Raw genomic sequence first — 144179 nt, forward strand, 5'->3', positions numbered from 1 at the left:
GTAATCACACCTCATGGTTCAGTATCTCTTCACTTGCATGCTCATCCTTGAAGAAAGCTAAATCTGGTGCAAATATTTCTTTTCTTTCTTTCAAGAGTTATCCATTGCTTTGATTCAATGGAAGGAAATAAGAAGAAAATGGTCTAGAAGACCAGAAGACCTGTGAGCACCAATTTTTTGTTCAGTATCGTATGAGACAATCAGTAATATGTTAGTTCATTTCTTACCCAGCTAGACAGCCAGCCATACATCCAGCCATCCTTTTCCAACAAAGATCAGTCATGGTTTGATGATGGTTTTGCATCAAGAACTTGTCTCACAGTACAAAGACTTGCCCCTGTACATAATCCTTCATTTGTAGCCCATGACTCAAATAATGGAAGAGTTCTGCCTTAAAGAAAAAACAAACAAACCAATGCCATAACACAGATGCAGTTCAAAGCTGTATCTTATTAATTATCATGTTAGAATGGGGACAGCACAACTCACAGAAGTCTGTACACTGGTGGAGCAGTACTGAACATTGAAATTAAAATGCAAGTAATGACTTGAAATTGGATGTTCAATTCCACAAGTGGAACAACTCTTAAACTCATTCTTAAAAAAATAGGCACCAGTTATCTGTGCATAAGAAGAGAATGCCTGCATTTCTTTTTTGGTTTTTTGGCTCAGGGTGTTTAAGGATCAGTGTAAGGATCAGATACTTTGACTGAGTGGAGCACAGATGTCTAAAACAGGCAGTGTTTGTAGCACTTCCTTTCCATGCTGTATTTAAGACCATATATGCAGAAAACAGTATATAACAACACAGATACATATGAAGAAGAGTTACCATCAGGATATGTGTTTGCCCATTTAGTCTCTCTTTCCCAGAGAAAGATATTCAATTTTGGGTGTTTGACTTGCCTTTTGAACTAGTCGGATATATCACTGAAGCATCACAGAGTCCAATTAATGCTTCAACTGACCTCATTTGAATTAATGCAATTACTTTGGAGATTACTTTCATCCATTTAGTTATTTATAGCTTTCAGGTTTTATGTAGAAAACCTATGCACTCTAAAAAACAAGACACCAAGAAAATAAATTTGCTAAGGCTATTAAAAAGTTGTTTTCCTTTCCCTAGGGATAAACAGAGAATTGCAGTCAAGGATAAGTCATTGAATAACCAGTCACTTATCAGCTATCATACAATGATAATGAGTGTAATACTTGTCATTCAGAATACAGAAGTACAAAGGTACCATATTCACAGAGATATGGGAGCTGGCAAATGCTACATTTTTAAGTGGTGTATGCACATTTCTTATTGTAAATATTCCATCCAAATGTGGAAAAGCATAGAGAGGTGTTTGAACACATAGATTGTATTTCCACACTTACAGCCATTCAGAGCTAGGTGACTTACCAAGATACGTCCTTTTCTCATGAAAAGCATAAATAAATAAAACAAACAGAACAGATCTTTATACCAGAAGTTACAGCACTGAATTGGTACATGGTACATTGGTTCAGGGGTCAACTTAAGTGTATACAATAATTTTAAAAAGCAAAGAAATTCCTTCAGGACACAGAGGTTGAGATTCATGTGAAGAATGGTCAGTCTGGTTCATAAACATGCAGCTCAGATGCTGATGGCTGACAATTTGAATCTGTGTTTCAGATCATGGTCAAATGAAATGTGAGAAAAAATTTGCTTTCAAGGTTAATTCTTTAACTGATTTGTCAAATGAGGGGCGGATGAACACATCTTCCTTATTCCTCTTTTTATCGTACCAGCCCATAGTGATGCTGCGAGGAAATCTCGGTGTTCAGAGCACCCTGTTCTGTGGGACACGATATCTGGCAAGTCAGGGTTAAAGTAGCAATAACTCAATCTCACCAAAATTTTAATGATTATATTTAGACACATTTGCAGGACTCTAGGCAACCATTTTGCATTATGCAGTGGAACCAGTGTACTCCAAAGCATGGACTTGAGTCTCATCCCATGAATATCCCAGCTGGGCGATCTGCTGGAATATCTAAAGCTTCCCTGCTGGTCTGAGACATGTATTTTCTCTGCAAGGAGCCGGATACTGAAAAGAAGAAGCAAACCCAGCTGCCCTTCTGATGCTCCCAGGGTGCCAAGTCAGACTTAGAAAGCATTCACAGATTTTACAGGTTATACCTGGTTCATTTTCTCCCGTCGGGGAGAAAAAAGGACTCAGGAACTTGAGTTGCTAAGACTCTTGATGGCTAAGTTTCTTTGCCATGTAGGGAGCCCTCAGCAGTGACCCAGCACCAGTTTGTCCAGTCGCATCAGAGAAGTCTCAGGAGCAAAATGAAATAGATGGATTGACTGAAATACCTTACTTGCACCAGAATTCCTGTGGGTAGTGTCTTTCTGCTAGACCTCCCTGGTTCATTTCAGGTATTTTAGCTGAGCTCAAATCTTTTTATCTAATAGATAGTTAAAAATCAACTCTAAATATAGTGTAGTGTAACTGTGTAATGATATGTTTATGTTCAGTTAGGGGAAAAAAAGTAAGTGAAAAGAGTAACAGTTAACAGTGTCACCTCCTGTTGTGCCCAAACTGTGAGATGCAGAAACTGGAGACAGCCTGCATAAAATTAACAAATAGCTGATCTGTGGAACCATATATTCAAACCTGTCTACAAAAGATCCTTCTCTACTGTAATCAAGCTGTATTACAATGGAATATGACAAAAATACTTTAAAAATGAAAATTAAATAGCTCAAATTCTTTAATACAGGGAATTTTAAAGAAATTTTTACCATTAAAAATTCCTTCATTTCAACTACAATAAAGCTATTAAATAATAGAAGCAAGAGGATGGATAAAGCTGCTTCGTTGCAGCTGTGTCAGAAAAATTAGTCATTCCCCAGGGGTTAACAACTGATTTGCTCTGATCAGACTGAAGGGTGGTGCAGTTCTAGTTTCTCCTTACTTTCTAAAAATGTTAATTAATTTATCATTACACAAGGTATCTCTGAGTTTATTTTCTCCCAACGTCTCCTGGAAACTGAAGCAACAGAAAACCAGAAATAGGTTCAAACCACAGACTTTGGATCTAGATTTCTGACACATTAAATCTCAATCTGGAGTTTTGATATAGACTTTGATACAGATAAAAAGGCATTTCCAAAACCGATCTTTAGAGCAGTGAGTTTTGTAACACTGACAGCCCCATAACCCAGAAGCATCTCAATCTGGGGGTTTTGTTTAGTGTCTGTTTCTGCTTGTCTTTGTCTTTCCTTTCAAAACACTTTATAAAGACCAGAATCTAGTGGGTAGCAGCCCAGAATCTGCCAACACTTAATAATGCCCTCTGCACTAGCAAGGAGTTACAGCTCATGGTCTCAGGGTGCTCTTCACAAAATGTACTGTGAAAATTTTAGGGGATATATGCTTGAAATTTTTAATATTTTTCTTATTTATTTAGGAGCATTCTTAAATCAACTCACACCTTGTTCAGGCATTCCTATACATAGCATTAATGTCTTTTAAAAGTGTGCTTTGCTATGAAATGAGACAGTGGTGTCTTCTTCTTTGAATCAAAGTAATGATCCCTTTTCCTGGAATCAAATGCCTGAAAACATCAGCTCAGTGGGCATAGTTGAACTGCTCTGACACACAACCTCATGTATTCTTTGTATATCTGATCCCAACACCAACAAAATTATTAAAGAAAATTTCATCCCAAACTGAGCAGGCATCAGAGGCCTGTCACCATCTCAAAGGCCAAATGATCCCTTTGAAAATATGAAGGTCTTGAAGCTAGTCTGAGTCTAAAACTTTTTAAATTAAAAAACCATAAATTTATAACCTCCATATCAGGAATTCAGATATTTGTACCATAACTCACTGGTTCTTACTTAGGAACAATCCCTAGTCTGTCCTTCAGTCTGAAGACCTCCTTGTACTTCTTTGTTCAAGGCAATAGATTCTTTGAAATCTTTGATGCAAAATAAGTGATGTGAAATTCTTTTGACAATAACTTGATTTGGTACCATAAAAACTGGTGGGGTCAGGCAAAAAGATAGTTTTTGGCTTTCTCAACAAGTACAAATTTGATTTCTAATATAGATGTTTAAAAAATGGCAGAAAAGAAGTAACTACATGAACTTCATTTAGGCCTATTAGAAAAATCCTAAAACTGTTTAACTGAGTTAGAGTTTTGCAGACAATTTTTGACATGCTGTGATGTTACTGTAATCAACATAGAAAAGTTCCTAACAAACCAAGGATTTTCACCACAGGTAATAAATACAGCAATTTGTGAAGAAAATATCCTCATCATTCATTTCAAAGATCTGGTGACCTTGCTTTGAAGTCTTCATTTACACTCAGTAATTTAATTTTTCCTTCACATTACTGCATGTTGCTTTGACTGTGCTTTACCTAAGAATGACAATGCATCTGGAAGTCAAAATCCTGCTCCTGAAAAATCTCTTATCCAGCTTGACAATGCAGCAGTTTTGAGAATAGTGGATGAGCTTCTAATAGAGTCCAGCAACAAGATGTGTCTAATGTATAAGTGCATTTTTGGAAGGATTAATCTCCAACAAAAGCATCCCCATTCCTGGAAAACTTGGGATACAGCTATTTTATTTTTTAATTCTCTGCTACTGAAACTGAGGAGAGGATGTCATGTCATTACAGAATAGAGAATACAGCCTCTGAGTGGTTTAATTTGTGCTGGAGTTGCACAGTTCAGAGGCTGAATTTGACACATCTCGTGCATTGTGGACTGGATCATTTTGGTGCATTGCCAGTGTGAATAAATCTTTGTGCTGGTTCAGAGGAGAAATTTGGCCAATGCACAAAAAGAAGGACAATGGGGAAAGGACTTGGCAGTGTCTGCAAATACCCCAGAATCTGCAGTGGCTGCTGCAACACAGCGACACGTCAAATGAGGGTATCAGAGAGCAGGACTCTGGCTTTTGGTGTCCATGTTTTGTGTGCACTTTCCTGACAAAACATCCCTGTAGCTGGGGCTGATTTTCTAAGATTAAGCTTTCTCTTCAATTAAGACAGTAATAGCATTTCAACAGTGTACTTTAAAAGGTTTCAACCAATATTCTTGAATTATTGCAAAGTCAGATAAAAAGCCTGGAGTAGCTGCAACAAAAGCATTGTTTTCTATAGTGCACCTCAGTCACCTCCTAAGCCCATATTCTATAAAATAAAATTTAGCTAATAGAGTTCTTGACCTTGCAGCTACAATTTCTAATTGAGTAAAGCTAGTCAGTGAGCTCCTATTTTTCTAATATAGCATTTCCCATGTGGTGGCTGCTCATCTCACCATCCAGCCATGTTGGCTATTTTACTCAAAACTTGTTTTAATATACTCTGCAGCACCTAGAACAAGAAACACACACACTGTATATCCGTCATTTCCAACTCGATGAGGAGAAAACAAAGGGATAATTATAAACTGCATCTCATATTGTTACTCTTGCACTCGACATGTGCATCTTTTTTTTTTTTTTCCCCACAATAAAGTGATTCTGCTGTGGAGATAGCACCAGGTGCATGGGGGTGACCTCACACACACACCAAATCGGGAGCTGACATCCATCACACTTTGAAATTTTGGATTTCATCATTTCCTGATCTTTCTAAAGGGATCACAGCACCTGGCCCTCACAGCTGTAGTTCATTTAGAAAGCAATTTAAAAACCGAGAAAAAAGCAAATGACATCTTGCTGCCTCAGCCTTGTCATTAAGTATAGCAGAATGGCCTTCATTTATGAGACACATGGCTAAGAATTAATATCTTTCAGTGCTTTCTCAAGTTGAGATTACAAAAGGTTTGAAAGACCACTAAATAATTAGTACTATGACTGAGGCAAGCAAAAAAAAAAAAAAAAAAAAACAAAAAAACCCCTAAAAAACAACAAACCCAAAAACCCCCTCTCTTCTTCATTATGGATATTGAGAATCACACTGACTTCAACATGTTCCAAATGCAGTGGCCTTTGAGCATTTTGTCCTCACTATACAGTAAACCTTCAGCTTCTATTTCCTCCCCTTTTCATCCTCTTTAGTACTGGAAGCTTTGTGCGTATATGGATATCTTCTCTGCACAGTTAAACGTGCTTTTTTGCACACAAACTGTTTCTCTGCATCTGCAGGGGCTGCACTGAAGTTAAAGTATTTTAAACTTTTGCACGATACAATCCCTTTTCCTTCACCGCTCTGCCGCGCTGTGATTCGTTTCTTCCTTTTATAAAATTTATTTAAATTTAATTTATCATTTTACGGCTGACTTTGATGCTTGTGGAATGAATAGCTAATGGCGGTGGCTGGAGCCAGCCAGCATGCGGGCAGGTGCTGTGCGCGCTCTCCCCACGCAGCCCTGCCAAGGCATGGCAGAGCCGCAGCATCCTGCCATGCCCGCGCCTCCCGCCGCCCTCCTCGGCACGGCCCTGCCCCAGCCCCTGCCAAACTGCGGCCACGCTCCTGCAGGGACAGCTCCCGAGGTTTGGTTCTGCTTAAGGAGAATGCAGTCTTGGGAGTTTTAAGAAAAGCCCCTGGTCTTGGATGCGTGCCCGTCCTGTCTGCGCAGTGGGGAGATCATACCTGTTTGTCATGCTGCCGTGAGTCTTCATGTGGAGCTCAAATCAGTACTGCCCAAAGTGTCCACCCATCCCTTCCGTTGGGTTAAACTCACTATTTTCTGAAAGTTTTTTTAGAAAAACAGAGCTTGTATACTGGGTAAGTAGAGGTGTTTAACCCTTTCAGGCAGCATAGCTGGAATTACAAGTGTCATCTGATGAGACCCAGTTTTATATGACACATTTATGTCATAGAAATAATGAGGTAACAAAATTCTCATTTGCCCTGTTGACTCAGCAACCTTGGATAAATTTGAAAGGATTTCACATGCAAATGCAGTTTAAGTAATGAATCATTACTTTTTTTTCCCTGTTGTATTAACTCAGTGCGCTACTAGCTGCTGTATTTCGAGGGCTCCTATTTCAGTTCAGAGAAGTGCAAATGGGCATTTTGGTCTTCCAAAGTTACCTCTGAATCTTTCCCTCGAAGAATGCTCTCAAGCTTTGCACTAAAGAGGATGTCAGGACCCAGAGGTTGTGGGTCCATCTCTCTGGACAGAATCAGACACCATGTTTGCTGATAGGGGCGGGATGCTGGGACTGTGAATGTGTGTGTGGGCTTAATGGCTCAGTGCTGAATCTCACCCTGGTAGCAATGACACCCAAATGACACCCAAATGGATTTTTACTTAGTGCTTTACTGAAATCTTCTGGGGTTGAATCCACTTACTGTCAATTAATATCAAACTAAACAATTATATCTGTAGATTTTAAATAATTTTCACTGCAAGGTAAACATTTCAGACAGGGAGAAACCCCAATAAAATCAATTAACCCTTCTGGGGATGTAAAAAGGATTTGCACCATTGCCTTTCCACTTCCACTGGTCTCTCTGTTCTACCACCTCTAAGAAAATCCTCTTCATGAAAGGGTATGCTGTGTTTTAGTTAAACTACTCATTGTCTTAGGACTCTGCTGATCAGAAATTGATGTTCCTCTGGGCCTTTTTGGGCTACCCTGCCTTTGCATGTGGCTTCAGACAACAGCAGGACACATCTTCTCTCTTGCCAAACAGTATTTCTGTCTTCTGTACTAGCTCATTCCCCAAAATGCCACACCCAGCTCTTCCCTCTGAGAGTCATATCCAACTGACTCTGTGCATGCAGAGCTTTCACTAGTAAATAATCTCAGGGAGCCAAATGATGTGTTCTGGAGGGGGTAGTGCTCTTAGAGGCTATTGGCAGTCGTTCAGATGACAACCAGCTGCAAAGAGCTTTAAGAACAGTGCTATACACATACACACACACACAAAGAAAAGAAGAAAAGGGAAATTTGTTGACTGAAGACATATTGCCCTTGATTGAATAGCAAGGAACCTGCTGTCAAGAAAATAGATATTTGGGAATCAAAAAAAAACCCCAAAAAAACAACAACAACAAAAAAACTAAAACCCCACAAAAAAAAAAAAAAAAAAAAAAAAAACAGAAACAACAACAACAAAAAAAAACCCCAAACAAATAAACAAAAAATCCCAAAACAAGTAAAAAAATTGAAGGCTGTAGATCAGCCTTCAATTTAGCCTTCAATTGCTGAGGATAGACAGTGGTGATTACTGCTTGACTGGCCCTGAGTTCAATTTGCTTTTGCTATTGCCTGTTGATTTTACTGCAAGGGCATTTTTGCCTGGAGTTTGGTGAGTGGGAATCTCTGTAGGAGTAGAGTAACTCATGAGCACTCTAATTGGCACAGCTCCCTGTAAAAGGTATTGACAGAAATAGTAGCAGAAAGCCAACATGTTCTGACTGTATCCACTACCTAGACTGTGGGCTTCCAGACATTCACAGAACACACTTTGACAAAGGTATATAGGGTGCTGATAATTGTTGTTCAAGTTGCATTACATGTAACTGGTTCCTGAGTCCCTGGGAGAGTAGACCCTAAAGTGTTTCTGTTTCCCCTTGAAAGGGATGGAGTTGAAGTAGAAATATAGCTGTACAAGCTCTGTGGGAGAAAGTTGGTTCCTATTATGGAGAAAAGCCAAATATTCATCAGCATTTCCAGAAAACAATACACAATTATTCTTACAAAGAGAAGAGTTTAAAATCTATGTAGAGAAACACACAAAAAAAAAAAAGAAAGAAAAAAAGTCAACAAATAAATATTAAATTTGTGCAACTAAGATTTATTTCTGTAATGTTAGATACCTCTCTACAATTATGAAAACACCTCTGTTATTTTCTGAAACACACTATCTTTCTATTCCATGTTCTAATCTCCCATAACAAGAAATAGTTTGTCTCTACTGGATATTCAGCTTATTTGCCTCAGTTCTTGATGTGATCTCGTTTTCTCAGCAATTATTTGTGCATCTTATGATCTCTATAGGGGAATGACACTTAATATGGGAATTTAAAAGGTAGACAACATGCTTAATTTCAACATGAAGTCGCATCAGACCCATGAAAGACCATAATGTCTATTGGAATGCTACCTCTGTGCCCTGGCTGTAGACAAAGACTGGAAAACTCACGTGGATGACTACAGTCACCCTCCTGACTCTGACACACAACCAAGTCACCACAGTCCAAGCAAAGAAGAGCCAAGCTGCTGCACTCGTACAGGCTTTCAGAGTCTGCAAGTGCAGTGGAATTGCAGTTTCTTCATCCTGCAGTCAGTGAGAGCTGCTTTGAACCACTGTGTTGCACTTGCCATGGACAGCGAGTAAAGCGCGCAGTGACGCCTGTGGCTGCTCAACCTCACGGGTGCACAAACACAGCCCCAGGCTGGTTTGTGTCCACAGGCACTGATGTAATGCAGCCAGGGGTGGTGTCAGCAGCGTGGTGCTGCACACATGGGCACACTTTCTCTCAGTACTGTGGGCGAAGGAGGGAAAGGGTAGAAAGATCATTCTTCATCAAAAGAATTTTGAGAATGTTAGTAGATGAAAACAGAGACATTCACCCAAATTTTTATGAATCTGTACATTATCAGAGGTCTGGGGAATATCAAACTGTAATTTCCAAAAAATATATAGTCAATTATGCTTTAGAAGCCTTTAATAATATTATCTATACTCAGAATACTTTAAATTCATAACTGGATACATAGGTCAGTCTGCCAGCACAAAAAACTAGCCTATTTCAGTGCCCTGAATTACAAAACTCAATCCTGAAAAGTCTTTTTTTGCAAACCAGAAACTTCTTAAATTCCTACCAGAGAAAAGAGTTTATGAAACTCATATACATATATATATTTCTAAATGTATATATATATACACACCGAGAACATACATTGATGTTCTTTCTGACTGTTGTGTTTTGCACAGTCCTGCTTTTAAAACATGGCAAGGTTTTCTGCTTTCATCTCTACGTTTTCCATTCCAGTATCCCAGATTTACTGTGTTCCGAGAATTAAACCGTACAATAGTTAGAAGTTAATTTGCTTTCCTGCCCCCAAAAAACAAACAAGAGAAGAAGGAATTTAACCTCATATCCTCATTCTGAAATTAGCTCTATTGTCAAAAGATGACAGCTGTATCCTGATTTCAAGAATTTCATGTTGGAATTAAGCAGCATTTTTGAAACCATTGTGTTACTTCAAACAGATCCATAATGGTCCCTCAGCAAACCATTTTCAGAAGACTTGTGTAAGTAAGATAAAAAGACACCATTTCTGAAGAGATGCTTTTATGGGCTAGGTCAGAGTGCTCTTTCCATGTTGTTCATTCCCAGTCGAATTTCCTAATAGCCTATCTCCTCAGCTAACAGATGCCCAGCCTCATGTCGGAACCAGATCGAGCCACCACTGAGATGATATCCAGCTCCTTTCTTATTGAGCCGTTTCCCTAGCAGATGGTGCAATGCTGCAGGCACACTCCTTCCTGTTAATTACCAGCCTTCGCTACAGATGGAAATGTCAGTCAGCCTCACAGGTCCTGGTTCCTGCCATTGCCTCAGTCCATAGCCCTCTACCTAGGCAAGATGCTGCCAACACACACCATGTGTTTTGTGACTGCTGACTAGGCAGGCAACAAAAAACAACTTAGTTCATGAATATTCATGGAGGAATGTTTAGAGTTCTGTTCATCTGCAATGCTTATAGATCTGCTTAAAGGAGGTTGCACTTTCTGAGGATCCCTGTGCCCCTTGTTTTACTGTGGTGTGGGCAGATGAGTTATCAAAGTGTGTTGCTATAGTAACATATAAAGGGCTATTAAATGCCTGTCGTTTGGAGACTCCTATAGGCGCATCAGTTTCTGGATGCCATTTTTTTTCCATACCTTAAGTGCCCCTTAATTATTCTTGCCCTGCAATAACAGACCAGTAGTCACCAGGCTGAACTGATTATCTAATAACTGTTGCTTTTCATTAAAGCTTGATTACCTCATTATACATAACCAATATGAATTCCTTGATCTTTCCTGGTATCCAAGCACTGTAAATTCAGACAAATGAAATTTTGTGTAACCTTTATAGATTCATTAGACACATTTATTTTAATGGCCATAGACTACTAGTAATCAAAAATACATTTTCAGAAAGATTTTTTATGAAGTTTGAGTTAGAAGATTAGGAAAACATCTACCATGGGGTTTTTTCCTTTTTCTTTCTGTCCTCTTTTTCTTTTCCTTTTTCTTTTTCTGTCTGAAGGTAATTCATTCTCTTGTGAGAATCTGTGCAAGTGTAATGTGTAGTTATTAAAATAGCAATATGACTCAGAAAGTGCCAATAATATTCTTCAGTTTTTGACTCATGACTGTTCATGAAGTGAGAGTTTAGATGTTCCAAATCAGAAAAGCAGGCATCTAGTTTATGTTAAGAACACACTTTTCAAGAAAAGGGGAGTTGTATTCCAATTCCAGCATGCAGAATGAGCAATATGTACAGGAGTAGGGGATGTTTAAACAAGAGCATTTCGCATCCACTCTGGGCTTATTGTTGTCAGTCTGCTAATGCTTCAGCAACAGAGCAGAGCACCCAGAAATACCTGAGAAAGACACATGCTGTTTCTTTGAAAAAACTGAAAGCCCTGACCAAAAAAAATGTCTCTAATAAATCAAACAAGTATACTTTTCAAACATTGCTACTTTTCTGCACATTTATCTCCATACAAGGGGTGAAAGTGACTGCTGAATTTTCTCTTTCTTCATTTGTTTATATTGTTCTAATGGCATGGACTGCATTTGCATAATTGCAAATGCAGTCCATGCCATTAGAACAATATAAAATTGTTCTTGGGGATCATGGTTTTCAAGGACCTGAGGTCCTTTCTACAACAGCAGAGAGCACAAAAGTTGTCATGTTTCATGGTCCATTACATTGGGGATTTCTGCCACAGAAATATATTCTGATTTTGTCTTCACTACAGAGAATCTGAAAAACCAATGCAAGGTATTTCCAAGGTTTATTTCAATTTCAAGGTCCTACAACATTGCATTATTTCAACAGTAAATAATTAAATGTAATGCTATAGCTTATTATTTTTTCAAGTATGTTTAAGTTTATCCTTCCAAGACGAAATTACAAAATCTATATTATTACCAGATTTCTGTCAGATGTACAGGGAAGCTGAAATTGCAAAACTTCTGTATTAAAAAGGATACAAAAAGGCTGTGAAAGCTTGGTGATTTTCTTATGTGCTTGTAAAACTGAATCTTGACTTTGTAAAGTACTGTTTGAATCAATATGTAGGCTATCCACACATGTGACTCTCTACACTCTAAAGCATTTATTGTTGTTCAAAAACAACCATGATGTGAGAGGACATGGTGCTCCAGCTGCCAAAGCTCAGGTCTTATGAGAGGAAACTATATATCTATTAAAGCTTATACACTCATTCAAAATATATAATCATAATAGTTAGCCTTATATCCTACACAAACTTGATAATATTGTATAATAAGTTACAAAGGGCAGCTATAGTTCCATGACCAACACCTGGCTGGCTCTTCATACAGCTGCTGTGAAGCCAAATTTATTCTCGATGGAAAGTGATTTCATTCCAAATTTCTTTTCTCAGCCTTTCTCATCTTGCAGTTTAGAAGTATTTATTTCTCATTACAGTTAAGTCTTTTTGTTTTCTTAAAATTTCCAAGTACGACTTGCTGAGAGTTAAACAGCTGAAACATTGAGTTATGAGAAGCAACTCCACCCCAAACCTGCAGCAGCCCTGGCTGTAGGTGGCTGCAAGGCCCAGCTCCCTTCTTGTGTCTGTGCTCTTTTCACAAGGATCAGGGCACAGGGAAGAGGGTGGATATTTTACTAAAGCCTGCTGCATGGATAGTATATTTGTAATGAGTTTTGAAGCAGTATGCTAAGATAATTGAAGTTACAATCTCAGAGAACTGTGGGGCCATGTCAGCTCTGCTGCTGTTTTGTGGGTGGGATCTCCTCAGGCAAGCACAGTAACCTCCTGATCTGGTGCATCCTCATCTTTCTGTCAGCACTGCTCAGCAAGGAAAAAAGATTCTCCCAGTGGTGTTAAAGCTCTGGGGAAAACGGGCTCCATAGTCTGCAAGGAAAGCACTGTAGCTGCCATGAGCACTGGAAGAACTATGCCAGTTTAGCTGATCAAGTCAGCATCTTTCACAGCAATACAGGGAGCCCATAGCTGTCTGTTTTGTCAAATTGACACAAAAGAAGTCTAAAAGCCAAATTATTATATTAATTCTAAAAAAATGCTGGTCTTATTTTTATTCTTTTAATCACTGCAGTAATCTGATTGATGTAAGTAGGCTATTCAGAGAAATGATTGCTCAGATATTGTTCCACATTTTACATTGTTGTTTCTTTATTGCAGCAGAGCCTGGGTTATATTTTTCATAGTGTCTTTGGACTTGCATGTTCTGTTGTTCCTTTCATCATTAAATGAAGATGGCAGTTGAGGAGGATGACAAAGTTCCTGTAGGGTAAAAAAGAAAGATTGAAAAGGTAGATGGACGAATTTAGACATGTGTGGGTGGAAATAACATCAAAACAATATTTTTTTTTAATTAACAATGACACATTTCAAATGTAATCTCATTTTTAAGCCCTATATAATTTACATTTTAACCACTGTTCAGTCTCCTGAAAGAGTGATATGCATTTTAGCTAGGGGTGAACACACATGGAAGTACTTAGGGACTGTATGAACTAACCTCTCCCTCTCAACATGACCAAAAGGAAAATAAATCTTGACTATTTCATTTCTAATTAAATGAAAGAACACACAAGTGATGTGTTGCACACATAAATGGCCATTTCCATTCCGTGACTACAACACTTGCCCATCCTATATAGCACACTAAATTTGTAACATACTGAAGAAGATACTGCAGAGTTCTTAGACAATAATGGCAGAGGAAACAACTAATTATAACAATTCCTACAGATAAATGATTATACTTCCCATTGAATCTACCTTACCAACCACAATTTGGATCCTTCACTGCTCATATGTCAAATAGCTGGGCTATATCAAACTGTCACAAATATTTTCTTCAAGTCTTTAAATTTTCTACAGCCTTCAGTGATTCCACCTTCATACAACACATTTGGTGGGCTTTGTGATGTGTGATTTGTTTGGCTGCATGTATTCATTGCAAGTCTGTAGAACTTTTTATTTTTTGTTTAAATGTGCTGTATTTCGTAATTTAAATGGAGTGGCTCGAGAGCAAATATGCAACAGGAAGTGTAGAATTAAAAATGGAAACTATGAGTATCCTGTGTGCTGCCAGGATTTTGCCTGCAAGGACTCTGCTCTTTTCATCAAAGCAGACCTGGAACAATTTTGTGATGAACTCTCAGGGAAAACAAAGGGAAAAATATTGAGTCTCTGAACTCTTGTTATATAGTAATACTTGTTACTCAAGGATGTCTGCCCTGTAGGAAGTGAGGGAGCTTATATTGCTCAAGGACAATCACAGAGGAAACACATCTTGCATTATATGCCAAGTAATAAGCGGAAAATAGGCATGTGAACTGAAACAGAGCATCCTCTGTGAACTGGACAAATGAGATCTTGTCAAATGCCTATGATCTCTTCAGTCAGCAACTTATCACCACAGCTCCCATGCTGACACTTGGGGTTTAAAAACTCATAGCCAGGGCTCCTACTCATCAGGGCTTAACCTGACCCACCTAACTGCAGATAAACAGAATCCCACTTCTTTATAGCTTTTTATTTTTTGAGACCTTTGCTACCTTTTCTACTTATCCCATTCTCAGAGTAACTGCTGCCATGGCAGCATACAACCTTGCTTGTTCCCAGCTGGAATGGCTAAAATGTAGATTATTCTGACATCAGAAAGGATTTGCATTAGGTCAGCTGGTGGGAGGTGGTAGGCTAAGAAAAAAGTAAACAGATTTAGCATGTACCCAACAGTGTTTATGTTGAGATGGTTTCCTTTCGTTCTTCTGCAGTGTTGTTAAGAACCCATAAGTACTGTAATTATAGGTGTAGCATAGAGTTCATGAGGTCTTCAGCCTTTTTATTTTACTTATCTTCCTCAAGAATCATTACAGGGAAGAAAGTCAAGCAAGAGATTTCATACTGAATGGAAAACACAGCTACCTTTTTCCCAGTATTGTAAATTTATATAAGCATAACATGTGCATATACATGTCTGTAATTACAATAAAAAAACCAAAACCACAAAACAAAAACAACAGTAAAGGAAAGCTACTTGCATTGGATTGGGTTGTTAAATTAATTAAATGTTAGCAAATGCCAAATAAAAGAGTATTTAATTCTATTTCTGACGTGTCTTTAAAATATTGGGCAAGGTCATATTTTCATGGGACCTTTCAATACATTTACAAATAGGGGCAAATCAATGTTATCTTGAGATCACCTAATTCACTGGACTTGGACTTTGCAGCCTAAACAATGTCTTTAAGAATATTTTTGCATGTGTTTTAGTAGAGAAAACGTAGAACTCAACTCTGTCACATGGCAGAAAATCCTGATCAGTCACTGTGTCACAGCATAGGCTGTCACTGTCTTACATCAGTTCAGGAGATCAGTTCTCCATCCCTCAACAGCAGGACTTGACAGAGAGTCAGCCAAAGAGGAAGTGGTCAGCTTGCAGCTATATGGTGTTTGCAAGATATGAAGAAAATTTTGGGTCACTCTCTGTCAGGAATGATAACCAGCCATCCCATTCAGAGCTCCTAGAACAGTGCTGTTGGCTTCAGTTCCCAGGCTGCTTTTTTGGTACTGTCTTGCATGAGGTTCTCTGGAATGGTCTAGGATTGCAGCAATTGATAACATTCTCCTGGGAAAGCTCAGGACATAGCCATGCTTAACTCTATTCAGCTCAGCCAGTCTGTGTGAAACTTCACCATGGAAAGGAAACGTACTACTCCCACCTGCAGAGGTTTCACATGCCCAATTACAAAGCCTTAGAGTGGAGATATCAGAATTTCTCAAAGCAAAGATCACAAGGAATCCATGACATGATCTGAAGAGTGAGATTTCCTGCCACCTTCTTTCTTAATGATTAGTGAAAACTTCCTGTCTCCTGTCATCTCAAGCAAGCACAGCATGTAAACTCTTCCAGAAGCTGTTCAAAGTGTATAATAATTTTGTGGCAATAGCTGGAGCTGCGGTTTAGAAAATTAAAATGTTTGGATAAAGACTGTACTTATCTGGCTCAAGGATTGTTAAAAGATATGCAGATCCCTAGAAAAATACACAATGGAGATCAGTACATCTCTGGAGAGGGACAGTGGGGTCAAAAGATGAAAGGTCTAACACAGGAATTGCCTAACACGCTCCAAGACATTGTGATGGGAAAAAGACTGCGTAGCTCTTCAGTCTGTTCAGCATCTCCTTGTAATAGTGTCTATCTGGTTCTTACTTGTAAAATGGAAATATCAAACATGCTCACTTCTCTTAGCATATGTCTGAAAGGTTGTGAGGCTGTGACATTTTTCTTAGTTCGTGGAGTCTCCTTTTATTTTGTAACCTTCACAATCTCAGTTTCTTAAATGGATTTCCATAATGCCTTTGCTGTTTCAGCACTTTTCCCCAGGGATCTTTTTTTTTTCTCCAAACTGCTGTAGAACTGAGACTGCAATATCTGGGTTTTGTGATTTTATATTCAGTTTTCCTACTAGCAATTACTGTGAAACCACTTTCTTATGTCTTCCACTTCCAGCTTCAGGGTTTTTTCCTAGTGTGTCCCAAGAAAATAAATCCTTTCCTCTAAACACAGGTATTGAGTGAATGAGAGAACAAGAAGGTTTTGCTGATTTAACATTTTCTACCAGTTCTGGAGAGTATCAGCACAGTTTTGCTTAATGCAGTAGCCCACCAGGACATGTAAAGTACTTCCTAAATTGTTGCAAATGAATTGAGAAATCAGGATTTATAGGAACTTTTTAAAATACAATTGAAACAATTCTGCAGGATCTTAGAATGTGAAAGCAGAGGGGGAAAAGGCATAACTAGGACTGTAGTACTCCTGAAGCAGGATACCAGCAGTTTGGTATTTACTTCTCATTCCATCACAGACTTTCAGTGAAACCACGTGCAGGAGATTCATTTTCCATGCTTCATCTTCTCACTGCAAAATAGGAATAAGATTTCCTTTTGCAAATACTTTCTCTTGTGCATGTCGAATCTAAATTATTTGGGGACAGGGTTGTGGGTTTGTGATTCATACCACTTAACTTCAGTCATCTGCAGTGCTGATATGCCCACCAAAGGCAAGGTTTGTCAGTGGAGAGGGAGAGAACTTTGGGAAGTTGCTGGTTCATTATTATAGAAACCTCTGTTAGGAATGAGTTATTCAATAAATACATATTGACTATCCATATTGACCCCTTTAAATACCTATTTTTCAGTGGAGCTAAGTCCCAAACAGGTGTCTGTGTAAAATACAATGGGGCATATCTGTGACTTTACTTAATTCCTTTTCTAAACAGAGTTGTGACTTATTATATTTAAATCTTCTTCAAGCAGTAAGCTTTCCTCAAGAGGATGATTCATGGAAACATCTTGTCACAAAGGTTTTGATCTTTTTCTTCTTTTTTTTTTCTTGGTATGTTTTTTTAAAATCTTTTTTAAACTGCAGGAGAAAATGACTGATTATGGCTGTTAAAGTGCTTTGTCTGCTTGTGGTTAATTAGCAGGTGTCATTTCCCTGAAGTAGTGTGAATTATTCTAATGTAGGGGCAAAGCTTGAAAATAATGAAGTTATTCAACTTGTTTACACACAGCAGCAGACAAACTAACTTTGTCTAATTATGATTCTACTTTTGCAGAGTTGGGTTGAGAGTTCAGTCTTAATGTTTACTGGATTGTTTTCTGCTTTGAAGAAAATGTGGAGAATGAGCACATATCTTTTTTAAACTAAAAGAAAAAAATTCCAAAATAGATAAACAGAGAAAGATTATAATAATTAATCAGGCAGGGGAGGAAAATAATAATTCTATTAATACAACTCTACTAATAAAATTATACTTACAGAATAATCATTTGCCATGTTCTAAATGTAGTTCTTTTAAATTAATAAAACTTTTATCTTCTAAATGTATTTGCAATTATCTTTTTGAACACTGCATAATATAAAAACAATTATCTGTACCATAACTATGCATTTCTTCTAGCTGAAATATCTTCTAAAATATGTGAAAAATAGCTTTTATTTCAATGACAAGAAGGTAGTTCAGAAAGCTTTCAATCTCCTTCCTCAAACTCTTAAGCTCATCTATCTATCTATCTATCTATCTATCTATCTATCTATCTATCTATCTATCTATCTATCTATCTATCTATCTATCTAGCTAGCTAGCTAGCTAGCTAGCTAGCTATCTAGCTATCTAGCTATCTATCTAGCTATTTTTCTTTCTCATTAATACAAAGGATTCAGTCACTGACTGTTTCTCAGATCCTGTTTCTCAGGGCTGTATCTATCTTCTGACAATCCCAATCCCACTCCCCTCTTCCTTTTAAACGTTCATTTCTTCCTTTTCCATTTTATGTGCTCCTTTCTCAATGAATAAAATGATCTCCTGCAACAAATGAAGAGCTGTTTAGCTCCCTGCATATTTTGCCCAGGGTATTGCTTTTTTTGTACAAACATTTACCTCAGAGGTGAAAAGGCTGTAATACACATGTTGCAGTAATCTCTATTACTCTCAAAGGTGGTCTGTTTTTAAATGGGCCATGAGGAATTCGGTATTCATTGACAAACGCAGTCAGATATGCATTTTTTCCAGAGCTTGAAGATGGCCTGATATAAACCAGGTTTGATTCTTTTTAGTTTTTCCTTTTTTATACGTAGAATAAATGTTGCTTGGAGAGCACACATTCTGTGTTAGTGTGTTTTCTGCTCTGTCCCCTTGCTGATTTTAGCAACAGATGGAGAGCTCTCCATGAAGCTTTTACCCTTCCTCTAACGCGTCCATCGAAGATTTAGCTCCTGTGTTTGTGATCACAAGTTAATGTCTGTTGATTGCTGCTTCCTTAGGGCACATTAACCCTTCAAGAAAGATGAGGTCTCCAATTTCTTCTGTGAGGTCTGAGCTCTGTACCAGCACATAGGACAAGAATGCCTTCTGTCAGAAGAGGTCTCTGTCCAAACAGACAAGACGTTGAGTGGGTGTGACTCCTGAAGGAACATAACAAGTCAGTGTTAGAGGAAAACAAACACCAAAGGGTGGAATTAATCTCAGTTGACTTTAGATGACTACATCTGAACTAGTTGCCCAAAGTTCATTTACAGTTAATAGACAGAAATAATCAGAGACTAGCTGACCTATATTAGATTTCTACTTTTATATTACATGCAACAGACTTGGATAAACTTTTGGGGCTCTTTTTTTAACAAATGCACCTTTTGTTCCTTATCTAAAATTTCTTTTGCCAAGCAAGTTATTCTTTTAAGCTTACTGATTATAAATCAATCAATAATCTCTCAAACAAGTCACCTACTGAAGTTAGAGTAGCCAAAATGATCTGGCCAATATCTACACTGAATGATCAGTGTAGATCATTCCCTTTTCCATCTCCTGCTCCATTTCTAGCAAGCAGGAATTACAAAGCATGCTGGCCATATAAATGAAAAACACGTTCAGCAGAATTTTTGTAAACATTTTTTAAACAACCAAATCTTTGCCTTCAAAATATCGGCAGAATTAGAAAGAGCTTTGCTTACACAAAAGTAAAAAATGCACATTTGGAATCAGCTTCTTAATAAACTAAACACCAAATTAATTTCACAAGAGGGCCTTTCTGTGTAAAGCTGCCTCTTTCGCTGTGGTGCTGGTGATAAGTATTCTTTTAACATGGAAATTACCACTGTGGAACTGCCAGTATGCGATCTCAGATCACTCTTTTGGCTTTGAAATTCAAACCTAATAGAAATCCTGCCAAGTTATTCAATGCTAGAATCCAAGAAAACTTAGCCCCATGTTAAGCAATTGCTAATCAAGAGCTATCCCTTGACACCTGAATGGGTGGATTCCACAAAGAAAAGAAAGGCGAGGTGCCTTTGCAACTTTGCTCAGTTTTCTGCCCAGCTGCAGCAATTTTGTTCTATAAGCAGTCAAAAAAGAATAAAGTGAAGAAAGCAGCTGTATGGGATTATAGGCACATTTGCAAGATGCTCCATGTGTGGATTTTTTCCCCCCTTTAAATGCAGTGTGAGTGCAGTGTGACTAATTATACCAGAGAGGAAAGCAGAAGCTCTCTAGTTAAAGTATTTGGGTAATCATGTTTACTGCAGGGAAAGTACGCCTGCATTAAATAAGTCAAAACACGGTGCGTAAAATGTGGAATGACTTTGTAGGCACTGCAATAGAGCGGAAGATGTAGAAATAAGTCTCATTTGTCCAACTAGAAGCACTACCAAAAAAGATAAACCATCTGCTTCAACTAACTGAGCTCCACTTGAAAAATGCTAATTGAACAAAAGGAGGTTTAAACTTATTTAAAAAAAAAAAAAAAAAAAGAAAGAAAACAAAAACAAACAAACCAAAAAAAACTCTAAAGAACTTGTCAGCCAGCATGTTGCTAAGTGATACAACAAAAATGATGCTATCCACAATTTGGTGAAGAGGTGAAAAGAATTATTCTTCCCCTTCCATGTCCAAATTTGGATTTCTTTATGTTATATCACAAACCAAATGTTTATTCAGGAACCCAGACTCCTTTAGTCACTTGCTGTCCTTCAAATCCACCTTAAAATACTTCTTTGCTGTGATGCCTGCCAGAGACTGGCAGCGGTTCAGGAGCCCAATGTGCCGAGATCACCCTCTCCCCTGGTGACCAAATGCGGTTTCCCTGTGCTCTGCCTCTGTCTGCTTGTCTGAATCCACCTGCTAGTTTTTCTCAGTTGGATTGGTAGCTGTTCAAAAATGTTTTCCACTAGCTGTTAGTAAGGCAGAAAAAAAAAAAGGGAAATAACCACATTTGGGAGTTGTTTGGAGCAAAGCTGGAAGCACATATAGAGCATGTCACTGAAGAAACACTTGGCTGCAGGATTAAATCTAAGTCTGTCCATTTAGTCCTGCAGTCAAGAATCCTCAAAAAAGGCAGAGAAACAACTCCTAGCCATGTTCGTTTTTGACACATCTTTGAATAGCAGAGAAATCATAAGTGGAAAGGTTGGGGCCATATTTAAAAGGGCAAATGAAATGACCTGGATAAGCATAAGCTAGATGGCCTGAATATAATTCTGGTCTAAATAATGAAAGCATGTGTGGATAGAATTGAGCAAGAATTGATTCATAGTTATACAATATTTATGATTTTACTTCAATGTATTTTTATGGAAGGCAATATATGAGAACAAAAGGGATTTCATTATTTGATGGAGCTTATAGTTTGGTTGATACAGACAACTGGATAAATGTAATATAATTCCCTAATATATTTGGGATTTCTGACTTGAATTTTGGGTATTAAAAAAAAGGTATATGTTAGGTATATTGGAAACCAATACACCAGGAGACACTGAGATGATTTGAAGTACTAAAGTGGTGTCATGAACAATTTAATTTATCATGGAAGACAAAACAGACCTTATGAACAAATTCCTGGGCTTCATCTTATCTATAGGATGATAAGATAATGGTAGGAAGTGTCAGAAAAGTCTGCAAAAGATTCACTCATGAATTTAGTTTCTTTCACTTCTCAGAAGGGATGAAAGATGATCTGCTCTACTCTGGGCTGGTGCCGCCTCATGGTGAGTCCTGTGAGCAGTTTTGGGCACTATAGTATGGGAAAAACATTAAGCTGTGAGAGAATGTCCAAAGAAGACCTACAAGGATGGTTAAGGGCCTTGGGGGGGGTTGTATGAGGAGTGACCGAGGTCACTGGTCTGGTCAGCCTGGAGAACAGGAGGCTGAGGGCAGAGCTCGCTGCAGTTACAATTTCCTCGTGAGGGGAAGAGGAAGGAGAGGCACTGATCTCTTCTGTGTGGTGACCAGGGACGGGACCTGAGGGAATGGTCTGAAATTGTCAGGGGAGGTTTAGGTTGGATACCAGGAAAAGGTTCACCCAGAGGGTGGCTGGGCACTGGAACACTGGAACTGGCACTTCTCAGGGAAGTGGTCACAGCAGCAGCCTGACCGAGTCCAAGAAGCATTTGGGCACAGCTCTCGGGCCCACGGTGTGATCCCCATCTTGGTCCTGTGCAACTCAGAATATATTCTGTGATAATCTTAATTATTCTTTCATTATTCTTTAAATGCCAGGTATTCTTTAAATTTGAGAATCCAGTTCTATTTTCTTAGAGAAGAAAGGTAGAGCAAAACCCGGTACCTGGAACTTCCCATAAGACAATTTCCAGATTGAAATCACATACAAATCAATAGAGGGAGAAAAAATAAATATGCAAATAAAAGACCAAAGGAAGAATTGACCATATATGAACATCCTGAAATCTAAACTACCTGGAAGTTGCATTTTAATAATTTGTTTTTCTATAGGAATAAACAGGAGAAATTTTACAGTTTGATTAAGGCATAATGCAAGAGAAATCTTGAGCAAATCTGAGCTTTAAAACACCAAAAGTGTTAAATACTTCATTGGGGTTTTTTTTCACTAAAAATGAGGATTTAGATAGTAGATTTGTATGTTCTACAACTCCAATTTTAGATACGGTTTGCAAGAAATTTTGTTTCTCATCTGATAGCAATAGTGTTGCAAATCATGTTTATTTTATTAAAAATATACTTAAAAATCTCTCATCAGTAAGGGTTAGCATGTCAAAACCAGAAAAAGAAAAATTACAGAATAAAATTTCAGAATAATATTTCGTATTAGTCATATAGAAAAAAAATACAGAGAAAATATCAGTTTCTTGTATTAGTGGAGTAAATATTTTTGATCATAACCATGTTCAAACTTTTAAGGTTATGATATATTTACAAAGTGATAAAAAGAAAACTCTTAATTTTTCCTTCATTTAGTTTCTGCACTTCTCACTCCTCACACAAACATATCAGATAGATTTTTAACTAGGAGAGCTAGGCCTTACAAAAAGGAAAATCTTGCTGTAATGGTTTTCGCAGGATGAAAATCACAGCCCTGACCAGCTGTAGAGGAGACAATAAATAACCTATGTGTGATACTTAAGGAAAAAAGATCACTGACTAATTTACAGCCACAGTCATTGTTTTACATCTTGTTATATTCCTAAGTATACTTTTCTGTTTTAAAATATATCCTTTATCCATAATACTATCTTTTTTTCTTTTATTCTCCTACAGAAGAAAGCTTACTTTCCAAAAATATATGAGTGTGCATGTTAAAATACAATATTAGCATGCTAGATATATGCTAAAATTCACCAGATTACATATTAATATCTCCTGTGGCTTATTTGGAAAATGCATTTGGACAATGGACTCTTGCAAAATGTTAAGAAAAATATTAGCTTTTATGTCCAGACCTCAGCAAAAGCAATTGGGCTCCAGCCCTGCAGCACACTCACAACAAAAATTGTTACGTTTCACATATTTATAGCCTAGAATATATTCTCAAAGAACCCGTTTGTTAAACCTTTCTCATATGTTTTCGCTGACCTTACTCTTTGTGGTGTGATTATAAGGAGAAGAGGCCAGTTGAGGATGGAGAGAGGCAATAAAAGGTTTTTTCAAATCCATACTGAAAAATGCCATGATGGGCTTCTGGAGCCATAACACCCAAACTCCACTACCCCACGTTATGAGCACACTGTTATAATGGTCTATCAGTGCATGAGAAAAATACACAGCTGGAAAAAACTCTCTGATGACATTTGGCACATGGATATGCATGGAAAGTCAAGGCAAAGAGCAATGCCAAGATTCTTAACAATACTCGCTATGTCCGAAATCAGAAAGCAGGAACACACATACATAAAAGGATTAGCTTCCTTGCAATCTAGTTCTCAGCTAGGAATACGGCTTTTCTCAGGCATTCAACCAGGAACACAATGCAAAATGACTCCTCCAGCATGGAGACAGGATTTAGAGGTTTCACAGAGCAGAAATATACTCTGTTTCATATTGAAAACACACTGTGCAGAAAAAGCATGTAATTCTGTAGTGCAGAGAATTGAAATCTGAAGCCCAATAGGAATTGTGAGTTGGTTCCAAGACAGCGCGGGTGGGAAGAGGAAGGCATTACTGAGCTGCATATCTGCCTAAACAATGCAGTAAGAATAACATTCTTCTGATATCTGCAGTGCTGTTAACATAAATTTCTCATTTTCTCTTCTTTTTTTGCTCACTCGGTAAGATTCTGTTACAGGTTGTGTTTAAAATGTACATTTCTGCTCTGGTAAAACATGATCAGGAGATTGGCTGGATGAAAAAAAAACAACTCTGTCTGGTTCACAAGAAGACTGGACAGAAATTGACAGGAAGTTTGACTGGAATGATTTTTCTTAAAACCTATGCTATCTACATGGTGCTGATCAGACACTGTGCTTCATGTAGAATGACTTTCTCATCTAGTTGCCAACAAGAATGTCTTCCTACTGTAAATTATTTCTTAACAACTGTATTTAAGCTGCATCTGAATAAAATGGACCCAGGTCTTACGTGTAAGAAACCCAAATGAGAGAAGACACACCTCTGCACTTGGCAGCTCTAGATTCAGATTTCTCCTCCAACAGACTCAAAGCAGAAATATGAGCCTAAATCTTGCATATTCTGAGTCCTGTAATCACCTAATTTACTGGGTCTCTCCATCTCCCCTGCTTCTAATTTCCTTCTCCTATTTAATCAGTTATGAAAACTACTTCCTAAAAGACAGAGAACAGCCTAAATTTTAGCACACTTACCTGTGAGACTTACCACAAAGTAAGCAAAGTTGGACCACAGGGACATTTTTTATGAGATAAGAGCCATGTTAGGGAAAAAAAAAAAAAAGAAATTACTATATAAATAGCTTTGAATTATAAAACAAAGCAATTCACCTTGTTCACCTTGTACATGTAGACATGTTGCTAACAGATTATTTTTGCAACACTGAGAGGATTAAAAAAGGAAAAACCTATGACTAATTTTGTCCAGATAATTTTATATTTACTTTATGCAGGTTTATTTATATAGTCAAAACCCAAAGAGGATTACAGTTGCACAAGTCAACTTTGCAGCACATGGAATGCACAGGAATCATAGGAATCATTTGACATACAGCTGTTTGATAAATAATTTACTCTTCTTGGTTACTTACTTCCTTATCCTTGTTCTTTTTACCTCCTTATTTAATTATCTTTGTTTATATTTTTCTGAGGGAACAAGCTATAATAATTCAATATTTTTTTCATAAAATAGTCTCAAGCAAGGTGAGCAAGGTGGCATTCACACACTCTGAGTCTCAGGTTTCTGTTACAATCATAGATAGAAACCCCCAAATTAGCTTCATCCCAAGGTTAGAGACAGATGCACTGTGTTCATCAACTAAAGCAGGTGCCAATAATGACTAACTTATGATTAGACACCCAGATGCTCAGAGCTCCAAAGTAAGGTGAGAAATGAGGTAAATTAATCTAATTTACAGTCACCACCGTAAAAGAGCTACCTTTAAATTACTTCCCTAGGCCTGCGGGTCTCTGGGGTAGTGACAGAGTCCAGTCACTTAGGAAAAATTTCACTGATTCACCCCAAGACTTTCTCTATTCCAAACTTCTAATTCTAGTGATGGCCATATCGGATGACAAACCCTCCTGTTGCATCAGTTCATCTCAGGTGTCAGGTCTGCTTTCAGCACTGACTGGGACAGAGTCCTCCCAGAACAAAAGTCGGTGATTGTGTAGCCACAGTTGGGAAGAAAGCCCAGGAAGAAGCAGCAAGGAAGGATTCCTCTCACCTGTGCTTCAGCACACACCATCAGCACATCTGCTTATGCGTGTGCTTCCCTAATGCTTGGTCTACAAAGCCAGCCGATAAAAGGAAGGCCATTGTGGGACACTATTTTGACTTTTCTGTGAGTCAGCAGCTACTGGAGAACTTTATATCTACTGCAGAGATTTCTTCTTAGTGAAAAAAAAAAAAAAAAAAAAAAACCTGTGGTAGTTGAGAATGCATCAATTTACACTTTGTAGGTCTGTGCTTGTACTCCCCCTCAGGCCATTACTGCTGAGGAGACAGGAAACTGGGTGAGGTGGGCTGACCCAGCACAGTCAGCCTGGTGTACTTACCATTAATAGCAGCAGATTTGTATGAAAATTGCTGGAAACAGGGAAATTACAAGGCTCAAGATCCCCTGGATTTCTGCAGGCTTGAAGGGAGCGAATGCTGATGCACACAGAGCTGCCACCCACTGCTCCCCCTCCCCATCCCCCTGCCCAAGGTCCTTGCTCCAGCATTAGCCTCCAACCTCACCCAGTTTCAGCTTCCATCTGCTGCAGTCAATTGCTGCTTGCACCACAAGTTTCCCATCCGACCTCCAGCACCAGAATGGAAATGCCAATAATGAGTTCCCAGGCCCAAAATCAGTCTTCACTCTACCATTCTTATTCTCTCAGATGTAGCTCCAGCACCCAGAGGCCATGGCTGTTTCCTTACTGCTTTTACCAGACTGCTCCAACACCAGCAGGAGAGCAGCATTTACACAAAATAAAACCCAGACAAAAGCAGTCCTGTACTCTTTCTGATGTATAGTAAGTCCTGCTGCAGATGTTTCTTATGTGTGTGGGATTGTCAAGATGTGTGGGTGACTGGAGCATAGACAATGTCCACAGAGCCCTGCAGTCCAAGATTTCTCCAGTGGGAGCCTATGAACTTACTGTGTACGGTGGGATTTGTACACCACCCTCTTACTTTTCTTATGTCTCCAGTCAGAAGAGCTAATTGTTAAAACATTTGTTCAAACAAAGTCTACCATTAGAATTTAGCCTTTTTAAAAATTTATTTAATATATTTAAGGAAAAGATTACGACTCAAACCTCAAAGCTATGGTTGCACTAGGGGTCCATTACAGGGATATTTTTCGAATATTTAAGACACAGAAATTGCCACAGACCTAAAATTACTTCTTTTTCCCCAATCCTGCCTTCAGTACTCCTAGTTCAAGTTTATGTGAATTTGACTAAAAAGCACTACTTTTTTTTCCATGGTAAAAAACACTTATTTTTTATCAAGTTCTGAAAAATAGGTACATACTTTGATTAGAAGTTTTCAAAATTTTTGGTCTTAAGGAAACCCTTCATATTAGAAATTTCAGCCTGTGTAATTCAATCTTTGCAAATCATTAAACAACCCAATCCAGGGTCAGAAAATTATACAGTTCAGGCTCTCTTAATAAGCGATGTTACCAGCCACTACTATAATTTTATGAGATAGGATTTGAAGCCGAGGTTTTCCCTAAAACAACTGTGATGAATAATCATGTCTGAGAAGATGAAACGGAAATCACAATGGTTTCCTTGCTGGAACTGATCCATTCACAATAATTTATGCTTTACCCTTGATTTCATCCAGTGATATCAGCCCTCCATCAGTCCTATCCACCACAGCTTGAAAAACCCTGTTTCAAGTGAATCCCATTCAAACCCAAATGGTGAGGCCAGGTGCTCTCCTTAAGAGCAGTAGCTTTAGAATTCCCAACTTCTCCTTTCAGAAAGCCCTACATAAAACAGACCAATTATTGTTGTTGTTATTATTATTCAAAAACCGGTTCTGAGAAATACTTTAAATAACAGAGGAAAGCAAAAATGCTAATCCTCTTACATAACACAAATCCCAGATGGTCTTGTGTGGAGGGGAGGAAGATGCCATAATAGCAGTCACCATTATCAACTGAGCTTGGTTACAGATGTTAAAATGATGCAAGTGCTTGTGCTCACTCACAGAACTTCAATTAGGTTTTTCTTGTCATATTTCTCACAGAAATAATCACAAATAAATAAAAATTCATGCACAAACAACCACTAATCCTCACTGGAAGTGTACAACTCATTCTGAATAATACCTCAAGTAAAGCTGTTACAGTCAACCCATTTACAGTTCTCCTTGGCTAGAGAAAGCTGCCACAGTAGCACTAGCATCTCAACCCCTAATCTAGAAAATATTCAAATAATAGCACTGATTGGTAGTGATACCTATACTAGTCCCATCGCCTAATACAGCACAGACTGCTTTTACATCAATGTAAAAACAGCTTTTTTCTCTGGCCCCAAATTGTTTCAAGTTTACAGCTGATCTCTGTGACATAAAGAGTGCACAGCTGCCCATTTCTCCAGGCATTTTGTCACAGGGATAACCTTATAGGTAAGGATCACAGGGCTGCAGTAGAAGGTTGAGGAAGTACTCATCTGCCAGGAGGCAACATTTGCATTAATAAAACATCTTGAGATCCTGCACAGAAATGCTCACTTAACAAATCTACAGTGCAGGAGCAGAAACATTTCTATGGAATAGTTTCATTCTCCAGTTTCACTGGTCTGTGTTCAGTGTGTGTGAGGAACCAGTTTTGCTCAGACCTTGCCAGCTCTCACAGTAACATCACCACAAACCTAGCACCAAACAAAACCAAGCAGAACATGTTGTATATGATGTTACAAACAAATTAGGGGATAATCTGAGGTCAACACAAGAAACCTCCCTGTCCACCTCACTTGAACCCTCTCCCATTCTCAAAATTGTGAAACCACTGTTTCCTGTCCTTTTCCCAGCAATTCATGAGAATGACAGAAATTTAACCTGTTGCACTTCCTCAGACACAGGTGTTGCTGTAAAACAGCACTTGTTGCAGAGCACCGGAGGAGCTATTGCCCCACAAGGCAGTGAGGGTCAGCAGCTGCCCCAAAAAAACTAGGAACTGTTTCACAGCTATTCTGCCTCTTGGAAATATCTATTCAATGTGTTACTCCATACCCACTTCATCTCTGCCAATGCAGAGTGAAACATGGAGGTGCTAAACCATTTGCACTCGGGACAAAAAACCTGAATCATCAGTGGAGGCTGAACCCTCTTACTCCTTGCTCTGTCCTACAGCAACCATGAATATCAAGGGATACCAGCTTTCCAGTTGTCATATTGGTCTGCATTCACCCACACACGGAGAATGATTTATTAAAATATGTGTCCAAGAATCCTATCTGCACCAGTGGAGGAAACATCCGAGAAAGCAGTCTCACTAGTTCATTATTCTTGGCTTGGAGAATTGAGCTGCTCTTTAATGGAAATCACAGTTTCTCACCTTCCCATTCCTTTGTCTGCCTATTGCAATAATCATGAATCAAAAGCTCCCAAGCACCAATGCAGAAGGGTAACAGGGACAGAGCAACAAACTTATTCAGTTCAAGTATGCAGACTGCAGCCTTTTTGCAGCTCTTCTCTTGTCTCCTACTCTACATCTCTTCTGGTTGCTGCAAATAAACTCAGTGCAGTACACCTGCTTGGGAAGGAATTCCTTTAAGGCCTCAGCAGGGTGATGGCAACAGGCTCCTTCATCTGACCCCACTGAGGTGCTATTCAGCCACGAGGGCAACTTTAAGAAGAAAGATCATAATCATAAAAGAAACAGTGAGGTCACCCTCATTTTTCTGAAAAGCTCAGAAAAGGCTTATATTCAGCTTTACTTCATCTTCCCCTGCAGAGCAATAATTTATTCAAACTACAGTTTAAATGTCTCCTCAAAGAGTAAAATTATAAAAACGATCATGAAAGAAATGCCCATTTATACAGAAATTATAGAGAAGTCTCTTGTCTTTATCAAGTCTCAAGTGTATTTGCACTTAAAAGCTTCCCCCCACCCCCCTTTGCCAACTAGAAACAATAGTGCAGGTGCATTGCCCTTCAGTGAACAATGTATTTATCCTGGGAGGCAGGAAGTTGGTTTCACACCTGTTTCTTCTTTTTATTTGTTCTTGGCCTAGCTAATTTGCCGAATGTCATGATTGGTACAGCTGAGGCTGTCAGAAAGAATTACCACTTTGTAACATGACGGCCTAATTCTGGCAGTTCAGATTTTACAATGATTTGCCTTTTGTTCTTTCTTTCAGTAGTGGTCTGTTTTCTGTACTGCACACAAACTGAATCTGATCAGTAGTAACAGAAAATGTAAAAATAAAGTAGGCTGCTTTATTAGATGACTGTCCCTTTTGGATATTATTATATTACATTATATTATATTATACATTTTAAAGCCAATGAGGGTTAAATCTCTGATATCATAAAAACGTGTCATGCCATGGGCTGAAATAAATATGATTTTTTAGGAATTAATGACTTAGGCTTGGAAATTTTTTTGTTATAATTCAAGGACTACTGAAAATTGAGAGGTACTCTGTTGTCTCATAAATATTAAAGAACTAGCAAGATGTGGCAGAAATTTTGTACCCATTTATTCATTTAGCTTTTGACTTTATGATCCAGGCTTTTTTTTAAATCTAAATCTAAGTGATCATTTTCAGGAGCAGAATTATCCTGTTGATGACATTTAAACAGTAGCTGAGAGCTACGAAGTTTTTTCCATGGGTAAGTCAGTTCAACACAAGAAAGAACAATTTATGTAGTTAATGCATAAATTTATGCAATTAGTTTTGCTTTGATTTAAACATTTTTAGAGTGATACCACTCTCTTAACATCCTATCCCAACAAGGACACCACTTCCCAGGCCTCTCTGTTTAACTCTGTACTGTGGACATTTGAGAACTTCCTCCGTGTCCCAACATGCACAGGTTTCACAGAGCATGAGCCACCTGCAGGCACAGCACCCACCACCCCACAGCTCTTCCAGGATTCATCGCCCTGGACTCATCCACAACACCTGCACAAATGTACCCCCTGCACCAATAAAACTGATTATCTGAGTCCTGCTAGGATGGGGATGAAGAGAGAGGGAGCAAGACTGGGTCATGGCAGGATCACCAAGATGCAGCCTTTTCTCATAGGTCCCAATGCTGTGACCAGAATGAATGTGAGAGATTTCTCAGCACCTGTGTAGTACAGAAGCACTTCTAAACACTACATTTTTACATTTTTACAAAGGTCAAGCTGTCTTTTTTAAACTTAAATGGGACATATGTCATGAGCACTCACCCATGAAACCACATCTTCCCATAGACAGATGCACATAGACAGAGGGCCGTTGATTTCAGGCTGAAAAGGCCACCTAGACAGCCCTTTGTGAGAAAAGATCTAGAGAAGCAGCAGACAGATCTAGAGAAGCAGCAGACTATTTTCTGGACCTTTCCTTCAGAGGATCATTAGCTTCACTAATGCATCTGTATCTGACATTTAAAGAGATGGGGCTTTACAATTCAAAGTTAGCAAATCTTTTGTTGCTTTCATTATCAAGGAGCTTCTGCAAGGCTGTTCTCCATCTGCTTCATCCTTGACAAGATTTATGAAAGGCATCATTGCCATGTTCCATAATAATACCATATCCAGCCACTCCAAGACTATCAAAAGAACAGACCTCCCCCACTGTCTTCATTCAACATATTATTATTTATAATAATCAAACAGTGATACTCCATCATTGTAGGCCAGTTGTATACATCGTCTTCACTAGTCATGCTCATATTGCCAATCTATTTCAAATATCTGGCACTTCCCTTCTTTTTATGCAATAAATTTATGCAATTAGTGCCTAAAAAGGATCAACATAACTTACAATGTGCAGGAGAATACTAATATCTGCATCTCAAGCCAACTGAACAACTCAAACCAAGAATTTTTGATTGATGCATATTCCCTTTTGACCATTTCACTCCTAGACAGCATGCACCAATATTTTCAGGTTCTGCCAGCCATTTTTCATGGTGCATTTGGTTGTCTTAGGACCTTGTCAGTGAGAATAGCTCATTGCTTGTATGGAAAACATCATCCAGATGCTTTCTACACCATTGATATGAGGAAAGTGGGGGGCATTATAAGCTATACAGCCTCCAAAAAGACCATACAAGCCAGAGGATTCCTGCCCAGTCCAGTGGCAGGTTTGTGTATAGTCTATACTAACAGTTTTCTAGACTGCCAAGGGTGTGTATATACATATATATATATATAGGATTCTGCACATATTCCTCATCTATCCTTCAACAGAATGGCTTATGAGCAAGTAGTAGATTCTGGATTACCCTTTTTCCTGTTCAGTCCATATCCTTCTTCTTACTTTAAAAAAGGTTTTATATAGGCTTTCCCTCCATCATTTTTTCCTCTCTGCAAACAATAGATTCTTTTCCCTCATCCATATAAATTGACATAATTTCTGGGTTGCCCTATTACGTGACACTTAACGTACCTAACATGAATTTGTACTTATTGTTGCCTTGTTTCTTTACAAACAGCAGCAAAGAAATAAAACTCAGAGGTCCTGTTTCCTTTCCTTCCCCTCTCTTTCCTGCACTTTTATAGAACCTAGTACATCATACATCAACCAAAGAAACGTATACCAACACTCAAAAATTGAGAATGCTAGAGAGGTCAGAGAGAATACTTTCTAATGTCCTGTTACATTTTTCTATCCCTGGGCAAGCATTCTCCACTCACTGAGCTAGAGCTCTTCTCTGGAAGAAGGCAGTGAAAAACAGGATCAGTGGTTGGTGAAAAGCTTTCCTCAACAAAGAAAAACAGTGAGTGGTCCCCCAGTAATTATGCCTAGAGAAGAATAAACTAATTTTTTCTACTTTACTCAGTCAAGAGGGCTGCCCAGTGCCAACAAATGCAAAATTTTTTGTTATCATCCAAAGAAAAAATAAGTTAAAGTTGTTGAGTAATTACACTGTTTGCTGTTTGTGCAGGTGAAATGTATTGGCCCCACAGAGAGATTGCTGGGCACAGGAAGATCTTTGGTCAGCAACTTGCACTGTAGATTGCCCAGCTGCACCCACTCTTCTCAAAGGACAAGCCCAGACCAGTCTCTCCCACTGAAGGGGGTTCACAGGAGGAGAACTCCAGCCACAGTCTTTAGGTAACCTCCTTTACCAGGGTCTTGTTAGCCACAGTCATCATTTATTTGGCCATTTAGAACAGATTAAGTTCACACAGAAGCCTTTTAAGGGCTTTGAGACAGAGTACTCAAAGGAAAATAGACATCTGACAAACAGGCTAGTAATACCACATCTCCATAAAAGAAGAGGAAGCAAGTGAATCTCCAAATTATTGTCTGCCGATCCAGGTACTTGAAGAAATGCCTTCTCTATAGCCTGAAGAGAAAAAAAGGAAGAGAAAAACACACAATTAAAAATCCCCAAAAAAACCTAGGATTCCAGTTCGTCGCAGGTTAAAATAGAAAATAATCCCTTATTGCTTCTAACCTTTCTTAGAAGAATAACCCAAATTGAAGAAAATGCAATGACTTCCCAGTGCCATGTACAGGAATAACTTTCATGAACTTTTTTACCTGCTGCTCCAGTGGCAGCCCAGCTGCATGTGGGTACCTATAAACAGCATCGAGCACACTGGGTTAATAGTTCTGCTCTATCTTCAGCAGGTCCAATCTGCTTTGCTTTGGACATAGCACAAAACTCCTGGTGAACTGGCTCCCCTGATGGCCACCGGTGAAGGATCGCCTGCCACCAAGGCAGGGGTCTTGTGGCACAAGTGCAGTCTTGAATATCTGGCAAAGTCTCACTCAGAGAGTCGTTCCCATCAAGGTGGTTTTACCACTGGTGTACCTCTCTCCATACCTAATGGGACTCCTAAAACAAAATTGGATATTCTTCATGGAATTTTTGTCTATCTTTCTTCTCAGCATTGTCTTTCATGATCAGGATTATGTTATCCCAGGACTTCCTGATGACAGACAAGCCTTGACAATATAAAAATATCTACCTGCTGTCTGATCCATTGCTGGAGCATAGCAACAAGGTGCTCCTGCACTGCCAGAACTGAAGATATTGGCTGTGGAAGAGCTTACTTTCTCTCAGAAATAAGTTTTTGGAAAATTACAATGATAAAGATTTGTAGATGATGATAAAAATGGAGAACCTCATAGAATTTCAGTACAAAACTTAGTCTGTGAAAAAAAAAATTGAATAAACTGAACCTGAAACTCCACTAATATTTTCATTATGTTCATATTATATGGAAAAATTGAAGATGAATCAATGGAAAAGACCATTCCTGAGATTCATAGGTGATTGAGAACTAAAGTCATAAGAAAGATGGTGTTCTATGTACTATATCTCAAATTCTTGTTTACAAAGAACTGTCATCTGGACAATTCAGCAAAAGGCTGGATAGCAAAAAAGCTGCTTAACAGAAAATGGAGTCATGACCTGTTGTGGTCATTTTTGCACATGGCTTGTTGCAAAGAAATCTATAGAAATAAAAATATTTTTAAAATATTTGTCTCAGAATTCTATATTAAAGGATAAAATGAGACAGTTGAAGCAGATTATTAAAAAAAAAAACCAAGGATGAGAATCTAATTGACTGAATACAAGAAGGGAGGATTCAAATTCTTCCGGAAGAGTCATTAATACTAATCTGAACTGGTGAAATTAAATCCTGTCATTCAGTCCCAAGAAAACAATTAACTGATTGCAAATTATTAAAAAAAAATTTATTAAAGTCCAGGGATTAGCTTAAGATAATTCTTGTATTCCATATGTATTAGTGCCATAAAAACACAATGGGTAAACACTTGTTTATTTAATGGAAAACAGTATTTAAAATCAGCAGAGATACAGTGAATTTAGGGCGAAGAGAACTGTTTTGATCCTGCAGTTCAACTTCTATAAAGCAGGACAAAAAAATATAACATTTCTATTGTGAGAGAACTACTATTTGACTGTATATATTTTATTTAGAGATCTATATAGTATTTAAATGTCAAAATTGTTCTTCATATCAATAATTATTTTAATTATCTCCATTTCTTTCTTAAAGAAATAATAAATTAAGTTCTGCAAGCATTTGAACTGTTAAATAGTAAAAGATACTACATCTTCTAGGGAACTGGGTTAAAACCAAAATGATTTGTATAAAAAGTTCACGTTTTTAAGTTTTTCATGCTAGATTTGAGTTTTTTTCAGGCTACAAGTTCCTGTGTAGTTCAGTGCTAACAAGAGCTCAGGGCTCATCCATTTGCTTTTATCCTATAGGGCAGGCTGTAGCAACATGCAGGTTCATACTCTAAATTTGAAATTTGCCTTCCACAGTTCTCTCTCCTGAAATTATGAAGAGATTCTGTCACTTGCCATAAAGCAGTACAAAGAAACCCTTTTCTTATCTTGTGACTGTGTTATTGACAATAATTGTAGAGCATTACCATTTCAATTTCACAGTGTCTGTTCATTTTGCTACCTCTGATTCTGGAAACCACTGAGCCATTATAAACAAGGATGACAGGGCTTATCCTATGGTTTACTTTCATTTATGTTTTTGCTTCAATGAGTCCTAAGATCAGACTGACCACCCCTTTTTGACAAGGAGAGGTGTCTGTTCTCAAAACCCTGTTTGACACCTCTTCCGCAAAATATTTCCTTGCATTGTCTTCTGAAGTATCTTAAAAATTCTAGTGGGAATCTGTAGGCAAGATACTCTTTAGAAATAATGAAGATGTCTGCAAAGGGGAGGATTTAGATAGTATTCTGATTGATTTGGTGAAAAAGGAGTTTTTATTCAGTTCATTCTCTCTCTCCAGGAGAATTGAGATGGGATTACCTTTACTCCAGTTGTGTACAGTTTCTGTCTCAAGTAGATCAGAGCCTAACTGCTGCAGGCTGCATCTACAGCCCTTTGATGTCCATGCATCACGTTTCTCTTCTTACTGAAGATTTGCAGGTTTGATATGATTCTGGCCAAATGAAAGGCTCAGCTCTGTGGTAGATCTGTATATATCAAGGCCAGGTTGAGATGTTTTAAAGGGAGAGGTATAAACAGTGATATTCATACACAGAAGAATGGAGGATCAGATAAACAGCACATGTTCAATTGCTCACAAGGCTGTCATACAAAGCTGGAGATGACACATTACTTGTTTTGAATTCTCAGAGTCAGGAGCTCTCTTTCTGACTAAACCCTACCTAACCCTTCCTGTGTCTCACTCTTACTCCTTTTGTGAAATCTAGTCATGATACCTAAGAGAACAAAAGTTTTAAGGCTCAGAATACAGTCTTTTTTTTTTTTTTAATGAAATGTATAAAACAGAATATGTTTTCTCACTTGTTGTCTATCAATGATTGTTATTTAAATTCATTCAGCTTACATGTAAAGAAACATTACTTCCAACTATTATGCCTACAAACAACAGCTGGACTTGGAAGATCATTGCCATTTGTACCCTATCAACATTTATGAGTTATTTGGGGCTCCAATGAGCCCCTTGGATACAATCAAATTGTTTTTTGATTAAGAGATGAGATTTTCCACTGCTTTCCATAGACTTCTGCAGATATAATTGAATGGAACTTAGCAAACAGTTCAGCTGAGCTATTGTACAAGAATCCATCTCCATCATTCTTAGGCATATTGTCTTGCCAATGCTAAGGAAATCATATACTGTTTGAAATATATGTCTCATCCTATGAAAGAATTCAGAAGACAAAAGCAGTTAAACAGAAGCTGATAAAAATATGTTGTTCCACACCACCTGAAAAGTTCCACAATTTTCACTAACTCAAAATACAAGTGAACAAAATTGCTACTGTGTTATAACTGATACAAAATATAATTTTTTGAAGTTAAAAAGAAACCTGGCTTCTTCTTCGCATTGGGGTGTTTTTTGCATGCTAATGGATTTCCTTAAATTCACCATTATTCTAATTTTGTGAAAAAACAGTCACATTTTATAATTTTTAATTAAAAAAATATATAAGGGAGCACCACAATGGTCCAAAAAGCACTTTAACAGAATTCATTCTCAGCATATGAAGCCAGAGAGGTAACTCAATCTATCATGCTGAGATAACCATCTAAATAATCCAGTGCAGTACTGAAAGAGGTAAACAAATCTTGATAGCAGACAGGTGGTACAAAACCATAGCAACAGAAGGTCCAGACAATGTGGTACAAATGCAAACAGAACTCTCCATATGTATTGTTTTGTCCTCTGCTTAATGTAAAACTGTACTTCAGCTCCACAGCATTTCAGATTGAAAACAGTTTGTTCACACTTGCCGTTCACCTCTTCATTCTTTGCACCTGAATCCTTTTTGCCTTCCAGTTTTTCATCAACATCTGATGATGAAGTGCTCTTCAGTCTCCAGCCTAGAACAAACCTCAGATTGTGTACGTATTTCCCTACAGAAAGTCCTATGCTTGCTTTTTCTCCCATCAGACCTGCCTGTGTACTGCCAAGGTTAGTGGGAGGCTCCTAGATTTTTATTCACATGCCCCATATAATCAACATAGAGTGAGAAGTGCCAGCAAAGACTTCTAGAGGAAAATCTTGTCCTCCTCAGTCCATCTAGTGAATTGATGATCTGGCAGCTCTCAAAGTTATGTACTTTACATCAATTCTATTAGAATTTTAGGCAGTTATGTCTAAAGGACTGTTCCATTAGAATTTTAAATTTTATATGCAAACTGTCTGTCTAAGGCTGCATTTGCATTAGCATATTGGTTCAGAGAAGTTGTGCATTCTTGAAATAACACTCTCAGTCCTCCTTATTGCACATAGGCTGAATTCACAGAAAAGTTTTAGTGTTTAGAAATCAAATCCCTTCTAGGGCTGTGCTACAGTGCACACCACTGCTGCTGCTCTTCAAGGGGATATGGCAGTCTCAACCAACAATCAGTTCTTTAGTGAGCTCACAAACATATTCATTGTAGGGGTGTTCAGTCCAGAGCACCATATTAAATCTAGACTGAAGAAAGATGCCAAACTATGTACAAAACAAATATAAAGATCTCATATTGATTGCTTTAATCTATTATTCCAAATTAAATTATTTTATGTGGATATAGTCATACCTATAAACCAATCAAAGGTAAACTCAGACTTTCCTGCCCCCAGGTACCATTTCACTACTGCTTTTTTTCCATTGTTTCAACTTGGCTTGCACCTCTGTTGACATTACTTCTCCTGTAACAACACCCTTCTATATTTTTCCACACAGAATCTTTCTGTCTTAGTAATTCAATACATTAACAATTACCCATCATATCCTTAACTAGCAACAAAAGTGAGCATAGCTGTCTACAACTGAGCAATTGTCAAGGCCCTTCTTACAGACAATAGAAAGAAATAGGTGCTTTTAGAGTATGATTCATCTTAACCTAAAGTAGACACTGAATATGGGTCAGATGAATCATGTCTCTAAATTGCCTACTTCTCCTTATTGAAGAATATGGAATGCCTAGCATGACTAGATCAGATTTGGATCTGCACACTGCAGCCATGTATGATCTGCTGTTGTCCAGGTTGTCCTCTATCTTTTCTGGCTTGATTTTCATTTAATAGAGTGATGCAGGAGCCTGGTGATCTGGATGGCAGTGGATTAAACAAGGGAAATCAGGTGCATGCTTTTCTGGGAGAAACAGGGGACCTGGACCCTGAGGAATGAGTTTCCAAACAGGTTTTCTGCAGTAGGAGAATCGATGGGTTAGTTTCCAAGTGATTTATAGGCTAGATGAGATCTGTGTTAACTTCTTCTGTCTGATTCAGATCAAAGGAGGAACAGCTCATGCTTGCTTTGTATCAGACTCAGATGAAGCAACATGCAGCGGCATTTATATCCCACCTAGATTCAGTCCTGACACCTTCTAAGATTAGCTAACTCTTCAACTGTGTGAATAGATAGATAAATTAAATCAGTTAAAGTAATCAGCAAACATTGCAGTAATCACTGAAAATCAGAGTAGTCACCTCTTGAGGAAAAGGAATTACTTCAGATTTACCCAAAGGTGATCCCAGGCACTATTTGGATGCAACTACTTGTCTGTCTATGAAATGAGAATTGGGTAGAGTATGGGGATTTGGTTTCACATGCAGATTGCATTTACAGGGCATGTTGAGTATTTAAGTATTTAATAACAAAGCAATTAGTTATTTACACAGAGGACAATAAGACTCCTTTGGAAATATCCATCTCATTGCCATTAAAAGCAAATGAAGCGATTATGAACAGTGCAACCACACAATTAACTGATTAAATCCACAGTCTTCTCTATACCAGACCTGCTTTTCAATATGACTTTTATGATTAAAAAAATAGGCTTGTACATGGTGACGCATACCTAAGCCTTCTGAGCATAAGTGAAATTTTTAATTAAAAATGTATGTTTCAAGATAAACAGCTTTCTCAAATATGGGATAATGAAAGAATATGAATGCTGACAGAGGTGTAGAGCTCGCAAAAATGGCTTTAGGGAGAGGGGGAGTTAATAAGATGCCAGACAATGTTTAAGTATTTGAATATTATAAATATAATTTACTATAAAGATACTTCCTTTCTACAGATATGATTGTAATTTTGCTGCCAAACAAAAGAGAGTCAACAAATTATAAATTATTAAAAGTAGAAGGGAGAAAGCTTCTATGTAGCCCTTTCTTGGAGATTTAAAAATATTGTATTTTACTTTCCCGAAATTCTTCAGAATGAAATAAATTAGAAGACCTATAATCACATGATGAGAAAGCTGGACTGTAGGGAATTTTTATTAAAATGTAGGCCATGTAAGGAAATATGATGACTGGATTATGTAAGGGCCTCTCCTCCAGACACCAATAATGGTTTTGGCCAAACAGTAGGGTATTTAGGTTCTCAAGTTCCCATGTTATGCTTTTTTTTTTCTTTTTTTTGTTCAAATATATTTTGGTGTGAATAACTGCAATTCATTTTCCTGAAAAAGGCATCTAAGGAGAAATATATTTTATGGTTTTTTTGCATAAAGGCAAAGAATTCAATTTTCAATATTTCAATACTCCCCCAATTTTTCAAATATTCTATTTCCCACAAAATAGATTTTGACACATTGATTATAGAGAACACTGGCTGGATATTGAAGGAATCTCATTCATGCAATTAAATATTTATTGTTTTCATATCTTATTATATTTTAGTATAGTTGCCAATCTAAATAAAGACACAGTTTTAAAAGTACTAAAAACTAGCAAGACATGAAACTTGACAAGAGGAAGAATGAGAAACACATTATAAGTAATCTGCAGAGAAAATAAATTTTCAAAGGTAAGATTTTTTTCAATATGTAGGATGTATAATATATATATATATAGAAAAGTATAACAGAAATTTTTTTTTCACACAGTATAACAAAAAGGAGGATTTTGTGATAGATTTACATAAGAGCTTCAAGACTAAATAAATACATTTCACAGAAAAGAATTATCAAATCTATGAATGAAAGATGCAAGATATGAGAAAAATTTACTTTCTGACAATGCAGGATGTGTTTGCTAGTTTTTCATGCATCAGTCAGTCTGTTTTAAATTTTACAAGTAACAGTACTAGAGATTTCCCTAAACTTATAAGTTTTTAAAAATAAAAATAGCTAGTAGTAGCTTGTTTGGGATATCTGTTAAACTAATAAAACAATTTAGGTTCCCTCTGTATGGAAAGCAGGCCTGAATTCCCCAACAAAGTGAAACACTTAAGTGGATTTTCAAAATGTGTGTCACGAGAATTGATATTGGTTGAGGAATGAGAGGTTTAGAAATATTCAGCTGAAGAGCAGTTAGTCTTGTTTTCTGATAAGCTGTCAGAAAACAGCTTTATATTTTGAGCTTGGATGGGCCTAATAGTTTAGTCACCATGTCAAGCATCAGTAAAACTTCATTCTGTCAGCAGTAGACTTAGAGTGTGCCACTACATTTTAAAATGAAGAGTTGGCGTGAACTCTGTAAACCATAACCTCAGGCTCTTCCTGGAACTGTGATACACCCACGCCATGCAGCCTTCACTGAATATCGTGTTAACACTCCTCCCCCATGCACGGCTGTTGTACTGTATGTGAACAGCAACAGTCAAATATAAGACTAAGAACCAGCTGCACCCTATTATTCCCTTCACTTTCAGATTTGCATACTTACCAAATATTCCGTCAGTGGGATATTTGTTATTTCTAGTATTTTACTTAGCACCAGTACAGAATTTCTCACTAAAATAGGTTTTTATCAGAAAGGACATTTATTTCTTGAAAAGGCATTGGATCACAGATAGATATTACTTCCAATGAATTTCCACTGAAGCACAAGGGAATTTGGCTTAGAATTTCAGAGACTGAAGTTTTAAGGCAGCTCCATCGTGTGTACTGGTTTAAGTTCGGGAACGTTAAAACTTCCAAGGAACATTCATACAAAATTGAAAATCAAAATTTTAGAAGCCCCATGCTAAATTTTGAAAGAAAATTTCTGTTGCTAAAATATCTGAAATATCTGTAACACTCTTTTTTAAAAGTGTAGTAGGCTTGGGGCCTCATTCTCTGCTTCATCTTAAGGAAAGAAAATCCTTTGTTCACAAGACCTCTACTTCTAGACCAGGAAAAGATACACTTTCTGACTGTTAGGGCATAAACTGAAAAAAAAAAATGTTTCTAAAATCCTTCAGACTGCGCCCTGGGAGTGATGAAGTTTGCTAGATTACATAGTTCACAACACTACAGCAGTATGGTAAGTTACATTGTAAAGTCAAGGCACTTCCTGTAGCAAAACAACTTTTTTTGTTTCCTTCAGATACCAGAACGAAAAGAATCTGCACATTCTTGGGATTTATCACTTTTAAGGCAGTGTCATATCTTTCAGCACTGAGACCAGCAGTAGCCAGGGTTACACTTTTACTTATTTCCTTTCTTTTGGGGGTCTGCTAAAGATACACATAAAATGATAGACCTGGAGGTCTCCTAAGCCATCAGCCTTGACATGACACCAGCTCTTAGAGCCACCATTGCAGCTGGTAGGATTCACAATAGAACTAATCACTGCCAGCTTATATCTAGTCAAATTCCATGGGACCTAATTTGACCATTAATACAGATATTGATTTTCTTAGAAAGATCTTAGAAAATAAAAGAACTGGGGATAAGTAAAATTTTAAGGAAGGCAACAGCAAGCAAAAAGTGAATCTGTGAAGAAGTGAGACAAAAAGAGTAGGGGGAAGAGAAAACAGGTCTCAGTGGAAAAATAAAATAGCACTGTTACAAGGTAAATCAGCTACCTGTAACTTCCTAATTGACAGGGCAGTCACACCTATCCCTACAGATTATGCCTTACTTAAAAAAAAAATGAGTTGGGCTTGATTAAGTTAATTGCTCTAGGGGCTGAAATGAATGAAGGATGGAGGTGGCTTGAGAGAAGTAAAAATAAGGATTCAGTATACTACAGCATATGCATAGAGGAGGGAAGGGGCAAGAGGAGAGTCTGCAGTAGCATCTGTAAGGGACCAAACACTTCTCCAAGTACTGTTAATGTGAAAGCTGCAGTCTCCCTTGACTCCTGCCTAAATCCAAACCAAGCCTGGCAGGAATATGGTAAAGGCAAAGGCATTGACCTCTGTTGCATAGTAATCACAATCATATCAAAATACCATTGTATCAATACATCAGTGCTGCAAGACAGTGCAAGGAAATAGGAAGTGATGGGACTAGTGAAATGGACTTCCCTTGTGCCACAAATACACCAAGGAAGTGCTGTTCACCCTGAGGCAGTGTTGAAGGCCTGCAGTTTTGGTGTAATCAGATTAATGTGAGTATGGCTCAAGATCTGTAGAACTCTTTAGACACACATGCATGCATACCACACCCATGTCACACTGCCGGGAATTACAGGGCCACAGGATGCCAACTGCCTGCTTGGAGAATGGGAAACAATGTCCGCCTCCCATATGTGGGAGTGACAGCTCACCAAACACAAGCTGCAGAGGGAAGACCAAGTGAGATGCCCAGCCTGTCTGATCTACAGTAACTCTGAGCCGAGAAGCTGCAACAGGACTTTGCAGAACACGAGTCAGTTCCATGGGGGACTCATCTTCTGAAGCTGTCTGTCCCTCCTCATTGACTGCAGAGGGAGCTCACCATCTGACACAGCATTTTTGGCTTATTTTTGGTAATAAGAAAAGGGTTTTATAGAAGAACTAATCACAGAAGAAGCCTTGCACTGGGCAGTGGTAGAGTGATTCAGCTTAAATGAAACAAATCCAGTTTTTAATTCAAGAAGAAGACTGGAAAATTAAGGTAACTAGTGAGTGATGCCCACTCGACTGAAGAACTCAAAGAACTCAAAGCCTCATGTCCAATTCCGGGCCTGGAATTTCTTTGTCAAATTCATGAACTTTCCTGCCATTCATTATTCAAACACGGATAAAACCCCGTTACATATAATATAACTGAGAAGAGACATTAGAGGTAAGCAGAGATTCTGCAGGCAACTGAAAAAAAGACTGAATATACATATCTTGAGAGATATATATGTATAGAAGGTGAGAAACTGAAGGGACAAAATACTGTCATAGTGTAGCTGAGTTATGTATAACAGCAAAACTTAAGACTAATAACACATAAGCAAGAAAAGATAAAGGAAAGAAAAGAGTTCCTTATCACTGAGACTGGAGGAAAAATTAAACAATCTAGATAAAGTCCAGGTAGCAATGGACTATTTTGTTCCAGTTTTCAATAAAATCAGTGCTGAATGGGAAGTGGTGAAGAAAATAAAGCAAAGATAAATGAAAGCATTAAAATTAAAATTATTTTCCAGACAGACACAGAACTCAGTATTCAATCTGAAAAAGTATGGGAGGGAGGGAAAACAATACAAAATATCCAAAGAACTGATCCAAGACATTCTCAGTCTAATGTCTGGTATTTTTAGGGATTGATCAAGTCATTGATTCTCATCAATGCATGAGGAAAGACCAGCAAACAAACCAGTAATATTTAGGAAGGAAAAAATAGAATTCCATTGGTGAGAATTCAGGTATGTGCATTGTTTATAATGCAGTTAGAAGGAAATAATAAATTTCCATGGAAATAGATTGAAAATTGCATAAATGTGGTAGCAATTACCAATAAATATTCCTTTAATTAACAGCATATTTCTTCCTTGACATTTTATTTAAAAGAAAATTCAGTTTTAATCTAAGATATAGCTGATGTAGCTATCTACCTAAACTTTGCCAAATCATTTAATCTTTTACACCGGCCATTAGTGTACAGAGAAGCTGTTTTATCTAAAATTGTACAGTAAAGAAAAAAAATGGAGCCATCTAGGAGACAGCAGCAGTTTGCACTGAGGGTGATAATTGTATTTTAGGGACAATATTTTTAAAGATTCTTAAAAACTTGTGTGAGATCAAATGATTGAAAGCTTTCACAAACAACAGCACAAGATGTAGGAGCCCACACGTTCAGTTTGGGTGCTGGCATAAAACTGGGAGACACAATCACTAGGGAAGAGAACTGGAACACCACACAGTAGAAATGTTATATTGGCCCTGAGGACTGAGCTAACAGAAACTCGTGAACTACCTAATTAATACAACATATGGAAGCTCCTGCAATTGCAGGTTCATAACAAGAATAATTCCTATAATTTAAGAGCTCTTAGATGTTAGGGAGAGCAAAGAGGAAATACAGTATGATCCTCTCACTATTGATCATTCAGAGATTTATCTGACCCAACTTCAGATATCTACAGTATAGACATATTTCCCCTCACTGCTCAACCCAGACTTTTGCAGTCAGAGAAGACAAACAGGCACTTCAGACATTATTGATCTGACCTTTTTCAGACTTTTACTTCAGAATGAGATGAATCACTCATGTCTCTCTATTGATTATGAAAAAGGTCTAGACAAGTGCATGAGTTTGAGATGTCTACACTGTGAATACACTTACAATAAACTAGGTAAGTAAGGCCAGTATATGAAAGATAAATGCAATATTCAGTTATTTTGATCTAGATCATCCTCTGAAGCAAAGACTTTTTTTTCTTTTACTAAGCACTATAAAAAAATTTACCTGGAATAATTAATAAAATCTTAGTAATTCACATTCCAGGAAAATATATTAAAGCTGTTCATAAAGAGACAATGGAATGATCTGGATAAATGGAAGATTGTTTGATTAGCAAAACACAGCCCAAGATGAAGTATGATTGCCTTCTCCAAAAAAATTGTGATGGTGATAACCAGCAAGAGAGATTATGCTGCTGAAGCTAAAGCCTATGGTACCAATACAATTGGATAGCTCAGTTCACTCCTTTCTTCCTTTATGTTCATTTCCTCCTTATCTGCTTATCTACTTCCAGGACCTCCTTGGGAAGAAATGAACCAGCTCCCACCGAAACAGAATGCGGGAACTCAAAAGCATTCCCAGCACATTTATGCCACAACCCAGAGCATGCAGCATCTACTGTTTCATGCTATGGAAACGCCAATCTGTGGGCTGCAACACAGTCCTCACACTTTTAAATATGATGAACCAAGCCACCCCCACAGATAAAAACTGTCATGTTTTAGACATAACCATATGGGCTATGTGGTGTGGATTAGGTTCATCTGCTCCACTGCTCTACCGAGGACTAGCCTTGAATATCAGCCAATCTGTGTTACTTGGGCCAAGGGATGGAGATCATTCTGTGAGGTGGGTGTGCTGAAAAACATAGCTGGAGCTGGTGCTGTAAGTAGGTGGCTACACCAGGGCCGCAGGAATAGCAAGGCCACGAGGAGGTTAATGAAGGAAATTACGTAGTTTCTAACCATCACAAGAATGAAGCTAAGGAACAGTTTTCCCATTGCTGCGAGGACAAGGAACAAAAAGAAGCCTTAAAAAGAGGCTGATGTGTTTTGTGACGCCTCCCACAGCAGAGGATGATTCTCAGGCTAGGTCTGAGCTGTCATATCCTTGCTCATGAAACACCTATACCCCAGAAGATGCCACTTGTATCTAACTAGCTGGTACTTGCCAAATGTTTCACTGGAATTAATCAAGTACAAAATGGAGCCTGATTCACCTTTGCGATGATGTGTGGCTTTGAATCCTGTTTTCCTATATACTATGTTGCCATTTGCTAGGAAGTTTTAAAAAGAGTAGTCTTTTTTTTTTTTTTTTTTTTAATGTGAAGAGCAGTCTGCGAGTTTCAAAGAGTCTCAAACGCCAAGAAATCAGCCCTCACCTAATTAAGAGCTCGTTTACTCCAAACAGAATTGCTACAGTGAGCTACAGACTGTTTCTGATCTGCTTGGAAAACACCTTTTCTGATGATGCCAGATGAAATACCATTCACAAGACTTTTTTCAAGCACATATACTTGGTCCTCTTTTAACTATAATGAAGATAAAAGCTCTGTCTGCACACAGATTTTCTGAATATCTAACCATATGCACTTGTCTACATCTATATATACACAGAGACACATATATATATGGTATATTAGCAGTCCATGAAGTAAATGAGTGAAAAAAACATGGTTTTCTTCCTTTTTTCTTTTTGTTCCCTTTTTCATTTCCTTCTCGCTATTCCTTTTTTCCCTGCTTCCTTAGCCATGTTTCTTGAAACCCCAGTGTAAGGAGGTACTTAAGCACACACTTAACACTGTAAAACTATTTGGCATATAGAGAGAGCACATATTTGTGCATGAATGCATGTCCCTAAACACACACAGAATTCCACATTTTCCAGGTCCTTAACAGCAGCCTGCCTTCCTTCCTTCCTTCCTTCCTTCCTTCCTTCCTTCCTTCCTTCCTTCCTTCCTTCCTTCCTTCCTTCCTTCCTTCCTTCCGCCACTTCCTTCCGCCACTTCCTTCCTTCCTTCCTTCCTTCCTTCCTTCCTTCCTTCCTTCCTTCCTTCCTTCCTTCCTTCCTTCCTTCCTTCCTTCCTTCCTTCCTTCCTTCCTTCCTTCCTTCCTTCCTTCCTTCCTTCCTTCCTTCCTTCCTTCCTTCCTTCCGCCACTTCCTTCCGCCACTTCCTTCCTTCCTTCCGCCACTTCCTTCCGCCACTTCCTTCCTTCCTTCCTTCCTTCCTTCCTTCCTTCCTTCCTTCCTTCCTTCCTTCCTTCCTTCCTTCCTTCCTTCCTTCCTTCCTTCCTTCCTTCCTTCCTTCCTTCCTTCCTTCCTTCCTTCCTTCCTTCCTTCCTTCCTTCCTTCCTTCCTTCCTTCCTTCCTTCCTTCCTTCCTTCCTTCCTTCCGCCACTTCCTTCCGCCACTTCCTTCCGCCACTTCCTTCCGCCACTTCCTTCCGCCACTTCCTTCCGCCACTTCCTTCCTTCCGCCACTTCCTTCCGCCACTTCCTTCCGCCACTTCCTTCCGCCACTTCCTTCCGCCACTTCCTTCCGCCACTTCCTTCCGCCACTTCCTTCCTTCCGCCACTTCCTTCCTTCCGCCACTTCCTTCCTTCCGCCACTTCCTTCCGCCACTTCCTTCCGCCACTTCCTTCCTTCCGCCACTTCCTTCCTTCCGCCACTTCCTTCCGCCACTTCCTTCCTTCCGCCACTTCCTTCCGCCACTTCCTCTTACCACCACTGACATTGTTCTTCACAGCATACTCCCATCAAAGCCATGTGATGTGTTTGCTGTAACAGGGAAGTATGGACTTCCCTGCACAGACATCCAGCTTGACAAATACTAGAATCATCCAAGGCTTTGGGCTAAAATTGGTGTCAGAGCATCCCAGTGCCTTGCATTTACTGTTTTCTAATGAATACTGCCTGGGATTTACCTGCTATTGACATGGACAAGCTACTTCTAATGAAATCTGAGCTAGTGTTAAAAAGGAGAGGACTCCCTTAGTTTGTTTATCACCTCATTAGCAAAATTAATTAGCAAAAACACTTCACCATGACAATCACAAATTAATCCCCAGGCTACCTACCTGTAGATTTTGGGATGAAACCTTTTCTGGAAGGACTATTTTCTCTAGAATCTGAAGTTAACTCATGCACAAACACCTTTCAGGTTTTAATTGTCTGTGTGCTCACAAGGATATAAAGAAGCTTTGAAAATAAATGCAAGTGCTTGATGTATTCACTGCCTGCAATACTTTGCAGAGCTTCTTCACAATTGTGTCTGTCAAGCAGAAGGATAACATTTAGCAGTATAAAGTCTTCAGGAATGATTAACTTCTAAATTTTGTACTCAGAAAAATATTTACAATCTTCTTCTGAATAAACAAGAGCATGATGCTAAACCCACAAAACCAGAGCAGAAATATATAAATTATGGACTCTCTGGGCATCCTTAAAAGCAAAACATAATTGCATTAATAAAATGAAAAGGAAATTTGAAAGTAGAGTCAAGACTCACACAGTAATACCAAACAAAAATGTGTTAATTAAATGCCAAATCAAATTGGTGCATTTTTTAACAAGATTTTAGGTCTTGCAATGATTTGCTTATTCTGCTTAACAAAAGAAAAGGAGTTTCACAGCATGGGAGCTGAGAAGAGAAACACCCTAAAACCGACATCATCTATTTTAAAAACAGAGCTGAGAAAAGAGTTTTTATTCAGCTAATAAATAGGTATTGTTTCCTTTAAGTACTGGTGAATTTGCACCAGAAAGAAAGAGAAAATATTTCAGTTTTACTATCCTATTTCCAGCCCCTTGCCATTCTGTTCTGTTCCAAAAATTTTGGCAGCTGCTAAGCAGCCAGCAAATACAAGTGAGTGACGTTCCAGAGAACGGGATGACCTTGCCACCAGTAAATCCATGTGGACAGGTTGGAAGAAAGCTCATGTCTACAGGGCAAGACAGACAGATGACAGTTTTTTCCCAGGGTAAGACAACTCACTTGGTGGACACAACAGACAATCTGGCTACTGCATCTGTAATCCAGATGGTCATTAGTATTTGAGAATGGCTCACTATTACTGAGCCCAGTTTAGTTCATTTAATGTGGATGACCTTCTTTGCTTCACCTCCAAACCAGACAGTCACTTTTTGCCTAGAGGACCCCCAGCTTTAAATATGATGAGCATTAAAGAACACTTCTGCGTGCAGACCCAAGCATTTAATATGTGCTGGTATTTGTGCAGTTTATAAAATACAAATCAGGAATAATGTGCTGTATTGTCAGACATACTAACACACTCCATGGCAAGTTTCCTATGTGCATAATTTGGGTTATTATGCATAATAGCAAGGGGTTTTTGTTTTGCTTTGTTTTTTTTTTTGTGAAACCGTTTGAAGTTCAGATTTTCAATAGATAAAAATGGGCAGAGTTTCTCTAAGATTATCAGCTGAAATGCTGAATCCTAAAGTTTTACTTTAAAAAGCATGCAGAGAGCAAGCTTTCAGAGGATTGTAAAAACAAATATGAAAAGACTGGATGGAAAACAGAACCCAGTCTTTTCTTGATGTTTTGATCACTACCATTTGAAATTAAAATATGTATTATATTTTGGGCAAAAAATGAATTCTTAGAAGATTTGGGAAGGGGTTAAACAAAACTTACCTCAACCTGCCTCCTTAATAATTTTCTTTGTATGAAGGTAAAGTAGAAATATAATTTGGAGACTAAAAATCTGAAATATCTTTTTTGTTTTTCACTGATTTCACACTTCACCTGAACACTACAAGTACTTGAGCAGATTTGAGAGTGTACCCTTGAAGCACTTTCTTTATTTCTGTAAGTATTTATGCATGTTTTCCCCCATCATTGAGATGGGAGATTTTAAAAAGAGAAACAGTTGTAACTGGGTCAGTGTTTACAATTTACAGTGCAGATTTACCAGAGACATGCTGCAGATGTCCTGAAGGTGATATTCATCTGAAGAATCAGGTGACACTTACAGTGTTCTACAATGGATATCAAAAAATTGAAATTCTTTTGTTTGCCATTTATTTTAAGTGTTGCTTACTGAATTTAAGTGAAACACCATATTGTGGTTAGAATATGAGGTTGTTGTTTTTTTCACTTCTTATAGATTTTCAGGGAGACTTAGGACAGGTGTCATAAATATTGGAATACTGATATTTTTGTGACTAAGATTCACAGTGATTTACACAAAATTCAAGAGATCTAAACAACTAAGATGTATCTCCAAGGATGTATTTAGGCTTAAGGTTTAAGCCTGATTTTAGGAACTATAAAACTTCAGCCATTTGCATAATATGAGAAGTGGGTAAATGCCACATTATAAAGATGTGAAGGGTATCAACTCTTAGTTGCAAGCCTAGCTGTGATGGCTGCTCCACTTTGGTTCACTGAATGAACCAGCAGTGACACACAGGCAGCTGGAATACCAAAACAGCTCTGCTATCTAATCCTATCACACCTTTGAAAATGACACAAGGCATCATATTCAGCCAAAAATCAAGCTAGTGGTAGTCCTCTCAATCTTAAACAATTGAATTTTATCCAAAAGATTGGTCACACTCTCTTCAATCTACAGATTTAAAATTACTTCTGTCCCTACCCAGAATAAATCTCACCTGATTATACACTGGTCTTCCTCTGTCCTTCCTGTTGAAAGTGGACCACTGCCCAAAGGCATGAAAGATTCATGATTCTGGAGAGGAAGAAGAAACAAAAAGGATCTGGATTTATAGCCCACTGCCAGGAAAAACCTGGAAATGTGGTGTCCTAATTTCTAACATTCATTCTTTCAGGGATGGCAAATGTTTTTCAGCTAGTATATCTTTGGATGCTTGAATAATGTAGTATGAAGTTTGAGCGCAGCTCCATCTCAGTTACCCCTCTCTACAGAGCAAGAACACTTGCCTTCTCCTGCCCTTTATCCATCCTGACATTATATTAACTTTTTCTGAATGGGAATTTTTAGGCAAGGACAGCTCTCTGTAAAACCCATAAGGAAAGACTTCCCTGTAATGAGGCCTTCTCTCTGCCAAAGACACCTTTTTCTCAGCTGCAGACTCACATACCTCTCCATTTGATGCCCTAGAGTAAAACCCACCCGTATACCTCATACCTGTTCTAGATAAAGAAAGAAGAGCAAACAGAATTGGCGGCTGCGGTTACCTGCGGTGCTGCCAGCCCGGCTGCCGCAGCAGCGCAGCTGCCACCGCCCCGCCAGCTGCGCTCATTGTCCGCGGGAATGCCCCGGGAGGCGCAGCTGATGTTTGTGTCCTGCACAGATGGGCGCTCCCCTTCCTGCCCTGGTGTTTGCTGGAGCCCCAGCAGGGGCTGCTGCGGGTGCAGCTGGACCATCTTGTCCCCCAGCCATCCTTGTCCTCCATCCTTGTCCTCCACATCCTTCCCCAGCGCCCTTCAGCTGGGGAGCTCTGCTGCCTTTCCCCACTGGACACTGGCACTACGGTGACCTCTGCAGCCTTGAATTCCTTTGCAGCAGACACCAAAATCCCTTTTACATTTTTACAAGGTCAGTTCAGAAACCAACAGCAGAGAGATAGGGACATTCCCCAGCTGCCAGTCACATATAAGACAAAAAATCCCCACAACGGTTATAAAAAATGCGAAAACTCCAACACCGATGGATTTAATTTCACTTCCCTTTACATCTCTGAGTCCTGTCAGCATTTCTGGAGTTTCAAGAGGGGGAGCTAGTTAGCTAACAGAGTCCAGGCTGTTTGAGAAACTTCCCTTGGCAGCAGCCCATAGCTTTCAGATTTTAAGTGAAGCAGAATGAAAACGGAGTTCACAGCTTCAGCTCATCCCCAAGAAGCACTTTGTACAGCATTGCTGCTCCTGCTTTCCCCATAAACCTAACTGATTATTGAAGATATCACATAGACACAGCATGAAAGCTGATTATGTCTTGACAAGCGAAAAAACATAAACAGAATTTTTAATCATGAGACACACAAATGAGCTTGTAAAAAGCTTACGAACCTATAATATACAGATCTAAATAAGCAAGGGAATATAACCTTACATACAGAATGACCTGTGACTGAATTTTTTTGCATCAAAGAGACAGTACAGAATTTTGCATTTTAATGCAGTACAGAATTTCACATGTCAGGATAGGAAAGTCACTCATATCTATTCAGACAAGAACTTTTCTTCTAGCAAAATGAAAGACATTCATTTGTCCTTAAGAAACATGGAGGAGTCCTGGGTCTTTGCAGAATCTTGTACCAGTTAGCTCATTATGTGGAACAGCAAGTAACTTTTACATCTCTTGTTGTCTCTGAGTTTTCATAACAAAACTCAAACATGTGTGGTTTACCCCTCAATTTGCTATTCTTCTTCCTTAGTTATGCACTCCCCACCCATGAACACACCTGTGTGCTCATCTGCCTTTGGAGGTGCTGTCAGTGGCAGAGCCCTGACTGCTGCTCTCTGGGCAAACATTCACAAGTGTGCAGCAGGGGCCAAGGGCTGCTCTAACTCCTCTCAGAGCTTGCTGTCAAATAGCAGTTAAGCTTTTGTGCAAGATCGCTCTGTGCCATTTTTTTTTTTTCCTTAGATATACTTTTTTAATTGAAAACAATGTGGGAAAATTGCCAGTTGTTACTTCAATGGCTGGAAGCCTCCAGCAGGCTACAAGTTTTATGCTGCATTTGCCCCATCCAACTTTATCTAGCCAGGAAGTGCAAATGGCAAATTACTTCTATGAACCCTTTGTCCCATCAAGGTCTTCTAAACATTTAGGCCTGGCAACAGTGGAGATGTAAAATGCTCACACCGTGCTCTGAAAGTCACACATGGCAACTCTTGTTCTAAATTCACATTTAGGTCTTGCTCTTGCTACAAAGCCATACTGTGACAGGTCAGGTCCCCCTACATGTAACTGCTGCCACACACTGGTGCCATTCCCCTACATTCCATTTCTGACTCTAGCTTTTCTAAATACTCTTTAGAGATGGCCAAAATCTTTTGCTGTGCTGAAGCACATAGCAAACCATATTGCCATTGTTAATTCTGTTCCTCCACAATTCTGCAAGGAAAATATCCCACAAGGAAAATATCTTGTCTTCTGTAATGCTCTTTTCCATGAGAAGACAAATGTTTTGCTTGATGGCAAAACTGATGGTATTTGTATGTGTCTCTCGGTAAGAAGGAAGTGTTGAAGTTAGTGGAATTAATGTCATTGATTTCTTTCAAGCCTTGACTTGAAATTATAAAGCTATTAGGGATCATAGGGAAAGTCACAGAAAACAGTGTTATCATTCTCTGTAAACACAAACTCATTTTTCTTTCATGTTTGCATTAGTTTATGTTTTTCTTTCATTTCTATGTTTTGAACCTTATGATGTAACTTTCTGCTTTGCATGTCAACTGCTTTACATGTGCATCTTCTTCACTTAGACACATGTCAAATAAGGGTAAGACCTGATTGTTACTCCATATGTTTCCCAACAAATTCCATTTCTGTGACACAAAGGGATAAGCAAAGTAAATCAGAACAATCTGGCCAAGGCTGGCCACTGTAGTCATTGGATCCTAAACACCTTTGGGGTGCTCAACTGAAAGCATGAAAAGTGAAGAAGCTTCCTTTACTCTGTAGTTGATATTAGTCACTAGTGAAACATTCTAATAATAGGAACGATGGGGTGATATATGACATCTCTGAAAACAACAGTAAAGCATGAATAATTTAAATAAATTACATAGTAAAACAAAATAAATATTATTCATTTTTAAAGTAGTTTACCTTCTGCATTTTATTCTTGGAGACACAGAACTAATTTTTGTGTTCACTTAGGGTACTACTTCACTTAGTGATCAATCTCTATTAAAGTGATCATGATTTGTTGCAGACTTGGAAGATGCAAAACCACTGATGCAATTTTATTTGGCCATAATGCTTGAGCATGAGTGCTTGGCTCTCCCAGCAGACTGAACACAATCCTGCTCCTCTGTGAATGTTGTGTCGCTGTTCATGGGCACTTGTGAAGTGCTGGGCAAGAGGCAGGGCTCTGCCTTCACCTGACACACACCTACCAGACAGCCAAGTGCATTGCATGGCAGCCTTGTCCAGGGCACGGCAGGTGCAGAACCAGAGGGTCACAAGGACAAGACTGGAGCCAAAAGGGAAGCATGTATTGTCTAAAATTTTTCTGAACTAGAATTTAATATTGCTCTTACAAACATCAAGTTACAGGATTGAAAACATTGTGTTATTTCCCTTGCTGTTAAGAGTTTCCTACTTTGGGAAAATAAGGCTCTCAATTTCAGCTGAATGGTTTATTTCACGATATAAGATAAGGTCCATCAAATCACATTGTTTTATAATTATTTGATAGTGTTTTCTGCTTTGATGGACGTACTTGAAATATGAAGCTAGCTGGCAGTGGAGGTAGAAACACAGCTCATCATTCATTGTTGCTATGGATGAAGATGAGAAGTCTCTAGGTTCTGCAAAAGGTCACAGTCCCTGTTCAGAATAGCAAACTTCTAATGAATTAGTTTGGTACTCAGAAGATGAAAATCTTTCAATTCTTTGGTATGGGAAAGGCATCTGAGTGTCTGTTCCCAAGCCTTTTCTTCTTGTGCCTCAAATCCTTGTTCTTGCCAAATGCAATAGTCACTGACAGGGCAAGAGTGGTGTCCTTTGTTCACAGTGTGGTGTTTCAAGGTGATGGCAGACATGTTTTTGGCAAATAAAACTGATGAACAAAAACATGTCTTGTGGAAAGAAATAAAATTTCAGATGATTCTGTCTCTATCCTGCTATGCTGAATGATTCCTGAATTGGAAGCCTGCATGATAGTAGGACAGAGAAAAGGGGGGGTTGATAATAAAGAAGAGAGGCATCCCACCACCCAGTTAGACTTGATTGGAGTCATGAAGAGAAGGCTGCAGTCCCCACCCTAGTGGTTTCTCCTAGAACATGCTGCTGCAGGGTTATTTACTATCCCATTCCTCTCTTCTGCAGCACTCACCAGCTTTATGGGACTTGTTTATCAGGCTTGTGAATCAGCAGCATTTAAGCATCATTGAAGACTTGCCAACAGAATCTTTACTTCTATAATAGAGAATTTCATAACTTTTTTGTTTTCTTCCTTTTTATTTAGAAACCATGGCTTTTACAATAATATCAGAATGTGGCCATCAACTGAACAGCAGTGGAGTTGCTAGCTGAAGCCTATGAGTTTTGTGGGACTTGTTTATCAGGCTTGTGAATTCTGGCAGAGGCAGCTGTAGAGTTTCAATTAAATTAACAGATTTGCACAGATCCTAATATCTGACCTGAACTGCTCAGTAGTAGGAAAATTACTGCATTCCTTTTTTTTATTCCTTAGTTTTCTCACCTCTTAACAGAAGCAGGTAAGAACAACTGCTTTTAAAATCACAGCCTGTATTTCATCCTCCCACACCAATCATAAGATTTCCATTGAGCAGTTCATAGTTCCTCTATAGAGCAGTTTTCTTGATCATGGAAGAGACATCTACAAAATCCAGTCTAGAAACTTCAACTGATTTATAGTGGAACTCTCCAATATCAGGGAGTTAAGTATCGCATGTCTAGATATCCAAACTCCTCTGTTCACAAGTTTGGGCTTCTGAAGTCACCTTCTGGCCTCTGGGAGTTGTGAATTTGTCAGGACATCATGCCACTTAACTGTTTCACCCAGGGACCATCTCTGCATGCCAAATGTCTCCATGCAGACCAGGGCTGCTTTCTTCAACTTTGGGATTTCTGCTACTCTGTATGAGTCATGATCCACTGCAATCTTAATTATCTCATTAATATACATCCTTTCTGCTTGCCTAGCAAGCAGGTAGAGACCTATTGAAGAGATGGCTGAATATCCCAAATAAGTCAAAAGCCCACTGGCATTTTGCAGAGTCCTTCACAATGCATAGATCCAAACAAAAGCTCTCTATAGGCTCAAATCACTGTTTGTGTTTCAAGCTGAGCAATCATAAAGAGGATATGGGGAATCAGAGTCAAAAAATCATCAAGTTTGAAGACACCTTCAAGATCATCCAGTCCAGCCATAACCCAACACCACCATAATCACCCTTAAATTACATTTCCAAGTGCCATATTCCAACACCTGTTGAAAACTTCCAGAGATGGTGATTTCACAACCTCCCTGGAAAACCTCTTCTAAATCCTGACCACTCTTTCAGTGATTTTTTTTTTTTTTTGGTATCTTATATGAACATCCCCAGGTGCAATGTGAGGCCATTTCATCTCATCCTGTCACTTGAGGCATGGCAAAAGAGAACAACCCTCCACCTGGCTATGGCCTCCTTTCAGACAGCTGTAGAGAGCAACGAAGTGCCCCCTGCACCTTCTCTTCTCCAGACAAAACAACCCCAGCTCCCTCAGCTGTTCCTCATAAGACATTTTCTAGACCTTTCATCAGCTTCATTGGCCATCCTTGGACACTCCAGTACCTCAGTGTTGTTTTTGATGTCCCAGAGGAAAGCCAACCCTTCAGATGACACTGCCATGGTTACTACAAGACCAACCTTGTGTGTATGGTGTGTGAAAGGCAGCGGGCTGTTAGGGCAATACCTCCTGGAGTGTGTTTGCAGGTACAGTGCCACATTTCCAGGTGCCTGGTGGCACTGTGCTAATTGCCACCTGGCTGTTGCACTATGTACACAAAAAGTGTCTTGTGACCGTCTGTCGGTGATGTCATAACTACGTCAATAACCTTCAGTAAATACACAAAGTTTGACTTTTATCCTTTCCCTTACAATTTCCATTACATAATACCTAAGAGACTCTCCAGGCGTTGCATTTCTAAGGCGATTAGTGCATTTCTTGAGCAGCTAATGTCACTTGGCCTCTGGCTCTGTGCCTCAAAGCTCCAAAGCTGGTGCAAATGTTAACCCTCCAAAAAACACTGCTTGTTGTGCCTGCTGCCTAATCAATTCCTTCCATGTAAATTGCTTGAATGTCACTCTAAACACAGGAAAACACTGAGAATAATTACCAAAAAAGCATTTTCCTACTTATCTCCTGGTAAAGAATATGAGAAGACTTCAAGTCAAAGTTAGTTTTGCTGAGAATTCACAATTAAAATCTTAAGTCTTCTCTGTGTGAAAAAAATAATTATTTTCTTTCTCATAGAGTGGGATTAAATCGAGCATGTTTACTATGTCTCCTTACAGACGGTACAGGCAGATCAGAATCTGAAGCAGTAACAGTAAAACCTCAGAATGAAATAATGTGTTCACTATCTGAAGTGCTGGATGACTCTCTGTGGTAGCAGAAAACAACATATTCCAATTCACTTACTGCCAGAAATGTGTACATAAAAACAATGGGACCAGCACGCTGCTTCAGCTCAGTTATAGGGAAAAGATCTGCAGTTTCCTCACTCTCACAGCCACCTGTCTTACTGCCCCAGAAAGCCCTGGGTCTGCTGTGAGTTGTCTTGTAACAGGTGACAGGGCAAGAGATCTGAGATGGGATCCATGATGCCGGACTTTCTGGGATGCAGAGGTCTCACTGGTAGGAGAAATAAAGGAAAAGACAATGCCTCATAACACCTCAGGTCTTTGAAAAGTGGATTTGAATGTATTATAGTACAAGAAGGCAGCTGGGAATTTATTAACCATGATTTTAGAAAACTGAAGCTCTGCTTTATAAAGTGGGTTTGTTTGGGGTTTTGTGTTTTTTTTTTTTTTTTTTTTTTTTTGAAAAACAAGTCAGACTGTATCTCCATTTTGAGCCAACAGCACAATCTCATTTCTTAAAATAAATATTTTTCTTGTTTTTCTATCAAATCTCTGCTATCTCCTGTACCTGAAGTTTGAGCCTAGAGAATAAGAAGAGTTTAAATGCAGAGGAATATAAATGAACATTGACCTCGAAAGATTCTTCATTAAGATATGTTCTGAAGCACTGTTGCCCTTTTTCCAATTTTTAAATTTTATTCCTTCTGTTTTTGGGGCAGCAGTCTATTTTGCAAAGCATGTCTTTCACAATGAGTTGTATATTTCAATATTTGAACAATATCAATCTTTTAGAACTGCAATCAGCCAAGCCAGCTGCCATTTTGTGAGATAAAACTGTCTTGTTTTAACAAAGAAAGAGGTGCTGAATACTTTCACTTGAATTTAGCTGAATTCTCAGTGGTAATGTCCCAGGGATCTGGTTTTCTTCAAATTCTTACAAAGTAGCACTTGATTTTAACATATGGCATTACATGTGTGCAAGGATTACATTTGGTAGCAAAGATTCAAAGGATTACAACAGAATAAATGTCAGACTACTCCAAGATGGACCCACCACTGGCCAAGGCTGAGCCCATCAGCAACAGAGGTGGACCCTCAGGGATAACATAGTTAAGGGGGAAAAGGTGCACAGCAAGAGTCAGATGAGAGAAGTGAGAATATGTGAGAGGAACAGCCCTGCACACCCTAAGGTTGGTGAAGGAGGAGGGGCAGGAGGTGCTCCACGTGCAGGAGCAGAGTCCCCTGCATGGTGCATCCCATGGTGAGGCAGCTGTGGCCCTGCAGCCCATGGAGGCCCATGGGGGAGCAGAGGCCCACCTGCAGCCCATGGAGGTCCATGGGGGAGCAGAGGCCCACCTGCAGCCCATGGAGGCCCATGGGGGAGCAGAGGCCCACCTGCAGCCCATGGAGGTCCATGGGGGAGCAGAGGCCCACCTGCAGCCCATGGAGGCCCATGGGGGAGCAGAGGCCCACCTGCAGCCCATGGAGGCCCATGGGGGAGCAGAGGCCCACCTGCAGCCCATGGAGGCCCATGGGGGAGCAGAGATCCACCTGCAGCCCATGGAGGTCCATGGGGAAGCAGAGATTCCCCTGCAGCCTATCCAGGACCCACACCAGAGCAGGAGGTTGCCCAAAGGAGGCTGTGACCCTGCAGGAAGCCCACACTGGAGCAGTCTGCTCCTGGCAGTACCTGTGGCCCCAAGGAGAGAGGAGCCCTCTCTGGAGCAGGTTTGCTGACAGGACCTCTGACCCCACAGGCGAGCCACAGTGGAGCAGCCTGTTACTGAAGGACTGCACCCCATGGAAAGGGAGCCACAGTGGAGCAGTTAATGAACTGCAGCCTATGGGAAGGACTCACATTGGAGAAGTTCATGGAGGACTGTCCCCTCTGGAAGGGACTTGAGGCTAGAGCAGGGAAAGAGTGTGTGAAGTGCTGTAACTTTGGCAGAGGGAGTGGCAGAAACTTGGGAATGAACTGACTTCAGTCCCCATTCCGTGGGCCATTGGAGGGAAGGAGAGAAAATGGGAGTGAATTTGAGCCCAGGAATAAAGGCAGTGTTGGGGGAATATGTTCTAAGATTTGTGTTTATTTCTCATTACTCTTCTCTGATTTGACTGGTAAGAAATTAAACTAATTTCTCCAAGAGGATCCTGTTTCCCATGATGATCCATGGTTAGTGATCTCTCTCTGCCCTTATCTCAGCCCATGAGCCTTTCATTACACTTTCTCTCCTTTGGCCAGCTGAGGAGGGCGGTGATAGAGAAGCTTTGGTGAGCACCTGGCATCCAGTCAGGGTCAACCAAGAGCAGTTTCTTGGTCAATCATGTTAATAGAATTGTTCTTTTTAATTTTATTTCCTTAATGCACTATTTAAAAATCATATTATGTTCCAAGATAGTTCAAAGATAAACCAGTTTAAGATAATGAACCTAATTCTTTCTTTTCTTTAACGCTGCTTAATGCTCTTCTGCTAGAGATAATAACCTTTTGTAGGTGACAGCTACTAACTTCAGAGGCACAGGGCTTTGAAACAAAAAGAGCCTTCCCAGTGCTAGCTGCTGGTATTGTTCCTCTTCTACCTTTCCCTCAAAGTTTTGCCTTGCAGATCTCCTTTGCAATGTACCTCAGGGGCCCAGTACTTCACTGGCATGTTTCTCACTCTGTTCTGTATTGGAATTTTTTTGGTTCTGTGCAAGTATTAGATGCAGAGGCCACCCTGATACCCTGACAGGTGTGTAGAATGCTATGTTAGAGACAATTGTAGTGTTTGGATAGCTAGAATGCACTCACCCTAAGATAGTAAAGTCCTAGCTGGCCAAAAGGTTACTTCTGCCCAAGGAGTGCTGGAAGGTTCAGCTGGCCAAAAAATTCTGATAAAAAATTATTTCCTTTTTTTAAACCTTCAACATCTCTTGGAAATAGTGACCTTCAATAAAATTCTGGTTGCCCCACATCACCCAGACACCTGTATCACTGCTACCTTCTGTGCAGACTTAATCTATTAACATAGAAGCCCATATCTTCCCTGACCCAGAATATCAGGGCAAGCATACAGACAAGCTGCCTTTAACACAGATTGTTCAGGGCTTCCCAAAGTTTCCCAGGCTTGGGACTCACATGAGCTCCAAAGTTCTAAAGGTCAGATAGCAAAGGTGATCTTGGTGTCAATTATGTCAATTATACCAATTTCCTATCTGCTCACCAGGCAGACTCAGTCTTCAAGAGTTACTAAATCTGTGTCAGTCAGCCAGGAAAATGCAAATATTTCATAATTTTCCTTTCTCCTTTTTTCTTTGTCAGCTCTATTACAGACAAAAGGCAAGCAGGATTCATTCTTGGTGAAAAATCTAATGATCACAACATGCTATGTTAAGATAAAGAAATTAGTGTTGCTGGCCTAGTTTAGTTCATTTACTTTATGCTCTCTTCCAATTTGCTACTTTACTGCAAGTTAATATATAATCTGGATATCCAAACATCCTTCAATCTCTGTAATAGTCTGCGTTGATAAACTGAGACATGAGATGTTTTCTGCATAACAGCTAAAATAAAGCAACTTTGAGTGGCAGTACATTGGTTAAAGTAATTTTCAGATCTGGTACAACTCGTTGCAGGAATTGCCAGATCAATTTGCATAGAAATAGAAAACATTATGTGTCCCTCATAATCCCAGTAATACACACCTCAGTAGCAGGTTTTTAGGGAACCTGGAGGATCTTTTCCATAAACATCACACTCTTGTATTTACACAGACTGGTTTCCTTTTCAAACAGGCTTGATCAATGTATGAAATCAGAATGATTCTTCAGGGTTTAGCTAAAGCAATGCTAGCCTATTTTATTACTTATTTTCTTCTCAGCTGACAAGAGTACTATATAGGATACAAAAAGCAGGGGACAAACATTAGGTCCATGTGACATGTAACAAACAGAAAAGAAAAAAGTAGGGCAGAAGGAGGGATATGGAACATATTTCTGCCATGTCCACAAGAGCAGCTGGGAGCTGCACATCACCAAAACATTCTACTACATTCATTTCAATATTTTACAGCAGTTTCTGAACTATACTAAGCTGATCTTATATTTTTTACAGCTAAGCTTTCAGAATTCATTTTCAAAATCAGATACAAGCATGGTAATGTACTGCCTTGAAAGCACTTTACATAACTGCTTCAGTAATTTAGTAGGTAACTAAAGTGATATTCACAGTGACTCAAAGCAGCTAACAAGGAATCCATTTAGAATACCATCTTTCCAGTTTCACAGGCATCCATGGAGCTATAAAAAATCTGTACTGTAATATGCTTGTCAGGTGACTAATGACCAGAATTAATTTGTTTTCGCATCCCAAGATTCCTTTTCTGTTTTATCAACATTTAATTAAAACCATTCAAACCAATTGTAGAGTGCAAGTAGCTCCACAAATTCAACTACTATAAAGACTGTGAAAAAAAGTAATAATGAATCTGCATGTACATTTGCCACAGCAATGAGATCTGCTCTTGATCTGAGCTCCCAGCTTTAGGCTTATCTCTGAAAACAGTGACACTTTTCAGGATAGACTTGAAGCATAGGTGAATTATCTTGTTCAGGGATATGGTCAAATGAAAAATGATTGGTGTCATGTCTGGCCTTGTTTTCTGTTGTCAATTTCAAAAGTTCTTTTTTATTATTATTTCTTTGGAGGAAATAATTTCACTTTGAAAAGAATGAGAATAATAAACTGAGTAGGTAGTAAAGGTCTGGTTCCATTCAGTAACCATCCACACTATGAGGATTGCAGTGTGATGCAAACATTGCAGCAAAAGGTTAATGTGAAACTTTGCCTCAGCAGTAGCATTTGGGAAGGTAAATTTTCCCTGCCTCCAGAAAACAGTTTTATTCAACAGTTTTCATTTTCACACTGCTATTGTACTTGCAACTGTATTACCACCCATACTCCAGCAACATGTTCTGATCCCAATGGGAATCCTACTGTCTCAATAACAGAGACATGGCCTTTTTCCACTGATTTTGTGATGGGGTGATCTAAAGAAATCATTTTAAAGAGCACCTGTGTTAGAATAAAGATCCTTTTCCAGAATGTCAGCTGTAATGAATAGATTCAAATGATGACCTAATACTTAAAGAATATTCCAGTTTAAAAGGCTGTATTTGCTGGCATGCCATTAACATATAATACCAGCTTTGTACAACAGCATTAAAATAACCAACTTGTCAAGTATTTATCCAGTCAAATATTCACTTTTTAAGTTCCTTTCTGTACTCTCAGTATTACAGGAAATGAGGGAAGTAAGCTCCAAATCACATATGCATTTCTTAGGATGTTCCCTAAGGAGCACAATTTGAGTATCATCACCTTAAATTCATAAAGAGGGATTTAAGGCAAATACAGATTAAATCAGTTCTCAAAGTTCAAGCAGAATATTTGCAGCACAGATGGGATTTCACCCGAATTTCTTGAGTTCTCATCCAAAACATCATGTCTTCATTTTATTTTAATGATTTCATGTCTGGATTAAAAGCTCTATTAAACAAAAGTTTTTGTCTTTTTTAATCACATGATAATGCACTGGAACCTTCTGCTAGCAGCTTTGGGAAAAAAATCTTATAAATTGGATGCCTTTTTAATATAATATAGGAAGTTATATTGTTTAATTCAGACAGCTACAGCCAACATTTCTCTCATGAGATATTTACAACGGGTTTGACTTGCACACATTGTTATAGCTCTGTACAAATATGCTTCCTACCAGCAATGATGTAAAGTGTTAAAAGATGCCAAGTTATTGCTAAAAATGTTGCACCAATTCCCAACATTTGTTCCCTGGAGATAGGGAAAAGTCTGGCATTGCATATCACTGTCTTCTAAATATGAACTTCTTGAACAAACAAACCCAGGGAAGTGCCTTGACTGTTGTGATGTCTGTGAAGTTATTGTTTCAGCAGAGTAGCAATAGGGGCTCCAACTCCACAGATTAGGGTTTTATCAACCCTGTGAATGTGAACAAGAAGAAATAGAACAAACAGGGGTTTGTTTTGGAGTACTCACATCTCTGCAAGTCACTGGAAGTCAAGCAAAGTAATGATGTTCCAAAACTGACTGAAAAAAGTTGATTAATTTAGAGTTTCTTGTCAAATTGGCAATTTCATATCATCTCCAAGGAAGAACACACTAATTTCTTCTGAATTCTAAGTAAAAAAAAAAAAATACTACTTAACAATGTAATACATTTTACATTTCTAAAACTGTATCATGAAAGTGGAAGAGTGCAATCTGATTTCTAATTTTTATCTAATTAGCTATTTTGTGGCCATCTAATGAAATGACACAAAGAAAAATTGTAGCATAAATCTGGCCATTTATACAAAATGTGGGATTTAATGTTGATCTGAATTTTATTTATGTTTCTAAATATCTGCTTTTGCCTAAGGAGACAAACCAAACAAACAACATACCCCACATCTCAAAAAAAAAAAGAGACTCATTAAAAAATGAGAAGAAAAAGTCTTCCTCGTCACAGACAATTTGGCCTCAAAGAAATTGTAACAATTACCATAAAGGGTATTGTCTTCAAATAGAATAGACATATCAGTTTTCCAAAAGGTTTGGCCAAGACAGAAAATTGTTAACAGCTAAAAACAATAATATTTCAAACAAGAAAACATTTTTTTAAAAAAGTTCAAGTACCTCACTGGAGTTAATGGAATTTTTTTTCCACTGTTTCCCATTAAACTTTTAGTGATCTCTTACTTAGGAACCATTTGGTGAATTGTTTTTAAACACCACAGAAACATTTGCAATATGTAAACAAAATGTATTTTCCCAGCCTAGATTAAAGGATGACGATGGCTAAAACAAAAATTTTCAAATGTTTCTTTGATGCAGACCTTAAAATTGAACAGGCTTTTCCTCCTCCATGACCTACAGAAAAACCTGTCACAGCTCTCCTGGCAAATGCGGCACTCTCTGCAATTCAACTGTGTGACAGTGATGGCATTTCTGCATTTCCTTTTGGTCCTTTTTGATTCATTTATGTTACTAACACAAACCATATAAGGATCATTTTTGATTTCTAATAAATTATTAGTCATAACCTACCAACAACTTGAAGAAAAAAAATGTATCTTTGATAGTAAGATCTACACTACTGTCAATTCCAGACAGCACTTCAACAGAAATACTTTCTCTCCCAAATATCATATCTAATATTCCCACAATTTCTTTCAAAAACTCACACATTATTCCACTCCTGAAACATAATTTCAGTGCAATGGGAATAAAAAACTGATTGAGAAATGCCTTGAATTTTTCCCTGCAGAGTTCTGCAGAGCTGTGGACACATGTGGGCTGTGCCATTTCGCTTCTCCCTTTGCGTCCTCAGTCCAGCCACTGCCCGCAGGTGGAGCTGCTGAAGGGGCAGGTTTTCCTTGGCTGCCACACACCAGCATGCTCCTGCTCCTGCTCCCTCCTAAAAGCCCTCCTAATGTCCGTGCAGTTAGTTCACACAGACCAACAGAGAACAACATCCTTATGCCACAACATCTAGAGTTTGTTTTCATTCTAGCAGATGCTGAATTTAGCCAGTTAGGGCTTCTGGAAATTGGGATAGGAGGTTTGATCCACAGGTTGTGATATAAATACAGGAGCTTAATCATTGACCTGGATACAGAGCTGTTATTTTAAGACAATAGCAATGCTATTATTACAAGAATGAAAAAAAGAAATGAGTAATAAAACCATGGAGACATCATGATTTTCCCACAGTGAATTTGTGACTACTCATTATGGGATTATGCTGAGGAGTAAAAGATGAAATTGTAACATTTTACTGTTTTGTGTTCTTAATGTTCCAACATTAAATACAGGGACACAGATACAGCAGAAACATCACTGAGACTGGCGCAGTTCACAGGTCTGTTTGTACCTCAGTTAAGCATCAAGATATTTTTAGAATGAAATGTGCCATAAGAATCTTTTAATTGATTAAAACTTCACAGCTAAAAGTTTTTCTAGTTACAAAGACTTTTTATTTTCAAAAATGAAATTTTAAACAGAAATTGTTGGCACCAATTTTACTTCACTTCTTCAATAACCTTGTGCAGAAACTTTTTACTTCTGGGGCTATTGATCAGTGATTTCTTTATAGGTTTATATGCTTGAAAAGAACTTTTTGCAGCATAGCAGAAAATATAAAAACATGACATGGAAAGCAACCAGGAGTAACTGTAACAACTTTGGCATCTTTTTCCAGACAGGCGTTTCTTCTCTATGAGATAGACTTGCAAGTTTTGATCGTGCTTAATATTAAGATCAATCAGCTTCCCAAGGGTTAGAGCTAACAAGCAAGCAGTTACCGAAGGGAAACTGGGATGCCAATTTTTCTGTCTGCATGCTGCCTGTGGGCTGCTGCAGCAGAAGGAGTCAGGCAGGGCATGTGGCTTTCAGGGGGCTGGACTGAGGTAGCCCCAGAGCAGCTTCCCAATGATCCTGGCTAGGAAAGTGGTGGGATATCAGGACAAAATATCCTATTCTCAGCACAGCAACAGCTTACAGCCACAGCTCTTATTAAAGAGCACTGCTGAATTGCTGAAAACAAAGCATTTTGCTTGCTCTGGCAAAAAGTCAATGAGTGAAAGTAAAACTGCACATACACCCCCTTCTATTGTTCTGTTTGGAAACCTTCCACTGCTTAACAATCCTTTTCAATAAAAGGTAAGAAATGATGAAAATAATATCCTTATCTGAGGATTTGATAACACTCATTTATACCTCACCTCGAAATATCTACTGCAAAAATCCAAGTGAAAATTTCTTTTGTGAGATCTTTAGTTCTGCAATCATTATCACAATGGCTTACAGCCCACCCACCTGGAATTCCTGAAAGAACTACCGGTATTTTATGCTGAAAGTCCTTTTTACAGAGATCATTATAACTTACATATTAATGAACTAATTTAATAGAATTATTCTACACAGTAAGTCATACCACAGCTAACAGTCATATCAAAAGGGCTAACTTCTGTGTCTCTGATTATTTTGCAAAATCCTTAATCTGTGCCTGACAGATTCACTGTAATTTTGCTTCTCCGGGGAAACCTTTATCTCCTGTACAAGTTCAGACTCCCCATTTTCATTATCTGTACAATGTGTTGACATATGATATAACCAGCAACCGCACAGAACAGCAGCCCTGAATGGCGGGAGAACGTCTCCCTGTTTATATTACATGAAGGTTGATTTGATGGGCTGCAGCAATTGCCTCTGAGAGCAGACACAAGAGCAGCCTGACTCTTTCAAGTTGACACTTTGCAAATACCACGCAGGGCTTGCCACGGCCGCATGCTTTGTTTCAGTTGCACCAGGAGATACAGTAAATGTCACTCCCTAAAACTGCACATTACTAAATTAGTCCTGGTGTCAATTGTTATCTGGCAGCGGTCAGTTGCCGAGCCAGCACTGTATTTTCAAGGGCTTGCTGTTTCACAGTGAAAAAGCCCAGGCCCGGTCGGTCTGAGCATCTGCAGGCGCGGGCGGATGGAGCACGGGGGTGCCGAGCGGCGCCGCTTCCTTTTGCGCTGCCTAAAAAGGCAACCCGTGTCACTCGCTGGGCGCCCGCTTACAAACACAGAACCAAACCTGTCCCTCTGCTGTACTCTTCTGTAAGCACCGCTGAGTGTAACCAGTGGCAGAACCCGGTCCAAAGGGCACAACTGCAAAAGCAAATACAGTGTGACACAGCCCAGACAGAAGGCATACTTACAACTTAGGGGCTTCTTATTCTTCTGCACTTCAACCGTTGCAGAAGATAAACCTGTCTTGGAGACATGCATAAAAGCCCAGCTTATTTTATATTTCATATATACAATATTTTTTAAGGAAGTCATAGAAGAAATATCATTGCTCATTTTTGAAAGTTGTTCTCATAACATTTCCTTTCTGATCAGAGTCCATAGAACCAGAAAAGCAAAAGCAGTACTGCTTCAAATTATTACTATTACTAGAGAAATTTTCTGTTTATATTAAATTAAATTAAAATTAGTTCAGAGGTATATATCATTTATTTGTCCTAATGTTGAATATTAATTTCTTCACTACATCTTCTTTCTCCCACATTATGGTTAGGTGTGACTTCAACTTAAGGGCCAAAGTTAGCTGATTTACAAGACAACTTCAGAAGGCTTGCCCTCATGCCTTGTCATTAAACATTTTTAAAAGAATGCAGAAATAGTCATAGACACAGATTCAGGCCTCTTGCCTTCAGCCTGGTGTAACATACCTCTTGTAGGCCAGCATAGGATAATCTTTTTCCTGTATTAGGTCTCAGTCTTTATATTTGCAATTAGGACTAAGTCCTCAAAGTATGAAGTTTAGAGATTTGTAAAGATATATCCAACCCCTATCTTTGTGCTGGGAGTGGGGAGCTGTGTTTTCTGTAAAAGCCCTAGCCTTGGCAAAGAATCTTAGAGATGTCTTAGACGCCAAATAGGAAATCACAGATGTATAATTTCACCCTCTCTGATTTACACAGAAGATACTGGGCCTCAGAAATTCAAAGCCTCTCTTTAGCTACAGGCCCCGTTCTGATCTCCTCTCCCAGCTGGACCTCGTATGGTTGCAAAATAGACTTCCACTAAAATTCATACTCATTTTCCTGCCATGGCAAGGGGGAGTTAAAGGCTGGATAAAGAGCAAATTTACTGGACTGGGAGAGTAGACCATGAGGCTGTGATGCTTGATGCAGAATAATGGGGGCAACCTCAGAACAGCACATTCCCACATTCCACCTGGATGCTGCAGGCAGCTGGCTCGAGAGTTCTGAAATATTTGCCTTCTGGAGGGGTTTATTGTTTGCTTGGTGTCCAGCAAAGACAACAAAGACATATAAATCCTATTTCTCTCTTATCTGGTATAAAATCTGGATTTCCTGACGGCAAGTGAGATGCTCTGAATATACATCAGTGTACATGAGTCAATGCAATGAAGGGAACATGTCCCACAGGCACATAACTTTTTTTTCAAGAGTGTTAGAAGATAGCTAATTAAATATCTGATCTAAAAAAATGATATATTGTGAGACATTTATGAGAAATAGAGAACCTCTTTCAGAATAAAAAAATCAGAGTGCTACAAATCTTCAGAGACACTCACTGCCTTCTTCCTGGAACTGTTCTTGCTGCTTTATCTCAGTGCTAGGATTTGTGATTGATACCTGCTAGTGTGCCAAATCTATCATGGGGATACACTTTCAGGAAGGAGAGATGGAATTAATGATGTTATGAGAACTTGTACCAAGATATGGATGTCCTAAACAAAGGGTGACTTCAAGAGTATAGACAGGCAAATGGCTTTGTCCAACTACACTACCATTCTCCTTCTCTCCAGACATGTTCTCTTATTTGTATTTTCAACTAATAATACTCTGAAACACTACAAAGTCTTATTTTCCTTTGCAACTTTATTTAATTTTTAAAAGGCTGAAGTAAATAATTCAATTGCAAATGGCCTGAAGGATGTGTCTGCCACAAGCACCTACTGACTTAATTTCCTGAAGCTTTCAGAGTTTTGTGAGCTCTTATTGTACATAAAGAAGGGAGAGAAAGGTTTTGCCTACTGTTATTTTGCAAAAGGAAGTTTTGTAATAGCCATCAGTGAGCAATGGGACATTATTCCTTCTTACTTATTCCTAAAAGAGAATAACATGGCCCTGTTATTATGGGACAGAGGCACTACTCCTACACCAAACTTCTGTACTTTTATTAGCAAGTTGCACATGCTTTTTTCCTCATAATCTTCCAAGCAATACAAAGAATCAATGTGGAGGGAAAAGAAAACCTCTCACAGACACAGCTTTTCAGAAAGTTTCAACATATCTGTATTGAGACACAGATTGAATTTCCAGTGTAGCATTTTGAATTTCAGCACAAAGGGACAGGAGAGAAGGAAGGGTCCACTGCTCCCTCTTGGGAAAGGTCAGTCCTGGTCTCATTAATTTCACCTCAAAAATGTGAAACTGTATTACAAGCTTTTAGGACTTCTCAAAAATTCAGAGATTGTAAAGAAGATTATAAATTGTATTTCAGCAAGTTTGTCCTGCTCTTATCCTAAGCTTCAAGAAAACTTGTTTCATAATTAATATTTGTTTAATAGGAGTATTTATTAAAGGATTTAAAAGTCAAAAATTACAATTATAAAAATGTATGGTTTTTTATCATGCCTGTGAGGTGATACCAATCTAACTTTTTAATGAGGAAAAAGGTGAACACAGGGGTTAAAATACTCCTGCCAAGTCAGAAACTAGCACTTAGCAGTAGATCTTGGAACATAAACCAGACCTCTCAACAGCCAGCACTTTGCTTTTGCCACATATTCACTCTTGCATGTACTAGGTGGCCAAAATAGAAGGTGATGTTTCTCACTGCTTAATTCAGTAGTCACTGGAGTGGCAGGGAGTAAAGCAGAACTGGCTTTAGTGGGCCAGATTCCCTGTCAAGCCAGTTTAAGGCCATTTACTTGTAGAAGTTATTCTTAGTTCATCCTGATGCAGCTAGTAGAAGAATCAGACACAATTAGGATAAGGATATTTCAAATAAACTTTTAAAGTAACTATAAACCAACTGTGCACATCATATATAGGGATTCAATGACTTTGAGGGATTAGCAGGGGTTGACATCTCTGGATATTTTTGGCAAAATTTCAGATATTTTGGTTTGTTTCTTCAGCTACACCACTTAAGTCACACCCAGTTTGGTTTTGCAGTTCTCACCCAATAGTGATACAAATTTTTTTCTTACATTTTCCCAGTTTCCCTCCTGACATCTGATGTCACTAAATTAAAAAAATAATATCCCTTTTCAATTATTCTTGTCCCGCCTAGTGCTATGAAAGAACAGAGCATGCAAACTAAGGCTCAGCATTACAAATCTACATTCTATTTAGGAATATGCAGAAAACCAGCATGCCAAAACACACATGCAGTAGGAACAGGGAGCAAAGCAACTCCTGCATTGCCAAAATACACATAGAAGCGTGCCATTTGTGATTCATTCATTCATCATTACCAATACACATGTACAAACATGCAGGGAGCTAGCCCTCTTCATTTTAATTGATGCTTTGCTACCAAATTCCTGCACAGATCTGAGCTGCAAATGTGTACTGAAACAGACATATTTCTACCATAAGAAGTTTGTGCACACGTTACAAGTGTATAGCAAGAATACTTCCATGAACATAGAGTTTGGTTTATTTTAATGACCTTTCAGGGTGCAGACACTGATTCAGTGGTCAGAAAGCCCCTCTGATGATAGGAAATATGAAATTGTTCAATTTGCACATCTCCATACATCAATAAAAAATATTCACAATTCCCACTGCTTATCCCCATTCACCTTTGGAAGATATAATGAAGTAAACCTTTCTTTTCTCTTCAATACTTCTCTTTGTTAATTATTTTCATGATGGATACCAGAGTAAGTTATCTCTTACTCTGTAACCCTCTCAGGTAACCCCTGAGATACTGGTAATCTAATCCACTATTTTCATGATTTTTCATCTATGGCAAACCAACACAGTCAACTCCAATAAATGTTATCTAAATCCACTAGATAAACAAACTCAATAAATTCTATTTTAGGTCACGTTACCTAAAACCTGCCACAATTTCAATTATATTGAGTCATTGGTAATGTAGACCTTAAAATACCTTTTGGAAGATAACAAGTGTTACTTCTAAGTTTTCTCTGCTAGCCTCACAGAAGTTCATTCCTTGGAGTTGAACAATGTGTCTTTGACTGGACATAATTTATGTGTTTTATAATTATGCACTTGAGAAGATTAAGGTTTCTTCCATGCAGCTGCATTTAGTCTATGGATTGCTTTGCCATATTTAGAGAAATAATCAGAAAAAATGACAGAATATTTCTAGGAATTTCCCTTCCTCCCCATCTTTTTCCCTTCCTTTTTCACTTGAAAGGTGGCTTTTAACTTCCAAAGTTGCAGAACCTTACTCAAAGGATAAATATTAATGAGAAAAAAGACAGAGGGATGACAGGGGTCTCTCTGGCCGGCTGATCCTGCTTCACTTCTGAACCTTTTCTTTTAGATGTTGCCATGGTTTAGTGTTCCCCCATTTAGGGCTCCTACTGAAACACCCCGGAACATGTTCTGCTCTCTCACTTTTCCCCTACAGCCCCTGTGGCAGAATGGAGAGGAGAATGGCACAAAAAGTTAAAGATCATAGGTGGAAATAAGAACAATTTACTGGAAACAGCAGTGGGAAAAGAGAATGAAGAGTAACAACCACAATACTAATAACAGAGTGCAATGCTATGCAAGAAAGTAATCTAATGTACTGGAAGCAATTTAGTAGTAGCACAAAACCAACATTCATGGGAATTTTTTTTGCAGCGCAGGGATTCATGTAATATAATTTCAGAAGATAGTCCTTTTAGAAGGTTTAAAATTATGAGAGATGGGAAATTAACTTAAAGGACTGATTTTATATCCAAAAGATACCATTCAAAAAGCTCTCATATGCTCCATTTTATAGTTTAAACTTGTAAAAAGGGTGGAATTTGAATCTAAGGAATTATAACTGTTCTGAAAAAAAAATGTCTGTTCAGAGACCATTTCCTATATGTATTAAACTGCTTTAGAGACTTCAAAGAATTTTGAGTTTATATCAAGAACTGCCCAAAGATAAATTAAGATTATTCAAATTTTACTTTATCTCTGTCCAGAATAGTCCCCTCAGATCCTCAAGTCATTTACAGTGATTTCTAGAGTCTGTTTCTGCAATGCAGGCAATATTTTTCCATTTTTACATGGAAGATTTTGAAAAAGGAGTAATCATGTCTCAACCACTCTTTCTCATTGATAACTGAGTCATTCCTTTCCAGTTTGTTTGCAGGGGAGGGTGTGTGGAATATTTTAATTGATGTTTTTGTTATTATTTTTTTAATCTTACATTTCTGAGATTAAAGACCGATCATATAGACCGTAATGCTTTTCTACAAGTTAGAGGAAAACTTTGAATATGTATCAATTAATGCTTTGCAAGTTCACAGTCTCATTTCACAGTACATCCAAGTGAAAAATTATAGACTAAAATTAGACAAGTATTACAGGTATTCAAATTACAAAGGGCACAGCTTTAAAAACTACACCCAGGCTGGTGGGTTAACTTTGGCTAAGAGCTGAACTCCCCATCAGCCACTTGCCCACGTCCCACCTCACCTCTCACATCAGGACCAGGGAAAAAACTGAAAGAAGAGGATGTCCTGGGTTGAGATAAAACAAGGGATATTGCTTACTGGTTACTGTTGTGGTAAAACGGAAACGACTTCAGGAAAATTAGTGGTGGACTTGGCAGACCTGCGTTAATGGCTGGTCAGGACGATCTTAGATGTCTTCTCCAAACTAAAATATTCTATGATTCTGTTTTGCCAGCAGGGGCTGATGGGATCAGCTGTGTCCTCTGCTGGGGCCATTGGAGCTGGCTGGAACCAGCTGGAACCAGCTGTATTTGGCCTGTGTTACTCCTGACCTCTCCTCACGCACACCCCTGTGGTCTCAACCATACAGGAATTCAGCCTTTGCTATGAGAAGAAACTGCTCTTCTGTGATTTAAGGACTCAACATAGATGGTTCAATGCCCGTGCTTTTGGCTACCCATAGATCATTCACCACCATTTTCCCTTTTTGCTTGTGCATATGTGTGTCTGCATTTTTAAAGTACTAAAGTTAGTATTGTTTGCAGTTATTCCTACGGCAGTTGTTTTGACTGTGCTGCTAGAATTGGATCCTTATTCAGGAAAATATAACTACTCCAGAATGGCAGATATTATGTGTTTAAGCACACTCAAAAACCTGACTGAAATCACAAGGTACAGCCCACTGTTCAGATGCTGATATGGGTCACTGGTTAAGAGAAGGTTGTCCTGCTTGTCTAGTAGCCTAGCTAATAATCCTATTGCTGATTGAAACTGAAAATAAAGAGGTCTTTTGTCCAGGTGGCTTATGCATCTAAGTTTTCTTCTTTCAAAAGTGTTTTAGAACGTCTCAAGGGACAAAATCTTCCTCATTTCTCTCATAAGTGAAATTCTTCTGGTGTATAAGGGTATAATAACCACACTTTAACTTTACACAATGCAGAGTTAGCGTCATATCAAAAAAAGATTGCTGTCAAGAGCTGTAATTTTATTCTTATCACTATCATTAAGGCATGAAAACTAGGTCTCAATGTGCTCATCAAGGGGCCACTCTAATTATTAGACCTATAACCTTTGAGAAGGAAAGAAAGAAGGTAACAGAGCAGCATTGATTTGTGAAGATCCAAACCACACAACGGCATTCAGTACCGTCATCATCACAGGTAGACCTGCAGTGCTTGAAATTACTTTTCTTCTAGACCAACAGGGAAGGGAAACTGTGAGCCATCTAAGCCTGAAGGAAACTGATAGAAAATGAGAAAATCAAGGATGAATAAGATCAGTAAGGCTATATATCTTTGGTGCAAATGGTTGCTCCTATTGACATTCATGGGAGATGCATGAGTATGTATGTCCATGAATTAAGGTACAAAAAATTTCTGGGCCTAATTACACAGAAACACAGAACGTACCTCTGGAGACCTTTAGAGCAGGTTGCACACAATAATATCCTGGTGTGTTTTGACTATCTCCAGAGAAAGACACCACAACCCCTTCGGGAAGACTGTTCCACTGCTCTCAGTCTCAAAGTGAAGCTCTTCCTCATATTCAGATGGAGCTTCCTGTACATCAGTTTGCATCTGTTGCCCTTTGTTCTGACTAAGCATCATTGAAAAGGGTCTCGTCCATCCTCCTGATACCTGCCCTTCAATATTTATATGCATTGGTAAAATCCCCTCTCAGTCATGTCTTCTCCAGGCTAAACAGGCAGTCTCAGCCTTGCCTCATAAGACAGATGCTCCAGTCCTCTCATCATCTTCACAGCCCTTCTGTGGACCCTCCCCAGGATTTCTTCTTCTTTCTTCAACTGGGAATCTGATATCTATACACAGTATTCCAGACGTGGCCTCACCAGGGCTAGATAGAGGGGCAGGGTCATCTCCTGTGACCTGCTGGCAATGCTTTTCACAATGCACCCCAGGATACCTTTGGTTTTCTTGGCCATAATGACACACTGCTGGCTCATGGACAAATTGTTGTCTGGCATGACCCTAGGAGCTTCTCTGCAGTGCTGATTCCCAGCAGTTTAGCCCCATCCTGTACTGGAGGCTGGAGATTTTCCTCCTTGGATACAGAGCCTTGCATTTGCCTTTGCTGAACTTTATCAGCTCCTCTCTGCCCAACTCCACATCCTATCCAGGTCCTGCCAAATTGTAGCACGGCCTTCTTGTGTATCAGCCACTCCTCACAGTTTTGTATCATCAGCAAATTTTGTATCATCTGTCCCCCTTCCAACTTGTCCTAGCCCTGTCACCTGGGGAACACTGTTAGTTGCAGGCCTCTAACTATGCTCTGCGCCTCAGGCCGCAGCCCTCTGAGCTCTGCCACTCGCTGCATTTAATGTGTATTTCCTGAGCTTTTCTCCGAGGATATTATGGGAGACAATGCCAAAAGCCTTGCTGTGTTCAAGGTGAAAAAGTTTCTGTGTGCTTTCCTTATCTACCCAGCCAATAATTCCATCACAGAAGGCCACCAGATTGGTTAAGCATGATTTCCCTTTATGAATCCATGTTGACTACTGATGACCTTATTTTCCTCCACATGCTTAGAGATGCCACCCACAGGCATAGACATGACATCCAGGGTGAAGGTGAGGCTGACTGGCCTGTAGTTTTCTGGGTCCTCCTTTTTGCCCTTTTGAGGATTGGAGTGACATTGATTTTCCTCCACTCCTCAGGCACTTTGGGTCTTCTCCATGATAATTTTAAAAGGATGGGGAGTGGCTTAGCAATAACATCTGCTAGCTCTTTTAGCATTCATGGGTGCAACCCACTATGGCCCAAGGATTTGTGGATGTCAGTTTTGTCTAAATTACTTCTAATTTGGTACTCCTAGACCAAGGGAAAGTCTTCCCTTTCTCCAGACTTCTCTTACCACTAGAGTCTGGTATTCCTGAGGACTGGCCTTTGGAGAAAAGACTGAAGCATAGAAGACTTTTGGTAACCCTGCCTTTTCTGTATCCTTTGTCACCCAATATCCACCTCATTCAGCACCAGGCCCACATTTTCCCTGGTCTTCCCTTTGCTTCTGATGTACTTGTTGAAGCCATTCTTGTTGTCCTTGACTTCCCCTGACAGATTTATTTCTTAATGGACCTTAGCCTTCCTTGTTGCATCCTTTCATACTCTGACAACTTTCCTATACGCTTTCCAAGTGGTCTGCCCCTTTTCCCATGTTCTGTATAAACTTCTTTCTTCTGTCTGAGTTTTGCCAGAAGCTCCTCTTGCATCTATGCAGTTCTCCTGCTTCTTTCACTTGATTTCTCACTCATAAGAGATGCACCTTGCACTTGGAGGAAGTGATGTTTGAACATTGCCAGCTTTCTTGTCCTTATTCTCTCTGGGACTTACTCCCATGATCCTTTATGAAGCAGTGTCCTGAAGAGGCTGAAGTCTGCTCTCCTGAAGTCCAGGGTAGTGAGCTTGCTGCATGCCCTCTTTGCTGCCATAAGGATCTCAAACTCCACCAAGGCTTCACCAGCCCTTCTTGATAGTCAGAATAGAGCCAAGCATGCCACATCTCCTTTTTAACTTTTCTATGAATTCTAGAAGAACATTTTTATCAACACATTCCAGAGACCTCCTGGCTTGCTCATTCCCTGCTGAGCTGTCCCTCCAACAGGTGTTTGGGTTGTTGAAATTCCCCATAGCAACTGCTGCTTGTGAATGTGAGGCTGCTCCTATCTGTCTGCATAGGGCTGCCACCAATTCTTCAGAAGATTTTAGAGTCTTCAAAGGTGAACATCCACCTCAGGGACACAGAAGTGACCACAGATCTCCCCTAATACCACAGCTAACTAGGGCACACATTCCCTGAGACTCCCTCTGCAACTTGAGTCATCATTGCATTAGCTCTTAATCATGAAACATCCCTTTCACATTGCATTGATGTGGCAATCTGTGAAATGAGAACGAGGGACAATAATCAGATATATCTCATTAAAGGAGTTGTAGATATTTTGAGTTTTTAGATGTATACCACTTCTTTTAAATGTATAACACTTAAATATGTATCACTTCTTCTCCCATCCTAAAGGGAGAATCCAAAATAAACTTGAGAAATTCTACTGCAAATTATTTCTCACTCTTATGGTTAAAGAGGGAGCAAAACCAGACTGTTTCTGTTGTATATCCATATTCTGTCAGATTAATATCAGAATTTAAAGCAATCAAATATGTCTCATACGTGCCTAAGGGATCTTACCACTTCAGATACCTACCCTGAGCTCTAATCACTTATGTTTTACTGCCACAAGAAATGTTACAGCTATGTTACTTTTATAATGGGAAACAATTTTTTATTCTTACATTGTGTTCACATTTTAAAATAACCATAGTTTTTAAGTAATTTTCAAATTCCCAAAGAAATAGTGATCCAGGAGAGGCCAAGTATTATAAAAATCCCATTTAGAGGTGATTATTTGGGAATATCAAATTACTGAAGACAGAAATTATTAGTTACTGAAAAAGATTAAGATAGTGAACAGGAAAGAAATTTGCTAAACAAGAGCAGTTATATGGAAGGGGAAATAGATACAAAATTAATAATGTCTTAAGGACTACAAAGAGTAAAGGACAGTAAAAAAAGGATAGATGAATAGTGGTCTGGTAGTACATATCTCTCTAACCATTTCTGTCCATAGTTTTTATGCATTCCCTATTTAAGTTTAAGTCCAACAGATAGATGCAAGAATAAAAGTTGACTCAACATGAATGCATTTATGTTTGTATTTCATTTCGACTTCAGGATCTGAAGAAGTGGGAGTGACCTACTTCTCACTGTTTGTAAATAGTTGAGGTTTGTGAGTGGTAAGACTCAAAGGGAAAATATATGTTTACATGGATGGCAAGAATCTAGAGCTAGGACAACGAATATAATTATTGAAATCATAGCTAATTACTTCTTCAGAGCCTTATATAATCTTTAAAAATTATTAGAAGTCCTTAATATAGCATGTGCCATATTCTATCTGTAATTGTCTTGGAGTGTACTTAGAAGCAGTTGCTTTCAAAGGCAGTTTTGGTAAAATGACTCAATGCCTGAATCAGTATTATAGTTTTAGTGATCTAATCACCTATGGTACTTTTACCCATGTTTTAAAAGGTGATAAGACCTTGCAATTACCACTAAAGTCTCAGTATTTGGAAGACTCAATATTTGGAGATTGCACACCATATCAAACTGAACAAATTCTAAGAAATGATACATGAAAAACCCAGGAATGTTCATTGTGTAGGCAACAAAAGTCATACTCAGCTGGGGAATATTTTAGTAGGTTATCTATATTCCAATATGTTGTAAATCTTCCTTGTGCTTGGGAGAGGAGTTGGCAGTATACTGTATCTGCATAATTTGTTTCTGAACGTTGCAAATCAAATGCAGAAGTTATGTCCTAAGCTAAAATCCTAACATCCCTTGTATCAGCTGCCCCATTTACACTTTTTCTGTTTTCTCCCAGAGCTGGGAAAACAGTCCTTCCTTATGTTGTCTCACCACCTCCAAGACGTTCAACTTAGCAGGCAGGTGATGCAAAGGGGAGAATGAGGAGAGTGGGAGTCCAAGCATGCGTTAGCACTGTGTGTAGCTAGAGATCCGACACATTCCCTCCCAGAATTTCTCCACTTACCCACACTCTTCTCTAGGTATGTTAAAATCCACACTGCTTTAACATAGGGAAGTACAGATGAGAAATACAATTATATTCCCAGATTCACAGTCTCAAGTGAAAGTGCTGTCTTTTGGAAGGGTGTTTGCTAGGCAGAATCCTCCTTTGAACTCTCACGCACACACACACTTATTGCTTGCAGTCAGGCTCTTTGCCTTCAGGACTGATCAAAAGCATACTTTTTTAGTACAAAAGGTAAGAAATGTGCTTGGAAACAAGTAGCAAAGTTTATACTTTTGCCATTGGTGTTTTGTAGATAGGTTTAACTTTGAGAACTCAGCATGTCCCTGAGATTTTAAACATCACTTTGCTCAATATTAACTCTGAGTTCTCCTGACAATGAAAACTAAAAGTGGAAGATCCTTCTGTTTATGTTTCAAAATAATCAGATTTACAGAGGTGATGTACAGACTTTATTTCAAGGCCTCATTTTTAGATTCAAAGCTAAAAAAAATCTTTCCTAGATGGGATGTTAAGTTTTAATCCCCTTACAGAAGTCAAATTCTTCCCATGTCCTCCCACACATAGTCTTCTTCACACCCACATGGGTATGTGACATGTACCCACACACACTCAGCTTAGCAGTGCCACCATGTACCCTATTACCTCCTTCAATTTATACATTTTTAACATTTTTTGCACCTTCACAGAAGGATTTGACTGTTTTTCAAACACCAAAATAGCTTTAATGTAATGGTTTTGAGGCATTCTCATTAGGATTTGTTTGCAATGCAGGGCATTTCCCCTTGACCCAGATACAAAAGAAACATAAATAAATAAAATAGAATAATTTTTATTTATGAAGCAGAATTTTAAACTTGGCTAGATCTTATCTAATGAATATTATCCTAAACTCATGCTTAATTTTTTGGCCCTTCTAGCTGTATCCTTGGTACTTCTACATAGGACAGATTAATTTATACTTACCTGAAGCTTTAAATGCTGACCTAAAGTTCAGAGTGGTGTATCAAAAGAGATACTGTGTGATTTTTTTCCATAATACTTTCGTTTAGAGCAGATACCTTATAAGACCTGATGCCCTCCATGATTTTTGACTGATGGATATTTATTTGTACCCTAATATTTTACTTTATCAGCTGCATTTTCTGCCATTCATATTTTGTACCAGTAGTGAGAAAGGTGCAAATGATCAAAGGTGCATGAGGCTTTATATCTCACTCTGTTTATATCTCACTCTGTTTAATAAAGCTGGCAGCTCTTATGTACATCACTTCATCCAGCTGAAGTGACCAAGTGCATGTCACTCTGACTTCAAGGATACGGAAATTTCCTCATTTGAATGTATGTCAGCTGTGCTCCCCCATCTCTGAGGAAGTACTGAACAAAATATAAATATGCCTGCAGTGTCTGATGTCAGCCATGATCTGCTCTCCCTGATTTAGACTTCTACATTTCATTTGAATTCACACTGCATTAACCATATGTGAGGAGTGCATTATGTGAGGATTTAGGTGTTTCTTATCCTTCTTTTTTTAGCAATATAGAATTTCAGTATTTTATAGCACCAGTTTCTCTCCTTCAGTGTGATTGTTCCAAATTCATGCAGATGTGGAAAGGTGAATAATTGGTCAGTGCTTGTATTGATATTTGTTACTCAGAACACAGACTCAACATATTTCTAAAGAAAATGGGGGCAGTAATAGGAGACACCAGGATTTCCCCATTAAAAGAAGAAAAGCAGAATGAATTAGGACATTGTACAATTGGACAAGTTACAAGAAATAATTTCAAGATTCTTTTATCAGTTATTTTTCCTCCTTCAGGGGGGAAATAATTGTTTTATATAAACTACTTTTGTTGTATTTCTTGCTAGATTGAGTGCACTTACAGCTTTGCAGGAAAGCAGCAGTGGACAACAAAGTTCTAAAGCAGAGTTGGCTTTAATATTACTGGGAGAATAAACTCTGTGTACACGTGAGTCTATTCAAGTACTTCTTGAAATTAACCAGTATTTCATTTTCACTAAGAAAATGGAGGTGGCAAAAATTATGACTATTTAAGCAGTTCGATTTCTGTGTGCTTCTGTGAGGGTTTCATATTTTTCTACTTTAAATATTTTTTATGTTGCATGGTACATAAAGAAAAGCTAAAATAAAATAGAAGTATTTTAAGGTTGTTCAAACAGAAGGGTTTTAAAGAAATAACAGCTTGTACTATTTATTTTAAAAAGAAATTTGAAATCATCAGGTTTTCAACTGATTCTGCACACAGGCAAGTTTGGAAATCATTGGATATGGCATTTCTACTCCTGATACCGGAATTGTTATGAATTTCAGCTTGATTCTGCTTTTGTTGCTGCTGACCACAGAGTGCTACGTTGACCTCAATCTAATCCCCTTTAGCAAATTAATCCACTGCAATATTTCTCCCTTTATTTTGGTAAATTCAAGTTCCTGCTCATTACTGTTCAGTTACTCTTTTGGCTGAGCATTACATAGAAATTTAGAGCACAAGACTCTTTTAATTCTTTTTTTCCTCTTTCCAGTCAGATGGCTGCCTTAAAGCAATCTGTTTTGATGAAAAACAGGGTTTCTTTTAAGATATGAGCTTTTCTTTTTTTCCACTCCCATAATTTTTGATGGCACCTGGGGTAGGGAGGCCTGTTGCCTGCAAGAAGGAATGTTATATATGTGCGGTTTGGGAGAGAGGCAGCACACGGGAATGGAATGTGGAAAATTGTCTTGTCTTACTTTTCCTTTTCCCGTTTACTTTTGCCTGCTTGTGTCTACAGTCCTTGCTCAGTTGTTCAGTGGGGCTTGGGATTTTTTCTTTCTTTTTTTCCTTCTTTCTTTATGACTTTTTGGAGGAACTTTGAGGAAAGTTAGCTCAATTTACACTAGTAATTATCTCAGAGGGGTAAGGACTAATTGCTTAATTATTACTTGAGGTCATATGGGGAGATTTAAAGCCTGAGTCTGACTATAAAGGAGCAGGTTAAAAAATCAGCTTTCTTGAATTTGAGAGGCAGTTGATAAATCCTGGTGTTGCCATGTTCTTATCTGCTAGGGGAGAATCGGATAGAACAGATGGAGCAAATGGAACAGAAATATGTTTCTATTTCTATTTACCTGATTTTTCAATTGGAAAATAGTTTAACAAGACTTGGTTGCAATGAGATTCTAGTTTGTTTAGAGAAATTATTTTTAAGAGTAAGACTGCATGGCAGCACCAATATATAGAAGCAATGAAAGGACTAGTTTCTAATATCACAATGACAAGGTGATTTGGCTCACTTAAACAGAACAAGTTTTAAGATCAGGATCAAATCCAGAAACAGGTAATGAAAATAACCTCAATGTCCAAAATAGGAACCAGTATTTACTGAAGGGACAATTCAGTCATTTGTGTAAGATATTTGCTAAAGTTCAGCAGCCATGTCCAGCACTGAGGATTTGCTTTGGAAAAGTTTTAATACCTTTAGGTTCTTAAAACTTTTAAAAGTCTTTGTAGAAGAAAAGACTTTCTAGTTGTTGGCATAATATCCAGTACAAATGAAAACCTGTTTGGAGGTTCTTTTGGCCATTTGATCACTAATAAAAATGCTCAATACAGACCTAAAATAACTCCTTTGAGGGATCCCCATTCATCTTTCAGGAGTAAAACTTCAACTAGCTCTCAAACATGAAGGAAAAAAAAAAGGAAAAGAAAAAAAAAGGAGGGAAAAAAGATCCATGAAAATTAAGCAGGTAAGAATTGTTTTAGTTATTTCCGTTTGGACATGATTTTTCTTTCTTGTCTGGACAAAGTCTAAAGATAGGTTTACACCAGTCTTGATTAATTGGTTAAAACACATCCTGGTTTTCATGCCAGAGCTTTCCCTTGTGTTAAGTGACGGAATGCATCCTGACCTGGCAATAGGTTGTGTATGTGAAATGGGAAGGAAAATGTCTTCCAATTTCTAATCCCTACTGTAAATCTTGTAAGCACATGCACTCAGGAGGGTGGGTTTGGGGGAGGAGGGGGTGTAATTTCTATATAGTAAGAGATAAAGAGGACTTAGCTGGTACTAGCAGGTACCAGCAAATGTAGTTTAGTTTGCTGTCACATCATTCATTAATAGCTGACTGTAATGGTGGGCAGTGGGCATGAGATTCTAATGGGAAGGCAGATTGCCTGTCTTGTCAAGGTTTAGGAAGTGAGAACTTAGTCAAAAGTGTAACAGAAAAGCTGTTATGTAGGTTATGTATAATCACCAGGCTCTGTGAGGTGTTGATGTAGATTGTACTCAAGCCTTCACCTCACATAAAATGGTGCTCACACATTTAATAAGGAGACTTGATTAAAATGCCATAAACACACACTTCTGTAAGAAAACAGAGGTTAAAGCAGCAGGAGGCATTAGAAGCAGCCAATAGAAGACTATAGGGGTGTTTTCTAAAGGTTAGAAGAAATCACTCCTGAGTAATTCTGTCTTCCCCATACACATGTAAAGGATATTTTGATATTTTGACATTTCAGTTGAAACAGGCAAAAAACCAAACAACAACCAAATAAGACAAGATCTATCAGATATGCAAGTGACAATTTCCTGTCAACAAAACACTCCCTGAATTTTTGTGCTTGGGGTCTTGGAGACTGGTAATATTTGAAAATAGTCTCTCTCAGCATTTCAGTTGTTTGTTTTCAAGGACTCACAGAAAACTAGGCAGAAAGGGACACAGCAGAGAGTCATCTTATCAATGTTCCTCTCTGTCCAAAACTAAGAGCTGCTCTAGCTCCATCAGCCCTGAGAGGGACTTGCAAGAGCAGCTGCTACACTGAGGCAGGAGAGCCCCAGGCAGAACTTTTCCACTCTCAGTAAAACCCCCTGAGCCTCACCTGCTGAGGTAAAGCATGAGCAGAGCATGTGCTCACTCCAGCCCTGGCACAAGAGGGCACAGAGCAGGAAACATCCTGCGCCTTTGGAGCAGCCCTTGGGGCAGATTTTACTGGCTGTACAGACAAAGTGTCACCTTGACCTCTGTGTAAGAAGCTGTGCACAGGACAAATTCAAAACATCCTTTACAAAGTAATTGTTTGACTTTAATGTTTTCTCGCATGTAACCACTAAATATTCCCATAAGCAGTCATGTCTTGGTAGTAGATAATCTAGGATGTCCTTGCTTTATATGAATTTGTTCTCTTGAACCCCCATCCTGTGCATACATATACTAAACATACACAAACACATAAGTTCTTACAAAAATTTCAGTTTAAATCTCCGGTAGCTGAAAAGCATGAAAAAGACGACTTGGTGTATGTGCAAGACCTACTTAAAAAAAAAGTTTACATCGCCCTGCCAGTCAACTGAGATTTTATTTCTCTTTATTTTAATTTGCCTGGTTTTCTTCCTGTTCTGAAGACTCTGGGATCAGAGTCCTGTTACCTGCTTATTTTAGATTACATTGTGCCATTTGGAAATTACATCAGTGAAATCTTGGGCCTATCCAGGGGAAGCATCAGCTCAGGGTACAGTGCAGCTCTCCTTGTAATTACTGTGTAATGTGGTAAGACATTGTCTGAAGCCCTGTCCTACCACTAATACAAGTGTGTTTTTTGAGTGGATAATGTCCTTCTCTCACAGATGCTTTTGGTTGTTTTTCAACTGCCAGGAACATTGGCAGTGAATAGGCTGCACCATCTTGGGGTGGAGACTTTCCTTAAAACAGTCCCTGTGTGGAGAAGAGAGGAGCATACTTCTACTTTGGTCACATAAAACACAGGTTTGCATGCTCATACTCCCAGGGAAGCTGATGGCCTGTTAGTGAAAGGCAGAGGAATAAGACATCACAAAGACATCTGATGTTTCATGGATCCAATATATTGTGTTTCTCTGAAATGGTAAGGAAACACATTAAGAACAGCAGATTCAGACAGCTCTGGGCTGTGTAATGTTTCTCCAGAAAGTATTTTGTTTTGTAGTCAGTTTTTTGTAGGAGAAATCTTTGACTGAGCCAAACTCATCCTGGTACATTTGATTTTTAATCTCATTACCTCCAACCTTTTTCCAGCTGCATCAAAGAAGACTGAATTCAAAACCAAAAAACATTAAGCCTACAGCATCTTATTGTGCTCTATTGCACAGAAGAGACTTAGATGTCCACCCTCCACCATTATACCCATACCAATGTGAATACTCCCAATAGTCTTTAATACATTTTGAAATGTAATCATCAAATTAAATATCAAAGTATTAAACATGAAATGAATAATTAATCAGGTTCTGCTTTTAACAGAACAAGCCTACATAGTCCAACAGCATATCAAAATACAAAATATTCAGACCCAGGTGGTCTCCTTTCCAGATTTTGGTCAGATTTTACTGTTGATGTAGGTAGAACAGCCTTGCAGAACAATCTGTGCAATTCTGCCTTTAAACTCCTATATGGCCTTGGAAACAATTTTGCCTGTTACCAATCTTCACCTGGTGTCTGTCTCACTTGTATACTCAACAAGGTTTTTAAAGTACTTAGAGCACAAGTACTCTTAGAATGACTTGAAAAAAGTAGTCTCTGCCTTCCATAGGTATCTACTGATCCAGAAAAAAAAGGGGGGAATGGACAGCCAAGACCATGATTTAATGATTTAATGTTAGATGATCTTTGGGTTTATGATTTCTTACCACATTACAGTTGGATAACAGAAAAGTGTATGACCTGCCAAACCTACTGGAGATGTGCTCTCAGCAACAAAAATTTTTGTCATATGGGTCACAGAGAAACCAACAGGAATTTATAAGCACATAATTCTACCCGTCAGAAAAATATCTTGTAATTGCCAGCACAGTGCAACCTGCCACACAAAAAATGCTGGTTGGACTGAAGAGCAGGGTGCACAGTAGCCTCAAAGTTAGTAAATTTCCAGAGAAAATTAAATTGTGTAAGGTTTAGTTGAAAAGCCCATAAACACAAAACAGTACTAATACATTCCAGCTGGTGCGAGAATGCAGGCTGAATGCACACAGGAACAGGATAATTTTATTTTGAGATATGTTTCACTCCAGCCTTTACCACAGATTTATGTGGGTTTGGCATGTATGCTTCTAACTGTACTTTTAACTTCAAAAGTGGATAATGATCAATTATAGGATCCCATATTGCTGTGAGGAGACAGGGACAAAAGGTTGGGGGCACTGTACTGAGCAGCTCTGGCTTCAGCAGCCAGCACCAGTGGCAGTCATGAGCACTATGCTCTGCCTGTGTGGGCTGAACCCCTGACACAGAAAAGAGTAGAGAAAAAGTCCACGAGCTCATGGATCTTTATTAACATGGAGCTTATGTAAATTGCACATTAAATAGGTTACAATACTTCCACTTGGCAAGAAGAGAGCCAACCATCTGGACTGATGTGATTAGCAATGTTCATTCTAATATTCTTTGACTAAAAAACACAAAGTTTTCTGGAAACAGATATACATGAGGAAAAATTGAGGGTTTCTTTAAGTTGAATTAATAGTGGAAGTTGTGCTGTGTAATTCCAAATTATTTGGGTAATGAGGTATACTAATTTTTAGACTCAGTCCAGTTTAGACACACAGCATGCATATGCCCTGTAATAGGAGTGTTTATTAATTATATTTAATTGTCATCAGTTTTCCTAATGATAACTATGTTCACCCCTGTTCATTTTGTTTCTGAAATGGTGATTATTGAGAATGGGGAACATGAATGAATAGACAGCTGAAACTAAGGAACCATGGGTGTCTGCATTAGAAAATTGGCCTTCAACAAGCCAGCCATCAACACAGTGATCCAGGGCCATCATGCTCCACTGGCTGGGAAAGGAAATATTGTCCAAACCCATTGCTGCTCTCCAGTGGCAAGCAGGCTGGTCATAAAGACAAGTGCCTTTCATAAATGGATGTCTGCACCATGAGCACAGGCTTAACTAGAATTTTCCAATTAGCTGATTGCACATTTTTATGGGGTTAAGTAATGGTAACCTCCACAGCACTTATAGGAGGGGCATTAGGGCTTTTAAGGCTTAAAAATGCCACCAGTAGGTGGAGAACAAGCAACATGAATCATGCACATGAGCACATGTACACTCAGTCTTGGGACATTGCTATAACATGCAGAACTGCATTTTGTCACTAGGATGCCAGTTCCCAAATCCTTTCCAGCTGCAACTTCACATGTAGTTGCAAACAGAGCTTCTGGCTTAGCTCCAGAAATGAGAACTGCTGTCATGACTCCTTGAAGTTGTAGATTGTATGTTTGGAAAAGCTGCATTAGAGCCATAATGGTAGCCTCTACACATGCTAATGCCAATCTGCAGTGGTTGTATATTTAAAAGCTCTGCAGATTCTCTGAAGGTGCATCACCTATGTTCTGCTCAAGGCAGCATTTCCAGGTTCAAGAAAACAGGAAAATATTGGCAGTATTCCAGCAAGCACAAAGACCTTGAATTCTCTGTGTGCCAGGGGAGAGCTGATGAATGCTGCATGCATCTAAGATATATCTTGCCTGCACATTCACTTGTATTTTCTTTTATAATGTGATATACTGAGAAATACCAGGGTAGAGGTTAGATGTGAAGGTTCTTTGTTGTAGTCCTTTCTTTCTTAGTGCTGGACTTCAAAAGTTTGATTCATACAAGAATACAACGATGAACCATTTAATTGCATATCAACTTAGGGGAGAAAAATTTTATGAAATCCAGCTAGTTCTGTAGCAAACATTTTCCTGTCAGAATAACTGACACAGACCACATCCAGGCCTCTCAATTTCTGAGCCCACACAAAATTCCTATGTATTGGCTTCTTTCTTTTATGTTTTCAACCGTGTGTTTCTGGGACATTAAGCTCATTAAAAAGGAGAAGTCCTGTAGACTACTTTCATTTTTGTGTGAGGCTGGGTATTCTTTTTCTCCATCCTGTGACAAAATGCAGTATCTATTACTATCATGGACTTCATATTTCTATTTTGCAACTCATACCTGTTTTTCTTTTTGGGTGCCTTCTACTGACAGTAGAAAAGGCACTGCATCTTGTCATGCTGCAGCTTTTTCTTTCTAGGGTCTTCTTCCTGAGAAAAAATTCTTGGGCCTTCCAGGAATATATGCACCTACAAAACATGTCATATCTAAAGACTAAGAACTCGGACATGTCAGGTAGATAGATAAATAGTTTTTAGTGAAAAGACATCTTTTACCACAATGATTTCAGAAGGGCTTTTAAAGACACGTGCCCTTCTGACAAGGTGTGTCACAATATCTGTCCTCAGCTTGTTCAGCCAGACCCACCAGCCAGGACAAAGGACCACCTGTTGCCAATATTGCATAATTCTATCTCCCTCTCTAGATCAATGATTGCACATGTCTTGCCAACCTTATCTAGACACACAGCATTTTTCAACTGCTCCACAAACACTTCAAATTAGAAATACGATGGGTTGGAGGGAAACAACCAATTTCATTTTGGCAACTGAAATGTACTCCCATCTTTGTTCCTCAGTCAGCAGCATCCTCTTAACTGTAGTCATGACTTGTTTCACATTCCAGTTGGGACGTCTAGTCCTTTTGTTAGAGCCTTTTGCCGGAGTCTGAGGCGACATGCCTTATCATATGCAATTGGAAGCTGTCACATATATCACCCAACAAAAGCATGGTGCCCTGGGAGACCTCCAGAAACACTGTACACCCATGCTACCAAAAGCCTGTAGCAGGCTCCTAAAAGAGAAGCTCCACATTTCAGGAAGTAACACATTACAGAATGATTCTTCCATTAAGATTTATGCTTAAAATAGAGGAGCCACAACCTCATGCATCAGCAGTGTTTTCATCAGCTGATTAAGCATGACAGATGAAGCAGGCTCCTGACCTTTCTGAGGCTGAGGGGGAAAAAGGGAAAGAAAAAAAAAGAAAAGAGAAATGGCCTCTCTTTCACCTCCATATTCAATTGGGCACTTCCTCAAACAAATAAAAAGACACTCTTGCAGCTGAACAAGAGGCCGTGCAGTTAACCATGGGCCCCTGAAGTTGTTCAATCAAGAAGGGACATGATACTTTGTAATTTGTCTGTTCATGGCTACTGGGGTGGGCCATTGCTCCTAAGTGAGGAATAATAGCTGTCAATTGCCTTCAGATCACAGTAAAAGCCCTGGCACTCTTAGGCAACCAGTTATTAAATTGTTAACTTTCTGATGTCTACCTTATTACTTTAAACACACATACCAGTCTGACTTTAAATATACACACTGAAACCAGTAATAAATCTTTCCAAACTCTAAATTAAGGATGTATGCACAGTCTTGTAATTATTTTTTTAAAGTTTTTAAGTTTTTTTTGAAGAGTTCTGCATGTGTAAGTTTCTTTTGGTGAATTCATACTGTGTACCCTACAAAATTATTTTATTGTGGAAGTCTCAGCAGGGCTCTTATAAGGAACAGGAACTAATATTTAGGGACAAGTTATTGTTCACCAGCTTATTCTTAGGCAGGAGTAGCTTCTCTGGTGGAAACTACCTACCAAATTCTCTGATTACCATGGAGGAGATGTAAACCTTCAGGAAGAGAAAAACAGCTCACAGCAAATTTTAACAGAAGGCAGAAACTTTGATTCAAACTTTGAAGTCCTAGGGAGCTGGCATAGAATGAAGCAGGAAAGCAACATGTTCATGCTGGCTCATGAATTACCTTTCACTAATTCCCAAAGCAATGTTTTTTTTCAGTCACAATGTGCTTTTCAGAGCAGGGATTTGAACAAAAAATCCCTTACCTCATTCCTCGTTTTTTTCCCCTTCTGTTCTCCACCAAAAAATGTTATAAGCTCTATGATCATCCCAAAGGAGAGTGAAAATACAGAAATATGTCTGCAGAGTTTTAGTAGAACAGAACAGCAGCTCTATATTAAATTTTAGGCAGATGGCAATATGGAATTGTTCATCTATGAGAAGGCTCTGAGACAGCTGGATTAGGAGTGTGGGTACTTCGAGCTTTTCTGAAGGCACTGAAAAAGTCACCAGCAGAATAGAATCCTTACAAGTGCCAATATCTGTTCCATGCTTGTATTGATTGAACACAGGGAGAAGAGCATGTAATTAGGTTTGTAATTTCATTAAGGGATCCTGTGGTCCCCCTCTCAGAACAACTCAGCCCTCTAGTTTTCCAGTTGCTCTGGAGAACCAGTGTCATCTGCTATTTAGTGGGAAAGTAAGCACTTGGCTAACCAAGTAAACACAATACATCTACTCTTTGTCAGCCAATGTCAAGGCCTATTAAAAAATACAATAATTCTGATAAATATTTTCAGATGTTTTCTATGCATGCTGGTTTATTCTATTAAGTAGAGTTTAATCAGGCTGACTGTTTCATTTTTAAATGCAATAAATTAATTCTGAAAAGTCAAAAAGTACACAGAATTGTTGCCAGGTCTGCAACTGTCAAATGGAAATGGTAATTTTTCTTCTGTGGAGCATTTATCTTCCTGTGATGGATGCAAATTATGAAAACTGCTTTTTAAGGGAATGGAAAAGGCATAACTTTAAAATTTTAAAATACACTACAAAATATTACTTTACAGCAATTTTTAACTTCAGTTTGTTGAACTGAATTATCATGTTACCTTTTTGTTCCATTTAGGAATTTGCATTACCTGGACTAGTTACTGCAGTAGCCTGTATTTGTCATGTTCTATTTTCTACCATGAATCTCCAGATCTCAAGATATCCAAAACAAAACTTTGAACAGGTGACTTGGCAGGTCAATTGAACAGAAACAAAAATAAAACTTGTCCAGAATCAAACGTTGTAATTCCAATTCAGATTTCTTAATCCCAAAATGTTATGTTAGTTTTCCCTGATAAGAATCCCAAAATCTTTGCAAAATCTGAATTTCCCCAGAAGATTTTCTGTCTGTGCTGTACGTAAATCTGAAGCCAGGGAGAGATTCAAGAAAGTGAAATGACTGAGACAGCAGTTTACCAACCTCTCAGTCACCTTATTTACAGAAGAAATGGGCTAAGTGGTTATATTTGAGACCCATAGTGTGCAGTAATTCACCCAGGGATGCCTTCTTTTTTTCCCAGTGACCAGATTTTTGAAGTGTTAGAGGCTTTAGGGTACTCTCACCAAAGCCCATTGTTTGCAGGGGTCTCAAGTATTGACTGATGCCTTTACTGTCCAGGAAGGACAGAGGTCAGAGTCACAGTTGGAGGTTTAGCCTGTGACAATGCTTTTGTGACAGTGTGGGAACAGCCTGACTAGCAGAAATAGGACATTGTGTCTGTGCCTATTCTCAAGTTAGAAATTGTCTTGTAAGGCTGTTTCAGCTGTTGGTAAAAAAAGACATTAAATTATTGTATTGCAAAAACTGTTCATCATCAGATGCAAATTGGTTTCCTGAAGACACTTCTGGTACAGAAATATTCTCCACAGTGTAACTGCTCCTCCTCATTGCTGTGGCCCAAAGTAAAGATCTCCTTGCTCCAATCTTTATTTAGGGAGACACAAAAGAATAGCTGCTCATGTCTAGGCAGTGTAGGCCCTCATGTTAGATGTCTTTACTTCTTACAAAAGAAACAGTCCATCATCACTAAGAAGTCTCATAAAAACTGATGGTGTTTGAAACAGGAGCTTCCCACTTTGAAAGAAATATCTCCCACTGTCTTCCCATCAGAGAGCCCATCCCTTCCTGCTGGGACACCCAATGAACTTTCCTTGCCTGATCTTCAGTGTCAGAAATGAGAGGAATAAAGAACTTTGCATGACAGGACACAGGTGATTCCTCCTTGCTTACACTAATTCACATCTTTGCCATCATGAAAAATCACATCCATTAGCAATCTGTTTTGAGCTGCATTTCAGTAGGAATGAAACAGCCTTTCCTTCTCCTCTTCCCCTCCTATCAAGCATCGAAAAGAGCTGAGCACACACTCTGTATCCAGGCACTTCTTCATGGAAGATGACCTTTATTGTTGTGCTTCACAGCTCAAGTATATTGTGCATTATCAACCTGAAAGGATGTTGATGTGTAGGGTCCACAATCCAGAAAATTTGTTTTGCTCAACTGCAGTTTTCCCATGTGACATTAGACAAGTTATGGAGCCTTTCTTAGCTCTAGTTTACTGTCTGTAAAAGGTGATCATTTACTTGCTCCTCTCAGAGAATTTGAAGTTTGTGAGGCACTCAGATATTACAACAAGAGTGTGCACTCAACTGCAACCCATGCATTTAGGGGTGCCTCATTTTGGCTAGGTAGACCAGAGAATCTGGCCCTCCATCAACTAATCAGAACAAGAGAAAGGAAAGCTGGGTGGTGCATGATGAGGTTCTGCAGTCATTTTGGAAATCACAAACAGCTCCCTATTCCAAACAAAATTTAAGAACCTATTTTGATGTTAGTCAACACAAGTTTTCTGGTCAGTAAATATTTGTATTCATGATTATTTCTGCTAGGAAGCCACAGATGCTATTCACAATTAATCTGAAAGAAGCAGCATTTGTTCTAACAGAATTCTCTGTTTAACTGATACTCAATACAAAGGGTGAATAAAGCAATCCTTATATTGCCTACCAGGTACAAAAGCAGGAAAGTTTGAAGGTAAGCAAGAACAATTGTTATCAGCTAATGATTGTAACTATTTGCTGTTCTTCACTCTTCTGCCTCTCATAGAAGTTTCAGGCATATGATGAGGGAGTCAAAACGGCTCCAGAAACTTTAGCGATCTGTCACATACTGCAAGTGTGAACAGCCGAAATGATCAATGTTTGAACATGCTGTGTGATGGCAATTGACACAACAAGGAAAGTTTTACCCATACTGAATAATTAAGAATAATCAATACATTGGCAGGATTGATTCGCTGCTGATCCACACACAAGGAAAAAGCCATATTCCTCAAATCATTTATTTATCATGACTGGTTCTGTCATATCAAACTGCAGTGCTGCAATAGCACTTTATAAATAAGCATTGATTTTCATCAAGTATTTAGTGAAAGTTTACAGCACAGTCAGGCTATTGGCATGTGTTACTTCAGAAACAAAGACAAAAGCCTATTTTTCAGATTGAAGTCACAAATCCCATCTTCAGCTGGAACAATGGAAGTAGGTATAGAGGCAACATGCCAAAGAGCAGCATTTCTTAAGGCATTAGGAGAGACTGGTGTGACCAGACAGCCTGTAGGACTGCCTCTAAAGTTTGATTTTTTTGATGTATTACAAGTTCAGAGAAGATGAATAGCACATTGCACTAAATTTCATGTTAAATATGTAGTCGTCCATACACAATATTGTCCATACATATATTTGACAGAATTTATTAATTATAAAACGCAAGCCTGTCTATGGCTTCCTTACTTTCAGGTGTTCTGTTTTTCCTCCTTGCTGATCATTTTGACACTTCTCTCAGGTTTCTCCAGATTAAACATCACATGTAATCTCACAAGCAGAGTTTGGTATCATCTAGATAAACTATCTTTTTGTATGTTTTTCACGGCTACTTTACTGATTAAACAATTAGTTTTAAAAGTAGTCCCTTTCCCTTCTTCATTTGCACTGATGTATTCAGCACAATCCATTTCCTAATCACTGTTGTCATTTATCTCTTCGTTTTACCTTGTCACCTACTTAATTCCACTAGAGGCATTTCTAACATCTCTGTCTAATAATCTCTGCTAACAATGCAGAACACTATTAGCATAATAAGCATTTCCCATCTGCACAAATGAGACTTCTTCTCATCAGTCTGAAAACTAACTACTGTACATAAAAATAGCCAGGAATCATTAGAATTAAAGGGAGAACACATTCCACTGCAAAAAACTTCTTCTCTTTCTACTCCTGGTCGTACTCACTTCAACTGTCTAATAGTAAAGGCTACAAGCCCAGGATTGAGCACAAGGTCCCTGGCTCCTGTCCTGTTTAATGTTAATATGATCCCTAGCACTGTTTTGAGCAAGGAAAAACTGGCAATGATGCCCAAAAGCATTGTAGGGGTTTAGCATAAACCATGGGCTCATCTCAGTGGGCAGTGTGAAGATCCACACTCTTCCACGGGTGAGCACAGTTTTCCTGCCTAGACCATTGTCATGGTTTAGGAATTCAGTCCCCAGTTCAGTGCCCTCACTGCTCCCCATGTCCCCTCCAACTGCAGGCACAAAGGCAAATAACATAGGCTGAGATAAGAACTGTTTACTTGGAACAGCAATGAGATAAAATGAACAGTAACAGCGACAGTACAAATAATAAAAAGTGTACGAAAATAAAATGCTCACATGGACAAACATCTCCAATAACAGAAAATACTGGACACCTCCTTCCACCATGTTTTCTCATCCTGAAGGAGCCCCTTATCCCTGGGACAGAGTCCTTGCCCCAAGTCCCAGAAATACTATAGAACAACCTTGGGTCCTGGCCATGCCCCCTCCCAGGTGCTGCAAAAAATTAACCTTCTCCTGGCTGGAACCAGGACAACAATATATATCTCTAGTCCACACCCTTGAATTTGACTCAAACCTTAAGGAGTTGAAGGGAGACTTGTCAAGGAATGTAGTTGGACTATGGACCTAGCCTCCCTTCTGCCTGGATATCTGCAAAGATGCACAATGTCTGCATAAATTGAGGTGACACATTTATGTTCTTATTATCTTTGGAAGCATTTCCATCAAAAGCAGAGGCATAGGTGTTGTCAGACCCTTATATCTATGTCCTGTAAGGCAAATTAATTAGTTTCTCAAAGCAACAGAGTCAGGTGGCACCCAAGAGACATCACTGGTCACAGCCTGTCCCATATTTGCCTGGACTTCAAGTGTGACAATGTCCTTGATCTCAGTGGAAATCTCAGGAGAGAAATTGTTTAAAAAAGGCTTTGCCTATACCTGGTAAATTAGATCTGAATAATGTAGACAAACCCTGACATGTTCTTTTCTTCTCTTTTTGTCTACTCTCTGGTGATGACAGAGTCTATGCAAGGTTCTATTGATTGGCAGTCATGGTGAGGCCTCCTGCCACGGGACACACAATTCAGCCACAAGGTTTCCCTGCCAAGCAACAGCAGAAATAAAGAGCCCTTGGACTTTCTATTTGCTGGTATTGATGTAGCCAAAAGCCTGCAGGTCTCTGTGCACATCTGAACGTGTGACTGAGGCACATTCCTGGTGCTTCTGGGGCCCAGGGTGCAGGTAACACAGACAAACTCTGGTCTGCCAGCCCTTTGGCCCGCTCCTCCCCCAGAACATGATGTCATTCAGCTCTGGAGACACTGGAACCCATCTCTTCATCAGAATTGTCACTACACAATATTTGCAGATTATTAAGGCACTAGAAACCACGATAACTGATAAACTAGAGCTTTGTGTCATATGCCACATATTTTCAGACCAAAAGAACAAATTTTAACTAGAGAGACTCTTCAAACAGTAGGTGAAAAACACAAGGATTTAAATCAGGAATTGGATAACGCTAAGCAGCTTTCATCTACTTTGACTATAGATAATATTTTTTCTTAATAATAAAATTAAATTTATGGAAATAAATTTAAAATTGTAATTGCTTTTTAACAATTAAAGAAAAATAATTTTATTTTGTATATTGAGAACATTTCCAGTCTATAAAACCTAAAAGAAAGTTTCATCATTACTGTGTTCTGATCCACATCTCAGGCTGGAAATACCTGATCAATCTTGTTCCTTCCAAGAAAAGCTCAATCCAGTAAATTAACAAGGATCCATCTACTAGTTATTAGTATCAATAATTTCCAGTTCATAAGTCTTTTGTTATCAAATTTAAATATAATGACAAAAACCTGACATTTCCCCACATCTGTTTATCTTCAGCAGATGATGGAAATCTTTACTTCCTTAAAATATAAAATAAATTGTTGAAATTTTGAAAGGTTGTTGAAATTGTGCTTCAAATCCCATGTCCTCATCAGTTTTCTTAACGTTCTTCTTAATTCAAATATACATGATTTCTGAGATACTCATGAACATGTTGTGGTTTTTACAGGAACAACATGTAGAAATATTTCCAGTTTTTAGACACATTTTTCTTACAGTGTGTCCATTGTATTGCACTCATACACAAACACAGTAGGAATATATCTGTTAGTCTTATATATGACACTTGTGAGAATACCTGCTGTGTTAAATAAGTATATTCTGTGTTAAATAAGTATATTGTGTGTATGTTTATGCATGTTTGTGTTGAATTCAGACATTATTTTCTTTGTGGCATCTTTTACTTTTCAAGTGATGAGTTATTTGGAAGCTGGGTCAAAGCCCTACTTGACTGGTTTTGAGAAACAACTGTTTGGGCAAATGAAGTCAACAGAATCTTTTCAAATACATAAAAACATTTAGAAAGAAAATGTTCAAAATGTTTTTGCTTTAGTGTCATTCTGATAGAGATATATAATTAAATTGTAAAAATATTCTAAGACTAAGTGGTATAATTCTTTTAGAGATATTCCTGTTAAGTAGCTACCAATACTGAACATTGTTCCCCCTTTTTTCCCCTTTCATTTTCTTACATACATGTGTTTATATATTACTGGTATAGACAATATTTGCATATATGTATGCATGTGTAATTCTAGTTCTTCTACTACCTCATCATATGACACAGATTTAACTTTTCATGGGGTTTTACTCTGAAAAATCACCAGTCCCAGGATTCTGAATAGCTGGATACACACAACATATAGATGTCTAAGGACTTCTAAAAAAATCTATAAACTAGGTGATGTGACAAATTATCTGAATAAATTCAGGATTTAGCATGTAGAATAGCGTTATATCTTGCAACAAAATCTTCTGCTAATGTTTGTTTACATATCAGATTTTTGGGGTTTTTTTAGTTACATGTGCCTTAAAGGGGAGAATATTTTTATGGCATTGCACAGTACACCTCCACCCCCTTATTTACAATCACTGAGATGGAATGTGGAGATAGTGAGTTCAGTAATATTTGGATCAGGCTCTCAGACTGTAATTGGACATGCTGAAATCTCTGCTAGAAGAGTTCCTTAAGGCTACTTCAGGGGACATAACCCAAATATGGCTTATAGGGCTTTTAGGAAGGCAGAAGCTTGGATAAGAGAGCTTCTAAGACACATGCCTTTCTTGTTGCTGAACAATGTGAACATTTAATTTTTCCTACACATCTCCTCCTCTTCTACTGCCTGTCAGATAAAAAAAGGCTCACAGATGGTTTTGTGGGGGAGATAAAAGACCCTCTTTTAACCTCTACCCCACCCCCCAAATAACTGCATATCCAACGTGAATTTATCAGAAGCCTTATGTGAGTTTCAAAACTTTTGCCAAGTCCACATTTTCTGTTTTACCCAAAATCTAATTTCAGATTTCATTCTTTTAATTAACAGATCACAGATACTACTTTAATTAATTATGCCCTAAAAAATTAAATCAACTAGATGTGGGTGCTTCTTTTTCTGCTGAACTCAGTTGGAATTACACTATCAGCAAAAATGTTCACTGATGGAGAAGACCTGTCCACTCTTATGATGGATTGGATCATTCTTAGAGCCCTGTGCTGGGCTCAGTTGACCAGATCTCTTCTAGGCTTACATAAGGACATGAAAATTTCCCTAAGAAGTTCCACAGCTGAGTTCCTAATCCAGCTCTACTAAATTCAAACAATTTTAAATTCTAAATTTTGCTGCTGGTTTCAGTCAAAAGTTGAAACTGATTTCAGGGTGCCCCACAAGCACATTTTCCATCTAATGTGTGTATATTTTCCTTCAAGCAAAGAGTACAGCTGTCAAGTTTAAAATTCTGAAGGTGTTTGCCCAAGTTTCAGCAATGTACAACATTACAGTGTTGTACTACATAAGGTATAGAGAAGTCATTCTACCCTCAGGATTGTCATTTGCGCATTTTTCTTGTATTACAACAGAACCAGGCTGATGTGTTTCATTTAATACACGGTGAGTCAAAAGTGCCTTTTTTCATGACCTGATTAAAACACTAACATTTAGTCTTGTTCTCTGCTCATTTATCTCACTCCCTACTGTGTTCCTTAGAGAAAGGCTCAAAAATCAGAGACAAAGGGTATCCCAAACTAAGGAAGGATATCAACAGTTGAAATAATTCTTGGCTCACAGAAATTTAATGGACAATCATGTTACTACTTCAATTCCTACAGAAGTTCTGAAGCTGAGAACAGTAAAACATGTGTATCATAATAAAAGCAATTTAGGTTGGAAGAGACCACCCGAGGTCATTTAGTCCAACTGTGGCTCACAGCAGGGCCAGTCAGACCAAACAGACCAGGGTCTTGTCTACTCCAGTTTTGAAATTCCAAGAAAAGAAATCTGAAAGCCTTCCCATGGAAAGTGGGTGCTCTAGCACCACATGGCCATTCACAGAACTACAGTAGAAGAATCTAGGACACTGGTAATATCTTGGATCTCACCTTCTCCTTCTCATGTGGCCCATTGCAGTATTTTATGTCATTTGATATTTAACCTAGAGGTTACCAGTTCTGCAGCATGCTGAGTGCCCCAAAGAGGTGTTTTATGAAGCCGTTTGGACTATACTTCTAATGACTGCACTTATGACAAATGGACTTGATGACTTAGATGGTCTCCTGCAGGTGTCTCTTCCTAGTGGAATCTGCAGTATTAACTGCACAAGTAAACCATGGCTTTCATGAATAACAGCTTGTTTTTCATCATCTATAACAGCATATTTTTGCATGTGAAATTACCTGCTTGTGACAGCATAGGCATATTTTGCATACATATCTTATGAGAGTTCCCTTTGAAAGATGGTCTTTGGATAACCTTTACAGTCCTCCTAGAAATTCATATAAATGACTTCTGTTCCAAGGGTAAATATATGCAAATGAAATAAAGAGGGCCAACCCTTTCTACAAAATTTCAGCTTTACATATGTCAATCCAAAAATGCATTTGGTAAATCTGCTTATTAGAGAAACCACACAGAAAAAAAAGAAAGCAGAGGTACACACCTCCTGTTCCTGTCAGCCCATTCTCTGTGTAGGCATGTGAGAGGCAGGCCTTCACCAGCTATTAAGAGTTGAGAGGATTAGGCCTAATTTGAAGATTTGTTTCCATTCGCAGTTCCATTTTCTACTATAAATTATTTAGACTGCCAAGGAATTGAGAAGCAGTGTAAAAAAGGAATGTGCAAGAAATCAGGGAAGATAAATTAAGGGAATGTTACAGGGGGAGGATAATATTCACCAAGGCTTGGGCTGCTTAACCTGGTCTCCAGGCCCCCACTTCAACATGACTTTGCAAGCATAGCTGACATTTTTGATTTAGTGTAGACCACGTAGATAGTGAATAGGAATGTATGGGAGATGCAACCAGGTGATGGAAGAACTCAGTAGGAAGAAGAAATCAGCAAAAGAAAATATATTCTTATGTTCCTCTGCCCCACACTGAGTTACTTCATAGTTTCTGAATTTTGTTTAAAATATTAAGTCAGGTTATTAAATAAACCCTTCAGAGCCCATCTGCCAAGAGAATCAAGGAAATAAGGCATGGCCAGGAGATTCCATAAAGGCTACTGCATTGCAGCTATTCTCTGTCTGACATGGGGCATAGTCCTGCAGCAAAACAAAAATGTGGGTTTGATTCCTTCCTGAACAAGTAGGTGGCCAGGAACAAGTCACCCGGGCCCTCCACTCCCCAGTTCTGCACCTGCAAGATAATAATACCTCACTGGGAGCTGTAAAGAAAAAAAGAAAGGTTAATCACAATGAAAGATCTCTTTTACCTTTCCTGCAGGGAAAAAAATCTAGGTATGGTAGACAAATGTCCTTGAACCCAAGTAAAAGCTGAAAGAACAGGAAAACCCTCTTTTCATGAAAGACTAACACTGTGAATAACATTTGTCCCCATCTCTTACCAGCACACTGAACATAGCTTTCACACTCTTAACAACTTTGTGGTGACAGGCAAGCCTTACCTTTGTCCAGCAAGTGAATTCTCAGCATCATTTCCTCAATGACCTCCACAGTGGGCCCTGTTATTTGTCACCCCTTTCAGTAAAAGAGAAAGAGAAAATGAAGTTCAAGAGTAAGATTTCAATAAACCTTTGCTTTGATGTCCAAAGAAATTCCCCAGCATGCCTCAGTGTCAGGAAAGAGCTCTCTCCAATTTGGGATATGGGACAGGAAAGAAAAAGGACATACTCTCTCTGCACATACAGCAACCTGCATTTGCACCAGGAGATGAAATGTGAGTAGTCCTACTGGCTCTGTGACACAGTGCAGATGACTGAGTTTTCCAGAAACCTCCTACCCTTTTTCCATGGCGTAGGATCCAACAATATTATGCTGACTGAACTGTTTATGAGCATCCTTCTAACAGTTGTGATCTAGAAGTTTTGACTACCTCCTTCATGGTCCAGTCCAACACTCACTAAAGTAAATGAAATAAATCTCTTTAGACAGGAATGCTAACAGCACTGGAAGGTACCAAGAATACAGAGTGAAGCTGGCTCCCACCACTCTATAACACTTCTATTTCAACTCTGTGTTAAACTGAGCTACGCCACTTCTGTAATTCCAAGTACTAAGGGTAGTTCCATTTCTGTAATTCAAGCTATTATCATGATATACCTCCTCAGGAAAAATGACATCAAACTTAAGTTCATATTCCACACAGGAAATATTTCACATAGCACATAAAGGCTCACAACATGATTGTGCTCTGCCTCAACTCCTTTCAGTGCAGTTTTAACTTCAGGTGAATGGACAACAAAGCAACAGGGAAATCCTAAATTAATATTTTGATTCAGAAGATTTATAAGGAAAGCTATGGGGGAAAACTGAATTTGGAAGGAAAGTGCTGCTTAATAGGAAAATATATGAGCAGAATCAAGATCTATATCTCTGCAACAGTTTTCCTAACTATATGAATGTTCAGAAAGATATTTAGCTTTGTCTCCTTGTTATTACAGGTTGGGCTAGCCTTTTGATTCATAATCTCCAAAACATCTGTTCCTTCTTGCTTTCTGATCCCTAGTATTATTAAAATATGGAATTAAGATGAATTATGAAAATATCTAGAGACACAAAGTTAATCAGTACTCTTTAATGAGGGCTGAAATATTTTTCTTCAATTGTTTCAGAAATTAATGAGAGGTCTCTAAAACAAGCTATTGATTTCTATTCTATTCTTATAACTCCATGTCTTTCCTCAAGGATTTTGGGGAGATTATCACTCTAAGAATAGAAATGCCAGTATGCTTTTCAGAAATCTTTTTTTCTGACAGAGAGTTGCAGTATCTTTTATTGATATATCTGTGGTCTTAAACTATTATCTTCTCTTTAAAACATCCAGGATTTATTCTGTAACAGCAAAATATTTTCTGAAGTAATTATGTAATGTGAATTGCCTTATTCTGAACCCCCAGTAAAATGTAGACATGGCACATGCAAATCCAGTGGAGGACAATCAACTGATGAAGGGACTGGACCATCTGACTGAGTTTGTACAGCCTGAAGAAGAAAAGACTCACGGTAGTCTTATCAATATGTGTAAATACTTTATGTGTGGGGATTAATGAAGAGACAAAGAATTCCCATTGGTAGAGATTGAAAAGTCAAAAGGGAACCAGCACAAGCTCAAAGGCAATAAATTCCCTTCAAATTTAAGAAAAAATAATTGTCTGTCTACAGTGATGCTTTCCAAATCACGGAACAAGTTGACTAGTGGGGCTGTGTTGTCTCCATCCTCAGAGACGCTCAAAACTCAGATGAACACAGCCCAAAGCAACCTGCCCTAGCTGACCTTACAGTCAGCATTTTACTCATTCTTCATGATTCTTTGAAAACCTGGAGTCCATGGATTGAAAGGTCCAAAAATACTGCAGTCACATTAACTCTTCATATCAATAAGCTGATGATACAGAAATATGATTTTCATATGCTGTGAAAATCACTAAACAGTTGAAGCTCATGTGGACCTCTGGAGATACCTGATCCTGCTCAAGCAGGGCCACCAAGAGCTGCTTGGCCTGCACTATGTCCAGACAACTTTTGAAATCTCTAGGGAGGGAGACTCTCTGACCTCTCCAGCCAGCTATCATCAGGGATCAGTCCTACTCACACCCTCACAGTGATAAAGTATTTACTGACCTTGAGATGGCACATCCTGTCTGTCTGTTTGTGCCCACTGCCTCTGTTCCTGTCACTGGGTAGCACTGAAGAGCCTGGCTTCTTCCTCTTTGCACCTTCATTCAAATATCCCACACAATAATGAGATCCCCTTTGTCTTCTCTTTTCCAGGATGAGCAGTCTCATCTCTCTCATCTTTTTCCTGTAGAAGAGGTGAACCAGTCTCTTCATTGTCTTTGTCACCCTTAATCACACTCTATCCAGATCTTCCACATTTCTTCCCTTGTAGTGCAGAGCCCAGACCTCCACACAGTACTCCAATTGTGGCCTCACCATCACTGAATAATGGGGAAGGATCACTCACCTCCTCAACCTGCTGACAGTACTTCTCCTAACTCTGGCATGAAATGGCAAAAGGCTTGCTCACTTCTATCTCATGTTCAGCTTGGCATCCACCTGGACCCACAGGTCCTTTTCTGCTCTGCTTCTTTCAAGATAGTTCATCCAACACTCTACTGATGTAGACTGAAATTACCCCTCCCCAGTTGCAGTACTTCACACTTGTTGAATTTCATGAGGTTCTTGTCAGTCAAGTGATGTTTTCAGCTGGAGATATCCCCAAAACCTATGCATGATTGTGATTCATTATTATTATGATGATGATTAACCTTTATATTGAGATAGAAATGTTGTATATTTGGGAAATATATGCTCTCATATGAAAAAAATATATGTAAACAGATAAATAGAGAAAAGAGATTAATTTTTTTCTTTTTCAGACATAGCCAGATAGAGTTAGAAAACATTTACTAAATCTAAAATGCATTGGCTACTTAATTATATTCCAGATGCCACTGAATGAACCTACATTAAAACAAAGCAGATATTGTAAAGAAATATTAAAAGACGCATCAGATAAGAATACACATCCAGCCTCCAACCCAACCATAGGCAAGATAGCCCCAAAAGCACATATCCACAGTTTATGAAGTCTGACTTCTAGGGTTATTCTCCTTTATAGATGATCTATTGTTATTAGATAAGAATTTTTTGTTTGTCTTTTTTGTCCCCTTACAAATCACCTACTTCGTGAATTTTGCAGGAATATAATGTACTTGAAACCTGTTTCTCAGTCAAATATGATTTAAAAGTAGTAGTAAGTTCAAATGTTAACATGTGTTACATAGTCAGAACATATTAATAAGCTAAAGGTAATGAACCAAAGGTGCCCTGAATGCCATCTCCTTAAATCTACGCTCCAGAGCAAAGGAGTGTAGAAGATTTTCCCAAAAAAGTACTGCAAAGATAAAAAACCACTCTTGCTTACCTTGCTTACTATTTCAAGCTAACACAACAAAACACAGTTGTGCCTGTAATCTGTAGCAGCAATTGTGTAAAACAAGCAACACCAAACATGCTTAAGGTATGGGTAGTAGTGTATTTGTCTTGGTTTAGGGCAAATGTGGGAGTTTCCTAACATTACAGATAACTTGAGGAAATTTTCCACATTGATTTAATCCTGCTAATAAAGACTCTAGACAATGTTGACACAAGCCTCATTCCAGGCTAAGGTCTACTTACAGTCATTGAAGATGGAACTTTCCCTGATTACTGATTTTTAGGAAAAGCAAAAATATCTGTGTCAATGGCTTATATTCATTCCTCTTCTCCTCAGTGAGAATACAAATTACCTGACCTACAAGGCAGGAAAGATATGTATGTTTATTCAGATTCATGCCTGTAAAGGTATTGGATTAAGTTCCATATTAATACAATCTCATGATGCAGATCATTCAACTTATGCTGTCTGTTAGAAATAATTAATACTGGGTCATCTGCTTCCTGACAGTCTCTGGCAGTTTGTTAGGAATTTTTGGTATTAACATATATTTTAAAGGTTGAAAAATATGTGATAGGTCCACAGTTGATAGATGTGTGGATAAATGTTTAGAAAATGGAGTGAAAAATCATAACAAAGTGAGAATGTACAAAAAATGCAGAACAAAGAAAATGGCATATTTTGCATATTTGTCTTCAATATGTTTTCCATCTTCATTCTTTCCTACTTGTTTTTTATGTGCCTCATTCATGTTTTGCCAGAAAGAGATAATATCACTACCTATGGGCTTCTTAAGACTTAGAAAATACGGATTTTGACTCCAAAGAGACAAATCATGGGCAATTATTCAGAAGGAACTATTACATAGGTATAAAGATATGTCTGAAACATAACCAGCTAGTACAAATAGGTGTCATATTTAATTTTAAAAGCATTTCTATTCTTAAATACCTTACACAATTTATGTAGGTTACTTGATTGTTCTTCTTATATTGCATTTTTATCTGTTTCTTCAAACCTGAATGACAATTGTGTGCCATTGCTGATAATTAGTTTTAAAGAAATTATCTAGTGAAAAGAAAACAGATTTTTCTCTTTAAGTTCATATGCTTTCTTGTGTTAAGGCTTTGGTAGGGAAAAAATCAGACTGAGTACAAAGAAACAAGACAGCAAACTGGCCTAAGATTTCTCTCCATGCCTGTGTGATTGAGGGAACTTACAAGACAGGTAAGAGTCTGTTTCAGTTTTATAGCTATGGGATTTGAAAGTGGCAAGTCTGCTTAATAGAGAAAGCTAAAAGCACCCCTGTAAGGATTTAAATGGAAGTCTCAGCTGTTCTACAGAAACACACCTTTCTTACTACTGTGATTTTGATCACCTGCTGTTCTCCAATTAAACTATGAACAAGTTAAAAAGGAATGCAATATATTTGCATGTGAAATGCAGCACAGTGGCAATCAGAGGTTTTTTAAGAGAAGATCAATTTTGGAAGAACAATGTGTGTCTGTAATGTGCAGCAAAGATTTCTTTATTCTTCTGAATTGAAAAAACAAGATGCTGGGAGCTTTATTTCCTTAATGAAAGAATTTTAGGATGATTTGCCACCCACCTGGGACTCTGAGTGGCAGAGCAAGTGGAAGGTAGAGAAATATGGCACGTATTAGAAGCAGCTTAAAGAACTGTTGATGAAAAGGACTAGTTCAGAAGTTAGAAAATACAGGTTATATTCTTGGCTTTATTGTCTATTTAGTGTGGAATGAGAAATGGTATTTTGCATCTGTGTCTCAGCTCTATCTGTATAATAAGGGGTTTCTTTGTTTTGCAAACTACTTTGGTCTAAATGTGCAAGAAGGTCATAGTTACTGATCTATTTCAGTGGTTTATAGAGAAGTTGCACTGTTCTCAATACACACCTGCTTTGTTTCACAAGTTTAACATTTCACATCCACAGAACTCAGAAAGGTAGAAAGAGGGGCATGGAAATAATATCCTTGTTGTTACAGGAGACGGGAGTAAGCTGCAAGGAAGTGAGGTGACTGCCAGCAGCCATCTCACATAGCAGCAGGGCAGACAAAAATGGCAGCTGGATCCACTGGTATCCAGTAAAGACCTCACTACATTAGATCATATCTCTGTCATGTAATAATAACGTAGCTCTAACACGAGTTACTGTGCAAGCAAGGGCTCCATCTCAGACTGGGTCTGTTTTCTTTTGGATAACATGATTGTCTGAGCTTTCAGGCCTGCAGTTCACGAAAAAATAAACCTTCAGAAAGCAGGGATATTTGCAAGAGGAGTTTATAGCATCACAGGAAATAAACGTAATTTAAGGTTCCCAAAATCTGTGAGATGAAAAGAAGATGTCAGGGCACTCCGGTTTAAGGCAGGGAAGGGGATGCAGGAAAGAGGGCAAAGAAAAGAGGGAGATAATGGAGTAGGAAGTGAGGGTGGGGAAAGAGGGGGAAAAATAGTGGGAAAAGAAGAGATGGCTGCAAAAACTGCTGACCAGATTCCAGCAGTGCATCTTTAAACACCCAAGAAATAATGAAAAAAGTATCTCTTTAAGTAATCTAGTGATTTACATCCTCATTCATTAAGTCAGTGAGAATTGTACCACTGATTCCAAAAGAATTTTATGAGGTTTTTTTGGAGAGTACAGTAATATCATTGTCATTCTACTCATAGGGACAACCTTTTCTTCTGAAGTAATATTTCAGTTATATCTGGTTAAAGATCCTCCAATAATCTATGACCCATCAACAAATTACAGATTTTTCATAAGTCAGACATTTCAATCATAGAATTGTAGAACAGTTTGAATTGGAAGGGGACCTTGAAGGTCATCTAGCTCCAGCCCTCCTGCCATGGGCAGGGACACCTTCCACTAGACCAGGTTGCTCAGAGCCCCATCCAACATGGCCTTGAATACCTCCAGGGATGGGGCATCCACAGCTTCCCTGGGAAACCTGTTCCTGAGCCTCATCATCCTCATAGTAAAGAATTTCTTCCAATTATCTAATCTAAACCTACTCTTTTTGTAGCCATTATCCTGTCACTAGAAGCTCTTGCCCCATCTTTCCTCTAAGTCCCCTTCAGGTACTGGAAGGATACAATTGGGTCACCCCAAAGCCTTCTCTTTTCCAGGTTGAGCAAAATCACATCACAAAGCTTTTCCTCATAGGAGAGGTACTTCATCCTCCTAATCAACCAAGTGTCCCCTTCTGGACTCACTCCAACAGGTCCATGTCCTTCTTGCTCTGGGAACCCCAGGGCTGGGTGCAGCACTGCAGAGGGGCAGAATCCCTCCCTTACCTGCTGCCCACACTGCCTCTGATGCAGCCCAGGACACGTTTGGCTTTCTGGGCTGCAAGGGCACATGGCTGGGCCATGTCCAGCCCCTCACTCACAGCACCCCCACGTCCTTCTTTGCATCTGTTCACCCCCCAGCCTGGATCAGTACCAGGGGTTGTCTTGAGCGAAGTGCACTTGTACTTGGTCATTACTCCCATGGACCCAATTCTTGAACTTGTCCAAGTCCCTCTGGATGGCATCCCATCCTTCAGGTGTGTCACTGCACCACTCAGCATGGTGTCATCTGCAAATTTGCTAAGGGTGCTCACAATCCCCCTCTCTCTGTCATTAATGAAGATTCTAAGTGACACTTGTTATTCAGTGGTATTTCAGTGATACATGCCTATTCTGAGAAATACAATTCTGAAAGTAAAATTGGCATTTTTTACAGTAAAATTCAATTTTTACTTCCAAATTGCTTTTTAAAAGTGATTCGGTCAGCCATGAATTGCATATTCAGCATTTCATTTACAGAGAAATTTCAGAGATTTTCTTCTTCTTTGTCTTCATTTTCAGAGGAAAAAAAAATACTACAGAGCCAAAGAACTTTGTAGCCTTACATAAGAAAGACATATTTTAGCCAGTCCAAACTACAGCACCTTCTGCTTCTCTTGACATAGTACCTATGCAGGATTTATTCTTGGTTCTTCTTTACTGCCTTCATAATATTGCTGGGTTCCCAGGGCAGCCAAGATAGTGGCCTTTACAGTGAAACACAGTTTAATCTGCACACCATAGTGGAAAAACTGACACCCACCATAAAATACTAAAAGCCATCCTTGTCTGAATCTGCATTTCTGGTTTTGTTCTCTTGAAAAGCACAAAAGCACATAGTGTCTGCAGCATTACTAGAAAACTGCATTTATTTTGCTCAGGTAAAGTTGGTTGTATTTCAAGGTTCTAAACCTAGTTAAGTATTTTTCTGTGCATTATTATATTTGGAACAATTCAATCCTTGGTTAGTTAATGGATCATATTGCATACAAACATAAAATAAAAATGGGGGGGTTTTTTTGCATTTTCAAGCAGAGAGTTGTTTCTTCTTTTTCAAGGTTAAAATTAATTGTTTAAGGAAAACAATTATGTCTTCCTTCAAAGACAAAAAAATAGTTCATAGAACATACTTATTGGAAACATTCAGGACTGTTACTGTTGCTACTCTGTAAATATACAGAGCATAGAGATGACAGAGTAAGGGGTGAGTGAAGATACAGGAATTATAGATATTTTCAATGGTTTAAGAAAATTGAGTTGATAAGTAGCAAACAGGACATTAAATATTAACCTAAATAATAACTTCCTGTGTGAGTTGGAATGTTATAAAATTTTCTGTTGCAATTGCATGGTCCAGCTACATTCCTTATCCTGCAGTCTGTCATAAAATAGGATGATTAATTTTTTGGGTTTTGTCCTTGTCATCATTCTGTGTGCTATTGACCTGGTCCCTGCAGTGCCAAAAGAGCTGTTCTAGCACCAGGCTAAGGGCCACTTTGTGTAGGAAATATTTTCATCTCTCCTCCACATTGTTTCATTCCTGATCCACAATCCCAGAGGTGTGGTGTTTCAAGCTCTTTCAGCCTGAGCTGTGGGCCTAAATTCCCAAAGGCTAAACCAGTCTTAGACCTGAGCCCTCCCACCTGTGCCTGTGGGGAAAATGGGGCAGCCCCTCAACACATTGCTGAGTGAAGTGGTTTGTGCAATGCAGGGGAATAGTTACCCAAGCCCTCTTTCCCTATATCCTTTGATAGTTTTGTTGACTTTAAATAAGCTTTCCCTAGCAGAGAAACTGTTTTGTTTTTCAAAAACAAATGGAGAGAGTACAGTTGTAATTACAGTACTATTTGGTTGATATGCATTTCAATCTTCCTTAAAAATAAATAGAGAGAACAACAGCATAATGGCTCATCTGTTAAAACAGTTCTTTGGCTGGAGTTTTTGGGAAGTTTATCTGTAGATGTCCATATCAAGAAAACTTCAAACAGCACCTCCTTTCTCTTTGGTCTTTGTTCAGAGATCTATCCACTCTCTGTAACCTACCTAACCATACACACAAGTATTTGTCATAATGAATCCTTTAACTAAAATGAATTAACCATGTCTGCCTGACACCTGTACATTGACAAGATTTTTGGGGTTTTTTTAACTTTTTCTTTAAATTTTGGGGGCAGAGGAGGGTATCTTTTGTACTGAAGTAAAATTTCTTATTGAAGATTTGAAGAAGGAAGAATAATTTTAGGTCTCAGTCTGTTCATTGCTGTCCATGTTTTTTCTAGCCATGACATCGTCATTGCTCACTGCTTCAACATAAATACACTGCAGAAAGTAATACCAAACACAAAGATACAGCAATGTAAGATCATACAAATGGCCGTTTCAGTTCAGACTGCTGGCGCATCAGGCATTATGTTGTCACCAATACAGCCTGAGAAAAAACTGAGGGGGTAAATGTGGGCTCATGCTTAATTTTACACCTTGCAGTACCAAGACTTTCAAAGACTGAAGGTGGGAGTTGCTGTCTTTGTGTTTAACTGTTCTGATGAATTTGTCTAATAATTATTTTAACCCAGGCACTTCACTTGCATGTATTATATATTATATGTTAAAAAAGTGTTCAGAGTAACAAAATCACAGTAACGTTTTGGAAGTCTAGAACTTTTAAGAAAATGCACGCTGAAATTTTAAGCATATGCACACTGAAAGAAGAGAACTTGCCAGAATTCAGTTCCCTGCTCTGGATCACATGCCTGCATTGTGGCTTAATTCCTGTTTCTGCACCATGACTTCTCCACAGCACTATTTTGTAAGTAGTCATAAAGAAGTAGGTCTCCCAAATTCCAGTCAAGCTCCCTCCTCCCCATCCCCTGACTTTACCACACCTACTTCTCTAGCTTCTTATAATGTCATGTTGGATTAGATCCTTGTGAAATATCATGAGCTAGGTTTGGATAGAGATTTTTCAGCACCAAAACACATATTGCTTTTGCCACTGGATGAAATACAGCAGTAAGAAATCAAGGCAGCAGAAACAATGTGCACACACATAGGCACGTGTCTGCATTCCCCTAGGAGGGCGTTAATAGATGGCCTCAGTGCTTGAATGTGCCAGACTGGAACAATTAACTGCAGGTCACCTAAGCAATATTTATATTGACTGTCATGATTAGAGTTTGCCTTTGTCAGAAAAATGAACTTTCCTCTGAGCATCACAAACAAGCAAACATGCTGCATTTTCTTGATTTTCTTTTCCTTGAAAGGCAAAACTTTCAAACCCTGAAATATTTTGACTATAAAAGAAGGTCCCACATTGGTATTAACGCTTATAAAATGTTTGTCTCCTTTATCTCGCTGAATAAACTTTATTTGTATTTTTGGATCTCATTTTTTGTCACTTTAATGACTTTCTGCTTACTACTGAGGCACAACCCTGTAAGAGTTTTCAGGAAATTATGAAACTGAACAGCATGCACAGGCAGACATTTGCATTTATTCAGGGAGGGGGTGGAATAAGGACATGGAAGAAAGGAGAAAATTATAATCCACAAAATATATTACAAAGAAAAAAATCTTAAACTTTTATTAAAATTTTGATAATGTGTGGTTTTTAGAACATCTAATAATTTTACATCACTTGGCACTATGAGCAATGACCCCAACAGTTCTATTGGCTGTTGTCATGGCATAATACTGTACTTTTAAGGAAGATAACTGACACAGGATAATTACCAACACAATTACACTCACAGCAAGGCCAGTCTTCTCCCCCTTCTTTAACAAGCAGCTCCTCATCCTCCTTTCAAACAGTACAACTCTTTACTGTAGGCTTTTAGACATGAAGGGCCACACATAAAGGATTCATCAGGAAGCTTGCCAAAGTATTGTAATGGGAGGTAAAAGCTTAATTGCCTCACAGGTGAATGCCTCCAGTATGGATCTAAGCTGCAATGTCTTTAAAAGAACTCAATCAGTTGTTTTAATGCCATTATGCTTCAAATTTTAAGTGCAGACACTTAAGGAAAAGAATTCCCCAGTTCAGGTCTTTCTAGTAGCTCTTTATATTTGAATGACTGACACCTGTTAACATAATTAGGTAATTAGTTTACTTTGAATTATTAAGGGAAAGATCTGAAATTATGAAAGCTGTAACAGAGCTGGAGGGCTTTATTATTTTTTCTCTTTCTTTTCTGGTTCAGCTGAAAACATAAAGAGCAAATACACAGAAACATATGGTTCTAACCTTCTTGAAGATAGGCCTGTGGGGGATTTTTCCAGGTTTGTGAAGTCAGCTCCAGGGTGATGTTATCCATTTTCAAACATTTTCTTTCCCTGTTTAGCATTTTGAGTTTTCACAGATTTCTTACTCTCCCTGGTTTTAATAAGAATCAGTCATTGATTTATTGAACTATTTTAAGAAAAGATCATTCTACTGGTATTTTCACTTTGACCAAAACTGGGACAATGCTGCAGTTCTCATAAGGAGAAGACCTATTCTCATGAGATTTCCGACCTGATTTTCATAACAAAGAAGTTATTGAAAAACTTTTTTTGTGTTGCCAAACCTTTTGAGATTCATGCCCTAGTAGAAGCATTTTGCTTTTAACGATTTCCCACTGATCTGTATAGTGAAGACAGTCTCTGTGCATTAAGAGCAGCTTGCAATACAATGGGGTTTGAGAGCCAGTGGCTTCCTAAGCTTTGAAGCACCTGGCATAATAATGGATGTGCTGATGGATGACCTGATGTGTTACACAGACAGAATATAGCCTATCAGCATTATACTGATGGATTCTTTCCAGTCCTAAAGTAGAAGATTTTGAAAGGAAGACCTATTTCAACTTCAAGGGAAAAACAATGGGGATGCAGAGCTGTGGGAGAATGATGTATTGCTAATCTATAGTTTCTGCTTCTAGGTACAGATGTCAGAGTTTGAATGGTTCTTCTTCTCAAGTAAGCATTTTCAAAGTTTAATGAGATGGAAGGCAAGAGGACATGAGCTCACAATGTGCACTTCCAGACCACAAAGCCAGACACATCCTGGGCTGCATCAAAGGTCAGGCAAGGTATATGTGTCTTTCTACTCTGTTCTTCTGTAACCTGGATTGCTACTTTCAGCTCTGGTGACCCCAGCACAGAAAGGACATGGACCTGTTGGAGAGAGTCCAGAGGAGGTCACCAATTTGATCATAGGGATGGAGCACCTCTCCTATGGGAAAGGCTGAGGGAACTGGGTTTGTACAGCCTGGAAAAGAGAGGGCTTTGGGTTGACCTAGTTGCAGTGCCCTAATTACAGGTCCTGATGAGAACTTACAGGAAAAATGGGGCAAGAATATTTACAAGAGCATCTAGTGACAGGATAAGGGGGAATGGTTTTCAAATTGAAAGACAATAGGTTTAGATTAGATAAATGGAAGAAATTCTTTACTATGAGGGTGATGAGGCTTAGGAACAGGCTTCCCAGGGAAGTTGTGGATGTTCCATCCCTGGAGGTTTTCAAGGCCATGTTGGATGGGGCTCTGAGCAACCTGGTCTAGTGGAAGATGTCCTTGCCCATGGCAGGAGGGTTGGAACAAAGTTTCTACCCAAGCCATTCTTTGATTCTGTGATTCTGAGACTGATATTATACTAGATAGTCTCAGAAGCATGATTATATTGTGTAGAAAAATAACAGATAGCTGTTGCTCTGTTGAAACTTATCAATGTTAAATAAGGACAAATATGTTATAGGAGATATAGCAACATCAGTTTCAATTTGGAGATTTAAGAATACAAACTACAGAATTCCTTGTGAAACACAGAATCACAGAATCACAGAATTTCAAGACTGGAAGAGACCTATAAGATCATCTAGTCCAGCCGATGTTCTAACTGTTCAACTAGATCATGGCAGCAAGTGCCACATCCAGTCTTTTTTTAAATTCTTCAAGGGATGATGCCTCCACCACCTCACTGGGTAAATGATTCCAGTTTCTGACCACTCTTTCTGTGAAGTATTTTCTTCTTACTTCTAACTTACATCTACCTTGACGCAACTTGAGACTGTGTCCTCTTGTTCTATCCGTTGTCGCCCGGAGAAAGAGGCCGACCCCCAGCTCACTACAGCCACCCTTCAGGAAGTTGTAGAGAGCGATGAGGTCGCCCCTGAGTCTCCTTTTCTCCAGGCTGAACAATCCCAGCTCCCTCAGTCGCTCTTCATATGGCTTGTGTTCCAAGCCCTTTATTAGTTTCGTTGCTCTCCTCTGGACACGCTCAAGTAACTCGACGTCCCTCCTGAAGTGAGGGGCCCAGAACTGGATGCAATACTCTAAGTGAGGCCTCACCAGTGCCGAGTACAGGGGAAGAATGACCTCTCTGCTCCTGCTGGCCACTCCATTTCTGATACTGGCCAGGATGGCATTGGCCCTCTTGGCTACCTGGGCACACTGCTGGCTCATATTCAATCGACTGTCAACCAGCACCCCCAGGTCCCTTTCCACCTGAGCACTATCCAGCCACTCCATCCCCAGCTTGTATCGGTACAGGGGATTATTATGGCCGAAGTGCAATACTCGGCACTTGGACTTATTGAAGCTCATCCCGTTTGATTCTGTCCATATGTCCAGCCTTTCCAAGTCTCTCTGAAGAATCCTACACCCCTCTAATTGATCTACACTCATTCCCAATTTGGTATCGTCAGCAAAACTACTAATAAAAGACTCTAAGCCCTCATCCATATCATCAATAAAAATATTGAACAAAACTGGTCCCAACACAGACCCCTGAGGGACACCACTGGTGACTGGTCGCCAGCTAGATGTGACACCATTCACCAGCACTCTCTGGGCCCGGCCATCCAGCCAGTTCTGAACCCAGCAAAGTGTATTCCTATCCAGACCACGGCCAGCTAGCTTGTGTAGGAGTATGCTATGGGATACAGTGTCGAAGGCCTTGCTGAAATCCAGAAAAACAACATCTACAGCCTTCCCTGCATCCACTAGCCGGGTTACCTGGTCATAAAAAGTGATCAGGTTAGTTAGACATGATTTACCCCTCCTAAATCCGTGCTGGCTGGGTCTGATACCCTGGCCATCCTGCAAATTTTGCATGATGGCACGTAATATGAACTGTTCCATTATTTTGCCAGGTATAGATGTTAGACTGACTGGTCTATAATTGCCAGGATCATCCTTTGCGCCCTTTTTGTGAATGGGTATCACATTGGCCAGCTTCCAGTCATCCGGAACCTCACCAGTAATCCACGACTGTTGGTAAATGATAGAGAGTGGCTTTGCAATCTCATTTGCCAACTCTCTCATCACCCTGGGGTGGATCCCGTCTGGTCCCATAGATTTGTGAATGTCCAAACATTTCAATAGTTCTATAACTGCCTCTTCTTGGATAATGTGGGGACCATTCTGTTCCCTAAAACCATCTACCAGTCCAGACGGACGGGAGTCTTGAGGGCAAGTCATCTTCTCTTTAAAAACCGAGGTAAAATAGGCATTGAACACTTCTGCCTTCTTCTCATGTGTAAATACTAAATTCCCACCTGTGTCCATTAAGGAACAAAGGCTGGTCCTACCTTTTTTCCTACTATTAATATATTTATAAAAACATTTTTTGTTATCCTTAACAGCGGTCGCTATCCTGAGTTCAAACTGGGCTTTGGCCTCCCTAATTTTTTTCCTGCATACTCTAGCAGCCCTCTTGAATACATCCTTGGAGACCTGACCTTTTTTCCAACTCTGATACGTCCTCTTTTTATTCCTAAGCTCTTCCAAGATCTCCTTACCCAGCCAGGCTGGACGTTTGGCCCGTTGACTGATCTTTCGGGATACAGGAATGGTTTGTTCCTGCGCCTTCAAGATCTCTGCCTTGAAGTAAGCCCACCCTTCCTGAACTCCTTTATTTTTAAGGGCGGCTTCCCAAGGGACACTCTGAATTAATCTCTTAAACAGGCCAAAGTCCGCCCTCCGGAAATCCAACATACGAGTTTTACTCGTGCTCCTCCTAACATCGCCAAGTATTGAAAACTCTATTATTTCATGATCGCTCTGCCCTAAACGACCTCCAACCATCACGTCCCCCACCAGCCCATCCCTGTTTGTAAATAACAAATCTAATGTAGTCCCTTCCCTGGTGGGTTCATCTACCAGTTGTAACAAAAAGTTATCTTCCATAGTTTCTAAGAATTTTCTTGATTGCTTCTTGACTGCTGTGTTAAATTCCCAGCAGATATCTGGTAGATTAAAGTCACCAACAAGAACAAGGGTTGATGCTCTTGAAACGTTGCACAACTGCTTATAGAAACATGACCAGCTGTAGCATAGCATAAATAGAAAAGCATTGATGTTATTTCAGTTGTGTTTCTCAGTAAGCTACACCTATGATGTGAATTGTAAAATCTTCAGATAACATTTCTGAGGACCCTGATACAAATTTCTACTGGGCACCTTGAGAAAAAGCAAGTACAGAAACCCTTGCAGGTGGAGCAGGTGATAACCACTAGCGGCAGTCTAGACTCCAGGTGTCACTGGGCACTTTTCTCCACCAGCAGGCTCAGACAAGCTCACTCTGAGTACAGCCCAGCTGATCTGACAATTCTAATCTGGTAACTACAAAAAATTCTTATGCCCAGGTGGTAAGCATTGTTAAAGACAAATTATGCAAGTTTGGACATTAACTACACCTAGAAATCATTGGTGAGACTGAAAGTGATGCCAGAGTGTGTCTATCAATGTAAACATACAAGCCTCCCTACATCCCTTTCTTTGATGATTTTCTAAGTTAACTGAACTGCAAAGTGCCATAATTTCTCTAACTGTAAAAAGGGTAAGAATTCTAATTCTCTGTCTCACAGACATGTTAAGAATCTTGATCAATGCAAATTCCACTTAAGGGGAAATTCAAGAGGTGCAATGTGTTGTTTGTTACCAGAATGAGACAGCGCTGTAACTGCTCCATATCAGCTTCTACATAAAGCTTAAAAGATCATGAAAATTCTGATTCTGTAAATACTAGTGAGGGAGAAAAGGTAAAGACAAGACAAGCTCTTTTGGAAGGGAGGGAGGAAGGTTTGGGAGATCCCTAGCCACAGGAGTTTTCAGAGGATCATGCAGTAGGTAGATAGTTGCGTTCCTGGGAACCACCTCACTCCTGCTTTCTTAAGAATTTCACTGTATCACAGAGCACTTTTAACAAAGGGGACCTCACATGATGTGTGGCAGTTATTTAACTTGTCTTGGAATCAGACAGGCAGGATTATGTTTCTGGCTTTAGGTGACTGAAACAAGTAAACCATGATTAGAGACAGCTATGTAAGAAAAATTCTCTGTGTGTCAAGGGAAAGGATACTGCATTGCTATTGTCACAGACACAGGTGACACCAAGTGTATCAAGGTCTTAAAAATTCATTGTCAATTATATACACATCCCTCTAATTTGCACTTCACAATTTGATTTATCAAGAACAAAAGAAGCTCTGAGCATGACTCATTGTATAAACAGTTATATTTTTGTGTGGCAAGTCTGAAGGGGGAAAACTATCTTTCCTGCTTAGGCTCAAAACGGTGACCATGTACTTAACCTAGAAAACTAATTAAAAAGGAAGAGTGAAGGAGTGATCCAGCTCAAACAACAATATAGAGAGCACTTAATTTGCCAAGCTTGTTGTCCTATACGGATCCACGGGATGGTATACAGGCAGCTTTCAGTGTGGTGTTTTCCTACTGCACAGACTACTGCACAGGGATTGCAGGCCTGCTAGCCTGCCTGCCCCTCGACCCCTTCACAGGACAGAGACTCTGTGGTACTGTGTGAGTGAAGCTCAGCAGCAAGTAAAGAAGCATATGCAATATTAAAGCCTGCTGTACTAACAAGGGTACAGGCTTTACTCTCTTTTATGCCCAATGCATAATGGCAAGAGAATTGAAAAAGCACCCAAAGACTGACGTGACAGAAGGACAACATGAACTGGACACACTAGCTATAACCTTGGAAGCAAGAGGTAGCCAGACATAATGCTGGCTCTAGAATGTCTCACAAGGGATGCTCCATTAGATAGTATACACTGACTTGAAACTCAGACTGCATTGCCAGTGGTAGATACTACACTGACAGCTGCTGAGGAGCCTTAAACCTCTGATAAGGGAGAAAGAAGCTGTGGAAAAGACTTACCACAAAAAAATGGGATGTTTTTTCACAGCAAGTTTGAGGTCTGTATCAATAATTTTCACCATCATATTTCAAATAGAGAATGTGAGAGCATGGCATACAGTCTTGTTCAAGAGATGAATGTTTATTAGTTGTGGTTAACTGCAGCATGTGAATCAGCACAAGGCTTTGTTTTTCATGCTCACAGTGCTTACTCACAGAGAGTGAAGCTCTCCCATATCTTCCCTGAAAAGGAGAATTTTGACAGTAAGTTACCACCCAGGATGAGTGAGCAAATCAGAATCGAGATTTGTTGTCTAAATCCACAGATTTTGTTCTCTTTAGCCAATCATATGATTTCTAAACTGACTTCCTGCCCCATTTATTCTCAGTGAAAATTTTCCCCAACTATTTTTTTTCTCTTTTATTTGGTAGTTTCTAAAATTGCAGCTGTCAAACCAGTTCATGAGGACTAGGCATGAAACAATGAAAAACAAGCTTCACAGCCCAGGGAGCTCGGTAACAAACAGTGCTTTGGTGAAAGACTTCCTCTTTTTCACAGCCTTCATAGCCAGAAAGACTTTTGACCTCTGAAGCACTCTTAAAAGGAACATTCATCCAAGTAAATTAATTCTGGGGAAAGTTGCTCTGAGCCACTCAGCAAGTGATCCATCACCTGGGATCATTTCTCTCACACTTGCCTGGAATTCAGTACAGAGTTCCAGGAGGACATTTCAGTAGAAACCTCATGTCACCATTGATCAGAATCAGTCATGTCATTAATGAACATTTGGATTTTAGGACTTGTTTTTGTTTTACATACTCCAAAGTATTTAATCCTTTTGCTTTAATCTTCACTTTAGAAAATGAAAGGGTAGTTCTGAAAAGCAGCTCAATACTGGTAAAACCAAGAACTTCAGGGACTTTCTACTTGCATTCAAACATCAAAGCTCTTTCCAGAAAATCTCCAGCACAGTATGTTTCAATTCTATGTCTAATATTGACACATTCTGGTTGTGAGTTGTTTTCTGCCTGTTCTTGTCGGATATATCTATACTGGCCCCACAGAAAAAATGCTTGCCAAGGACTGTTATCCTTAGGCCAAAGGGCACACACAGTTATCATCTACATCACATTGCACTTAGCCCAGAGACCCTGGATATTCAGGAGCTTTTACAACATGACTACAGTGTGTTGCACATTTCTCAGTTTAAGGGTCTGAAACAAAGCAAGGACCATGTCACAGTGAGATATTTTCACAGCACAAAGCAAAGGAAACATTACACACCAAGACATATTGCAAGAAGACATGGAGTTTGAATACAGAAACACATTCCTGCACACACATGCAGCCTTCACAGATATTGATGGAGGGATGTATAAATAGAGAGAGAAAAACACAGTCCTATTCATTGTACCTTTGGGACATAGCCTACAGTACGTCACCTACCGCACTGTGCCCAGACAATGTCTAGATCACTAAACTGTTGCTCTGCATGTAAATGTGACAGGAAATACCCAGTATGGACAAGCAGTTGTTCAGTGCTTAAGTTTATGCTCTGCTCCTGCTTTATTTGGCAGCAGAGAAATGTCTCTCATATGATGCTTGTTGCATGTGGTATAGTGTTTTCAATCTTTGCGCTTCCAAACACAGTAGTGCAGTTTGTGCTATTTCCACAAGAATTCAAGCTATGTTGTTCACACCATGAAGTGTCCATGTTATTTTAACAGCCTTGGGCTTTTTAGCTCTGAAGGCATAATCTGTGAGGAACACCTGGGCAACTATAGGTATTTTACAGATTTGAAATGTTATTGAAAGGACTATGATGCGTAGAGAATTAATCAATACTTACACAGCAGCTTGGGATCCCCATCTCTTAACTTGCATTATATACACAGAGAAGAATAAGTATTAGGTTTTAGCTGTCAGAATAGTTCTGGTTTTTAGCTATGCAGCTTATTGAATTCAGATAGCACAAACTGAATATTTGGTTAGTAGGAATATATATGTGTACCTATAGACCAAAAAAGAAACACACGTACGGAAATAGAAATAACAGATCTAGTTGTTAATGCCTGTGAAACCAGTTTTAAGAACAAAGCTATTATATGTTTTACTGATACTAAAGGTTACATTTTGTTTAGCCAGCTATTATTACTTAAAATATTCCCTTGAAAAGTTCATTTTCCCCTTGTTTTTAGCCGAGAGAATATCAGGCGTCATTGGAGAAACATATTACCTGACACTAATAGGGTTTTAAAAAGAAGCAGACAGTGTTACTAATAGCCCTATTCTGGTCCCATAGATAAGGAACCTTTTAATGCTTTACTTTGTAGGAAGTGAAATTTCCCATCCTTTTTTAAGATAAAATGTCAGTGGTTACTGAAAGTACATGGGAGCTTTCAGTTTAACAATTTATTAATGGAGTGGGATTCACTACAGAGTTTCCAGGATCCAATTTATTTCTAGTAAATTTTAGCCAACAGCTATGATCCCTATTGGGTTACTTGCTGCCTTAATAGTCTATATACCAAATATGTTGCTTCAACGCATAGCTGGAAAAAGGTGTTAAAGTGCTACAGAACTTATTTCTTTCTAACATCAGTATCTGCTTCAGCTAATTAAAGACATAGTTCTCAGAGCTGCAAAGCTGAATCTACCTTAATGAGTACATTCAGTGTACCACACAGCAACATGAGCCTGTGTGATATATCTGACATATCAGCTTTTGTCTGAAACAGCAGAGAAGAAAGAGTATTTTACACATTGGAGATCTGAGAGATCCAGTAACATCTTCCTCTATGATTAAATACCAGTACTGATCACCAGGGGCTTTCTTGACATCATTCTGTCCTCCTGACTTCAATTACTGTATTGATGAATTCTACTAATTTCCCTTGTAAATCAAGAGTAGCCCCAACAGGACTATCCTTGAGAAGTCTCTATCTGTGTGGCATGGATTTTTGAACAAGCTAAGACAACATTGAACAGGCCCAAGTTTCTCTAATACTTTAATTGTCAAAGATTATTCCCCAGAAGACATCTCAAATTCTCTTTAGTGCCTATATACAACTTGCTATAACCCTGAAATGATTGCAAGCTACAATAAATGGCCCATTCCTGGACTTTACAGATGCAATATCCCTAAGCTGTTCTTTCAAACTCAGTCCTGTTTGACAACACCCAGAGCAGCATTTAGCTAGTTTGACTATCACTGCTGGCAAAGCTGAAGCGAGTCTTCTGAAGAAAAGTAACCAAAAATGCTATAGAGCCAGAACCAGACAACCGAAAAATATGAAATTTATTCAAAGAAAACGCCTATTTGTCCAGTAAAGCCATATAAGAAGCTGTGTCAAATATTCCTCATTGCAGAAAGGGAACACTCACCCATTGGAGAATTCTTTATTTTGATCCTACATTCCTATCTTGGAGAAGAGAGAAAAGATTCAATAACTTTTTGATTGCAACAAAACATCTTTTTACTGAACCAACATAAAAAAATTTCTTACAGAGGATTCATATGTGATTCTGAGGTAATCCCATGTACAATGTCACCCTAGGAGCCTGCAGTACTGAATCTATGACCATGGTCATCAAATAATATTCAATGTCTCATCTTTACATTAATTTTGGCTTTACCTCTTCAAAACTTCTTGGAATATTTTTTGCTCCTTGGCTGCAGATGATTAAATATTGGAATATTAGCAAGCAGAAGGAAATACATTCATTCACCAAAGGATGGAGGCTTATCAATTCAGATTATTTTTTGGAGAGGAAGTGCTGAAAAGTCATGGTTTCAGTATAAACACTGAAAGTAATTTAGTTTCAATCACTGAAACTGCTTTCTACTTATTGTTTAGGCACTTAAAAAAACCCAAAAAACAAAAACCCAAAACTGAAATTCAACAACATTTTTAAGGACTGAAAATTTTATTATGCTCCATGTCATTGCTGTAATAAATATTTCTTCCTTTACTTTCTATCAGATTTTGGAAGATCTTTTCTCCAAGCTGGTCAATATATGAAAAGTGTTCATTAAAGAAATACTTCTTAGTACATACAAATTTGTACTTGGATAGGGATGATAAATCAACAAGATGCAATGCAACTTTGTATTGAATGATATTAATTTTGTTATAATCACATATGTGGTCTCTTCTATACCTGCACAAGAATTTGTGAAAGCTGCTTGTAAAGGCCGTGTATATTATAATGGCTTATAAATAACAAAGTGTGAGAAAAATTACATGGGAATCAAAACAGTAGAAACAGATTTTTTTTTTTAATTGTGCAGTATCTGATTATAATTTCCCAGAATTAATCTAACTGTAAGTTTATGTTGTGTTTCAAATCCAGCTATTCCTAAATATATATATGTCAATCCATAGTGCTGACACTTTGCTTCTTTTGGGCTGCCAGCAGATTACATCCTCACCATGGTTTCACCACTGGCAAGAAGCCTAGGAGAGAAGTTTGCAGATGGAATGGGATGGAGAAATTCCCAAATAATCTGTTCCATTCTGATCAGGCTCTTATACCATGCCCACCAACCACTGCATTAGGGACCTTGCTGAGCTGATACATAGTGGCCCTGCTTGCAAAGCACAAACTTTTGGGTCTGAAAAATGATGGATGAGCATTAAGTTTTGGTTCAGTTACAGGTCTGGGAAAAATTCAGAGCAGTTCTCATTTTATCACAATGAATTCACCCATACCTAATATAGAGCTGGCAAGGGTTTTTTTGCAACTTTGGAATACTGTTGCATAAGCATAGTGACTAAATGATAAATGTCTCTAATGGGGATGGAGTAATGGGCTTGAACTACTGTAGACAACGCTGCTGGAGCTGCTGCTCATCGCTCCAGTACTGCTCACTTCAGCTTTGTAGGGTGGTGGAAAGCCAGACATGCTTCTCCCACCCACCCCACCCCTGCCCCATGCCTCCTGAAATGCTCTTTAGGGAGGATTGTCACTACAACAGGAGGCACACAGACTGGAGATGTATATCAGAGTGCTGCATTTGAATTTACCCCATCACCCTGAACTACTCATATTAACCTGAACGTCTTTTTGTCCACAGTTTATTGATGTTCTACACTAAAATTACTTGTAAAAAAAGGGCCTTGATTATTGATGATGCAAATATATTTCTTCATTATTAAGTGAATTACAATTAGCTTGGATTTTAACATCTATTCAAAATGATAGCAGAGGGCAACTTGCAGCAGAAAAAGGGTTGTAAGCTTTCCACTTACCAATTAATTCTATTATCAAATGCTAAGAAAAAAAATGTGCCTGCCAGCTGTGGCTTTATTATGTTCTCCCAGAACTAATAATGGGAAAGCTGTGAAAGTTTTTCTTTTATTACTTTTTTTGTGTCTGTGTGTATGTGTTAGCCAACAATAACAACCAAAAACACATTCTTTTTTTCCCGCAGAAATACTTTTTTTTTCAGAAGGTGATCTAAACAGAACAGTAGTGTTAGAATAATTAAAATTAGGAACCTCAGTTTTAAGCTGAAATTTCATTCCTGCTAAGCACTTCTGAGGTATCATGAGCAGTAATTTCCCAGTCATGTAGATGCAAAGATAATGTGAACTGGTTTCAATGAATAACAGTGCAGTGCAAAACAAACTCACTCAGCCATCTAGAACTGGTGTTTTCCCACCTTTCCCACTTACTACACAGTAAGTCTCACTGTAATTCTGCTATATTTTAGCTGACGGCAGAAAATTTTGAGTGAAAGAAAAGCTTCTGCTTGCTTCTTCAATGCTCTCTGTGGTCTTTTTTATGGCTTTCCAGCTATGTACTGATAAGGAGAATGTCAATGGCAACAATTTGTTTCTAATTGAGATGGCAATATCAAAACCATTCATTTGAAATCATTCAGACATTAATCAAACTTTATAAAGCTCTAATGGCTTTTTCCCTTCTTACATCTCTATTAAATGGATCAAAATTCTGGGGTCCCTGGCAGTCCTCTTATTTTAGCATGTTATGACTGAACAAAGAATTTTAACCAATTTCATTTCCATAGTTTTCTTCACAGGATTAGTTTTATTTCTGTCTCCTAATCTGTGAATTTTATTTCACCAAAACCCTGAATTTAACTTAGCTGGGCTCCTGGTTCAACAAACTGGAGAGGACTACTTGCTTCTCTGGGTAAGGCCTTAGGCAAAGAAATAATGAAAATACTTTTTCAGTTCCTTTCCCACCTGGTGAAATTTCTTCACTGAAAGCATAATTAGACTGTGGAACTCACAGAGGTGGGGTGCCAGCTAGGCAAATTCAACTAAGGTTTTACAGAATAACTGTGGTATATTACTGTAACTGTAATATCCAACATTGCCTAACGCTAAGAGAAAAAAGAAATGTTACAACCAGAAAACGTAATGCTTTATAGCTTGAGATGACTTTATGTGAGAGGATTAGAATGTTAGAATTAGAGCCCAAACATCCTCATTAAAATTATTAGCATTTCATGGGATTTCTAGTTTATTCTGAATCACAAGGTATTGGCCCTCTCAGCACAAGGATAACAAACCAGAATGTTTTAACCAGCAAAGGGAAATCTGACCAAATATAGCAATTCTATGGAAGCAAGATTTATGACATATGTTGTAGATATTTTAGTGACCTATAGCAACAGTTCAGGGTGGTAGTGGTAACCCATAGACCCAAATGTTTTAATTTATTATATTTAATTATTTTAATATCAAAATAAAATACATATTATTGAAGTTTTATTATTCAAAGCTTTTGAGGTTTTATTTTTGCTCAGTATAGAAGAATACTGAGATGTGCCTTCCTTGTTAGTATCCCCTGATACTCAAGCGACCCTGGAAGATTACATATTGATTACCTGCACCCTGCTTTTGTCCTTTGTAAACAGTAGATTTTGTCCTTGGTATCCCTTGAGAACTCAGCAGTCACTGATCTAACAGGTCTGTGTGTACTAAACACAACATTCCAAGTCTGATATTCATTTCACAAAATAGACATTTGTTTTATAGCACAGTATTGAATAGCACTGAGCTCTCCCTAGAGAAACTAGTCACAAAATCCAGCTTGTTTGTCTTCTCTAAATTTTAATGCAAATTTTAAGGTAAATATGCTGTAGAAATATATTCTTAGGTCAGAAGATAGTTTTTCTTCTATAACTTTGGACATCAAGAAGCATCTTGGAGGAATAATGTCTAATTATTCTAGACCACAGGTATTGAGTTTGCATGGCCAGATTTTGGTAGCAGGAGGGCCACACGGGTTGCTTCTGTGACAACCTGCCAGAAGCTTCCCCCTTGTCTGACAGAATCAATGCCAGATGGTTTCAAGTCTGACCCACCGTGGGCCAAGGCCAAGTCCATCAGAGGTGGTAGTAATAATGTAATATGTTATCTGTCATAACATACCTAAAAAGGGAAAAAAAGTGATTGTGCAGTAGTAATTGAGCTCAAAGAAGAGGCAGGTGTGAATATGAAAAGCAGTAAGCCTGCAGATCCCAGTCAGTGCAGAGGGAAAGGGAAGAGGTGCTCCAGGTGTCTGAGCTGGGGTTCCTCTGCAGCCCTTGATGCAGCAGCTGTGTCCCTGCAGCCCCTGGAGGACCATGGGGACACAGAGATCCACCCACAGCCTGTGGAGGTCCCCACAATGGAGCAGGGTGATGCCCAAAGAAAGCTGCGGCCCCATGGGATGCCCAAGATGGAGCAGGCTCCTGGCAGGGCTTGTGACACTCTGGGGACCCACGCTGGAGCAGGCTGCTCTTGAAGGGCTTCACCCCATGGACGAGTGATCTACGTTCAGCAGTTTGTTAAGAACTGTAAGCCATGGGAAGGACTCACCCTGGAGAAATTTGTGGAGGACTGTCTCCCATGGGAAGGATTCCATGCTGGAGCAGGGAAAAGGCTCCTCTCCCGGAGCAGCAGCAGGAACCACGTCAGATGAACTGACTGTAAGCACCATTCTCCATCTCCATGTGTAGCTCAGAGAGGAGATAGAGCCCAGGAAAGAGAGAGGGGTAGGGAGAAAGTGGTTCTAAGATTTGGTTTATTTCTCACTATTGTGCTCTAATTTTGTTCGATAATAAGTTCTGTAATTTTCCTGAAGTCCAGCCTGTTTTGCGTATGTTGGTAAACAAAGAGTGATCTTTCCCCATCCTTATTTCAACCAATGAGCCTTCCATCTCAGCTTTTCTTTGCTCTGTCCAGTTGCAGATGTGGATCCAGCCAAGGTCAAGCCCCCAGACAATGTAATAATTACCTTGATCCTATGACAATACAATTTCTTCAGCTGCTCCCTTGAAACTTGTTGCATAGTGTGCAGATAAAGTGTCTCTGGCCTAGGTCTAATGAAGTAAGCTCCAGGACTCATAAGGCTTTTTGTTCATTTGGAATAATTTTGCTTTACAACAGGGATTTCTATTTTTATTGTTTTACAAACATATCTGGCCCAAAAATGGGAAAAGGCTTTTGAAATAGAAACTTTTGTAAATCCAGGCAACAACACACACTCACACCTTATCCACCCAAAGGATTATAATTTTATAAAGCTCCAATTTCACAACATCTGATATGGAAAACACCACGACATCACTGCTGCGGGGATGGAGTGATGTTTCCAAACCAAAATGCGCTCCTTATTTCCACCCTGTGACAGCCTGTGCAGCCAGGGAGCCCTGAGTGCCCACAAGGCGAGAGGCAGGTCCATGGCTGGGGCAGGCTGTATTGCCAAATCACCGTCCCACCAGCAAGGATCTGGTGGCACCTGGGCTCCCAGGGAAGCCTGCCCTTCCTCGTGAGGCAGCTCTGTGGTAACACCCAACAGCCCCTGTCCAAACCTGTAACAAGAGCTGAGCTGGAGTTAAGCTCTTAGGAAGTCCCAAAGAGAATTCCTGTCAGATATATAAAACTGCTTATTTCATTCAGGCTCTACTGGCTTTTTCACATGCTCACTATAGATATAATGTAGAAGAATAATTTAAATTATAAGCAAAGCTATTATTCTTGTGTATAGCCCATAGTAAATTGCTACTAAAAGATTTTGATTATTCAGTTGGTTGGGTATTTATAAAACATATTCTAGCATCTAAGTGGAAAGAAACTTGCAGCTTTTTCTGCAGCAGATTTTATCTTTCCTGTCCAGACAAGAGGAAATGGAGGGATATTTGTAAAGAGAACTCTTCAGCCCACATCGTGCCTCAAAAAAGGCTTTTATGAAGTTTTGCAGAGTAAGGTGAGATGGTGCATGCTCTAGGCTTTTGATTTCTCGGAGAGCAATCAGTGGGGAATAAAAAATAATAGGACAAAAACACAATAAAAGAAAAAATTTAAGGAAAAAAATTAGAGACTCCAGACTGATATTCTGTAACCATAGAGAAATGAATACAGTGATTTGATAGCAAAAACAACAATGACCAAAAAAAGCCTGTATTAGAATTTTCATAAAAGGGAATGTATTAAACAATGAGATAAAAACTGTTGTAAAATGCTCTCAAAATGCCTTTCAAGCTCTATGTTTTCCTACTGACTTCCCCAAAATTTAAGAGAGCCTAGTGTTTCCTTTCTGGCCAAAAATCTGCCAAATTAGTATTTTAGTTAGATTTTAAATAGGATCAAGATCTAATACTGCACTAATTAATTGAGCATATTCCTTTCCCAATTCCTCTACTGCATCCCCTTCTGCAAGGACAACCCACTAAATGGTATTGCTGTAGAACCATGAAATTCCTTAAAATAAGACTATGAAGATAACAAACTGTTGAACACTCAAAAAATAATATATTCAAATTTATTCACATATTCTTAATAATTTAAATTTTGTTAGAATTGAACACTTTGAAAAACAATTCTCTTAAACAGCACATTTTCACATATCTGATAACATTGTTGCTATCTATCTATCTATTTATCTATCTATATCTGCAGTTTGTGTATGAATTGTTGAAGAAAAGCAGAAATGGATCTCCTTGCCTTTTAATGTGGAATATCTTTTTCGCATCCTAGATTGCTCTTCTGATTTGAGGGTGTGATTTCCATGTGCTTTGCTCTCAAAGTATGCCTGCAACTCAGCAGAATATGTGTTTTGTATAGATTAGATTCCATTGACCACAGAAATTGTATGGTCCATTTCAGACAGGGAACTACCCTGCTCCAGCAATCCAATCACCTGCATCATATTTCTTTATCAGTATTCCACGAAAAACTTGCTGCAAAGAGAGGAAAAAGACAAAGTGTGCTTCATTAATTTAAAAAAAAAAAAAAATCCCATCTTCAACCTGAAATAGCCAGAGGCTGCAGAAATAGGAAAAATGCAATTGTTTTACTTTAGATAAATTGGTTTTCCCCTCCCAGCCAGAGTTACAAACCAGATGTTTTGTCACACCAACCTTGAACCTTGTAGCATCTCTGGAGCATTCTTACCTGTGTTATATTGACATGCCCTCAAAATAAGAGTTCCAGTGCCATCACATCTCACAGTACTATTTTCAATAGATAATATCAATTCTGGAAGTTCATGAACACTGAAATAAAACAGTCCTGTATCTTACCATCTTTTGTCCTTATCTAGGAACTTTGCCATGGTGTCACAGATTAAGTGAATGCACTAAAGAACACACTCGAGGTTCAACAAAAATTAAGTATAAATAAAAAATTCCTTCCTTAAACTTACAATTTATTTTTAAACTGAATGACAAATGTGATCTGAAATAAACCTGTGATTAGTCTAGTTGGTTTTTACAGCAGGTTTGATTTTTGTCAGCTATTTCATTCCTAGTTATTCACCCAGCTTCACTATAAATTGCTTAAGAGCCTGCAAATGCTTCCAATGCCTTTCTCCTGTTAGGTCATCCTTTGTAACAATAAAGGAACCAAAGCTTTATGTAGCCTCACTGATCTCTTTTGTTAAATGTTAATTTTAACACTTCAGCAACTCTACATAATGAGATCCTATCTCTAAAAGTAATTTTCTCTTCTGACAGTCACCAAGGTACTGAAAAATTTCCTTGTCATTGATTTTGGGTTTGGTTCTTTAATGGGCAGGTCTTTTGGTTGAAGGTCTTGCATCTCCCAGAGCAGCAAAGGGAGGGAAATCACCATTTACTATGTGGGAAGGTGTGCAGCCCCTCAGGGCCTCAGAGGGTGTCCCCTCATGGGGAAAACTTCTTTTTAACAGTTCTGTGCCATGATTGAGACACACATGGGACCTTTTTCAGTCCTCAAGTTGCTGTTTGTTTTTATCTTATCAGAAGTTTGGCACGCCGTCTGCAGCAGACTTAGCTCGCAATAAAGTACAGCACAAATGGTCCCAAGCTGTACAGTTTGAAGGTCTTTTAAAGCTGTTTTATCCAATTAACTCTTAAAACATACTCTATTTCCACCTTTCTACCCATAGCTAATCCTTGTCTGCCCACGTAACCTCTGCACTGCAGCTTCCCACAACCAATCACCCTGTGCTCCCAACACTGCGGAACATGGATGGAGTAGATAAAGAAGAAGCTCAGACAATGCCTAAGATCCTCCATCTTATCTCCCATTTATCTCTATCTAAAATCCCAAAACTCTAAATTTCTCACTCTGTGACAAACTGCACTATTCTCTATTATCTATTTCACACACTTGTAGACTCCAATCCATCCCAAAGTCTTGGAAGCCCTCTCCATGGGTGAAGGCTAAAGGCAGTGCTTCTCTGGGAGCCAGGACCCCTCAGGACAGGCAGAGAAATATTCCCTGTGCCCTGGGTTCCAACAGGAAGACTGATGACAAAAGTGTTAAAATATTTGCTAATACCCTGCTCTTGAATTCTAAATCAAGCACCTGTTGTGGGCCAACACTGGAGACCAGAGGCTGGGTCCAGGTGAACTGCCCCTTCACCCCACCAGGTGAAGTGGTCAAATTTAAAATGTGCTTTTTGATATAGATAAGGAAGCACTATTACACACTAGTTAATCTACACTTAATTTATTTTAGCCTAAAGGAAAATCTAGAGGAAGGCCACCTATATTTATATAAAGACAGCACTTTTCCTCCAGTCTTCAATACAGCAAGTGTTAGGATTTATTAATATGCTGAGAAATGTATTTGCATTATATTCCATAAAATGATCATAATCTCTGCTAGGGTGAAAGTAATTTAAAAGCTACTGCTTTATAAAATAGTTTTACAGACTTATTGAAGTAATTAAGTATATCTGTAAGAGAGATAGAATTGCACTTGCAGTGCAGTCTGAAGCACTTTATAGCTGTATTCCTTAACCAGACTAGTGCTTTAAATCAATTATATCCTGTTATAATGATCTTTTTACTAAAATACATGATTTGTGGCATTTCTGTGAGACAATTAATTGTATCATTTCAACACAGAATCCATACATTCCACATACTGTATATGTGTATATGTGAAACGAATCACACCTTTATGAAGCATTTTAAAAAAACTAATTTCTGCCATAAATCATTTAAATGGCACCTAATCTGAGTAATTACTGTTGATTGGTTCAGTGTGCTGTTTTACTTAATAGATTGTGTTTTTCTAATTGGCCAAGATTTTAGTAACAAATTACAAAAGGATATGAGGGAGGATGGGTAGTACAACTAGCAAGTTTAATATGTGGTGTCCTGAACTCAGTTAATTAATCCAAACAGTAGCATTTGAAATGACATCTGGTTGATACAACGGAAAGTGCTTTTATAATCCTAAAATGTTCTTTAACTAATCTGCTTGTGCTTCTAAGATATGTATTTTTAATTGCTGTTATTATTTGAAATAAAACACAGTTGGTTAAAAAAATCTGTGGCGACTGGTATCTTTGGGGTATAGTGCCTTTACAAGTGTTTTTTTTAATTTAATTTGGAATTCATGCTCATTAAATTATTTTGGGACATACTGTGATTCAACTTTCTGTCTTGAGGGAAAATCAAGCTTGTGGCTACATTGTTTTGGAGTAGATCAAAGAACTTGCTGTGACACTTAGGGTTGGCCTGGTCAGGGATGCTATTTTACTATAACTATGCCAATTGCCAATTCTCTTCCTTTTTCAGATTTTCTGTTCTCAAATAATAACTTCTTTCATAATAATTACTCTTTCAAGAAAGCGAAGAGTCAACTGGTGCAGAAAATAGACCAGCTGGGATTGTGATCCTGGAAATAGGTATACTTTAACCATTCTGGTTTTCCTGTTCATGTGGACACTCCCATGGAATAAGTTGTCTACTTTATCTCAGTATGAAAGCTGGGACTTCCAGAATAGGGACAGCTGACACGGCAATAACATTTCCACTCAGAATCCTGAGCTGAGAACACCTGCAAGAAAGCGATACCAATACCATTAATTTTGACTCATTGTACAGATTGAGCCCTTGCACAATGGAGAACTAAGAACAGGTCTTTGAACTCCATATAAGAACAGTTGATGGGTTACCCAGGGGTTTATATTCCCTTTAAGTTGCATTTGCGTCTCTTTTAGATATGTTCAGATTTGGTTCCCCTGGCAAGAGGGTAATAATAATATTTTTTGAATATCCCTCACAGATATCAAATGCCATTACCCCATGGAGCAGGCTTTCTTACCAGTTCTAGAGATTACATTTGCCTCAGCAATTATGATGGTAGAAAAATCGTGACTTTTATTTCCTTCTAAGTATTGAATAGGAGTATCTGAAGTAGTACACTGTATAGCTCTAAAACGTTATTTTTTTATTGTAGGTTATATTAAGCCTCTGTAAAACAGTGGCTGTAATTGAAACAAACTCAAGAAAGCTTTAAGCTACATGCCTCGAGTCTTGCTGCCTGTTGAGATGGAGTAGGACAGGTCTCAGCTCATATTGACAAAGCTATCCAAAAACCAGGCCATGTTCAGGATAAAAATAGCAGCCCCAACATATCTATGTCATGTAGCAATACAAAGTTGCTGGAAAAGTTCTTTATGTACTTTGTTTTCAAATCCTTCACTTATTTTTAAGAAATAATTAAAATTAAGAACAATTTTCAAACTGCAGAAAATTATTGGAAAATAAAATTTAATAGGTGAAATTGAAATTTGAACCCCGCAGAATTCTTCCCTGCTACCAGTTTTTAAAGGAATATACAACACTAGTTCTGTTTCAAATTAATTTATTGAAAAATTAGCAAAACTTCATAGAGTATATCCATCTTTCATTTCAGCAAAAATCACTAATTTCAAGAGAAAAATGTCCCTTTTCAACAGGGAGAAATGCTGGCCAGAAATCAAGGCATCAGTCTTTGCGCTACGCTTTTAGCCTTGTTTTCTATTTGCTGTTTTCTACCCAAGAGTAGACTTTAGAGAAATCACTTAGGACTTTCATGATCTATCAGATGCTGAGTGGGATTTTAAAAAGCAGGGAGGTATGAATAGGTAGGGAGTACAATAGTTATAAAATTAGTCCTGTGTTCCCATTGTCCTCAATTATACTTCAGAAGAGTGCACCAAGGGTAGGTGAGGTCAAGATTGTCACATGTTCATCGTCTACTCCCGTGGGCATCACTTTAAATGTCACATGATAGTGGGCGCCATAAACACCATATCTCATGTAGGATCTTGCTCCTAAAAGCAGGCTTCTTCCCACCTTGTGGGATTTCAGGGTGCCCTTTAAAGAGAGAAGAGCCGTCCCTTGAAATGCAGCGCTGCTGATATCAGCGATGCTGATATCTCTGCATCGCCCTAAGGCAAAGAGGAGCTTTCCTGAGCAGCCCTGTGTGGAGCTGTGTCCTTCCAGTCCCTGCCATCCAGGTTATTTTTAGATACTGACACCAGAGAGTTTCGGACCAAAGACATCTCGCTCCACCTGCCAGTCTTCCAGGACCTGCTCGTTTGTAAGGTTCTCAGAAAAGTCTGTGATCTCACATAACAGGACTATCCAGAACAGGGACTTCAGCCCAAATGGGAACCTTGGCTCAGGATTTCTGATTACTTCTTAGTGTACAGCTAACTGCCTAGTGTTAGCCAACAAAGTCGTTGTGTGAGTTGTTCAACACTTGTTCTTATTTTATTGCTCTGTACTCTATTGTAGTTTTTAGAAATAATTACAGGCTAATATTGTAATTATAGACTTTTCAATTTTAATTTATTTTCATGGCAACAGCTCTAGTGAGGTTTTCTTTTTTAAAAAACAGATACCGATTATAATGAAAATAATGCGCAATTTAGAGGAATCTGTGCAAACAGATCAGTAAAACAACAAGTTAATAGCACAAATAAAAAAGCAAGCAGGTATTGAATAAACCCTCCACACTTGAAAGCAGGTAAAAAAAAAAAAAAACACCAAACCAATTTTTCCCAACCAAAGGTTTCAACGTTTGAACATAAGCGGATCTCTGCAGACAAGCAACTCAGCACCCTCAGCTTCCACAAAACTAAAATATTGGGCAGCACCAGGTGGGATCAGGCCCACAATCCTATTGTTCTCATCCTTCCAGAATCCCTTTCTTTGAGGAATTGCCACTCAGCGATGACAGTGGAATACCAAGAAACAAACAAAATTACTTCCCTGAACAAAAACCAAAAAATAGCTAGCATGGGAAATCCCTCAAAAGCTTAACAGCTCCTGTATGTGTATTGCAACCTCCATTCAGAAAAGATGTGTGTGCTTGGGTTTGAGTCCTTTGTCACAAGACTTTGCTCAGAGATCCAAATTGCATTTGCAGTAGGCTTCTGAAGCTGTTTCCATCGAGTGTACAGGGGGCCAAAATTGACCACTCCTGAACAGTGGCACAAATCACGCACACCTGGACACAGCTGGACTGGATAGGATGGGAGTCACTGCACCAGCCAGCCACAGACACAGCTCCTCCATGTGCCAGCCACCAGCCTTTGGGGATTGTGTTAAATCAAGATGGATCACTGAGAACATTGCACTTTTAACTCTGAGTGACTTCTGCCCATGAAAGGCCATACCAAAACAACTGTTCTTCCAAACCCTGTGAAATATGTTTGAGTGTGTACTTGAAGGTTTTCACTTTATTTAATATTCTAGCTTGAGTTTATCTCTAGTATCTTAAAAGGCTGGAACCTCAAAGAGGACTTTCCTCTTTTATATTTGGTTAATGCCAATTATTTTATTCTCTGGGGGTTCTTGTTCCATTGCCTGCACTACTGCAGAGAATCTTCCATTAAGATTGTAAGTGATGGGACTTACAGCTGTATTTGATGTATTTGAAGCTTTCTTACAGCTTCTGTAGAACAGTTTTCTGCACAGGTCATCCAAAGCACACTATGTCAGTACCCACCCATCTTCCATGTTCTATCTCTTCATGCTCATATAAAAAGGAATAAACAAATGCTTTCTAAGTTGAACATCTCTTCCAATGTTCTGTAGGTGTTGATATTCAATACACACTACATCATTTGATTTTAAAATATCAACTAAAATAACATAAAAGGTACCCTCAAACCACCCATCTGAAAAAGTATTTTCTTAGTAGAAATAATTGTGTGAAACTGATTGTTGCAAGACATGAAAGACTCAGATTGCATTCTAAAAATTATTTTGCATTAAATTATAAGACTTTAGTTCTTTGCAGACTTAACAAATTATTAATATTATATACAGATTTCAATTCCACCTCAAAAATTCAAGCAAATCTAGGGTGCCAGAGGAAGTTGTCTCCCAGCACATGATAATACTATACACAGGTTTAGGGAAGAAATTAAAAATAACAGTGAATTGAAACAAGGGAATTTAGGTAGGCAGAACATAATTACCCAAGCTGGAATTTGGCCAAGACACTGGGGCTAACACTTTTTCCCTTTTGAAAAGTGCCAGGAGATCTTTAATGAGAACAAGTACCCAGGGATCTCTAATGAGAACAAGGTCGGGACCTTTATTTGATATCTCAGCTGAAACACAGCAATCTCAGCAGCACTATACTGCCTAACACAAGGCTGGGGCAAAAGTTCAAATCTGACTCAGAAGAAGAGTGACACCAACAGCATCACTACCACCTTCTTCTTTCATACTTTGTTCTCCGTGGTTTGCTCCCACTCCACAGCCTAGCGAAGTGCTGTTTGTCAGGTGGTGCAGAGCATAGGAAAATTGCTATTTCTTTTTAAATATATTTGGCTCATCTTTCATTGTTCCTAGTCGGTATTTTCTGCTGGGTAAATTTGTCGATGAGTACTGGCTGACTATGAATGCTGAACTAACCAAGGACAGTAAAGAGGAGTCTACTCTTGAAATGAGAGAACATAATTATGACCAGAAACACAAATGCAGAAAGTATATCATTCTAGTAATTTTAATCATTTTCGTTTGTTAGTAGAGACCTTAAAATAGTTTTGCAATTACAGTTTTAGATAGTCAGAAGAGTGGTTTCTATTTAGTGTAACATTTTAACATCTGTTTTGTCAGTCCAAATGCTATCTTTCTGACCTACCCAGTTCTTTGGGGTATGAAAGTGAGAATTTGGCTATTGCTGGTACTCTTTCCATCATTCAGGTACATTATAGTTTGTTTGCATATTGTGATGTAACAATTTCCAAAACAGCTCCAAAAAAAACCAAAATAAATTAAAAAGTTAGCATAATTTTCAAATGCTACTGAACTAAAACCCCACACATTAATAAATAGTCCAGTTTTCAGAGGCACTGAGAACACACAGATTCTGTTTATTTTGATTTTTTCCCACTGATGGCACAAGATCACATGCTAAAAATGTGCTTGGCAGGATTAGGCCCCAAGCCGAAACAAACTAATTTTGTTAAAGACATTTCAACAGTATTCGCAAGGGCAGCAAATATAAGCATAGGCACTTGCACTCTTATTGGTCTTGCATTTATTCTAGGTCAACAACAAGCGCAGCTGTTCCCAAATGGTGCATGGCTTTCTCAGCCAGAGAACACAGTCCTGTTTTGATTGATCAAGACAGAAAAAATTCCATGTTGCAGGTAGCAAAGTGTGTTCTTGTGCTCCAAATACTACACGTACCACAATAAGAAATTGAGTTTATTAAGCATAATTGAGCTTATTAAAATATCTTTTTTTCTACTCTTTTCTGTTCACCAGCTACAAGACCATGAGTTGATCCTTGAAATTTCACTAAAGAGTATCCCTGATTTTTCTGCACCAACAATAAAGACAAATTTCCCCAGCTGGACAAGCCACACTGTTCATACCCTCTGTGGAGATCACAATTGAATCAGTATGTTGATGGACTTAATTCACTGTAGTATAAAAGCATAATAACTTGCTTCATCTTTGACCTCTCCTCATGCCCAGCTGATCCTGAGGATCATATTTCTGCATTATATAAATTGCACACTCTCTTCCTTCAGATTAGCTTCTTTGACTTCAGGGCCTTCCCTTGAGAAAAAACTGTGCAGCAATGACAAGTCAGAAAATCCAAGTCAGCCACAGCTTTCTTGGCATACCAGGACTATTCCAAGTAATGCTCATCAGGAATACAAAACAATTTGTGCAGTGAGTGTGGTAATCTTGCTAAACAATTGGTTTGACATAAGAACATGTAAGAGAGAATAATTTGTCTCAAAGGTCTCATTTGCTGTGAAATTTTCAATTATTGTCTTTTATCTGATATCTTGATAACAATTTCATATCTTATCCTACCTGATGAAGAGCAATTACAAATTATTTTGAAAATTCAGCATTTCAAAGGCTTTAAAATCAAGGGATTCAAGTGGGATTCACAAGACAGAAAAAAAAACTTTGTTTGGCAAGGACCTGGCACTTGATGTGAGGAAAATTGGACATGAGAAAGACCACACAGCCACTTTGGTACCTTCTCTTCCCCTGACTACAAAAAATGCCAGCCACATCATGCGGATGGCTGGAGTGGGATGGTGTCCAGCTTCCCTCAACCACCTTCTCCCCTTGTACATCTGCCCCTGCACAAACAAGGTCCTTTGTCCAGAGTCCAAGAGGCAGTTCTCTAAACTCAGACAACTCCCCAAAATCTATGTGACTTCATTTGCCTTGAATTTTGAGCCACTAAAGTTTGTTATTTGCTCTTTTTATCTGTACTATATACACGTGTGTATATCTCCAGCTTAACTGGATTACGTAAATGAAAGTCTAAGTATTTACATGTCTCAGTACTTTTATGTTAATATTATTCAGCCTTTTTTCAAGCTGAATTGTGCACTTGGATAGACACAATGTGCATTATATTCAGCTCATAAAAGCATGATGCCCTTGGCCAGAATAGCACCTAAATTTATCTGAGAAAGAGCCTGTCCAATGACTAGACAAGTACTTGCATACCTGAACTATTACAGATGACTTCATTAACAATGTCAGACATTCTCACTTACAAGACAACATCTCTCAGATATACATTCATATCCTCAGATTGTCCCTGAGAAGGTTTAGGTAGACAAATAATAGATTACATACATAAGTGCATATTTGTATTTCCCAAACACATGTGAAAGTTAAACCTGAAAATGTGAAGTGTCCTAATTTGAATAACAAATTAAAAGCCCATGGGATTCCAGGGTAATCAGGGCACCAAATTGTCCATTAAAATAAGGAGATTAAGAAATCTAAAAAACTATTTTCCTCTCTATATCAATAACATGATAAAAAAGCGCAACAGCATAGTGTTACATGCACAAGACCAGCCCTTTCCCTGGGCTGAATCAGAGCAGTTACAGAGAACTGCCCAGCCAAGGATGCTAAGAACACAAGGAGGGTCCTGTGCCATGTCAGACCCATGTCCCACTCAGCAGGGCACCACTTCATCACTGCTGCCCTTTCAGCAGGGTGATGGGGGTGAATCCTGCCTTGCAGCTCATTAGCCTGTTCTGGTACAGTGTTTTCTGTGATCCCTCGGATTTTGGCTGACATCTTTCTCTGCTAGGTTTTGGATAGGTCCAAGACAACTTAGTTTCCAAGACTAGAGGCAGTAAGCCAGCATTGCAAATATCTCAGAAGATACCAAAGATGTTTGAAATATCCAGCAATCACTTAGCTAGTACTAAAAAAAATTAACTTCAGTCTCACTTGCTTCTTCTGGATACTAACCAGAAAAGCAATAGGTAAATTTTAATCTGTAACTTGTAATTTTTTTCTCCTGCAAACCAGGAGTCTATACAGACACCAGAACGTAGTGTGCCCAGCCCTGGCCTTGGTTCAGAGAATGGATTTACTCAAGTTTACATTCACCATATTATCAACTTCATCCCATGGCAAGATCTTTTACACCTTTTGTTTGAGTTGTCTGACCAGAGATAAGAACAAAATATGTATGGTTTTACCTGCCCTTACAAACACAAGATCAGTGACCAACAAACCTCAGAAGAGCTGAGTTCTGACATATCAGCATGAACATCCAAAGTTTCCTAAGAATTTCTTGCTACAATTTCTTGAATTAGCAATATCAGGCTAGACGTCCTGTAAGAATAATGTGCAACAGCCTATTGCAGTGAAAAGATGAGAACATTTCAGAAGGTCCCAAAAGATTTAGTTGTGGCAACTTACAAAGGGTTAAAGGAAAAGAGCGGCTGTATTTTATGGTCATTCTTTGTTAAGATACTGACTATGCCTCAATATGATAGAAAAGAAATTGAAGAGGCCTTTGCTTGGCAGTGGGTCGAGAACAGCTGTGAAAATAAATGATGACTAGAGAGAGAGAAAAAATATATGAGGTACCAGTATGCCTTACTGTACTTTTAAATTTATGCTGCAGATGGTGGAGTGTTTTTAAATCTCAGCACTCTAAAATAACTAACCTGGCAGGTGCACACCTGGTGGACTTCTAAGGGGAGAGATCCAGCCATTATTATCATAGATGATCCAGTAAAGCTGAAGAATTGCATGGCCATGCAGTTTTTCATGGGATGTTTTTATTTTTTCTTACTTGGATGCCAAAATGACATATCAAGCCACAGGCAGAGAATAGCCTGTGTAAAGATCCCTACACACATATGCACCTACTTGTCCATTTTCATGTCACTTCATGTGAGTATTTGGAGTTAATGGGAGAGTAGAACAGTATAACCATTTTTAAATTTCTTAAAAACTTTTAATTTACTAGTTTTGGCTTCTCATTATCAGAAGTAGTGATAGCAGGAAGGAGGCTGTACCTCCAGTTACAAAAAAAATAAAAATATCCCTCAACCGATGATTCTTTTCAACATCTGCCTCTTTTCTTTCCTTTCATAGAGAGCATGCATGAATAATCAGACCATAGTGCTGCTGTTAATTGAAAAAATCATTAGTAAACTTCCAGGTGCTGTTTACTATATAACCATTGTAATTTTCTATCCTAAAATCAGCATCTCACCAACATCATTGTCTGCCCTGGGGCACAGGGATTGTGCAGCTTTTACATTGTCAAAGGCAGTTGCAACCCCATTTGCTAGCAATGAAAGAAATGGATCCACACCTGCAGAGTCTGAGGCAATAATTCCTAATATTAGCCAGACCGCATGAGGAGAGGGCTTTTTTGCCAATCCTTTATGATTCAACACTTTACAATCCATTTGAAATCATTTAAATATTCTTTTATTTTGTTGCTCCTAACCCATGTTTATTCTTCCTTTAATTTCTCCTTTCTCCTGAAGCAGACCTACAAATAAAAGACAGGCGCAGATCATACCATACCTATGCAGCTAAAGAAATGGAAGAATTGAAATCCACCTCTTATTTCAGACTATCAATTATTAGACCTATCCAAGAAAAGAGAAGAGACATATTCTCAAATACAGCATGTCTAAGTACAGATGAAATCCAAAGCTTTTTTGGAAATAATACCTGGTTTCTGCTCCCCACACAAAAAAAAAAAAAAAGTTGTTTCAAAGTCAGAATTGAATCTCTGGGCCAGAACAAATTGTGTCTCCTTAGCCAAACTACTGACAGCAAAATCTCAGCTGGTTCAAATCAGAATATTTTTTCCTGACTTCAAGAAGGTTGCACCTGTTTGTGCCTACCTGGGCTTGCCCTTCCATACTTTCAGCTATAACATACCAGCCTTCCACAAACCTCCAGCCTTCTGAAAAATTACTTTGGAATTGACAGATTTATCTATGTCTAAAATGTCTCAAAAATTGTCATCCTCAGTTTCCCCAAGAGACTCTGCTCAGAGCAATTCATTTAAAGAGAATTCAAACCATCTCAACCGTAACATGTTGAGTAACTTCAAATAATACTGCCAATCCAGAATTTGCTAGAGATTTGATAGAGTGAATTTAATCTTCAGCATCATATGCATAGCATTACTAGGCTAAAATTAATACTAAAACAACCATCACAATTATTTTTTACATAACATATTCCTGCTGGGTTCAGCTCTGAGTAGATTTTCCTAAACTTGAATTTGCATCTTGTTGCATAGATAAAAGCACTTGTATACACTTAATTAGATACAGCATAAAAACAACCTGTGTTCAGCTTACGTGAACAGGTTTGTAAGCCAGTGAAAATGCTGGGAAGGAATGAAGGTCACAGCACTGAAACCCAAGGAAGGCAGAGGAGGCCTTTTAGGACTCTTTTAGTGCAGAGTCCCTTAAAACCTTTTCCAGTCTCTGAGGACTGGTGAATACATCCAATCTAAAAAGAGGCGAGACTGGGAACAGAAAACCAGAGGAGATTTTCAGCAAGAGCAGGAGGGGAGAAGACCAGTATGAAAAAGATATATTCTTGGGGCTTCTTTCAATCTAATGTGCTTTAAAAACAGCACTGTTCAGCTAAGCGTTTAAGCATTTATTTAATGGCTAATGATTAAGATCAAGTAACTGGCACATAAACCTTGCCAAACTTAAAGGTTGATACGCTCTGAAGTGCTTTATTGAACTGGAGCCCAAGCAATACTGACTCAATTAGAAAGCAATTTTAAAAACTCTGGAATATATCAGTGTCTGTAACAGATTGTATTGTCTTTCACAATGAAGAAGTCTCTGCATTTTCATCAAAGGAACAATCAATAGTCTGGTAACATTTTCATCAGGAATAGACATTTTCTATGCTTGGTCTTGCCTTTCAAGAATTCCTCCACATAAACTCTCTTCTGATAACAAGAAAGTTGATTATATAAATATTTTCTTTGAAAGTACATTTTAATTTCTTACAGTTTTCCTAATATACTATCTAAAAGATATGACTGAAATGCACAAGACCTAGTGGTGGGGAGCAGTTATTCACTTCAGTGAGGACAGTATTTCCACACTTCTCAGAGCTGACTTGTTTCTACTTAGGGAATTTTATTTGTAACCCCAAAGTCTTCAAAAGACACTTTAAAAATTAAAAAAAAGTCAGAGTTGATTAGGTGTTTTTAAACAGATTTACATCCTGAATCATCTTAAGACAAACACCAAGTATTTGCAAGTATTTGTTTTTACTTTTACCATTTACTCAATGGTAAAATGCCTTTAAATATAGGCTGAACTCATCTGGGAAGCCAGAGACCCCTGTACCTCTGTGAAGGCTTTAATCTGTCTTCTTAAGCTGTTAATATGATTCCAAGCACTTTGAAGTAAATGGAAAAAACTTTTACACACGTCAATATCTTTGATTCAGACCCTTTTGGTCCTCAGAGAACCTTTTTGCAACAGACTGTCTATTGTGCTCTTCACCTGTAACACTGACTCTCTTTTGTATGATTAGAAATTTATTTAAAATCTGCTCCATAAATAATCTGCTATTTACAATTAGTAATACACAGTATCATTTCCCTCCTTGGCCTCCACATAGCATTGTTCCAGATACTCAACTGGAAGTTTTTAGTGGGTTTAATTTTCATAACTCTGTGAAGTTTGTTCCAAGATTTCCAGGTGTGTCTGATCACTGAGTTATTTGTCTTTAAATCTTTCAGGGTGAATTTTTGGTAGATGCCAACCTCGCATGTGTCTGTTAATTGATGCTCTGCTTTCACCCATGGCAATTGCACTTCATCAGCCTGCCAGACTCTGAAAGCTTGAGCCAAATTAAAAGCCCACTGCTAGAGCTTTACATTTGGTAATTTTAAACTTCCATATTTAAGGCTGGCAAAATGTTTTGTGCTTCTCATCCTCAGCTTATGCAAAGAAAGAAAATGGAAATGGTCTTAGTCACTGGCGTATAAACTGTGCAAAAATAATCCTGGAAATGCACAATTAATTTGTGGTGCTGAGATAATTCAAAATGTGAACTTGAAGAGATCCTGGTGTCAGATATCTTCTTTTATATTTTGAATTGTGTTTACAAGTCTTATGACTTAAAAAGTTTCCTTCTGAAAGTATTTTCCTATCTTCCATGCATTAAAAGGAGCTGAAGGGGCCATATACTACGTTTGAAAGGCTTTTTATTTCAGATACTTTATGTGGTAGCTTGGTACCTGGGTGAAACCAAAAACCACTTTCAGATAGCCCAAATGTATGCAGGTATTTGCCATATCTGCACCATGCAGCAAAGCTAGCTGTCTTCATGAGATTCTCTTTTGTTTTAGATATCTTCTGCTACATCACAGCCTGTGGATGTCTGTATAATAGTGAAGTCACAATATTGAAAGACAAAAATAATATATTGAAAAATATCTTGACCCAGGCCATCATAAACTGATTTTATTCTTGTGTGGATAAAATCTCAGGGAAAATGCATATATTTGGATGACTTCTACCCTTCATCATTCAGATATCACTTCTCCTACTGCTCTTGGGAAAGGTTATTGTCTGTTACTCTGTGTAGGTGGTACAGGGATATAAATATTACTACTAATAATAAATTTAGGGCACTTCTTTATCCCATATAATTTAAGCAATAATCCAATATAAAACTCCCAGAGGTCTGGGAGCACATCCCTCTCTGGGACCATTCCAGCCTGCTCAGGATGGGAGGCTCATTGCAGCCTCCCAGGGCCTTCAGTCCCCATCCCAGTGATGATGCAGCAGCACTGATCTCCAGCCCCATCTCCTTTCAGCCCTGGTTGGAGTCCTTTCCTGTGCTCTGGTCCTGATTCATGGCTTGCTGTGTTGGAGTGTGTCAATGGACCCTGTTACCAGCACCCTGGGACTGTGCCCTGTGGGTGAGGCCACAGCCAGTGCTGGGTCACCCTCAGGTCCAGCTCCACATCTCCAGCCCCTGTCACTCCCCCACATAACTATAAAATATGCAGTGGAGATCTAATTTATGCATATCCTGAACTGATTCTAAGTATAAGAAAACATACCAAAATTACCAAGCCACTTCACTAGGAATTACACCACTCTATAGAGATGAGTTTTATGAGAAACTAGGCACTTATTGCCACAATGATTTTTTTTTAAAGTTATATTTTTAATTCACTGAGAAACTGATAATGACACACCCTGCAGGATGAATATGTTTGCAAAAGGTTTCTTGTTAGCTTTATGACTAAATTTTGTAAGGGAGAGAAGAATTCTTTTTTGCACCTTAGCAAAACAACATTGACCTGATTCAGTCCATCTCATGAGACCCGAAGAATATAGTTAAGAATGTGGCAGCATCAGACTCCCCTACAGTCATTTAAAAAAGCTCCAAAAAGAGTTCTTAAGGCAACTCAACTAATTTTCCAAAGGGATGGTGTTTTGCAGGAGGAAGCTGTGTCCATCTGGACCACAGCCACCGCTGTAATTGCAGTTTGCTGCAGAAAGCAGGTGGTGACTCTCAGAGGGCTCTGTTTTGTGGTGATCCCTCCAGTTTGATAACTTTCTCAGAGCACTGCTTGCATGAACTTTCATGGGAGACACATGGAAAGGATGTAGGTGCCAACTTTCACTGTCTCTTCTGAGAAATGAACCCGGGGCTGTCAAATAAGGTAGGAGGAGAGCAATTCAGGAAAAACAGCAGCCAGCAGTGCATGCCTGACCTGTGCAACTCCCCGGGGCTTGAAATTGTTCTATGGCAGGCTATGGATTGCAGCTGTGTACTGCTAGAGGTAACCAAATGCTTTGGCCCCCATGGGGATGCCCTCCTGCCCCAGGGTCACTCCTGTCCCCATGGATGCAAGGCTGCCACAGAGGTGAGTCTCCAGGTCCAGCCAGTGGCAAGGCAGCTGGGTACATATTCCCAGAAGGCACACAAGCATACAGACATATGGCTGGCCCTCAGATCAGCACAGAGAACAGTGCCTTTAACAACACTCATGCAAGCACAGACTCCCCTCAACACACCTGAACAGCACAGAGGCTCAGTCCTGTTCATCTTCTCCAGCTATCTGGTGGAAATGCACGGGTTGAGTATGTAACCCCCAGTCTGGCTCTCCCCAGCAGATGTTCTCAGTCATTCTCTGGAATGGGGATCACTGAGCCCCTTAGACTGACAGCCTCTCATTCCAGTGGTTGGCACTGAGACCTCTCCTACCACTAGCCAGTCCAGCTTCAAGTAAGCTTTAAACAATCCAAAAAATTCCCTTCTCTCTGCAAGCCATAATAACACTATGTTCCTTTAGGCAATGGCGCTCTAGTCTGCATGGCATTGAAGGGAGTGTCTTGCACTGACTCCACTCAGCATTTGCAGGTGGGTTTGCTGTTGATCTCACCATTCCTCTTGAATGGTTTCAGGAATAGCTACTGCCTACACACATTGAAAGGAGGAATGGCCAGAGTGATGAAGAATAAATTCATTAGAGATTAGCATATATATCCAGGTCAGGAAGCCCACGAGCTGCAAGTGTCTGAAGGCTAGGAGAGTAATATAGAGGCTAGGTGAGTGTCATATATACTTGTTTCACTCTTAACCTCTTCCCTTGATAGCTGCTTTTTGTTGCTGTCCTAAACAAGGCACAGGGGACACGAATCTTCATTTTTGTCCAAGATGGCTGTTTTGTGGAAGGCAATGCAGATCTGTCCCCTTCTAATACAAAGGAAAGACTTGGCTGAAATTGTAATGAGCATTCATCTCTGTCATGTCTTTCTCTACTTCAGTCCTGTTTCATAGGAAGATATTTCAAATGTCTACTGCAAATGAAATTATAGAATGGCAGGAAAGAGAATGGTCTCATTTATCACATAAAGATACTGGCAGAAGCAAAGAGGATCAGTGAGTCAAAGGGCAGGTTAGAAGCATAAACTGATTTGGGGAACATCTCCCAGGTTGCAGATTTAAGACCAGCCATTAAGAGCTGTCATTTTTATGAGCTAAAATTGGTCCTCCAGCACATTATTTGACATACTTTTTACAAAAATTATTTTAGCCTTCTTTTACCTGAGGAAAGACCAAGATAATATACAAACCAAGGTAAAGCAGAACAGGGAAGGTGAGTTACTCTGCAGCCTCTAGATCTTTTATCACAAGCTGCTTCTTCATTTAACATCTCCTCTGTGCCTTTCTCCATAAAGCATTATGTTTTTGCTCTGAATTAAAACTGAAGTATTTGCTGTTTAATGTGTGAGGGTTTTTTTACAGATTATTTAAGGAACAATTTCTGTTTATAGTCCCAGGGTATAGTCTAATCACCTTTGTTTACCTCATATTCCTTTCCTAATTAACTGACAACCTATTAGCATACTTTTTTTTATCCCAGGAGTATTAATTATACATAATTTATATCATAAGCATTTATTCCTTATCAGTCAGCTGAATAAAACATTTACCTGTTTATAGCTACTTGAGGTTAACACTTTTATACAAAAAACTCACCTGAGACTTCCAATCAAATTATCAGATTTTTAATTTTGTGTTACATAATGATACTGTATTAGTCATTGTAGTATTTTATTCCACTCTAGGCTAAACAATCATTTAGCAGAGCAGAGTGTTGGCAGCATTAATTAACCAATGATACATGCTCAGTTGAACAATAAGCTGCAAATAATAAAAATGCAAGATGAGATAATGTATAGACCTTCTGTGTTAATTGTATGCTGGAAAGCAGGACTAAACCCTACCCTCAGTTGCACACGTGAAGCTCAGGGAGAGCTGAGCATCCAAGGGCAGGCTCTGGCTGACATGGCAGGACAGAACATTGTCACTCTCAGGCTGAAAAATTCATCCTGTGGATTTTATCTTTGCCCACTAACACCCAGTCATTTCTGAATATAAACTGCGGAGCAACCAGGTGGAAAAAGGGGATATTCTACCACCTTAGGAAAAGAAGCTGATAAAGATACTGTTGCACAAAGCTTTGAATAAATAAAAATTAAAATTAAAATTTAAAAAGAAAAAAAAAGAAGAAGAAAAAAAGTAAGCCTAGAACATTGTGTTCTTAAGGAACTGGATTCAACTAGTTTATCTCAAGGCCCATCATGCCTTTTTTATCCTATTTGCCTCTGGTTTTTTGACTCCTGACCCTCTTACTTCCATTTTGTCCTGAATATTTAAGGATTTTTTAATCCTTCTGGGGATTTCTGTACTACTCTCATGTTATTCACCTTTCATTATCATTTTCTTCTAGTATCCTTTTCCACATTTGATTTTTATTCTCCATTTCAATTCCATTCCTGTGACACTGGACTTTTAACCATCACTCTCCAACGCTTCTCACTGTATCTTCTGGTTCTTTCTCCCCTTCTCTTTGTTTCTGGCCTCCTCTCATTTCACTGCCCATGCGCCCCTGTCTACCTCAACATACTTCTCTATTTACTCAGCCCTTACTTCACTTGCTATTCATTTTTCCCATGTTCTTTGTACA

The 144179-nt window shown here is 38.8% G+C and overlaps 1 long non-coding RNA gene across 1 annotated transcript; it reads right to left on the reverse strand.

The window, feature by feature from the left end:
* Positions 1 to 32933: 32933 nt before the first annotated feature.
* LOC134416662 (uncharacterized) lies at positions 32934 to 98796 on the reverse strand. Its single transcript, XR_010027314.1, has 2 exons — positions 98677 to 98796; positions 32934 to 33144 (listed from the first exon to the last, which is right to left on the reverse strand). It is a non-coding gene; the product is annotated as an uncharacterized LOC134416662 (long non-coding RNA).
* Positions 98797 to 144179: the final 45383 nt, after the last annotated feature.

Source organism: Melospiza melodia, chromosome 3 (genome assembly GCF_035770615.1).
Source record: "Melospiza melodia melodia isolate bMelMel2 chromosome 3, bMelMel2.pri, whole genome shotgun sequence".
In the NCBI taxonomy this organism is placed as follows: Eukaryota; Metazoa; Chordata; class Aves; order Passeriformes; family Passerellidae; genus Melospiza; species Melospiza melodia.